Source organism: Elaeis guineensis, chromosome 14 (assembly GCF_000442705.2).
Source record: "Elaeis guineensis isolate ETL-2024a chromosome 14, EG11, whole genome shotgun sequence".
Classification (NCBI taxonomy): domain Eukaryota; kingdom Viridiplantae; phylum Streptophyta; class Magnoliopsida; order Arecales; family Arecaceae; genus Elaeis; species Elaeis guineensis.
In genome coordinates this window covers 61,064,698-61,208,876 of record NC_026006.2, presented here as the reverse complement: position 1 = coordinate 61,208,876, position 144,179 = coordinate 61,064,698, and the positions used below count along the sequence as shown (strand labels likewise).

At 36.8% G+C, this 144,179-nt stretch overlaps 4 protein-coding genes and 1 pseudogene across 8 annotated transcripts; 1 reads left to right on the top strand and 4 right to left on the bottom strand.

The window, feature by feature from the left end:
- Positions 1 to 3,381: 3,381 nt before the first annotated feature.
- On the bottom strand, positions 3,382 to 6,448 carry LOC105057329 (probable WRKY transcription factor 48). Of its 3 annotated transcripts, none has more exons than XM_073248743.1 (4): positions 5,904 to 6,448; positions 5,610 to 5,759; positions 5,055 to 5,488; positions 3,382 to 3,631 (listed from the first exon to the last, which is right to left on the bottom strand). In XM_073248743.1, exons 1-3 carry the CDS (start codon positions 6,272 to 6,274, stop codon positions 5,062 to 5,064), a joined length of 948 nt encoding a protein of 315 aa, XP_073104844.1. In that variant the 5' UTR covers positions 6,275 to 6,448; the 3' UTR covers positions 3,382 to 3,631; positions 5,055 to 5,061. The 3 variants fall into 3 exon arrangements, with proteins under 3 accessions (XP_073104844.1, XP_010938224.1, XP_010938223.1); XM_010939922.4 differs by lacking the exon at positions 3,382 to 3,631 and adding an exon at positions 3,694 to 4,273; XM_010939921.4 differs by lacking the exon at positions 3,382 to 3,631 and having other exon boundaries at positions 4,857 to 5,488.
- Positions 6,449 to 15,428: 8,980 nt separating this feature from the next.
- LOC105057330 (SUPPRESSOR OF ABI3-5) lies at positions 15,429 to 33,721 on the bottom strand. Of its 3 annotated transcripts, none has more exons than XM_073248494.1 (17): positions 33,550 to 33,721; positions 33,357 to 33,418; positions 27,137 to 27,269; positions 26,894 to 26,934; positions 25,885 to 26,650; positions 25,726 to 25,797; positions 25,553 to 25,645; positions 25,394 to 25,473; positions 23,099 to 23,252; positions 21,692 to 21,779; positions 21,515 to 21,606; positions 21,369 to 21,437; positions 21,120 to 21,290; positions 19,318 to 19,507; positions 18,059 to 19,054; positions 16,952 to 17,151; positions 15,429 to 15,816 (listed from the first exon to the last, which is right to left on the bottom strand). In XM_073248494.1, the coding sequence occupies exons 3-17, from the start codon at positions 27,182 to 27,184 to the stop codon at positions 15,781 to 15,783; spliced, it is 3,096 nt and encodes a 1,031-aa protein (XP_073104595.1). In that variant the 5' UTR covers positions 27,185 to 27,269; positions 33,357 to 33,418; positions 33,550 to 33,721; the 3' UTR covers positions 15,429 to 15,780. The 3 variants fall into 3 exon arrangements, with proteins under 3 accessions (XP_073104595.1, XP_073104594.1, XP_019710402.2); XM_073248493.1 differs by lacking the exon at positions 15,429 to 15,816 and adding an exon at positions 15,959 to 16,285; XM_019854843.3 differs by lacking the exon at positions 15,429 to 15,816 and adding an exon at positions 15,959 to 16,285 and having other exon boundaries at positions 23,099 to 23,249.
- Positions 33,722 to 66,718: 32,997 nt separating this feature from the next.
- LOC105057331 (transcription factor bHLH148) lies at positions 66,719 to 68,749 on the bottom strand. Its single transcript, XM_010939926.4, has 2 exons — positions 68,540 to 68,749; positions 66,719 to 68,445 (listed from the first exon to the last, which is right to left on the bottom strand). The coding sequence occupies exon 2, from the start codon at positions 68,405 to 68,407 to the stop codon at positions 67,823 to 67,825; it is 585 nt and encodes a 194-aa protein (XP_010938228.2). The 5' UTR covers positions 68,408 to 68,445; positions 68,540 to 68,749; the 3' UTR covers positions 66,719 to 67,822.
- A 5,907-nt stretch (positions 68,750 to 74,656) lies between these two features.
- Positions 74,657 to 136,683, bottom strand: LOC105057332 (protein SUPPRESSOR OF QUENCHING 1, chloroplastic). Its single transcript, XM_010939927.4, is given in 29 exon segments — positions 74,657 to 75,029; positions 75,634 to 75,783; positions 78,022 to 78,269; positions 79,293 to 79,329; positions 80,288 to 80,380; positions 86,112 to 86,219; positions 86,368 to 86,489; positions 86,569 to 86,618; positions 91,642 to 91,799; positions 92,020 to 92,113; positions 94,375 to 94,439; positions 100,159 to 100,263; positions 100,345 to 100,542; positions 101,869 to 101,991; positions 117,574 to 117,669; positions 119,188 to 119,298; positions 121,500 to 121,575; positions 121,697 to 121,757; positions 122,735 to 122,813; positions 124,059 to 124,146; positions 125,793 to 125,925; positions 126,250 to 126,377; positions 127,196 to 127,254; positions 129,951 to 130,050; positions 131,540 to 131,634; positions 131,737 to 131,793; positions 135,779 to 135,879; positions 136,258 to 136,413; positions 136,416 to 136,683. Coding segments are annotated over 29 exon segments (3,297 nt in total). The 5' UTR covers positions 136,657 to 136,683; the 3' UTR covers positions 74,657 to 74,864.
- On the top strand, positions 104,426 to 106,167 carry LOC114914775 (uncharacterized; annotated as a pseudogene).
- Positions 136,684 to 144,179: the final 7,496 nt, after the last annotated feature.

Sequence of the window (144,179 nt, the reverse complement as noted above, 5' to 3'; positions counted from 1 at the left end):
CCCTCTTTCTCGCAACTGCATCATCTTCCTGCTCGTGCCTTCCTCACCCCATGCTCATGCCACCATTGCCCTATCCTGTACTCATGCCGCCACTCCTTCCTCATTTTCTTTCTTCTTCTTCAATCCACCCCTCACTTCTTTTTTCTTCTCCACTGCACCCCCCTCCCTTCTTTTTTCTTCTCCACCGCTCACCGACGGGTCTTCTACTCGTTGGTGCTCCATCGCCTGTGCAACTCCACCACCAACCCCACCTCTGCCTACGATGCCCCTGCCACCCCTCGGTGGGTTCTCTGCCAATCAGTGCTTCGCCTTTCGCCCACAACACCCTTGGTGCATCTGTCTGTTGGATCTTCTGCCTCCATTACCGCCACTTCAAGCTCCTTCGTCTTTCGATTAGCGGTCAAAAAAATTAAAAAAAAATTATCATCTTTTACAATATCAAAATAATTTTTATTTTTAAAATATTTATTGTATCAATCATGTACATGGATCTCTCGTTTAGTTAAAATCTACATGATCTATATTTAATTTAATTATTAAAAATAAATTAAAAAATTAAAAAGTAAAATATTATTTAAAGCATCTTAGTAAAATTTTATTTATGAATGTGTATCAATAATGATACAGTAATGCACACATATGAATGGGTTTTTTTTTTTTTTTTTTTTGGATAGAAGAATGGTCTTTGCTAGCCATAACATGCCTCTAAAATTGGAATTTTCAGTAGCAAAAGGGCCAGTTTTGACGGCATATCTCATCCATCGGAAAAGATGGCACATCTCATCCATTGGAAAAGATTGGAAAAGGTCTGAACTGAGTTCAACTAACAAGGGAAAAGACATGGTGAAAGATAAAGGTATCTCATAGCGTGCACAATCCCCATAAATTCACGATTTAAGAAATCCCGGTAGTTTCAAGCTTGTGGACTTCTCCGGTTCCCAAGCTCTAATTTCCACCATCACTTCACAAGCTCTTTTTTTTTTTTCAGTGAAGAAAAAAAAATCAAGAATTACATGTACGGGAATAGCATATTTGGTCATCCAGAAGAGCATCTGATCATCTGACTTAAGAAATCTTAATTGTCTAAGGATTGTGGATTCTACGATTTCCCTCGTTGCTAATAGAGTGGCAATCAAATCCGACCAGATATAAATGAGTTAGATCATATAAGGATCAAATTAAAAAATTTTTACTCTGAACCTAATCTATTTATTAAACAGATCAGATTTTGATATCTAAATATATTTTATTTAGTAAATAGATTATCTAACTCAATCCGTATAATCTATTTATCATGTAATCTATTAAAAAAAAATAAAAAGATCGAGAGGGATCTTCACCTTCGCCACGAGCTCGTTTAGACAGATCAGCATCTAGACGGTCATGAAGCCGCAAATTGCCGCTACTTAGGGCTCCACCATCGAGCACTCGGAGGTAATCGCCATGAAGAAAAGAATTAGCTTGGAGATCGAGGGGGATGCAACCTCGATTGCTGGATGAGAGATGAAGGCCTCGAGCCATTTATTCACATCGATCTATAAGAATAAAAGAAGAGACGGATCAACAGAGGAGTGGGGGAATAAAAGTGAGAAAGGGAAAGGGGATGGAGACTTTGTTGAACCAAATCTCTCAAGCGGATTAGAGGGTGTCATTGAGATTGGTGAAGGGAGAGCCTCCATTGGATGCACCATTGACCGACTCACAAAAACAATGGACCGCTGGCCGTGGATAGAGTTGATTAAGCTTCTTCCAGTGGTCAGTAATGACAGTGACAGGTGCGAGTGGTCGGTGGGAGCAAGCAATAGCTAGCTGCAAGGACGGCATTATGGAGGCGATGGTGTGGAGAAACTCATGAATTTCAATGTGCCGGCATGAAAGAGAGAGGCGATAGAGGATGAGGTTGTGAGAATTTACACTTTAATTAAGATTTTTTAGAGGAGGAAAAGCATGAAATGAGGTGACAGATCACCAAAGGGTTTCGGTGGTCACGAGTCGAGCTTTTAACTGACCATTGAAATTTCATGAATCATAATTTACAGTCATGAAAATGGATCAAAATTCAAACAAACCGCTCAAATTTTACCATAAAATCCACAACCCAAATATTTTAAATAAAAATTATAAATAAATTAAAAAAATTGGACATGTTGAGTAATTTAAATCCAAACATGATCTGTTTAATAAATGAATTAAACAGATCGATTTATTTATAATTTTTTTATTTAAATTAAATTTAAACTTATTTAAGATGGATTAAATACAGATCGAATTAGTAAATCGAATCATATTTTATCATCTCTAATTGCTAACCTCTTTTTTCCTTTGCCGCCGTGCTCAAAACTACAGAAATAGCATATTCGGCCATCCAAATAGTAAATTATATCCTATGATATATACATTATACGACCGTGCATCGTACTAATCATCTCAACAAATTGTTTAATAAAGTGCACCGCCACGTTGCTGCATGAAGAGTAAGCTATAATTTCTCCACGCAAATAGACATGAACAGCACCTGAAGTTGATCTATGAAATCATTCGCTCCTTGTCATTTGGGCCTTTGTCGAATGAAATGGTAAGCACACATCTGGAACCATGGAGTCGTTTTGTTTGGTGAACAACCATTGAGTTTTTTTTTTCAATCATCATTATTTTTCACAAAAAACCATTGAGTCTTCTACAAGAGCCATAAATTGCGCGCAATACCCTTTTGGCATTCAGCTTTTGGCTGGTTCGCAAATGCCATGTAATCGAGCGTCGATACGAAACATCTTCATGTGGTACTCTTTTCCGCGCTCCCACTATTGGTCTCGTACAAGAACCTTATTTTAATGACCGCCAGTTAGCCCTGATGTACCGGGCCCTGGCCCTTTGACCGTTGCTGTTTATTATAGTATAATAGCCAGCCCCACATACCCAAATTCCACATGGAAACTGCATCCACTCCTCAAAACCATCGGCTCCACCTTCAGACGGAAGGAAGGAGATAATAGTGGCTCGATATGGGTACTTGTTCACGATAAATCATTTTCCTATAGCTTATGCAACTTAAAATTTGTTATTAGTAGCTTCGGTGCTGGACTGCATTCTCCTCGTTTGGTACAGCGCCTCATAATGGCCTTTAACCAAAAAAACAAAAATCTCCTCCTCCTCCTTCTGGATAAAAAAATAATTCTAACTGAAGCGAGAGAGAGAATTCAGAGATTTGCACGATATTATTCGTCTGTGCTCCATGCAGAAGCAAGAGAAAATTATATTTCATGTGAAGGAAGTCTTATTGAAACGCGGTGGAAGGAAAGAAAAGGGAGGGAAGAAGAAAGACCGGACAAATTTCAGAATCCCAACGCAAAGTTAGAATTTTAACCTACAACCATATCGAGCATAAATATGCAATGAGCGAAAGAAAAGATACACAGTGTCGTTACATAATAAAAATAAAAATTGTGTCAGTCATTTTGGAACCGTAGATATGGGTGTATATATTCCAAAAACTCGTATCTTTGCAAAGCTGCCAAACACTGTTTACAGGGATCCAGTCTTTTGAACTTTGCGAGGCCCGTTCCCAAGGGATCCAGCGGGAGAGAGGTTTCCAAACCTCACGGTCAATCTAATGTAATATATTTCTTTTTCCCTACCAAAAATTGATTCCTAGATCAGGGAGAGAATCTAAATTTCTCGGCCATTTCCTTCTTAATTGCAAATAAACAAATCAAAAATCACTTCTCATCATCTAATACAACAGCCAAACTAATAAAATGGAAAAAATACTGAAATTGCCATCAAAAGCAGCTGCCAAATAAAACAAAACAAATATATTTCTGCTCGGTGGTGTTCGAAAATGATAAGGTGCAAAACAAACCAGGAGAAAACACTGAAGCGTGAAGATAACAAATACTTGGTGGTGTGTTACATAATAATAATAATAATAATAATAATAAATCAAACTAACACTGGTTCACGCATGTTCTGGATGCACGACCATTATTATCCATCCATAAACCCGTCAATATAAATTTCGTAAATATCTATATCTTTATGGTACGTATACATATATAATATAACATGCAAGAACACCTACTCTCCTCGAGAATCGGCGACACCTACCAAACAGCCCATACGGCTCTATGGCTGTCCCTCCCCTTCCACATTGGTCTCCTGCGTTGAAATTTCTTGCCTAGCTATAACTGGCAACCTCATTTACTCGCCGCCAACATTCCAAGCAACCACAACACGCCACCAGGATAAGGACACCCCTCCCTTCAAATAGAACACCCTAAAAAAACATTAAATTCTTTTAAAAGCAGAAGGAAAAAAGATATCTTTTTTACATCACATTTTTATTTATATTCTTACGCTATGCTTCCACCATCCAAAATCCTCTGCACTTGAATGAAGATCTCTCCCTTCCCCACCCCTGAACCTAACCTAAGCTAAAAGCAAGGGAAGGAACAGAAGGGAACCATAAGCCGCCCAGTTTGGATAAAGAAGAGCAACCACTCCTCCAATCATGCTCCCACTCTCACTCCCAACCCCCAAGCCGTGCCTGATTACAGTCTCGGAGGGAGCCTGCCCTTTGTCTCCCCACCGTCGCATTTTCCCGAGATCATTCTATGCGTATATATGGTTGCTTTCGTCTTCCCACAAAAGGGTATCCAATCCTTGGCACGGAAAAAGGTGCCCCTTTTCCTCCATTTCCGCTCGTCCATCAACAACCACCCTAGAACCCTAGCCCAATTTCGAAATTTCAACAGCCCCCCACCCCCACAAAACAAATTAATGAACCAAGCGCGGTGCAACTCACTTCCAAAAACCACAAAAAAAAAAATCCAATTTTTATCTCAGAAAACAACGCTATCTGAAGTAGAAGAAAACTAATTATTTACATAGTAGTAATGACAATACATCTTCATCAGTGGGTAATCTGAGAACACGAAATGGATGGCTCTCCAACTTCCATCAGTCAGTACTCAGTACAATCCCCCAAAATAGGACGAGAAAAAAGGGAATAAAAAAACCAATTATAAAGAAGGAGGGGAACGAAAGAACTAACGTACCAAATATCTACTCTTTTTTGTTCCCGATATCCGATCGAATGACGTCCTGAAGCAGCCCGTGATCTCTGTTCAGAATATCGGCCGTGGGCTTGCAGTCTCTCAAATCGCCGGAAGGTGCCGTGATGATACCGGCGGACACATGGCGGAAGTCCATCGGCGGGGAAGGGAGGTAGCTGGTGAAGTAGGGGAAGTGGAGCTCGGTCGCCTGGAGCGAAGGGAGGACGGAGCCGAGGCCCTCCGCCGGCGGCGGCAGCGGCGGCATTTCAGCGGCGAGCGGAGGAGGGAGTAGTGCTGGGTGGACGCCACGTGGCAGGACGGTGCTGGGGTGGGTGTGCTGGCCCTCGTAGGTCGTGATCACCACCGCTGGATCCACCGACGACCGCTCCACCCGCTTCTTCACGCCGCACATCGCGCTGGTGCAGCGGTAGTAGCTCCTGCGCCAAAATGACGATCGTACCCTCGTACGTGAGAGAAAATAACGAAGTAGTAGGAAGGGGAGGAGGAGCCGAAGGGAGCATGTGATGGGGGAAGTGGCGGGGGAGAGCAAATAAAGACCTGGGGAAAGGGCTATTCTTGACGGCCTTTTGTCCGTACTTGCGCCACCTGTACCCGTCTTCCAGGTGATCCACCTCGCTCTTCGTCATGAACGCGAACCTCGGCTCGCTCTGACGCTTTTGCCGCTTGTTCTTCCCTCCCTTCGAATCACTGCAGGGCATCATTTTTATTTTCCGTATAAAATATAAAAATTTAATCCTCACAAATTATTTCCAAATAATTCCATATTTGGAAACATTTCTTTGAAAAAAAAAAAAAAATTCAAGATTTTAAGAAAATTAGTGTACCGCTTACATTTTCTTGGTTTCGTGTTGCTCGTGCTCCTCCGGCTGGGTCTTGACCGGATCGGTGTCGGTGGCAGCCTCCGTGGAGGAGGAGGAGATCGAGGACGAGTTCGGGGTCGCCGGGAAGTTGAGCACCGCGGAGGACTCCGGTGGTGGCTCCGAGGGTGTCGCCTCCTCCACCGGCGCCGCCGGAGCTGGGAGATCGAAGATGGAGACGGGGAGGTCCTGGAGGCCGAGCAGCTCGAGGAAACCTTCGGAGGTCTTGTCTCCCCCGCTGTCGAAGGCGATGTCGAAGATCCCGCCGATCTGGTCGGCGACGAACTGGGAGACTCCGGCTACCGCCGCGACCTCCATCTTTTCTGCTCTCTTCTCCATAATCATCGCGCCGCTCTCATCGGATTCCCGCCCTCTGTCTCTCTATCTCGCTGTAGTCCAAGAGCTAGGGTTTTGTCTTTCTTCCTGGAGAGGAGAAAAGTTGGAAGCGATGTGAGATAGAGAGAGAAAGAGAGAGGAGGGAGTGAGATTTTTTTATGGGTTTAAGCTGTGGCTGAGGGGGAGGGGCCCGGGAAAGGTTAAAACTAAACTAGGAGCCGGTGGATGGTTACCGGCGATAGCAGGGGTGGAGCTTGTACGGAAGGACGGGGTAGCCGGCAACGAATGCGGGCGCCTGTTTCGCGAAAGGTCGGTCGGCGCTTTCACACGGGCGCTCAGGTAGTAGCGTCGACCGGTAACCGGCTCCGTGTGAACGGGGTCCCCTCAAACGTGTGCCTAACACGGCTCCATCGCCGGGAAATCGCACTGTACGCGAGCCTCCATCTCACCTCTACTTACGTCCCCGCAAAGTTTCGTTCCTTTACCAAAATACCCTTTGATCGGGTGCTGGGAATGGGTAGCACCATCCTGGGATGTGACGCTAGTAGGGGTAGTGTGGGAAGTGGGGAAGTAGCACACGTGCGAATGGTGTGTCAAGTCGGTGCGCGCTTTCCGACGGTGTGGAATGGCGAGGAAAACACGTGTGGTCCCGACTTCTGACACGCGGATCGCGCGCTGATGCGATCTCCACGTCATCTGCTCTCGCTTACTCCCGACACGCCAACACCATCGAATAAAAAGACACATATTCTCGATAATTAAAGCGTTATATTCCCACCGTCCTATTTCCCCAGTGATAATTTTTTTTTTTAAAAAAAAAAATTACGCCCAAACTTGCTTGTATATTAGTGTTTTGGTATGCAAAGCATGGTGGAGGACGGAAGAGGGAAAATTTTTTTTTCTTTAAAGAAGAAAAGAGAGAGAGACGACACTCTCTTGGAAGTTTGTTTTGTGAGTTTTTCTAATTTTGATTCTTTTAACCTTTCTTTCTCCCTTGATCTTTTCTTATAAAAGTACCAACCATCAATCATTTTAAGCTTTAGTTTCTTATGGTAAGAAAAATATGTTTTATGATCATCGTTGAATTATTGATACCTAAAAATGGAGACATTGGTGAACAAAACCACACCCACCATTTTAACTACCTGAATCAGCATCATGTTCTCAATAAATTGTTACTTGAATCAGCATCATGTTCTCAATAAATAGTTGTTATATTCTTAAAATGGAACTAATTGGATTTTTGCTCTTTGAAAGATGTTGATTCCTAAAAATATTCAAAATAATATATCATCTATTTTATAAGAAATTATTCTTTATACTACATGCAATATGTGCTGGTGCATGCTAGCAATTGCAATCATTTTTTTTCTGTAATCATGCATCGAGTAATGTACTTGATGAATGGGATTCATAAAATAAAAGATTGTAATTGGTGCAATGCACCTTCCTGTTGATAAATTCTTCTTTTTTGTATGCATATGTTGCTGGTGAATAAATGCAATCAGTGATTTTTTTCTATTTTTTTTTTTTAATTTTCTTTTATAAAATATATTTCTAAATCTTGGTCTTATATCTTTCATTTGCATGGCAGGGGTACCAGCTGTGAAAAACCAAGTTGACACAAAAATTAGATTCTACCATGAATTCTTGTGACCCTGGAAGAATTATTCGAAACTAATTTAACGGCAGTTAAAAGAAAAGGAAATATTAGTTAATGAAAAAGTAAAAGCGGTCATCAAGTGGGATACGGGGTGCCCCAGGGTCTGATCTTTGGGAGAATCCGCATCAGCAGCAGCGCAATCAAGGGGCGTCATCGCAGGGAGAATCCCATCAAGTGGGACACGGTGTGCCCCGGGTGTGGTGCCGTCTGATCTTCGGCAGAAGGGATGAGGGCGGGAGAATCTATGAAGCCTTTCCGGGAGGTGGTGACCTTGGTCGACTTGATGGGGCCTGGGCGGCCAAAAGTTGGGCCTTTGGGTGGGAAGGATTGGATGTAGGGTTTGAGGGAGTTGGACTCGTGAAATTTTCTTTTTCCCCTTTTTACTTTTAAACTTATAAGGGTGGTATTACATACAGTTGACTTTAAAAATTAATTTAATATAAAAAAAATAAATTTTATACTAGATTATCATATTCAATATGAAAAAAAAAGGAAGAAAAAGATGATAAAAAAGTATGTGGATCTCATGTTTATTTCTCAAAAAGAAGGTAAAATAAATTTTATTAAAGAATTGGTATTTGATAAATTTTTGAATAATGGTAATCCATACTTGATAAAATATTTCTAATGAAGTAAATATATAATCATTGAATTTATTTTTATGACTTCTCAAATTCAGTTAACAAAGAACTTAAAAAAAAAAAAAAATTTAGATGGCAACGTGCAAAAAGTTATGTAATTATAATCATTATATAAAAATTAATTGAAGATGACAATACAATACTGATATTAAAATATTATTTTATATTGATGGATATATTTATAAATTTATTCATAAATCTATATAGACTTTTTTCCAATTAAACGTAGTTATCTTGTTCCAATGTTATTTTTTCAAATAATTTTTCTATTAACTAAATATAGTAAAAATTATTTTTTTTATAATTATTTTTTTAAACAAATGATTCTTCAAAATCATCAAATTATCTGTAATCTGATATACCTCAATCAAACAGACCCTTGGAGCAAATTCATTTTTTATTTTTTTTAAATATAAAGATTATGATCGGTAAAATTTGATTCATCATAAAGAAATAGTAAACAATTATTCATGTTGTCGTGGGAGGAGTGTAGCTCTAGTCCCACATTTGTTGTGAGTCAAAGAAGAGTATAGCTTATATAGAATGAGATCTTCTTTTTTTCGTGAGGTTTCTTTTAAAAGATAAAACTGTGAGGTCCAAAATGATCCACACAGCTCCTCCTGACTTACCGGTTGCAAGTTAAAGCAGACAATACTTGTCCCTTATTAGTATGAGGATGGATCTTAACGGTCTATTAGATATTTAGTTATTAAAAACTAACTGCACTAAAAAATAAACTAGTACAAGGGGTTTGCAGACAAGCACGTAAACTTTGTATTGCATATATAACTTCGGCTAAATTTATGAAGATGCAAATTTGCAACATGCTATGCCATTTTATGAACCAAGAAACCTTCTTAAGCCATCACAATCTGATTGATATTGCAAACATCATTATGGTGGTCATCATTTTCATTCTTCTTCTGTGCTCCAAATTTACCAAATACAAAACACTTAGACCAATTAAAGTTTGTTACACTTGCAAATGATCAATAGAAGAAAGAGTCCATCTAAATACTCCACGTGTTAACTTTGTTCATGTATTATGTATAACTAAATTTTACAAAACAACTATTGATCTATTCCATAGTTTTAAATAATGCCTTTATAACTATCATAATGGTTTCTGCCACCTTCCGTGGCTGCCTTTTTTTTTTTTTTTGTCATAATCAACCATTATCGCATAACAAAAAGCTGTTATTTTTGTTTATATATTTTTTAAATAAATAATTTTTTTTTTATTCAATTGTCATCAAAATCGTCCAAATTAATTGTACAGTTGAAATAATAGTATCATGTCATGTAATAAAAGGTGAAGGAAAAGATAATATCGTTATTTATCTGCTAGTTCCACTACACTTCTATTTTGGTGGCTGTTTTTTAGATGGTTATTTTAATGTTAAAATTTAAAATTTTGAAATAAATTGTGTCTGCTAATGGGTCATTATGGGTATTTTAGGTGGTCTGTTATAACGACATATCCATTAATTTAATCCTTGACATGTACCAACCCTTCCATCCGCCTTCAGATTCCGCTTGGAGTTTGGAGCCCCACTAATGCCGTGGTAACGGGTGATTATTGATTGGATCAGGTCCACCATTCGAGTTGGTGCATCAATCCACAAGATAATATATTTAAAAATAAATTAATTAAATAAATAACATAATACAGGCATTTCCATATGTATTGCTCCATGGTTGAATTAATCTACCAATTTAACGATGGATTCAATCCACCTAAACCTTATATCATGATAATAGTTTCTTAGGCATTCCACACATCAATCTTGAACTCCGATGGACCTTCATCTATAAGCCCATGGTCTATCGCATGCATTGTATTCTCGAACTCATCCATGAAATATAAATTTGGAGAGCTTGGCATAAAAATTAGCAATAGCTCTACACCGTCAAAAAAAAAAAAAAAAAAAAAAAAAGAAATGCTAGGATCACACCCTTGATGGTCCTATCCATGTTGTTCTCAGTTTGGAGCTACTTGGGTGTCTTGCACCAATGAAGGTTCGATGGATTAATTAAGTATTTGACTAGTTGATTGATTAATCAATGTACTAAATAATAAAGGTATTGAATCGTTTGGTTAATTCCACTCAAATAAGTCTTTAATTTCAACCACATGATATTTTATCACTTTATGTTGAATTCAATTTCTACCAGTTAGTCCTCTATGATTCCTTCTCTAGATAAACGACAACTCAATACTTCCAAAGAGATTAACTATCGGGTCATTCAAATGATTCAAAATTTGATAATAAAAAATTGGTGACTTGTAGAGGTTAGGGTTAATTAAAAAAGAATCACATGATCGTATTCTCGATTACTTTATTGATATTACCTTTAATCATATTCCTTTTCCACCATTTGAAATATGGTGATGATTGCAAGTGGTTAACCTCATGCTAAGATTCCCATCATCCATTATTTGCAATGGATTTGTTGCTAGGGAACACCAAAATGATATGAGAAGTAAACCATAGAGATTTGATCCTAGCATTACTAAATCTTATCATCTTTCTTCCCTAACTTCATACGAATAATATTCTCATATATTTTAATAAATTCGGTCAACAGAATCATTGTGTTTTATGATAAATATTACAATTAATTTATACAAGCATAATTTATCACGGAAAAGTGAATTGTGAAGTGAAAGGAGAAGGCAAGGAAAAAAAGAAAAATATGCTGTTTTTAGTCCTTGTTTCTACGTAGAGTTGCGTGTCCCGAGTTGATACATCTACTACTAGTTTGAATGTTCCACGTGGAGTCGAGTTTGTTGACCTCCACATGATCCTCGTCCTATTGGATCACAGCCGCCCAATTTTTAGAGCCCATGCTCCCTAACGGGGGAGCACGCCAGCCCCCTCCGCGTTCCACCAGCGAAAAGCCACCCTCATGGTGTGCCTCGGTGGGTCCCAGTCTGATGGGAGGCATCTAGAAGGGCTGGGTCCCACACGGGATTCGCGTGTTGGTCTAAGCAAGTGCCCAAGAGTCAGAGGCTCCCAATTATTTCGCGCCTTTTACCACGCCATCCCGCTCTTTTTCTTCAAAATATATATATATATATTTTAAAAAAATTAATTATAAAATAAATTTAAAAATTTATCGATTTAAATTTAAACTTAAAAATAACTACATACTTTAATTCCAAATAAAAACAGCTATTCATTTGAAACATAATTAAAAAATAATTATTCAAATAAAAATAAAATAATTTAATTATCCTTACAGTTATAAAGTAATATTATATTATTATAAATTAATATTATATTATTATAAAATTATACTGTACTATTATAAAATAATACTATATTATTATAAAATAATAATACACTATGATAATGTAGTACGATCTTATTGTAAAAGAATACTGTACTAATATAATACAATAAAGTAACACTACATTATTATAAAAAAATACTATACTAACATAATATAATATCATCTTAATATAAAGGAATACTGTACTAGTATAATACAATAAAGCAATAATACATTATTATAAAGTAATACTATACTAATATAATGTAATATTATTTTATTGTAAAAAAATATTATACTATGATAATATAATATTGTAATATTTTAAAAGATATAAAAGTATAAGGATCATTTTAGTTAAAATGAGTAGTTGCTTTTAATTTATGTTTCAAATGGGTAGCTACTTTTACTTACATTTCAAATGGATAGCTATTTTTAAATTAAAAATATAATTAAAAATTTATCTCTAATTTTTTATTAATTATATAAATAAATTAAAATTAATTAATTAAAATTTAATTGTTATGGAGAATGGGATTAGATTGTCCATCAATGGAGAAGTCAAACACCGATATCCACAAGATCACGAGTATCAGAAGGGAAGAAGAAGGATGATGGTCAAAGGTCTCGGATCAAAAGCAAGGAGAGGTTCTTTAAAAAATTTAAAAACAATGTTTTAGAAAGGACAAATTCTGCCTCGTAATTCCCGCCAGACAATGCTCCCATTTGGTGTAAAGAGAGATTCATGTTGGTAAATTTATTGGTAAGATGTAACAGTAATAACTAGAGTGGCTAATTAAGAAGTGTAAGCTTTTGAAGTGTTAGATGAATGGCCTTTCTTGACGTCGAGGGGAAACGGATCCAATGACCAATGCAATCATCTTTTTATATAGACTTATGTGTCTCTAGTTCTAGTTGTCGAGTCCCACAACTAGAGCTACATAGAACTGTCTCAATCTATGGTCTATACCTAACCGTTGCAGCTATGGTCTTGTCCCATGCTTATAATTTGGCCCTCACATAGATTGTTAGGTCCAAGCAGGGCCAGGAAAACGGGTGTGGAAACTAGCGGCCTGCAGTTGTTTGAATTAAAGGCGAGGCAGATGCATAGGCCTCGGATCCACCTAATCTTTTAATCTTTGCCGATAGGGAGCTCAGAGAAGATTCTCTTTGTTTCTTCCCACATCCTTGCCGTGCTCGTGGTATGTATGCATCGCTCATACTTGTGTGATGACCTCGCCCTGGTGTGCAGTTATCAATCATCTTTATTATCCCAGAAGGAGAGAGGCTTCAGTATTGTTTCATGGTTAGCTTCTACAGAATGCCTTCGATGTAGCGAGGTTTTGTCAAGAACGCTGATCCGCTCTGGTTGGGCAGGCAATGGTGAATGTATCGAGTTTTGGCATGGTAGGTATCAAGGGAAGCACGCTTTTTCCAATCTCTTCCCACTTCTCGACTAAAACAAGTGAGAGTGGGGATGCTGAGATTGCTGATATGTGGAGTGAAACGAGCCGAATGTAGAATCTTAACATCCATATACCAGTCAGCCAACCTCAGTTGCCGGAACTCAAGGATTCCCTTTTTTTTTTTTTTGGATTAAATTGGATTTATTAAAGTATTTTAGAATAATGTATATGTGGGAATCAAAAAATAAAATGTCCGGTAAATCAAAAAGAATGTGTATCACAATAGTTCACAAAATAGTTCCGTATGATCGACTATATGTATGTTCGATCCAATCTGCCGCACTGTTAATTTCTTTGTAGACAAACTCAAGAAGTTATTTGACCTATCAAAAATGGGTTGGAGTGCTTCCCGGATTTATTCTGTGAATTCTTTATGTTGTTTCTTTCAGCACGGAAATGTGGTCTGTCTATTGCTCCGAAATCGGCGGCATGGGAAAGAAGCACATTTTCTCGTTTGGCTGGTGGAGAATGAAGAAGATTCACACTTTGGAGGTCCTCAGGTGGAAACGATAGATTGAATATCAACAGAGGATGTCTCTTTTTTCACAATCATCCTGATGAACGATAGAAGGTTTATCATATGCTGCTAACTTGCAGCTGGATAAAAAAGATATGGAGGATATCACCTTGGAAGCTTTCAACCTCTCAAGGCTTTCAGGGAGAGCAATGGCGCTTCGACACAGCCAGACAGGGATGGCAATGGGTAGGGTTTGGGTCGGATAGTATACTACCCATCTCCAAACCCGAACTTAATACCCTATACCCAAATCCTACCCGATACCCAATCGGGTAAGAAAAGAGATACCCATCCCCATACCCAACGGGTTCGGGGATACCCGTGGGTAACCCAGTTTCCCATACCCAATCCATACCCGCCCCATACCCAACCCATACCCATCCATTCTATACCAAAAAAAAAGTAAAATAATTTTATGCATATTATCAATCAAAAATAAAATTATCAATTATATATATATACATACATACATACGCACATACACACTTCTAACACACACACATACATACATGCATACATATATGCATGCATACATATACATACATACATATATATAATTATATATATATAGAGAGAGAGAGAAAGAGAGAGAGATCATATATATGTGTGTGTATTTGTGTGTGTATATATATATATATATATATATATACACACATACATATATACATATCCGAATATATATATATATATATATATATATATATATATATTCGGATATGGGTTCGGATATTACCCATATCCATAGGTTCGGGTCGGGTTCGGGTAGAAAATAGCACTATCCATACCCTACCCATATCCGTACTATAGTTTTCGGGTTTTACCCAAATCCGAACCCAAACCCAGTCAAACTCTATTTTTCGGGTTTGATCGGATTCGGATAGGATGTATACCCATCGGGTCAGATTAATTTTGTCATCCCTACAGCCAGATGAACCACCCGGCAAGCTCGGATGCAATGGACAAATCGCTGTTAGTTCGGCAATGTGGAGAGAAGGAACTCGCGAGTGTTCCTTCTGAACAGTCAAGGCGACGCAGCCGATAACCAATCTTTCGCGAACGGCTCACGTCAGGGCACTGTAGTTAAATTGGCTTTTAGTTTTCTTTTTTATGTCCTAGCTTTCCTCCTTTTTTTTTTTTCTATATATATATATATATATATATATATATATATATATATATATATCCCACGTGCGAGGGGTTGATGTTGTTTTTCTTGGGTTGGTTTACACGGCAACATCACACCCATGTTCTTTTAATGGTCATCCGTATGTACACCATCATCACCTTAATGATAAGCTGTCCGGGTGGGTGGGGTCACCCTTCTCCTCCCAAAACAAATAAAGCTACCTCAAAAGCATATATTCTATTCTTCAGCCTACATGGAAAACTTCGTTAACAAGTAAGAGAGACCTTGCGAACTATTTCAGCAGTCGTTCAAAAGGAAAAGAAAAAAAAGCTTAAAAGAACGACAGCTGAAATAGTGCAGGTCCACAGGAAAACACAAATGACTTCACCAAGATTCCGCAACCTCGTGCAGAGATGCTAACGGTCTACATGCAAGGTTGCTCCAGTGATACATACACGCGTTTCTTCAATAGCATTTCCAGACACTAATAAAAATTTAAACATTGCACCAACATCAATATTACAAATGGGTTGATTTTTTTGATTGTTTCAGTGATGGGGAACTGGACCTGCAGAAACTTCAGATCTGGTATAACAATTCATCCACGCTCCCCTCTCAAAACATTTTTAAGAGCAGCTTTCAATGTATCAAAAGCTAAGCGATAACGTTCATAACCAACATCATCAGTGCATGTCAAGCGAACAATCTCATGGGCTTACAGTCGACAGGCAAGCATATTTTATACATCCCACGTCCACATCCTACAAAACAATGAATGCAATCCGAAGTCCTCAATAACAAAGTTTAACGTTCCCCCATCTGGTTTTCAATAGGAAGGACTCCGTCTTCTGAAGCCGATATTCTACGACAAAAAGGTGCAGCAGATGAGAACAGGCAGACTACGGCAAAAGGAGGGATCACAGAGACAAATTAAAGAATGGCTCGGGCTTTTGTTCCAAGATAACGGCATTTCAGCTTAATCATAAAATACACACGACAGGCCAGAAGCAAGAAGGCAAAATCATTAATTAATTATGCATGGTATGCTATAAATAATATATACGCACAAAGAAGACATGAATTAGATAAAAGTGCCAAAGAGTACAACTTTTGATATAGAAAGCACAGAATCCGAATTCTTCTCTTTTCCCCTAAGCTATCTCGCGAAACCTTGCAATCGCCTTCTTCTGGATGATGGTTCGATAACTATCTCCTGCCTGTGCCTCCAAAGAGGGGTCTATTTTTTTCTGCTGACTTCCAAGCCCAGACCTATCATCCACAACTTTTGCTTGCACAGGTTCCTTTATACCGCTACCATCCTTACCAAGTCCCTGAATATTTAATCATTAAAAAAAAAAAAAAAAAATCGAAGCCCCCAAAGCAGATGTCAGACGAGCCAGCAATAACCAGCTAATATGACCAAACCGCAGCGAGAATCCACATAAACGGCCATCAAGTCTAAAACTTAGCATTCAGCATAGCTAGCTGAGTGGAATCAGCTAACAACAATTTCATTTGCATCTCTAAATAGGTAATTTAGCATTCCGTATCCACACCCTAGATAAAAAGAAATTAAAATCTGTTTTGTATAGGAATGACTAGAATTACTACAAGAAAGGGAAATGTCACGTGTCCTATTAGATATTCAATAACCAAAATAATTCAAAAATGCAGAGGAACTGCTACAAGTAAGCACGCTCAGCATCTTATTTAAGGATTATTTTTCTAACATATATCTTTAGGAGTAGTTTGCAGAATGATTAAGGAAAAAAAAAAAAGGAAGAAGAAGAAGAAGAAGAAAAAACTGATTAATGTATGAAAACTAGATTAAAGAGCAACTGAAAGATCAAATTATTGATATATTGTTGAACTAGTTAAAATTTTTACTTTATTACAGTGTAAACCAAACATAGAGCAGTTAAAAAGTTCATAAACTGAAATAAAGATTTCTTTGTAAATGTAAGCGGTAATTTCAAGAATCAAAGAGAAGGAGGTACCAGTCCTTCTTGCCAGCCCATACTTCGCAGCATCCTGTTACCCACATTCTTTTCATCAATGGCCCGATCAGTGGTGATCACCTCAAAATTTTCGGTGTTGCTAGGTGTGTCCCCAGTGGCCCACCCACCACCAACTCCCGGGGGGAAGGGCATTGCGCCCATGTTGGATGAAGATCCCTTCCGATATGAATGGTCAGAGTCTTAACAAACAAAGACATACCAAGAAAGTTAATGCACCTTGAAGTAACTTAACAAAGTAACAGTCAATAAATTTGGCTGTTTGACAAATAACAACTAAATACTATCATCTGCTAGAGACAGTAAAAATACACCAATGTATTAAGATGACCTTTTCCCTAATCTTTGTAGATTACATTTATAAAGATCTTAAATCCTGTGGAACAGAGATGTCCTGATATCTCCATGCAACAGGACACTCGGCAATTGTCTCAGTCATGAATCTTAGTAGATATTCTCGATCTCTCTCCCCTTCTTTTTTTCCTTTCTTTTTTTCTTTCTTCTTTTCTTTCTTTATTTTCTTTCCTACTTTATTTTCTTTCCTTTTCTTCTACCTTCCTTTCTTTCCTTTCCTTTTCTTTTCTTTGTTTTCTTTCCTTCCTTATTTTCTTTCTTTTTCTTCTACCTTCCTTTCTTTCCTTTCTTTTTTCTTTATCTCTTCTATTTTTTCTTTTTTTCCTTTTCTTCTTCTCTTCCCCTTTTTTTTTCCTTCTTTCCTTCGTTTCTTTTCTTCTCCCTACCTTTCTTTCTTTCACATTTTACCTTCGATCTTTCTTTCTTTCCTCCTCCCCTCCCTATGGATTTCAGAGTCCTGACCCTCTCTTGGTCCTGTTTTCTCATAGAAACAGGATGGAATTGCCAAGATGCCCACCATTCTATCAGTGCGTAAAATCTTGACATTTATGACATACAATTATATTTGAATCAAACTGACATTATTCATCATGGAACAATGGAGGATCATAAATGAGAACTCAACTGGATGGGCTATGGTTTGCTCCGTATGGCTATGATAATGGTTGATGTCTGATGATATACACTATAGAATAGAACTATAATATACAAGGTAATTAAATCACAAGCGCTTACCTGAATCCCCAACCCCAATGCCTGACATGTCATCCCCAATAGAAGATGATCCATACAGGCTTCTTCTCTCTGCTGCCCGGTCTCTATATGCTGTCTGAGATTGTTCTCTGCGAGATGCTTGAATTGGTGTCTCAGAAAACCTACGCTTGCCTGTACCAGCAGCTGTAGTTGACCCATATGAACCTAGTGCTGACGCATCTGTTTTGAAGGGTGTAACAGAAGCAGGTGCTTCAACATTCATTAAGGACGTTCCAGTAGTGCTTGCAATAGCAGTTGAAGCAGCAGCAGTACCCACAATAGATGATCCAGAAAATGTTGTATCTGACTTTATCACCCCTCTCCCAGAACTTCTGATGACACCCATAACAGTTCCTCCTAAACTATTACTTACAGGCATCGGCTTAACCTGAGAATCCATATCCACTGTTTGAGCAGAGATGGATTGAGTAGCCCCAGGGCCAATTGCTTTAGCATGGTTAGAGCTGCCGGTCATCTCCTTCACAGTCATAAAATCAGATTTTGATTTATTTTTCACAGAGATGCCTGCAGAGCCACTGTAGGAAGTGCTCTGTTTATCGTCAGTTAAGCTGGACGAATCCTTGTCATCAAGAACAACACGAGCAGCCTGCCCCTCATGACTTCTTTGCTTCCACATTGCCAGCACATTATTCATTTTCTTCTTACTAGCCAGAAGGCTACTTTTTGATGCCAACTTTATCTCTTTTAATTTTTCTTTTTCCTTTTTTTCTGCAGCTAATGCTGCTGTAGCAGCAGCCTGGACAGCATCAGGCAGTGAGGTTTTCTCATTCAATTTTACTGTAGCTGCAGGAGCAGATATCACTACTTTTCTGTTATTAGTTCCATCTGATGCTTTTGAACGTTCATTTGCTGACTCTCCGGATGCCTTATTATTGCCCTGGTCACTACAAGGGACATATTGCTGATTTTGATGATCATAAGAATACCAAATGCCATTGTTACCATCGTAATAAAGGCCTGAATCAAACAAGAGAAACAATACAGAATACATGATGTCAGAATTAGGACTTAGCCTAGCTGGAAAGTATGTTGTATCCCTAGTCAAAGGCTTTAAGACGAGCAATAAATACAGAAACAGTTTATCAGGCTCTTTTCTTGAAAAAATGAGGGGAAAAGCATCTTCATAGGGTAAAAGCAATAGATTTCATGGAAATGGCTTCCAACCTGGCACTAGGTTGTCTCAGAAATTTGCTCATGATACCAATAAACAACAGACTAACCTGTATTTCCATCATAATAGAAGCCAGAGGCAGCATCATAATAATATCCAGATTTCTCATCCCACACGAACCCAGATTGTGGAGCTGAACCACCTTTCTGGGCATCTGCATTTGTATTTTGCTCCAGCCCACTAGTAGATTGTTTCTCATCAGGATTGTACTCCTTGGGTGCCCAACCAGCAGCATCATACTAAAAAAGATGGGAAAAAAAGAAGGAAACAAGAGAAGCAACAAACGTTTAATTTCTCTTTATGCTTACTGTAGAGATTTTATTTCACAGTTGCATTTTTACATTAAACAGTAATTAATATGCCAGGCATAAACCACACAAAAAGAGAAAAATCAAAGGATCCCATCTGTTCAATAAACACCATGAACCATGTTTTTACAACAGATGCAGATAAAGTTTTGGCTCAGGGATTCATTGCCTAGTTCTGCATATAGCATGTATAGTAGTATTGACAAACCCAAGCTAACTCAAACTCAATGCAGGATCAGCATCCATCAATTTTTGCTTATGTAATTAGATAAAGAAACAAATGTAAAGGCACCAGAAGAGCAAACTAAATGGGCTACAATAAATATTAGATAATTTGCTAGTAGCAGAACATTTATTTGCATCCAGCACAATGACAGATTTTTTCAATAAGGGGGAAAATGCAAATAAATGAAGGCATTAGTGGATGAACAGGGAATTGCCTAATAAGAATTGTGAGATAGCACCATGCTGGGGGAAGAAAAAATTCTATAAGCACATCAAGCAATCAGGCAGAGATCAGAATGTGGGAAAATAGAGATTGAAATCTGGAGGTGGATGTGCATTCAATGCACAGATTGGTGTTAAAGATGCAAAGGTTATAGTACCAATCGTGAGTCATCTATGCTGGACAATCAGGGAAGGCAACTATGAGGAGAGAGGCCAAAATTGTATAACAGTCACCAGGAAAGAACTAGAAACACCTGACTGAAAGACAAAATGGAAAAGACCAGACACCACCAATGATGTAGTCTCTGAAAGGAAATAGATTATGGCATAGCTATGCCTATAGCATAGCTGGAATCTAAAATATTGGATCCTAACAAACCAAAGTTTGGCTTCTGAATCAACAAGTTGGGCATCCGAGTTAGCTAAGTAATGTACATAAAAAACAATCAAAAGAACAAGACAGTACATGCCACCATATAATTTCCAATCACAGCTAGGAAACAATCAGTATACATGCTTGATGTAATTTGTCTATGAAAGCAGACTTCTAGAAAATCTCTGTTAAAAGAAAATTCACACACAATCATTTTATGGTAGATGCAAAAGGATAAGCACTAAGCGCGGGTGGTGGTACAAATTTGACAATGAAAAACAAGACACTGCTAATGTGATAGACAAAGTAGGATGGGTAAATCAATGGTGAAATATTATAGATTATAATAATATTTCAATCTGCTGCAAAGTTATTGAACTTGGCAGCATCAAATAAAATCAAGCTGCAGGTACAAATTTGACAATGAAAAACAAGACACTGCTAATGTGATAGACAAAGTAGGATAGGTAAATCAATGGTGAAATATTATAGATTCTAATAATAGTTCAATCTACTGCAAAGTTATTGAACTTGAAGCATCAAATAAAATCAAACTGCTTCTATATTCTTATCATCGTTTAACTCGCTGGGTCTAGACATCATAAAAGATAGCACAATGCGAAATGGCCGATAATAAGACTTTTGAGCACAAGAAGAGGAAAAAGTAACCAATTATGCTAGAGTTATTAAAATTATACACTGATGAAGGTTGGTAGAACAGACCTGCTGCGCAAATGTTGCTGCTTCAATTGCAGCTGCTGCAAGACTGCTCGACTGTGGAGCCCCAGATGCAGGCCCATGTGTGCTTTTTGCATATGCTACTCGTAATACTTGGCCATTTCTCTCAAGTGTTATCCCATTTGTTGCTTCGAGAGCTTTTGTAGCATCCTCCACCTAAAATCAATATGAATGAGAAGATAAGCGAACCTGATAACAGGAAAGAGGGGAGAGATTTAGCAAATGAATCATTACCGAATGGAAATGCAGAAAAGCAAATCCTCTAGACACATGGGTGAATTTATCTCTAACAAGGCGAAGATCCTGCAGACAAGATTAAGCTACAGTAAAAGCTAACAAGGTAAATAGTATTTACCAACCAAAACAGCAACTTATCATACCTTGATTGGAGCATGCTTGGAGAATTCATACCGAAGCATTTCCTCATCAGCATTTTCATCCAACCCACGGACAACCAAAACATGAGTAGGGCCTGAGAATTGAACTTCTTTTGATTAGTTGCTGAATAATATATATATAATATAGCAAAACATGAAATCAAGGGGAAAAAATCCCACCAGCCTCTGATCCCCTTTTCCCTGGTGGTATTGGATTGAAAGTTGCATTGTCTGCTGGAGGAGCATCCTCTGTCCGGGCCTCATTGCACTGAATAGTCAAATTATAAGACATTGATAACAAACAAAGATATACAGCAACATATATCACCATATAGATTGTATAAGACCATATCATGCAAGGTGAAATTCAGGTGGTCCACCTCACAATCTTCTTCGGACTTCAAGTAACATGTTTGGATTTGACTGAAATCTAAAAATGTTAAAGGACATGCATTTTCTATTAAACAACTTTCGCAGCCCTGAAATGCACGACTCACGTTATCAGATCAGCTGGAGAACAAGGTTTTTTTCCTGGCAAATTGGCAAAATTTCTCTCCTCTATCCAAGCATAGGAGTCACATTTGCAAAGCTGAGTGTTAACCAAGGAAAGAAATAAACCAAGATTTTGACACAAGGATCAACATTCACCGTTACAGAATGTCTAGCCCCGAACAAAGAAAAAGAAAAGTACAGGATGCCAAATAAAAAATCCTAACCAGCTTTTCTAACAATTTTGAATTTGCAACCTTAATCCTGAACCCAAGATTTGTGTACAAACCTATCGAAAGGCTAAAAAACCCAGCTCATATGAACAATCTTTGTTATCCTGAATAACTACCAACAACATATTGCCTCAGTATGATGTTTTCAACGATGCCATGCGTGACGAACATTGCCTGATCAAACCAATACAAAGCATGTCTACTTTTGGTATTCAGAAAAGCATTTCCATCAAAAGGAATAAATATGGCCATTTCTTTTCTCTCTTTTCAATAATGTACAAAACCAGTTTGTTGCTTGTCAATATACAAAGACCTCCAATCATTTGAGCTGGGGGAAAAAAGCAACCAACCCACATAAAATTTAGAGAGCACTGAGCAATTACTTTATCTAGTGGTACAGTGAGACAAATTAAATATCAATCAAGGTACCCCACCTGATGAACATACATAAATATACTTACTGGTTGCTGATAACTTTGCTTAATACAATGCAAGCGATTAATCAATCACTAGCACCACAACATCAAGTAGAGTCAATTTGTTACTTTCAGATATATTAAAATGTCTGCGGTTGTAATGGACTGATAGGACATTCAGCCATAATGGGAGAAATACAGAAAATTCTGCTGTGGCTTAGACCATGATACTTCAGCAAACCAAAAAGGAATGTCATGGTATCCGAACATAGATAAAAAGAAACAGAATATTTTTAAGGAAAAACAAGCTTCAGGTATTGGTCCACAGAATGTTTGTTTGCTTCTTGTCTATCATACAAATTGTAACTTAGAACATGACACTTCAGCAGATAATTCCTGGAAGGCTGGAACTTAAATTGCAAGTGCACACTAATAGCATGCAAACACACCTGAAAACAGGATGTCCGGCGTGCAAAATTTACACAGCCACATATGGTACATATCCAGTCACATGGTGCCGCGATTCTATTGTACCCATGGCTTGACTTTACCATGCTTTCTTGTCCAAAAGAAGGTGCACCTGCCCCACCAGTTGGCTTACTACTGCAGTACAGATGGTCATCAGAATAGCATGTAAAAACTGCTTACAGGTACCAACACGTATTTAAGAGATGCATGGCCAGCAAACATTTAAGATAAAAGCATCATCTGGAACTAATGATGTAAGAAACATTTGTTCTTTGATCTGAAGTTTAATCAAACAGAACAAAGCATATCTAGAATAGGCTAGCATATAGATCTCCCAAAATTCAACTTTTTTACTTGCAATTCTTACTAACAGTTTAAAATTTAAATAGAAAGAAACAAAAAAAGATGAAACCGAACATCTCCTGAGATATATATGCTCAAAAGAAGACAAAAGATATTATTACTGAATTAACAGTAGTGAAACAAACAACCCTTAGATGTTGACCAAGCATAGTTTATATTTAAGGTTAGCTGAACCAATACAGGGATCTGTACCAATCAGCAGCTGGCACGGTACAATACAGATCCATGCTGTACCATGCCAGGGTGAACCTTTTTTTTTAAAAAAAAAAAAAATGTTTTGAACTGAAGTTCACAACCCCTCTGCTGACTTCACTATAATGAAGTCAGCAAACTATTTGTCAACTTCAGTTCAAAATTGGCAAAAAAAATAAAAATGATCTCCTATTCCATTTCGAAACAGAGGAGATCCCTATTTCAAAATAAAACCAGGGGAGCTCCTGAGACTTCTCTCCCTCTTTCCAAGCTGTTTCTCTCTCTCTTGGCCTCCCTCGCTCTCCATCTCCCTCCCTTCCCACCTCTCCCTCCCTCTCTCTCTTTTCGTCTCTCCTCCCTCTCCCTCCATTCCAAACCAATATAAGGAACTGTGCGATGATTAACCCCACTCAGACTGGTCAGGTTCGGCAAGGTTCAGCAAACCATGAGTTTACATCGATCATACATCATTGTTAGTTCCTATTCCAGCAGCCCCTTCAAAGTAGGATGCACCTTCTAATCATTCCTCTTGCAATCATTGCTTACTCCGACCATTTTAAAACATTTAGCCTGCCCATAGTCTTAACCCAATCAAACCATAATTTTGATTGGTTTGTGGAAGACCAAGCCTATCCAAACCTCAATTCAGAGTTGCCCAAACCCAAGCCAACCCAAAGTTCAGGTTGTCCAAACCAGACCTGTACTCACTGTCTCTCCGAAGATGGCTTAGTCAATGGGTTGTCACTAGCCTATGCTAAATATGTGGAAAAAAAAAAGTTGCCCCATTTTCTTAATATAGACTCACTGTTCATCAGTTATTTATTCACAGTCTTCATCTTGAGCTATTATTTAGTTACAGTTAAATACTTTCTTTTACAATGACTGGTATTGACGCATGCTATGCAAGTGCTCTGTTCAAATAATTGGAAGTATGGATAGATAACAATTGTCAGCCCTGCTAAAAGAGTAAATAATGTGCACCCTATCCACACAAATAGCATCGATCCTCTTTAAACTGGCATAAGTCTTCAGATTGGAGGAGAACAAAAAAAGAAAAAAAAAATAGAAACACTTCAGACTCCTGCATGCATGCTGTTTTTACTTCATCACCCACCCCCCTCCACCAACCCTGCACAGATCCAGGAGGGGGATGCAAAGAAGGGAGGGTAAGTAGTTGAGAAGCCTTTAGATGATTAACAGGGGAAAATGCTTGGCAAAAAGTTACTGCAGGGAAGAAATTAATATCAATGCTGGAGTCCAGCTACCAAAGGGTTACATGGATTAGCTAAAAATCGAGTTACAGAAACCTCTTCTCATTAAAATAGTACAGATATTTCCCTTAACTTTTACTAAACAGCCAAACCAACAGATATTTCCCTTAACTTTTACTAAACAGCCAAACCAACACCGTCTTTTTAAGCTTTAGTTGAGTTCACACCTTCCATATAGGCTAGAATTTTCAATAAGATGAATTCTGCCTATAATTGTATTCTATGCATCCTAAAATGTAGCATGCAATATCCAAATTGAAATGCAGACCTGTATAACGTAAGCTGAAAAAAATAAATAAAATGATATGCATAAAGATAATGTAAAGATGGCTTTTTTTTATTGTGCAGAGCTATGTCCATCTTATAAATTAAAAGGGTTCAATCTTTTTTAAGACTTGCAAGTCCAACTTCAAATATAGAAGCTATCTTTCTCCTTAAAAAATTGGGCACCTGTATTCAAAAAACAGCTTTCTTCCATCGATTACAAGGCCATTCTCTCCAATACCGTCCATCATGCTGCGTGCAGCCTCCTGCACAACAGCATGAGCTTGTAAGCACAAAATCAGTACAAAAAGCAACTGCAAATAGACATATCCATAAGATAGATACCACAGTCGGAAAGTCAATAAAAGCAAATCCACGAGAAATGCCAGAATTTCTCTCTTTAATCACACGTACATGACGAAGGGGTCCCCACTCAGCCTGTAACAGGTTAGAATGATCAGTAAAAGGAATCAATAAAATTATAACAATGCAAACCATTTAAAAGAAGGAATTCATACAAGAATTTGATACAGATTTTCTTCAGTCGTCTTCTGTGATAAACCTTTCACAACAACAGTGGCAGATGGGGCCTGCAGCAAATAAAAATATTCACAATTTTGGCTATACATAAAGACATGAATGCCCACAAAGGTATTTGAGGTATAGTTTGAGCATACCACTGAAGAGTCATTGTGTCTTTTGTCATCACGGTCATGATCCCTCCGTCTCTCACCCCTCTCATATCGACTATCATCATAACTGTCCTCCCTATGACTTCGGCCATGACTTCTACTTCGAGGAGATCGCGATCTGGAATGATCATCATGGCCATGGGATCGGGAGCGATCATGACGTCTGTATGGACTTTGATCTCTTTCACGGCTCATACCCCTCTTTTCACGTTCACGATCACGGGATTCACGTCTTCTCCAACTACCATCCCTCTTTTTCTCATGGTCAGAATCGTAATTGTATCGGCCATAATCATAATCTCTCTCACGACTGTTTTCCCTGCTCCGATGAGATGAACGATGGCGGAATTCATAGTCACTGCCAATCTCATCATGATCTCGACCACTCAACCTCGCATGCCTATCAAATCCATAACTGCGGTAACCATCAGTGTCATGATACCTGTCAACATTACGGTAATTATCACGAAATTTATCAACTTCGTGAAATGAATCAATTTCATGATACTTCTCTGTGTCACGATAACCATCCATCTCATGAAATGATTCAACATGTCTTCTAGAGTCTCTGATGAGTGCATATTCTTCTTCAAAACTTCTTCTAGGCTGAGGCCAGATGCCACCAACAGATGCTGGCGGTGGATAGACATCCCTTTCAAGTATATCCCGACGGAATGCACCCCTTGCATAAACAGAGTCTCTAGAGTAACCCTCATCCAGAAACCTTCTACCACCATATGATCCACCAGCCCTGCCAAAATAAGTTGAGTAGCGGAAAATGCAAAATGACACAGCAATATGGCAATATCAGAAGGAAACAATTAGCTTTCACTATCACATATTATAGATCAAAAGGTCAGCATAATGCTGAAACAACCAGCTAAGCTAATAAAGTACAGCATGTAACAAAGTGATTGATATTTATTTATGAAAGGTAGGCATAAAGTTGTATCTAGCCCATAAACCACTCTGTAATTAAACGATCATCACTCACCTTAAATCTGGCTCATGGACTGCACCGTACCCCTCCAATGCCTGTAGATTCAACAGAATAAGCCAAGTCAGCAACAAGTATTTATGGAAGGCGTAGGGAAATCCATTCCATATCAACACTGGCCCACGGCTTCCTTTGACAGTTCTTTTAGAATGAGATGCCAGTAAACATGGAGGACAATCACATGAGCCATAAAATCTGCTATGTCATCCCGGATAGTTAAAAAGAGAAAGCTGCAATTACACTATTAGAATCCCATCCTTGTTGCAGAACATAACGCCCTGGGTCCATTTCTTCCAGGCTGCACCAGTGTTACCCTGAAAAGTTCTCGATGATCTTTCACATGTTTTGGGTGCAGGTTGTTTGGATATCTATCCTGTAATGTATGCACAAACAGACACAGTTATACTGGTATCAATAAAGAACCAACCCTCATGGCCAGCCTTTTTAGTGGAATCTTCAAAACCAAACCATCCAATAAACACCCAACCTTCAGGCTCTTACATCACAATCATCTAAGCCTTTGAAAGTTTGAAATTGCATACTACCAAATAATATTGTTATTCAACATTCATCAATAAAGAAAAAAGATAGGATACTTCTCAAAACTACTAAATGTTGACTTCTGTAGATGAAACTGTTGATGCAGAGAAAATTGCATCTCATTTGTTTCAGAATTCAGCTTGAAACGCGATATCATGCCTCCCAAAGTTTAAAGCACATAGAGATGTACAAGAACATTCAGAAGGTATCAAAACTTAGTTGCTTAAAGCATAATTCAATTGCAAGAGGAATGTGAAGGGAGAACATACATTAACAAAGGGTCAATTGCTCAAAATGCCTAAGAAGTATTAATGTAAAATATACATATAACATATGAGTACACACACACACAAATAAGAACATAAATTTATACATACATATCAAGCAACAATATGGATGAGACAAAGAATTAACACATTATGCACCATGTCCTCAGTCAGCGACCAGAATGATAAGCTTACTTTTACATCATCCATGCTCACACACAACAAACACCTACATGATAAGATATGCAACATCATTGACAGATGCACAACTTGGCATCCTACAGTATGCTATAGAACATATACCACTTCGGCAATACTAACCTTTTAACCTGGCAAATTACATTGTACTAATACTTGGGCAGCTGGATTATGTTTTTCTTCAGAGACAAACAATAAGATAATCAGTGAAAATGGAGGATGGATGTAGAATGTAATTTTGGAATTGTAGGAAGGGCAAATCTAAGGATGGAAACATGTTCAACAAGGTTTCCAGACCTGCCTAGTTAAACCTAGCTATAGACCAAATTTAAGTACTATAAAACATATACCACTTTGGCAATATTAACCTTTTAACCTAGCAAATTACATTGTACTAATACTTGGGCAGCCGGATTATGTTTTTCTTCAGAGACAAACAATAAGATAATCAGTGAAAATGGAGGATAGATGTAGAATGTAATTTTGGAATTGTAGGAAGAGCAAATCTAAGGATGGAAACATGTTCAACAAGGTTTCCAGACCTGCCTAGTTAAACCTAGGTATTGACCAAATTTAAGTCCTGACCAACCACGAAGTAACCTGCTCTTAGAATTACATAATAATTCGTTAAGCCTGCATAAGTGTTATAGTTGATGGTATCAGAACAGATATATAATAGGTAGGTTTCAGAATCAAGACTCAAAGAAGGAAAAGGAACCATGGAGAGATGAGCATAACAAGGATTTTTCTCAAATACAAAGATGTTAACAGCCTTTGCCGTGGGAGATTGATGGCCTCCATCTCAGCCCTCTACACCAACCAATCTCTCTCCCATTTTCCCTACCTCCTATGCTTCAAGAATCCCTTTCCTTTACTATAGTCAACTGGGGGAGGTGATGCAGCGTACACATGATGGATTTAATGAAAGTCTGCAACAATTCTCATCGATCAGTTTGGACATTTCTAGAGAAAATCAAGATGGCGTTCCCTCAAGAATCCCTTTCCATTTATATAGTCAATTGGGGAAGGTGATGAAGAGCACACAGGATGGGTTTAATGGAAACCTGCGATAAGTCTCATAAATCGGTTAAGACATTTCTAGAGAAAATCGAGTTAGTGTATTTACGAAATAAGGAAGTACATTTAATAAGCCAATCAACACGTATGTACCCAACTTCTGTTTTTAAGCTCCAAAAACTTTTCCTCAAAAATCTTGGCAGATGAGTCTATAATCAAAAAGAGGGTAGATTTATCATATTCTATAATAATAAAAGAAAAAAACTCAAGCTACCTTAAGTGGTGGGGCATAGTCAAAGTGGTAAACTGAAAACCAAAATGCCCTCAGTCAGCTGAGTGCTCACACTGGTACCAACCTATGATCTTGGCTAACTACTTCACCTAAAATCCATGAAAGCAGTGTCCACCACAGCAAACCTAACACCTAAGCCGGACCATATAAGCATCACATAGCCACTAGTGTTGCACGGACATGGACACAAGAATCAGATTCAGGCATGTCCAAGTGCCTAACTTAGCAAGGGAAAAAAGGAGATGTGGTGATACATATAAAAGGATAATTTTAATTAAAAGTACATATTTATATTGTATATAGAAAACAATGAAAATTTTACTGCGATCAAGGTTTTCCAACATGCATGTTTTTCTTGTCCAAACATCCTAAATAGCTTAAGAATTTTTTGAAGATAGCATTTTGCAAAGGTATTGAAGACTTTCATTCTTGAACAATCTCTAGAAAGAATAAAAGCTGTAATTAAAAATTTTCTTTATAAGCATCTAAGTATCTAACATGTATCTGACTCAGATATGCATCCAACAAAGATTCTAAGAGCTCGACCTGAGTGTCCAGGTAATGTAACTAATCAACCACCTATGACAACAATGGCTCAATGTATTCAGGAACATGTTCCCAAGTGCCTTTGCTTAGAAAATGTGAAAGGTGATACTACAACAGGGAGATCACAAACAAACACACTCATACAAGATATTATTTTGACCTCTAGACACACAAAATCAACAACATGTTAACACAGAAGAATTTTGAGCCTTAGTTCAATCAAAATGGCACAAAACACAACTAAATCGTAATAATGCTCATTGTTTTCCGCAACCTTGTTTTATACTAAAATGGTCATCCCACATTTTCTCAAAAATATCCATCAATATAACTTATAAGAGGTTGTTCCACAATAAGTGATCCATTCCTGGATTCAGTGCCAGAGACTTGAATAACTTAAGTTTCTCATTGGAACCAGAACTTTTAACCATTGTTGAAAAAACCTATTCCATGATCGGCATCTCAGGTAACTAATTGAAGAAAGCTAAGTACCAGATTCCTAGAATGTCCAATTAATAGCTTTCATCATGCCCCTAGATAGACTACTGTTGGACATGATGTCCAGCTCAATAATACCAGTATAATGCCAAATGATCCTCTAGCTACAACATTATATTTTCTTATTCTTCACCAGCAAAACATCTGATGATATGAATAAAGAAAGACCTCTAATCCAAAGGAAATCTTTAAGCTTAATATATTTTTTAGAACAATAGAAGGTTTCCAAGCACACCATAAAGGTCATGCACTGGGCATATCCTATGGTTTCATGGTACCATCTACATATACATCTAATAGCAACATTCGCCGAACCGTCCTGAACCGGACGGTTCAGGGCATTCCAAGCTGTACCGACAGCAAACCAAGATGGTTCTACCAAACAAATCAGCACACTAGAGGGAGAGGGAAAAAGAGAAAGAGAGAGAGGAGGGCAGGGAAAGAGGGTACAACGCTGCCAGAGGCCAACGGTGGCCCATTAAGACTGCCGGAGGGCTACAAATGTCTCCGCGGCTCAATGTCGCCTGATAAAACGTTTAATTGAAAGAGAGAGAGGAAGAGATGGGAGAGCAACGGTACCAGAGAGAGGCACAACCGGTGGAGAGACTGCCGGAGGATGCTAGGTGGCGGCCGTCACCACTGGATAGTGAAAAAAGCATGGGCGGAGCCAATCATCACGTTGTTTTAAAATCAATGATGAATAGTGAAGCCGACAATGAGTTTGCCGGCTCCAATGTTTGAGGATTTTTAAAAAAAAAATCCTAGAAACAGTGAAGCTAACAATGGATGTGCCGTGCAGCTTCACTGTGGTCAAATTTTTTCAAACAAATCCTGTGAAACAGAGGGGATCGCCCCTATTTCATGCCCACGATGCCACAAGCCACGATTGTGCCGTCCGACAGCCAGCCGGAGGCCCTCCGACGGCTTCCCCTCCCTCCTTTTCTTTTCCTCCCCCTCTCTATCTCTCTCAACCAAGAATTGACAGAGGAAGTGGAGGCCTTGGTGGCCCTCCGAGCGTGCCCACGGCCCGCCTGTGGCCACTGCCGACATCTCCTCCGGCCACCCTCTCCCTCCCACTTCTCCCTCCCCTCCCTCTCCCGGCCCTCTTTCTCTCTTTTCCTCCTCCCCAGTTTCCTTCTCCATGTTAGTTCGCACCAGTCCAATCCGATATGGATCCATACCAACTAGTACCATCGGTCGACCGACACAGGTCCTAATTCTGATTCACCCTTCCTTGTCTAGTAGTAGCTTACGATAAATTATATGAAAATAAAATTGAACTCAGATCTTCTCTTGCAACATTGACACAATTCTAGATAGCATAACGAGTAATTACCTAGACGTGACACATTGTGACACTTCTTGGCATTCCAAAAATGTAGTGTGCTAGTCATGTTAGACATAGGAGTCAATACTTGGCAAAATCTTTTGGAGTGTCCTAACAAAGGGAATTTCATTGCAAGTCACAATAATGATTCCAACTGTCAAATAAGGAAGACCTGAAATGCCACACAGTACTAGTGATCCATCAAAAGAATACAAGCTTCCTAAACATATAGTAACATTAACTAGTCAATGTAATGCACTAATCAATGCAGCCACAAATGCATAAGAACACACATATACATAAAAACACAATTGAATATGTAATGTAAGTAAATTAATTTAGTCAGAATTTTTCCCTTTTCTGGTTTTTTTTCTCCCCAAATAAGGTTCAAGAATCTTCATGACACCATGATCCTTGGCACTTCTGCCAAGTATCTAGGAAGTATTGATGAAGATCAAAGAAGAATTTGTTATCATTCTTTATTTCCATATTTAGGTTACCCATGGTTTTTATCTCCAGACTAGCGCAAATCAATCACTTTTCAAATCACAAATCTTTTTCGTAAAGGCTGGCAAGGCTTAAATACCCATGAAAACAAAGCTTATTAGCCTATGTGCCTTCATTCAAGTAAATGAATGACAGTCAAGGTACCTTCCTTACTAAATAGAACCAGACAGATGTAAAATCATAAGCCATTACCTACTTCCCATATCTGAATCTTAAATCAAAACATGATAAAATTCATTTCAAAAGAAATGCTTTGAACTGGCTCCTGACTTTTTATTTCACCATAACAATTTTTAAACCTTATCCAATTTCCAGCAGGTTCCTTAGTCAAAAGAATATTTTTCATTGGTTCAAAATCAATCCCTCAAAGCATCATATTAGAGGCCCATGAATAGAAATTCCACATAATGCATTGATACAAATTAAAAATCTTGAAATTTCTGAAACAAAACCTAACAGACAGACACTAACATAGATTTCTTTATGTTTTGTCCTTGTATCTCATCCCCCTGCAGTTGTGCACCAAAAAATAGAAGACCAATCAGCCTACCATCACTAACCATTTTCGCTTCATATTTTTTTCGGCAATTAGTGTAACCTTCATTTTATGTGATTTAAGCCTTCAAAAACAACTTTACAATTACCCGCTATTTCATCTTTCATGTAAAACCCATCAAGATGACTCAATTACCTAAAAGTACAAAAAGAATGCAGCAAGTCAACAATTTCTAGTGAAAATTTTGAAATTATAAAAGGAACCCAAGACCTCAACATTCATAAAGCAGATTAATGCATTCCTCCTATAAATGGTAACTTGAAGAAAACTAAAACCTGGATTACAAGGAAACATGCAGAGCTGAAGATGCTCGACAAAGACCACGACTCTCTACGTGGAAACCAATGATCAAAAGGGACGCACCAAAACACTTATTCCAACAATCTGTTAAAAACCTAGCGCTCAATCTTTCTTTATTAAGCTCAAAGTTTCCTTCTTTTTATCATTTGTGTGCGTGTTTTTCAGAACTCTCTACAAGAATTAGAAAAGCAACACGATCCAGAAGCAAAATCCCAATTAAATCAGACATATTTCACCGAAATAGCATAATCCACACAGCAATTAAACCATATTCCAGACAAAGAATTCCCAAAAAAAAAAAAATCAAAAAACTGATCGGGGTCCAAATGCATGAAAAAAGGACCCTCCAAAGAACAACCAACCCGATGCTAACAGCAATCCAAAGCAAAATCCATGCTAGGGTTCTCCGTTACCTGAAGGTGGCTGCGGATAGATCCCACAGGCTAGGGTTTCGACCACGCGGCGATCTACTAGGCTGCCAAACGAGAAAAGGTAATCACCACATAGTTTATGGATTTTACAGCAAAAGGACGTGATCGAGCTTGGGGAGGCGATAATTTCGCCAATCCCACCAGAGGAGAAGAAGGTAAGATTCAAATTTCTGACCTCGTGGTGGCCGAAGACGGTGACTGCGCCTGCGGCCCGCTCCCTGGAGGTCACGCGGTCCTTGATCGATCTTGAGATCGTTGTAGAAGAGAGAAGGAACAAGGGAAGAAGGGGGGGCGAGGGTTTTTTTTTTTTTGTCGAGACAGGGGACGGGGTTGATAACAGCGATGGAGCGAGGCAATTAATATGGTACCTGATACACGCCGCAGGACCAAAACTTTCCTTCCAACCACGTCATTCACCGTTAGATGATATCCGACGGTCAGTTTTTCTTATCAACCCCAACTCGTCAACGCATTCCACGAATCCACGGCATTCCCCTATACCCGATACATCGGCCTTACTAGTTTTCACGTGCGACGCAGGTGAGGTGAAAGGTCGGTAGCGGATACCCCTGGGAATTGCTTGTGTAAGCTGACTTACAAATCCGATAACATATTTTTAACATGTATGTGTTTATGCTAATCATATCATCTTATAAATATACATGAGTTGTCAAAAATAATTTATTGATATATAATGATCTTTCATAAATAGTATTATATTACAATCTACGTAAGCTCAAATATCCAACATGTGATATGAATGCATCTCTTGGAATGGGCTAAATAAATAGGTCCGCAACCTTTTGATACGTGTGTATGTCTATATATATATATATATATATATATATATATATATATATATATATATATATATATATATATATATATATATATATATATATATATATATATATATATTTTAAAAAAAAAATTATACAATAATATTTTTAATAAAATTATTTTTTATATCAATATATTTAGTCCTTCCATGATATTTCAGATCTAGATAATTATTGCTTGATTATCATAATGAATCATCACTTGTTCATTGATATTCTTAATAAGTCGTAAACTTTGTAAGAATCTTCTCAGCCAAACTGTTTCTTGCACTGCAACTGATCATGCTATGAATTCAGTCTCCATTATTGATAATATAGTGCAGTTTTATTTTTTATTACTTCATGAAATAGCACTATTATTTAGTAAGAAAATATAGTCAAAAATGGATTTGCGCTTATCCAAATTTTGTTGCCCAGTCTGCATCTAAATATTCTATCAAGCACAAATCATTTTTTTGATAGTATAAAGAAGAATCCATTATACCTTTAAGATATCTCAAGGGACTGCCTTCCAATGCTTCCTTCAAGAGTTTAATTATTAGCGGCTTATTAATCTCATACAAAACATATGGCTGATCTTGTGCACATTGTAGTGTATATTAAACTTCTAACAACATTTTAATTTTTTATCTCATTCTTTTCTTACAGAGACTTTGGACATGTTTGAAGACATATCAATGGGATTATCAATAGGATGGCAGTCTTGCAAATAGAAACATTCAAAAAACTTTTTAGACTCTTGTAAAATAGGCACTAATTTTTGAAAACAACCTCTCTAAATTTTTACTTCAAGTATATAAGCTATCTTTCCCATATCCATCTCAAAATTAGAGGACAGCCATTGTTTCATGATTATGACATACTCTTTGTCATTCCTAATTATTAGAATGTCATCTATGTATAATGATAATATCACAAATTTATTCTCATAATATTTGATATAAATACAGTAGAGCTGTCAACGAACCGGATCCAGGTCCAAAATTCGCGGATATTTATCCGACGGGTTTAGATCTGGTACTAGCATTGGACCCATTTACCCGGACCCAGATCTGGACCCAATAAATCATAATGTAAATGGGTAAGGTCTGGATATTTAATACCCAAACCCGATAGATCCGGGACCTGATAATATAATATATATATATTAAAAATATTTAATATCTCATCCGAGATCCTCTCTTTGTCTCTCAGTCTTCCTCTCTCCCTCTCTCTCAGTCTCTCTGAGGACCCCAACGGCGTCTCTCCCTCTCCGCCACGAGATCCGCTCGCCGACGACTAGATCCTGACACCAACGTCAGCCCTCGACTCCCTCCTCCAGCTTCTCGCTTCCGATCCACCTAAACTCGCCCCTCCTCGCCATCGGCAATGATGTCACGGCCGCCACCAATCAAAACCTCATCGCCTACCTCGTCGCCGCCATGTGCTCCCTCTCCACTACCTTGGCCGAGGCTGGTTTTTCTGAGATCCGCATCTCCACCCCTCACTCTCGGCATCCTCTCCGCCTTCGAGCCCCCATCCTCTGGCCGCTTTCGTCAAGGCTACGACTGCGCCATCTTCGCCCCCATACTCGATTTCCACCGCAAGACCAAGACCCCCTTCGTTGTGAACACCCATGCTCACCGACGGCTAGACCCTGGCACCAAGGCTGTGGACGGAGGAGATCTGAGCCGCCTCTCCCCCATGAGATCTGCGCCCCCTTCCTCTGCCTCGTATCGTCTCTGCTGCCATCCGAGCCACCTCTCCTCCTCTGTTGCTGCCGTCCATGGCTCCGTCGCTCTGCACACCCTCCCTCTGCCTCGCATCATCTCCATCGCTATTCAGACTGCCTATGACGAGGAGTTTCAGGTCCTAGAATTGGGTCCGGATATCCAGGATCTATTAGGGTCCGGATTTGGTACTTCAAGGCCAGACCAATCGAGTATTCAAATCCAGATCCGGTACTAGTAACTAAGATCAGGTTCGAATCTAGATATCTAGGTTCCGACCCGAACCCGATCTATTGACGGGTTTAAAACACAGTGGTCTTTATCGATCATCTTAAAATTATGAGATATATAACTGCTTGATGAAATTTTAAGTACCATTGTTTAGATAATTATTTGAGGCCATAAATTGATCATTTGAGCTTGCATACTTTGCACTCTTAGCCTTGCATACCAAAATCTATTATTTATTCCATGTAGATTTTCTCATCTAACTTACCATTAAGGAAAGCAGTCTTTATATCCATTTAATGTAATTTCAAATCTAAATTTGCAACCAAAACTAGAATGAGGCGAACTAAGGCAAACCTTACAATATGTAAAAAAATTTCTCATAGTCTATACCCTCTTGTTAGGTATGACCTTTTGTTACTATACGAGGTTTATACCTTTCAATTGTGCCATCTATCTTTCACTTAATTTTAAGAACTCATTTGTTTCCAACGGATTTTTGGCTCAGTGGCAAGTCAACCAAGTCATAGACTTGGTTTGTTTTCAATGACTCTATCTCTTCTTCCATTACTTTTATCCATTATTTTTTAGCAAGGCAAGCAAAAGCTTTTGTCACTATTTTAGGCTCAACTTTATCACATGAAGCTACTGTTGCCCAGCTATGCAACCCAAGAGGAGGGGGTGAATTAGATTTTTGAAATTTAAAGTTAATTTAGAACTACGAGGATTAAATAACAATGAGCAAGATATATGTAGAGAGTGATTTAAGCAAGGTGTAGAAATTAGATGCAAGAATGCAAGAAGATAAGAAAATTTAGAAAGAGAGCAAGTAAGCACAACACAAACAAACAAGATTTATAGTGGTTCGGTACCAACCTTGCACCTACATCTACTCTCCAAGCTCCTACTTGAGAATTTAAATCCACTAAATCGTATTCAACAAAAATACAACGTCGGTACCTCCGACTCTAGCTATCTCAAACTAGAACACTTATTTTTCAGATACAAACCAATCCAATACAATCCGATTCAAGGTTCGAACTAACCTTTTCAAATTTTGAAATCCTTCCAAAACTAAAGATCAAAACAAAACAGAGTATATGAGTTAATTATACGAAAATATAAATTTAGCTCTTTTAATGAGCAAATAAAGCTTTAAATACACTTTATACAACAAAAAAGAAGCTTTTCTGATTATCCTCAAGATTGTTGAAGACTTGAATGAGCTCTTGAGGGGTTGGTGAACTTGAAATAAAAGTTTTTTTTCTTGAAAAGAGTTTTTTGCTTAGGGCTCAAATGAATGCTTGAAAACCTTCCTTTATTTTTTTCCTTTTGGTGCCTATTTATCTTCAATGGATGCTAGAGATAAATCTGAGCTAAAAATAGAGCCATTGAAGATCGTTAAAAGAGCATTAAATATAGCCAAAAAGAGCTGAAAACTAATCGTTACGGAAGTTTCCATCACAGGAGGTCGACTTATAGGGTCGACCTTTGCACAAGGGTCGACTCATGGGGTCGACCTCTGTGGTGCAGAACAGAAACTGACTGTTCTGCAATTTTGGCTTGCACAGCAATAGAGATTGACTCATGGGATCGTCCCCTTTGGATGTGTCAGCCAGAAATGACGTGCCGTTCAGTCTCTTTTGACAGGAGTCGACCCAGAGGATCGATCCAATTCTTTAAATTTGAATTTCTTTCAACATATCTATCCAAAAAATATGAAATTACCTCCAATAGATCACAAATATTCTTTTCTTGCTCTTGAGGCTTTCGAATCAGAATTTGATAAAATTATGATTTGGCCTCTGAAATACAATAAATCTTTTTCAAGCCAAAATCATTAGTAATCTCCTCAAATATTTTATAATCATCAAAATCAATTCAAAGAGTAACAATCTCTCCCTTTTTGATGATGACAAAATATTTGAGCAAAAGTAAAATATAACATATAACATATATAAAATAATAATTAAAAAATTTAAATTTATGAAGATGCATCACTTAAACATTATAGCCAATTATTTGAATAGCAAGCATCATGAGTAGTTTGAAGATTAGTTTTAAGATAGCTTATAAGATTATTTTTTTTGATAAATTTACTTTGATAATTTTACTTATTGCTCGATTTTAGATAATTTTACTTATTGCTCGATTTTATTTCTCTACTCTCCTTTTTGACAACATCAATTAAGATCATTACTTCTGCTTTTTAAGAAAAAAATAAAAAAGACTCCCCTCACTATAGCAATCATAAAGGACATTTTAATTTGCTCATATAGAAGATATTGTCATTCATAATATTACATCATACATATAGGAGGCATTCTTCATATCACAGAATTAAGACATTTCAATTGAGACCATTCATAATAATAAAAAAATAAATCCAAAGATATTCATATAAGATAAAAGCATATATATATATATATATCCAAAATGTGACATATGTGTCACAATACATACGAGTCAAGTCAAAATATATAGGCCATACAAAAGTCATGAATAACAAAAATACAACCATCCATGAGCCAATCAGCCAACAAATACAAAGACCAAAAGTAAGATCCTAGACATAAAAGGCTAACTATGCTAGATCTAATAAATATCATGACTAAAAGAGTCAGAATCAGAAGAGTCAGAGATATGATGAGGAGTCTCAGGATCAAGGCTACGGGCATGTCCTCGACCACGTCTACCTCGATCACAAATAAAAGTACCGGCACGAGTAGAAGGGCAAGAAGGTCTTGGAGCCTAAGAAGATAAGGACTATGCTAGGAGAGTAAGTCTGATGGTGTCTAATTGTTCCAAAGCTCTAATCATGGACTACATCAAGACATCAATCTGAGTAGAGATAGTCTCACTAGAGCCCCTGATCTCTCTCCTCAAAAAATCAAATCCACATTGCAAAATGCCTCGAAGCCTAGCCGCCTCTACAGACAGGTGGGAGACCTCCATGATGTCCTCTTGCGGTTGGGGATGGGCTAAGGCTAATACCTGTCTCTGTAAATTTAGAACTCTATCCGTCAGTCTCAGAACACATCCCTCAAACTCCTTAAATCGTACGGACTGAGCTGAAGCATCTGAAAGACAGTAGAGATATGAGGGATCAAGGTCTGGTCTGAAACAGCCTAAGATGTCGTCCTCTGAGCAAAGCCTAAGGTAGCAAACTACTGAGATAAAATGGAAGCAACATGTTGGGACATCAACTCAATCTGATCATCTGTAAGTCTGATCTTTGAAGGATCTACTCTGCTCCTTAATTATGGTACTGAAGCATGCCTCCTCACTGACTCTGAGGGACCTGCCTCGTGATCAGACATAAACTGAATATCAAGAGATGCTCTGTGATCACAAAAAGGTGATGACGATTTTTCCTCCTCTGCTCTCTTCTCAGCTCTCTCCTCAACATCCTTCGACCAACCGCCATCAATCTTTGAGAAACCCATGCGGTGCAGTGTGTGGCGGTTGATGGTATCAGAGTGTGATAACTTAGTGACTGTCTCCTTCTCAAAACAGACTCCGAACCTCCTGAAGACTAGGGTGAGTGCCATACCATAAGGCAGGTGAGCCTTAGACCTATTTAGAGTTTCTCTCATGGCCTCAAACATCAGAGTATAAAGGTTCAGGGGGGTCTCGGTGATCACATGGTACATGATGCATATGTCCCTATCAGATAAGAGGTCATGTCTGTCACTCTTAGGGACAAATAGTTTGGTTACCATGTGATGTAAAAGTCTCATCTCAACTGAAAAAATTTTTGCTTCTAATTTATTCAAATTTTCAGTAAATGCCCTCTCTAAGATAGCACTTAATCATTCTTCTTTGATTGAGAGCTCCATATGAGTATAACCTTCACAAGGCAAGTGCAAGATTTATCCCAAGTGTAATGGATCAAGAATAATGTTAACACCTTTCACCAAAGATTTTATTGTTCCATTGCAGTAACTCAAATTTAAGTAGAATTCTCTGACCAAATCAACATAAGTATTTTTTTTAATAAACAGTAAAATTTTCATCTTTGATTTTTAATCTTTGATCCAATAGAGAATTCTTCTTTTTCAAAAAACTTAAAGTCTATATTCTTTCCGGATTTCACTTTTCGATTGGAGAGAAGTACCTTGCTTGGGCTGAGTGGGGACTGTGAAGAAGCTGGAGCCAGACTTGGAACTAGAGTTGGAGCAGAAGAGGGCTCGACTGCCATTCTTTTTCTGCGTATATCTTCCTCTAACCCTCGAACAGATTTTGTTCTCTACGGTAGCTTTAATTTGGGAGCCATTTCGGACAAGAGAGACTTGCGAACAGCTTAGAAGACCTAATGAGAGGTGAGAGGAAAAGATTTTAGAGGAAAAACAAGGATTTTGAAGAGATAGACAGTTGGTTTGGAGAAGAGGGTTTGAAGTTAGGGTAAGCTCGAACCGTCCAAATGAAGAAGAAAGAGAAGAGAGATTTAAATCCTAAAGAAACGATTTAAAAGGAAAAATTAGGTGGGAAGAGAGATTTTGAGATGATAGTGGAGAGGGAGGTGATCTTGTTCGGTGGAATGGAGAAGACGAACAGTAAAGGAGTCGGCTCTTTGCAATCGAAGAAATCCCAATAAAACAGAGTCCGATGGATTTTAATAAAAAATTATAAGTTTACCCTAGGGTCGATCCTGGGGGTCGACTCATAGCAAGAAAAAATTAAAAAGAATGATGAAAAAATTTCAAAAAAGCTTGAAATTTGAAGGAAGGGTGTCTATTTGAGAGATTGATCATATAAAGGATAGTTTTGAACTTTTAAGAAAGGAGAGATATGAATTTAGCTCAAAAATAAATTGGTTCAATGAATTTTTGATAAATTAAACTTGGAATCAGAAAGATAGTCAAGCTGAAGGATCAAGGATTCCTAATTCTCTCTTAATTTCACAAAATCTATCTTCACTTAAGGCCTTGATAAAGGTGTCAGCCAATTATTTTTCAGTACAAATATAATCAAAAATTATATTATTATTTTGGACATGTTCTCTTATGAAATGATGTCTAATTTCAATATATTTTGATCTAGAATGCTGAATTGAATTTTTAGTTAGATTAATAGCACTAATGTTATCATATCTTATGGGAGTTTCATTGAGTTTGATGTCAAAGTCCTCGAGTTGTTGCTTAATCCATAAGATTTGAGAACAACAACTTTCGACTGTAATGTATTCGGTCTCGACCGTAGACAGTGCCACCAAATTTTATTTCTTGCTAAACTAAGAGATTAAGTTAACTCCTAGAAATTGGTAAGTTTCACTAATACTTTTTCTATCTAACCTACATCCAGCAAAATCGACATCTGAATATCCTATTAAGTCAATTGATGAGTCCTTAGAATACCATAATCTTAGAGTTTGTGTACCTTTTAAATATGTAAAAAAAATTTTAACTGTATTTAAATGTGATTCTTTTGAATTTGATTGAAAGCGTGCACATAAACAAACACTAAACATAATATCTAGTCTACTAGCAGTTAAATACAATAAAGAACCAATCATACCTCTATAAAGTTTTGAGTCTATATTTTTATCTCTTTCATCCTTATCAAGCTTACATGATAGGTTCATAGGTGTACCAATTGCTTTGGATCCCTCCATTCTAAATCTTTTGAGTAGTTCTCTTGTGTACTTGCTTTGGGTGATGGAGATTATTTTCTTTGTTTGTTTGATTTGAAGTCTGAGGAAGAATGTAAGTTCTCCTATCATACTCATCTCGAAGTCCCCCTACATGAGCTTAGCAAAGTCTTGACAAAGAGTTTCATTAGTAGACTCAAAAATAATATCATCAACGTATATTTGTATAACTAAGATATCATCATGATTTCTTTTAATGAAAAAGATTGTATCTACATTTCTTCTTGAAAAATCATTGTTAAGCAAGAATTTACTTAACCTTTCATACCAAGCCCTAAGTGCTTGCTTTAAACTATATAGAGCTTTATTTAATTTGAAAACATGATTAGAAAAAGTATGATTTTCAAAATCGAAGGATTGTTCTACATATATTTTTTCAGCAATATAGCCATTCAGAAAAATAATTTTAACATCCATTTAGAATAACTTAAAATTTATAAAGCATGCATATACAAGTAAAAGTCTAATTACTTCTAATCTAGCAACAGGTGCAAAGATCTCATCAAAATTAATTTTTTTTTTTGATTATAATTCTTTGCAACCAATCTAGCTTTATTCCTAATTACATTTTCATGTTCATCCAATTTATTCCTATATACCCATTTTGTGCTAATTACTAGATAATTTATAGGTCTTGATACTAAAGTCTATACATTATTTCTTTCAAATTGATTAAGTTCTTCTTGCATTGCATTAATCCAATTATAGTCTTTTTCAGCTTCATCTATAATTTTAGGTTCAAAATGAGAAGCAAATGCCAAATGATTGTATGCATCTCTAAGTGAAGAACGAGTTCTTACTTCATGTGTAGGATCATCAATGATTAATTCTTTGGGATGATTGTGATCATACCTTCATTCTTTGGATAGATCAGTTGTACCTTGAGATTTTCTTATTATTCTTCACCTTCATCATCTTGTTTGTTTTCATGTTCTTCTTTATTTTGAATTATTGAGTCTTTTAGGATGAGCTCTTTCATCTCTTCTATAAGAGGATCTGCATCATTAATACATTCATTCTTCCTTGAAAGAAGATCATTAGTCTCATTAAAAATAACATGTATTGACTCCTCTACTACTAAAGTTCTTTTGTTGAAAACTCTAAAAGCTTTGCTAGAAGAGGAGTAACTAAGAAAAATAGCTTCATCGGATTTTGCATCAAATTTTTCTAATCTTTTTTTACCATTGTTCAAAATAAAACATCGACAACCAAAAATATGAAAATATGCAATGTTTGATTTTCTTCCTTTCCAAAGTTCATAGGGTATTTTCTTTAGAATTGATCTAATTAAAGCATGATTTAAAATGTAGCATGCCGTGTTAATTGCTTCCGTCCAAAAGTATCTTGAGAGGTTGCTTTCACATAGCATGGTACGGGCCATTTCTTCAAGAATTTTATTTTTTCTTTCTACTATCCATTTTGTTGGAGTGTTCTAGGTGCTGAAAAATTATGGTCAATACTTTTTTCATCATAAAATTTTTTAAAATTTTAATTTTTAAATTCGGTTTCATGATCACTTAGAATATTTTGAATTAAAAAATCTTCTTCATTAGTAACTCTTCGATAAAATTTTGAGAACACATGAAAAGTTTCATCCTTATGTGCCAAAAAAAAAATATGTAAAACGAGAGAAATCATCAATAATTACAAAGTCATAATATTTTTTACCTAAACTAATAGTTCTAGTGGGTCCAAATAAATCCACGTGCAATAATTCTAATAGCCTAGAAGTTGAAACAATATTTTTAAATTTGAATGAGATTTTTATTTGTTTACCTAGTTGGCATGCATCATAAATTTTATCCTTTTTCAAAATTCAATTTAGGTAAAGTGGTAACCAATTCTTTTTTAATAAGTTTTGAAAGTGAATGTATGCTAATATGTGCAAGCCTACGGTATCAAAGCCAACTAGTCTCATTAATTTTGACATTCAAGGCTACTAGATATTGCATGTTTATTTTGAAAAGATTATTTAAATCTACCATATAAATATTACCATACCTATGTCCAACAAATTTAATACATTCATCATTGAGACTAGTTACTATGCATAATGAAGATTCAAAAATAACTTTGTACCTTTTGTCACAAAATTGACTAATACTTAATAGATTATGTTTCAAACCATCTACTAATAAAATATTTTCAATATACTTGGAGGAAGTGATACCAATGTTACCTATATCGATGATCTTTTCTTTGCCATTGTCTCCAAAGGTGACCATCCCTCCATCTTTTGCATCAAATATGATGAATTGAGATTCATCACTGGTCATGTGTCTTGAGCACCCACTATCAAGATATTATTTTCGATTTGTTCTTTGGGATGCAAGACACACCTCATTTTCATGTGCCATAAGGCACAAGTTGGCTTGTTCATGAGACTCTTCTTTTTCGAAGCTTGACTTATCACTATCACTCCATGTAGCCACCATAGTCTTTTTCTTGTACTTCTTGGGGTTCTTCTTAAGTTGTGGATATTCGGACCTAAAGTACCCCGACTTCTTACATTCATAACAAATAAAGAGCTGCTCTTTATCCTTCTCATTGCTATGCTCCCATTTTGTTGGTGGCCTCTTCCTCATCCTTTATTTTTTTTTCTTCAAGAATCTTTTAAACTTTCTAGTGATGAGGGCCATTTCTTTATCTTGCTCATCATTTTCTGTTTCATCGGATTCCTCATCGAGTTAAGCAGTAGATTTGAGGGCGATTGTCCTCTTCTTCTTGATATCTTCTTCTTGATGTTGTTTCATGCTTAGCTCGTGTGTCATTAGCGATTCTAGAAGCTCCTCCAAAGGTAAAACATTCAGATCTTTGACTTCTTTGATTGCGGTCACTTTGGTCTCCCAAGTCCTTGGTAAAGATCTAAGAATCTTTCTCATAAGATCGCTGTTAGAATAAGACTTACCAAAATTTTTTAGATCATTAATAATATCCGTAAAATGAGTAAATATTTCAGTTATTGATTCATCATACTCCATTTTAAAGAGTTCATATTTGTGCACAAGCATGTTAATTTTTGATTCCTTAACTTAATTAGTGCCTCCATGCGTTACTTCTAATCTATCTCATATTTTCTTAGCCGACATGCATATTGAAATGCGATTAAATTCATTAGCATCTAAAGCACAATATAAAATATTCATGACTTTGGCATTGAGTTAAGCTATTTTCTTGTCAATCTCATCCCATTCTCTTTCGGATTTGGTTGATTCTACACCATCAATTATCTTAGTGGGTATGTATGGTCCATTAACTATGATACTCCACATATCATAGTCAAGTGCTTGGATAAAGATTTTCATCCGAGCTTTCTAATAGGTATAGTTTGATCCATTGAAAAGTGGAGGTCGGTTTGTGGACTGCCCTTCAGCTAGTGAAGTACCAACTTGAGTTGTCATAGATCTTTGGCTCTTTGATAGTTAAATAAAAAAAAGGCTAGAGCACTGAGCTCTGATACCACTTGTTGCCCAGCTATGCAACCTAAGAGGGAGGGTAAATTGAGTTTTTAAAATTTTAAAATTAATTTAGAACCACGAGGATTAAATAACAATGAGCAGGATATATGTAGAAAGTGATTTAAGTAAGGTGTAGAAATTAGATGCAAGAATGTAAGAAAATAAAAAAATTTAGAAAGAGAGCAAGTAAACACAACACAAACAAACAAGATTTATAGTGGTTCGGTGCCAACCTTGCACCTACATTTACTTTCCAAGCTTCTACTTGATAATTTAAATCCAATAAACAGTATTCAACAAGAATACAACGTCGGTACCTCCGACTCTAGCTATCTCAAGCTAGAACACTTATTTTTAGGGTACAAGCCAACTCAATACAATTCGATTCAAGGTTCGGATCAATCTTTTCAACTTTTGAAATCCTTCCAAAACTAAAGATCAAGACAAAACAGAGTATATGAGTTAATCACACGAAAATATAAATTTAGCTCCTTTAATGAGCAAATAAAGTTTTAAATACACTTTACACAACAAGGAAGAAGCTTTTCTGATTATCCTCAAGGTTGTTGAAGATTTGAATGAGCTCTTGAAGGGTTGGTGAACTTGAAATAAAAGCTTCTTTTTCTTGAAGAGGACTTTTTGCTTAGGGCTCAAATGAATGCTTGAAAAACTTCCTTTATTTTTCTCCTTTTGGTGCCTATTTATCTTCAATGGATGCTAGAGATAAATCTGGACTAAAAATAGAGCCATTGGAGATCGTTAAAAGAGCATTAAATATTGTTAAAAAGAGTTGAAAATTAGCCGTTATGGAAGTTTCTGTCACAGAGTCGACTCATGGGGTCGACCTCTGCACAGGGGTCGACTCATGGGGTCTACCTCTGTGGTGCAGAACAAAAACTGACTGTTCTGCAACTTTGACTTGCACAACAATAGAGATCGACTTATGGGATCGTTCTCTTTGGGTGTATCAGTCAGAAATGGCGTGCTGTTCAGCCCTTTTTGACAAGAATCGATCCAGGAGGTCGATCCAATTCTTTAAACTTGAATTTCTCTCAACATATCTATCCAAAAAGTATGAAATTGCCTCCAATAGATTACAAATCTTCTATTCTTGCTCTTGAGGCTTTCGAATCAGAACTTGATAAAATTATAATTTTGCTTCTGAAATATAATAAATCTTTTTTCAAGTCAAAATCATTAGTAATCTCCTCAAATATTTTGTAATCATCAAAATTAATTCAAGGAGCAACAGCTACTATAAAAGCTTCCCTTTAATTTCAAATTGACAATGCGGTATACCTTTACATGCACTTTTATGTAGTTGTGAATACTATGAAATATACATATATCCAAAAATATGTCACTCCCACTCAGATCAAATGCTCGAGGTAGCTTTTATTCTATCTTAGCTATTTGTTCTGGTGCGACATCTTTAAATTTTATCATCTCATATAGATAGAATTCTTTATCTATCTTTTTCTTACTCAAAAAATCGTTCTCTAAGAATGAGACATCTCAAGACTTAATTTCGGCTATTCCTCCATCTGCATGTTCACTAATAAATACACATCCTTTAGAATGTTTGGGATATTTTATAAAGATACACTTTCTTCTTCTTAGATCTAGTTTTCTATATTTGTTAGAACAATCATGTATATAGGCTACTAACCCATGGGTTTGCATGTGTATTAGAATAGGTTTTTATTTTTCCATAAATCATAAGGAGTTGTGATGACTGACTTAAAAGGTACTCGATTGAAAATATAGATAGCAGTTAATAAAGTACTCTCTAAATATAAGATGGATAGATTGGCTTACGCGATCATGGATCTGATCATTTCTATTAAAGTTATATTTTTTCTCTCTATAATATTATTTTGTTGTGGAGTTCTAAGAATGATCAATTGTTTATCTATATCCTTTTCATTACAGAATATCTTAAATTGATCAGAAAGATATTTACATCCTCGATGTATCCTCAATGTTTTAATTGCTTTACCTAGCTCATTCTCTATCAAATTACATACCACCTAAAGCAATCTAATGCCTCATATTTTTGGAAAATTAGAAAGATATAACCATAACATATAAAATCATTTATGAATGTGATAAAATAGATAGCTCCATATCTTGTCCTCACGTTCATTGGACCATAGATATCGAAATATATTAATTGCAATGAAATTTGAGCTTTGGTTCCTTTACCAAAAGATTTTTTCATTGCTTTTTCAGTAAGACAATGCTCATAAGTGAGTAAACCAATATTATTGAAGAATCCTAATATTCTCACTTTGGCCAATCTATTTATTTATCTTGCCCAATATGATCTAGTCTAGCATGCCATATATTCACATCAACATCCATATTGTTTGAAGATGTAGACAAAAAAATAACCTTCTCGATAATTAATATAAATACTATCATCCACATCCAATATAATAAAATTATCTGATACATAAGTAGACATCTATACCATTACTAGAGAAGTTCAAATAAAAATGAAGGTTAAAAAGAACAACTATGGACATTAAATTCCATCAAATTTCAGGAGCATAGAGGACGTGATGCAAGTACAAGGTACGACCACCATGCATCAATAACTTGCAGGTGCTAATACCTTTAACTTCTCTCTAGAGTCATTCCCAACATATATCCATCTGATGTCAGGACTGATTCGACGGTATTCTATAAATGCTCCTCGATTTCTAGCTACGTCTGTTATATCTATCTATAGTCCATAAAGGATGAGATTCAGTTAATAATGTGCAACTAGAAATATAAACGTAAGTTTGAATGATGCTGTAAGGTAATATCTATTTTCGCTCAATGTACTCACGAGCGAAATGACTCAGTTTATCATAAATAAAATAACTTATTTTTGTCTTGTCCATCTTATCAGCACGTTTCCCTCTTTTGCACTTATTCTTCTTAATCTTCTTAGATTCGTGACCTACTCCATTATTTCTGACAAGGCTTCTAGCCTTCTTTGGCTTGTACTCTGGAGTTTTACTCGGACCAGCTTCAGCCACATAGGCTTCATCAAAATACTTTGTCGCCTCAAAGTGGTCCTCCTCTAACTCTAGACAACACATGATTTCCTTAAAGGTCTTGACATTGTTATTATAAATTATATTGATAGCTATATGCTCCCAATTTTTAGATAAGAAAATGAATTACTATCTATACTAGTTGCTCATTAGTGAGTATATTATCGATAGACTTAAGCTTTCTGATTATGTTTGATATATCTCATGGATGCTACCTCATTATAATATTTGAATATTTCTTATAAGTGTCAAACTTGATAGTCAATCTTCTCAATCTGAAAGTTGAAGTGCCTCCAAAGGCTTCTTTGAAAGCTTCCCACAGTGCATTGGCACTCTTATATTTCTCATATTCACACATTATATCATTTTCTATGTTACTCAATAATATAATAAGAGCTGCACTATTATTCTTTTTTTCAATTTTTATATACCTCACTATCTCTTCTATATTGAGTAGTAGTATCCCTTTCAAGCTGAATCATAATATGCTAGAAGGCCTCTTTGACCCCTTGCTTTTTAAATATCTATTGAACCTTACAATGTCATATATCATAATCACCATCGTTCAGTTTCTTGCCTTTGTCCAATTCAGCCACAATATTTTTAGATGCATTTGCCATGATTAATTCAACTACATAGAGACATATGCATATACTATTAATTAGCAACAAACACAATTAATAATTTATATTAAACTTGCAGCAAGTTATGAATTAATGAATAATAATTTTACACTTGTCACAAAATCAAAAGTTTACAATGCTCCTTATCAGCTTCTATAATCTGATATTTAATTATTATTATTATTTTAGTACTAACTATGCAAGATGTAGTTCTAGGTGAGAAATTTTCTTGATTCCTACTAATCTTAGAACTCCCCTTTAATCATATTATCCAAATATAATTCGATAGAAAATTTAATCATATGATATTGCATAAAAAAAATAAATTACATGCCATTCATAAATAAGTACATTACAATAAGCATTCACATAATTGAGATGCATAAACATGCTTAACTTAGTATTCACACATTTATACTAACAATTAATAGTTTTAAGATTCTCAAATAGTGCCCTAGGTGACCTGTTGTATGATTCTCAATCCAACCCTTTGCAACCATAGACCCTTCTCGGATCTCTCAAAAGCAATATGCCTAACACCTCGAAGATTAAAAATCATTAACAGAGCAATAGTCCATCTAACAACTATCATCATATTGATTGTGCTTGTATATAATTCTAAATCTTGATAATATATCATCATAAGATGCTATTATGTTCTAAAACTTAATTATCTTTGCCCAATTATTTGGTAAAAATTTTTGCTAGGCGAACAATTTCACTAGATCATTAATGTCATAACATTGATTTAACTTTCTCTTAAGTAAATCATTCAAATGAGCAATATATTCTTCCATACTATGTCTAGGATTCATTTTATATTCTATGATGGGATGAAATAAATAGCTTGTGTCTCTCAATACTTTTATAGTTCTCATTAAATGAACCATCTCAAATAGTACATGTACGAAAAAATATACATTATTTAACTGTTTAATCCCTAAAATCATGAATTGATAAAGGGAATGAACACACGTTAATGCATTAAAAAGAATATACAAGGTCAATGTGTAATATGTTCACATTCTAATATTATTTTAATATTAAAAGATTATACATTATCATGAATAATTAAATTTAATACTTAGGAGTATAATAAAAAAGCTTCAAACTGAGAATCAACTTTGTTAAACAAATTATTTCAGATATTTATAATATTCTTTTTTCTAAATTTTAATAGCTCAATAAATTATTTTAAAATCATAAAATTTTTTTTTATTATTTTGAGCTTATAAAAAAATATTAGATTAAACTAGATTTTAAGAAAACCCTTGACATGTCCCATGCACCTCCTTGTGCACATTGGCATGCAACTTATTAACTTCCCAGCTTTTAAGCCCTATAGTTTTCAAACCACTAGCCAAAAATTTCAAGTAATATACTGTTGGAAAGAGGGTAACGTGTATTTTAAGATCATATAAATTTAAGAGATTAATATATATTAAATAAAGATTTATTAAGTCTGAAAGAAGCATATCTAATCATGTTTATAGAAACTTTAAATCATCATAACTCATAGCATGTTCAACCAATGATAGTCAAATTTTGCAGGTATAATCTATTCTTAAGGGCTATTACATACTAAAAAATCATTTCAAGATATGACCTCTACATGAAGTTACCATTAATGGGGCTCATGAACACAAAATGAAAAATTTAAAAATAATCTTAGTATGAATACATCTAAGCATTGCAAAGTGATAATCCATCATGTAAAGAGTCACAGAAATGATTTTGCTGCTCTGATACCAATGTAGAAATTAGGCATCGTGGTAGTGAACTTACCTCAAATGATTTCTAAAACACAGAGAATGGATCAAAATTTTTTCAATGACTCCACAGTTGTGTGTGCAATTACTTTGAAAGAAAGCACATTTATTTTCACCACTCTAATACCATAGATCACAAAAAATTCTTAGAGTATTTTCTTGAGTTTTTCTCTTTTATAGCAAGTCTCTCTTCTTCTCCCTTTTAGCCTACTTTCTTCACTTGTTTTCAGTTATTTATTGGATTTGATCGGGTCGGCCCATCATGAGCGCCCAACCTGAATCCAATATCCAACATTACCTTATTAGTACTAATAATGCAAGTGAGGTGAATGGTGGACATAATTTTAATATACTAAAGAGAGCAAGTTTTGAAGTAAATGGAATATATTTAACAAAAGTTGAAAATTGTAATGGAAGAGATGTCTACTAGAGAGAGGGGAAAAAAATCAAGATATAGAATAGAAATTGAGGTAACATGAAGTTATGGTTTATCTTTATCCGATGCTAATTTATCTTTACTCTTATTTAACCATTCAATCAAGATTATATAAACAAAAATTTCCTTGTGCACCAGGAAACAAAATGAGAAATGGTATCTCTTTTTTTTTTTTTTTGGTAGAAAATGGTATCTCTCATTTGGAGCAAACTCTAAAGACAAGATGTTTCTTATCTTATATGGATTTTCCTTAGTTAAATGATCCTATATCAATAATTATCTAATTATTCATAACTCATTAGTTCCCAATTTATTTAATTGTTCATGATTTTATTTTGTTCATAAATCATTAGTTCCCAACTAAAAAAAACTATGTAAATTCATGATCCTATTTATTGTTTTTTCGATGGGTTGTTGGTGTTTTGCATTATTTTTTATTCTATCCTCTATGTGCAAATAAATTTTTTTTCTTTTTTTTGAGATCACTCATTTTTTTAATTTTTTCTTCTACTATACATTTGTTGTATTCTACATACTAGCTAATTGGCTGGCTGGAAGGAATTGTATGCTTGGGTTATTTATTTTACTGGATCATTGTGGGTGTATGTTTTCAGATTTTGGAGCCTCACTTTTCCTTGAACTGGAGACTGAGAGAGATTGGGAGAGAGACCGAAATGCTGGCGAAGTGCTGAGCCCATAGGCTGAACAAACGGCCCATAGGCCTGGCCCAAGAGAATAGGACAACAATTTCATTCATAAATGGGCTGAGCATGAGCGCTTCTCTGAAACCGGTAAGGTTGGCAAATTATAGCTATACGTGAAGCTATGGCTAATTTGCAATATTTGTGACAAATGAATTGAACATTTCGGGAACCATGAAGTTTATTGGGTACTTTTATGCTCAAGGAGCGGGAAGGTCCAGTATAGCTTAAATCACCTTGGCAAACAAATCCATGCTTGATCCAATTTTGATGCCATCTAACTTGATGTACACCATTCATCGGGTTAGCTTAGGTTCCATGAAACATCGATGTCTATAAAGATCACATTGTCTAAAAAAAATTATATTTGATGATTCACTGTGACACAGCCTAAACCATTGGTAAAGATTAATCACTACTACTAATGAAAAATTCAACCATATCTTCTGCAACCACATCCATTGTACGAAAATCTCAATGTCGTTCAGACCACATCGACCAATTGCCAATTGGCTACACAACCCGCTTGAGTGACTAAGGTGCCAACTTTGATTCTGACCACTCTTACAAATTACATAGAACATGTTCGGATGTTATGCGAACGTAAATTTAGGGTTCCAAATTGGTGTTCGATCGAATTTTTTGGTAATTCCAGTAATACTTCTAGAACACGAGATTGAAAATTTTTAGTAGGACTATTGATCAATGTTAAAGTTCCAATTTTTTTTTTTTTTTTTTTTTTTTTGCCCCTTAAGAAATGATAGGTTTTTCAAATTCTTCAGTTTTTTCCTCCTATTATTTTAATCCACTCTCTCCTTTGACAAGCAAACAGAACCTCAACTCTATAAATCAAAGAATTTGCCTGTGAAAAAAATAAAAGATGGAGGTAGGTGGTCGAGTTTTCAGATTTAGAAATTGTCAGAAGTCTCTTTAGCTTCGAGCCCTTGATCATGTTTATATCGAAAGATCTGACCATCCAACCCGAACCCACCTCTACATTTCACAGGAACCTAATCAAACCTGGGCGGAGTCTTTCCGTTGTGAGATGGCCAGGAGCCGTTTCATTCAGACCCAAATGCTTTTAATATGGCGTTTCTGGCCTAGCTTGGCAAGTGGAGGGAAAAGAAGAATACAAATCACCAAACAAACTGGGCACTAGCATTGAAACAAGAATATATATGACAAGATGTTGATAACATCACACATGAGAATGTAAAGGTAACACATTTCTCACGCAACGCCATGGATTACACTCAAAGCAAATCCAAATAACTATTCAACCATGTCATGGGCAAAGTTAACTACTGGGACATATTCTTGTGGCCACTGCTGGGTTTTCAGATGATGATCACTTGCCAGAGCCATCTGACAACACCTTGACCATCATCTCCATGGCCTTTATCTGTGCTTGCAAGCATGAGATGTAATCTGTGGCCTCCATAAAAAGCCCATGGAGGTCCATGGACTCACCATTTGGTACAAGCCTTCGAAGGGCTCGAACCCTCTCCTCCGTATTGCTTCTAGGTCTTCTAGCTCCTTGTTGAAGGTCCCATCTCTTGGTCCAGGCCATGGTGCTTCTCTGTTTCCTTCGCCTACGTGCCGACCGATATGGACGATGACCGGAGATATCGGTGGAGCTGATGAGGGCCAAGAGGAGGGATACTAGGGAGGCATCCATGCTTCCAAGTGTTAATGGAAACACCCTAGTGTCCCTCAAGGACTTGGTGGTCAAGTACAAGACCCAAGCTAGTGCTTCCATGGCCTTGGGGTGGAGGGCTTTATATATTATTCTGGATGTAGGAAGTGGATAGACCCCACAAAATTTAAATTTTCCTACAGGTATGGGACTTATTTAGAGAGAGAGGAAGAGAGATTCAAGTCAAGAAAGTTTTCCTTGCAGGATATAGGGGTGATCATGTTCTCCTAACTCAATGCACATGGACTCACATGATTCCTTCAGCACCCAATCCACTATTCCCATTCCTCACCCTCTCTCCTTTGCTACTGTTCCCATCCTTTTTCTCATCAAAACACCCTGGATTAATATTCCCCCTCATTTTCAAATCCATTGTCTTCTATTTATGAGGGCTGGAGGGGGCCTTCCTACCCTTGGTCCAGCTCATTCACACTTGTCATGGGGCCCACTCAAGCCAGGTGGCACAAGAAGGGGAGGTGTGTGGTTAGCCACTTAGGCTTGCGTGTTTCCCAGTAGGGAAACCCTAAGGTGTCTTAATTAATGAAATGGATGCTTCTGGGTGTGAATGCCTGGCCATGCATGTGGCTACGAGGTGGAGGAAGCCCAAATCTAGACGCTGGGATTAGGTTTGTTCCCTCGATACCACCAAAGTATATGAAGTGAAAATTATTTCCTTTATGTATTATGCTTCGAGATGTCTCGTGAAGGCAAACTTGGCGTTGGAGAGTCCACGTACGTATCTAATTTAATTAGTTTAAAATTGTTAAAGAGGAGGAAGCAGGAGGTGATTAATCAAGCAATGAGGCCAATTGATTCACATGTTCCCTTAGGCCTTATCTCAGATGCTTCTTATTTGAATCCTATAATTGTTGTATGCTTAAAGAAGCACCTTTGACGATAAGCTAGCCATTGTGTTGACACAAGCAAGGGGCTGTTTATCAACGGTGTTGTTATGGGAGGATAATACTTTTAATTTCACATCGATTGTGTGTTAGAGAAACTCTGAATTACATAGGAAGGGACTATCTTTTTCATATAAGATATTTTTTGAAGGATAAAATCGTGAGACTTATGGGTTAGAGCAAACAATACCTCATGTGTCGAGACATGAGTCCTTGTCCAAAACAGCGACACACCAGTAAGGGGATCATCCTTACAATTGTGGGACTTCTTCCGTCCGTACACAAACTTCATGCACCATAAATTTCGTATACAGACTCTCACTTAATTGGAAGGCTCTATTATAGTTGTAAGTCAAAGATGATTCTAGCTTATATGGGGATGAGATCTTCTTTCCTCCAGCGAGTTACCTTTTGAAGGATAAAATTATGAGAATGTGATCTTCTCTCTCTCGAATCAGAGTGGATAATACCTTGCGTACCGAGTAATAAATCCCTGAGATAAAAAAGACTCGAGATAAACATTAATTGATATTGCCTTTGGAGGGGGGGGGTGTTGCCGGGGGGGGGAACAGATCATGAGGTGGCAGGCCGCCTCACATTTCATTGAATGAAATGAGAAAGAAGTAGTATTGTGCATTTAATTTAATTAGTTTTGAGCCCACACGATTGCGCGTGGGTTTGTAGATCATATAATTAATCATGTTTGAAAAAAGATTTTTTAGAAATAGCCATATAATATCCATCCATATTCTTGATGTTAATAACAACATATTTTAATAACATCAGTTAATGTACATAAGTGGGTTTTAATTTTGTTCATTAAGAATATAATACTAGCATTTAATGTTTTTAGGTAGAAGAGTGATGAGAGGACAGCTTCATTTTCTAATCAATCTTCTCTCAGCTTCTGTTTTTTAATATATATATTAGATTGCAATAAATCTTGAGATCTTATGTACATGCTTGAAAGAAACATCAATCTTTATTGTTGAACAAGCCTATTTTCAAGCCACCACATTGACTTAGTTCAAATGGTTAGATACACTAGGCAATCAGAAGAAATTAACCACATGCTATATTGCAATGGGTAGATACACTAAGGAGACATATTATGACAAATCTTTATCATTATTTCTCATAATCATGTAATAATCGTATACAGTTCGTAATAGTGTTTCTGATGAAATAGCTTACATATTAGAACCATTTTCCAAATAGAACTAGAATGATGGGTTTTAGTATAACATTGGGCTCAACAGCTGATTACTCAAATATAAATAGGTGCAACAAGGGATCTATATCAAATGCAGTGTGCTCTATAATGATACAGGCATGGGCTCCATCTCATGAACTTGTTGCGGTGTTCACGTCCAAGCTACCAAAGGCACATGCTCAGGCTAAAGCTGTTGTTTCTAATGATACTAGGGTGGTCCAATGTTCCCAAGTTTCAAACTCTGAACAATAATATTATACCCTCTATTATAGGTGGGTTGGGGATCTTTAATTGATGACATATGTAGAGAGCTAGGAGTAGGAGAAAATGGTTGGTCCCATTCCATGAACTTTCTTAGTTGTTTGTTTCAAACAAGGGCTTTTAACAGGTTTGGACATATATATATATATATATATATATATTGTGGTCACAAAAGGGTAAAAGATGGTGCCAGCTTCCCGGCTGGAAAATGCTTTGTAAACGTATCCGGCTGAGGTTTGAATGCTGCTTTCATTGGAATTGAGGCAGTTTAAATGTGTAGGCCAAAATTTCCTATCAGTCTTGGCTACCCTACAGAGAAAAATAACAAAAAAGTAGACCAATCTCTAAACATTTTTAAGATGGACCATAAGCTCTTAGAAGGGCGATTTTTCTTGAGCTCACACTATCTGCATTTTTTTTCCATGTGCAAGTGATGTAAAGAGGATGGATTCTACAGGGAACCTCTTTTAATCCAAACTATGGTTGCAAGACCAAGGCTTTTTTTTTCAAAATGCTTGGCCACCAACTTTGACCATAGAAAGGCGAAAAGCTGTACACCATCTGGAATATATATCTTTAATGAAAGGAATAGTGTCCAAGTATCATACGATACTTGGAGCTGAACACCAAACCGTGAAGAGAACAAGGATTTAAACTGCTTTTCCCTTTTGTTGCGTGTCATTAAATATGTGTATATTTCTTTTGACCAAATCGTTTCTATCACCTATTAATTGGGTTACACGTGTACATTATCTTAATGCTGTGTATGGTTCTATGCAGCTCATTCTAATTTTGTTTGGCTACAAAGTTTAGAATATTTTTGGCTCAGGGTGTTTTTGTCCTAGTCATTAAGAAAAAAAAAAAAGGTATGCTAAAACGATGTGCTCAAATGATGGCTTTATGGGAGGAATAGTTTTGGACAACATTCCCTGCAATAGCTATATTTGACCTCTTACAGGCTTACAGCAAAGTGGCTTGTTCTCTAGCAAAGGATATCAAATACTTGATTTTGAAATGGTGTAGTTGGAAGAACAATAATAGAAGGCACCTGCCTATTACCCATATCTAATAAATTGCTTAATTAGAGATTAGACAACAAAATGAAAATTTGAACCAAGACCTCCTCCTTAATTATTGGAGGAAGGATGCGATCGACCAATATATTAATAGTATAATTAAATTAGTTTAAAATTGATAAATTCATCTTTTAGGGCTTGTTTGGATGGCAGAATATCTTGTTTGTTGGACAAGGCTCAAGCATGACAGATGTGGTGAGAGAAAGAGGTCCTGTGATTGGAAATATATATTTAGCGTGCATAATTCTTCGACAACATAATTAAACACTTGTATTGAGAGCATGATTTAGATCTTCTATGAAACAAAAGTATTAAGTGAGTTTTCAGTTCAACTATGTCCAAGATACATGGCACACTTTGCATTTTGTGTACATCAACCGTGCTATGTAACACATTGAAGCAAACAGCACCAAGTTTTTGCTCTGAAAAGGATCTAAATCACACTAATTGGGAAGATAATTCGAGGAATGTTGACTCGAGGATTCTTTGAATTCCCCATTCACCAAACTCTTGTCCCTTCTCCCTTCTCCCTTCTCCCTTCTCATTCAAAGTCCAAAGCGTTCTCCACCCAAAAAAAAAAAGTCCAAAGCGTTCACCTGTCCAAGAAAAGGATGTATTTGACCATCAAAATAAGAACCCCTTGGTCCATCACGCCGCTTCGAATAGATCAGGTGTCATTAAGAGCCCGTTTGGTGCCTCTCTTATTTTTGATCTTGTTTTCAAAAATTCAAGAAGAAAAATAAATTTACATCAAAGAGCATATACAATGAGATCTTTTTAAGTTTTAGCTATTCATAATGTTGGCTCGGATGGGTCGGTCTGTTTTCAAAAATCTAAGAAGAAAAGTAAATTTTACATCCAAGGGCATATACAATGGGACCTTTTTAAGTTTTAATTATTCATAATGTTGCAGTCAAATGCTCTGATGGGTTGGTTTCTGCACGTGCACGAAGTATTATCCATTTTGATCTCTACTATATCAAAATACAGTATTATCCACTTTGGCCTCTAGTATATCAAGATGCAGCTTTGGGCTGTACGGTTTTATTTTATGTAAAAGATATCTCATTGGGGAGAGAAATGATCTGATTTCATATAAGCAACTCACAATCGATATGAGACTAAAAGCACTATCCTCCCACAACAGTAGCTCCCTAGTTGGAACCACGCTAATGTTGCGGTCAAAAGCTCGGATGGCTCGATCTCTGCATCCGCAAGCACACGAGATATCGTCTACGTTGGCCTCTAACATGTCTCAGATGCCATCTTGGGCCACATAGTTTTGTCCTATGTCAAAGATGCCTTATTAGGAGGGAGAAAATGTACGATCCAATATAAGCCAGAGTCTTTCTTAACTTATAACCAATGTAAGAATAAAGACGCCATCCTCCCACAACATATAAAATTTTCAAAGATTTCAATAAAAATGATTTATTGTTTCGAGGAAAAACAAAAACAAAAATAAAGGATAGTGGAAGTTTTGTAATAATATTATTTTTTTTTGCAAGTCGGATAAGTTAAATAATATAAGTATAAATACATTCATTGAAATTCGAAAGTAAAATGTTCAAAAATTGATGTGGAAAATATATTGAAGAATCTCATAACATAATCATGATATGATAAGCTATATAGTTTGCCATCCAATCTACAAAAAAAAAAAAAAAGAAAAAACCCGCATGCACCCAACTATTTGACGTAATGCCTCAATGAGTTATCAGGCCGGCTTCTCGATAGGGAGGAGAAGGACGAACTTGGCGGAGTGCCACCCGGCACTTCAGTGTTGCTCCTGATCACTGTGCCTAAGGTTGGACAACTGAGGTAGAGGCGGTCGAGGTACTATCATCACTGGAGCTCCATCCAAGAACCTGCAAAAAATTCACATCGGGATATTCTTCGATGAAGATCCTCCGACACTCAAGTCAGGAGATAGAGAACAATAAAAGAGAGAGAGTACGAGTGGAGAATTTACTTTCAAGGATCTCTGTGCCCCTTTATTTATAGGGAAGGAGTTGGAGTCGGAGTCGTACACGTCTCGGAGTTTTGATTGTCTTTGAAATTTTATGTGTAGATTGAGTTGGCAAGAGTTTTTTCCTTTTCAAAAAAATTCGATCGTGAATGAATTCTTTTCTATCTGGACTTTTCCAATTTGCTAGAGAGGCAGATTCCATCAACAGTGGTCTTCCGACTATAGTTCGGTTCCAACTGACCTAAAATAGCTTTTTCAAAGCCGAGGTGAACTCTTCGACATAAGTCGAGGATCTAGCTACTATTTTTGGTTTAGTATGGCGTTCGGCAACCTTTAGATCCATTGTAAATGTGTGGTTTGATCTGGTCTATCTTTCGATATTCGGGTCTATCTTCTGATATTCGGTTGATGCCGAAGATGTATCTAACCGAGGCCGAGGTGGAGATTCACAACAAAGAATATACTGAAGAATCTTATAATATAATCCTAATATAATAAGCTATATATATAGTTTGCCATCCAATTTACAATACTACTAATTTTCTTGCAAATACGTGAAACCTCGATAGAGAGCATATCATCCGCCAGCTGTCATGTAAAAGCAGATGGAAAAAAAAAAAAGAGGCTCCAAACAACCAAAGCTAGCATGGTCTAATCCAAGATCACATGTACAAATTTTAATTCACAGTAACCCTCCGAATATTGGCATGGCCTATGGATATCAGACGGGGAGACAAACCTTCAAGACAAGGGCCATCCAATTCCCTCACAAGGAGAAAAAGTTGTCCCCCATAATCAGTCCTTCCACCCAATATAGGAGGTTGCAGGGTAATGGTGGATATCTTGTCCTCCATCATTTTCTATTTCTAGCATGCTTTAATCTGTACAGGGTGGCTGAGACATGATGCATGTGCTTCAGAAGTGGGTCACAATGACGCGATCATCAAATTCCCCATGGTTGCACTTGTCGCGTTGCAACATGTATAGCGTGTAGGATTAGGAACCATAGAATCTTCAACATGGAGATTTTTTTTTTCCTTGTACCCCGGGAGGCAATGGAGAATGGTCTCACTCGTATACCAATGTTTTCCTTCAGTTGGGAAAAAAATGTTAATTATTTTCCAACATGCTAATCTTTATTGGTCTATTTTTCTTTTTACTCCTTGTTTCATGCACCGGTCATGATCATTGTGGATTGAGAATATTTGGCCATTTGACTATCGTGCCAAAAATTATCGATTAAAAATTGATTTTTGGCTGTAGACATGGGATTCATAACAACCAATCATTTTTAGTTAGTATTAAGTTACACCCTAATTTGATGATCGATGTGGAAGAGCAGTTTTTTTCTTAATAACCGTAATTCATTTAGACTAGAATGACAACTTGAGCGGCTTTTGAGAATATAATCATGATTACAAATTTTTTATTAACATATGGATTTACAAAAAAAAATGAACTCTTTAATTCGAGAAGGATAATGAGTTTTTTTTTTTTTTTTTTTTGAGATGAGAGAGGCTGTTCCTCACTCTCTATCGTATGCCCATTCGATCCCATGCAGGTTAGAGCTCAGGCTTTTTTTTCTTCTTTTTTCTATTCTTCTTCTTCTTCTTCTTATTTTGAGTTGGGAGTTGCTATTTCCATTCTCAATCCTACGCCCATCCCACACTATTAGATCAATGCCCAAACCTCCCAACAGATTTGAGTTATTGCTTGAGATAAGAGCTTAGTATGATTGGAAATTGAAGTGAGGGCCAAAACCTACACCCACACCAACTAAAGTTCGAAAATAGAATGATGCACTATTCTCTTACATGCCTAGCTATAATTCAATCCATGTGATTGTTGTTGCAAAACATGAACAAATTTAAACCCTTCAAAATAATATTGACTAGAGCATTGTATGGTATAAGATAATAATGTCACACTTTGCGAGCATTGAGGTAGCGATCTCCGACAAGCCACATGCATGCAGCATTGGTCGAGCCATCAAAATCTTTCTCCATCATCTCCACCATCACCATCTTGCTAAGGCCATGATGCAAGATGCTACAACACTACAAAAGGGGAGCATAACCATAGCTAAATTAAACCCTCCCCTACCTTTTAGCCTCCCCATTCCATCTTTGTATCTTTTGCAGACGGACCATGTCCCCCATGTGGGCTCTGAAACTTTACTCATGATCTAAAGCCCTTCACCAGGCACACAAACACACAACGTCTCTCTTTTGCCAGCTAGGGTTAGGGTTTTGGACCGTGGAAGCCACTTTTGCGAACAAGAGGGAAGTAAAAAGGCAGGGCGTCCACATGGCATCGAGTGGGGCCGGGGAAGAATATGGTGATGAAAAATGGTTCCAAAGATGGTTTCCATGTGCAGGGTGACGTGGCCACGTGTGACCTATCCATGTCATCATTTCCCTCCTCAAGAATCTTTGGCTCGTCTTTGGCTCTTCCTAAAGGAATCCCATGCATCAAATTTCTGGAAAAGGAGACGAGCCTAAAAAAACAAAACCATTATCTTCCATCAATGACAAAAAGCAAAAATACTTAAATGAGTATATATAGGACGGTAAGACTTAGAAGAGTAGCTCATTGCCAACTTTTTAATTTTTGTTACTCCCATGGTAAGAGCCTTTTTTTTTTTTTGGTAGCAACACCCATTTTGGCCCCTTTCACCCAAAAAAAAAAAAAAAAAAGAAAAGAAAACACACCTTGTCTCTAGGGGTAGATAAAAACTGAGTGGAAAGATAGAGGGAGTCTATTGATTCTAGATAAAACACATTATGCAGCATATATTTCACATGCCAACACATCTCATTTCCATCTACATATTATTTAAGATGGCTCCTCTCAATGTTGTTCTTCCACCAAATGCCCTACGTACATTTGTTTACCATAGCCACCTCATAACTAATGTCTTATTGATTTATAACCGTAGGTTGTTTGCCACTCAGGCAAATGGCCACAAGCTTTTTTTTTTTAAAATACTTGGTAGCAAAAATTCTAAACGAAGAGGAAATTAAATGGGAGAGTGATGAACGAGCATGCTACATATACATATAAACACACACACATACATATATATACACATACATACATACATACATACATACATATGTATGTATGTATGTATGTATGTATCTGTATATGTATATAAGAGGATGGCAAATATCTATGTCCTCATATCATATATACATACATACATACAATCATATATATATGTATGTATGTATGTATCTATATATGTATATAAGAGGATGACAAATATCTATGCCCTCATAAACCTTAATCATGGAGCACTCATTGTTGTGATGGGGGTCCATGAAAGTGAGACATGAACAACTAAAAACTAAAAAGAGTTAATTTTTGTAGTCTTATGCATTTGTCCAAAAAGCAACATTACAAAAATTATTCCCTACGCTATGCGCAGCATGTGGACATGCATGCCATGAATCACAGCTACAAAAATGAGAAGTTGTTATTGGTGGCATGCATGATCACATGATGCATGTTAGCCTTTCTCCTTCCTTAATCCCTTGAGTCTTGTGTGGTTACAATTATTGCCCATTTCTTTTTCGCCATATTCATCTATTGCTCTGATGCTTACATGGTTGGTATATGGAGCTCCTTTGACTTAACATTCGATATGTGACCTAACTTGCCGACCTGCCATTTTGGCATTTTTAAGACCATATGATAAATAATGTTGTGTGAACACATTAAATCTTATTTGCAAGTTGTAGAAAGGAACCTTTGATCCTAAGATTCTCTTGCCCTTTTCTTCTCATCAATAGGACTTTTGGGCTTTATTATTGATAAAGAAGTCTCATACGGGATAAAAGCTACAACTTTCAATCAATGGTGCCAAAAGAAATATTCCAATTTCTGATGTAGATTGTTATTTAATAATGGATGGAGAAATATCATATGAATAGCTTGAAAAATATGTGTTCACATGATTTGACATTGACCTATATAGATACATTCTTGTTGTCATTTTTTCCATGAGTATATATGTGAATGTATAAAACTTCACCAAAATTGTCATTGTTTTAATCCTTTTTCCTTTTAATTGTAGGAGTGATTGGTCTGGGTATAACTTGTATTTTTGATTTTTTTATATATCATGAATAGAAAGAAGATTACCAAAATCACCATACTCTCTTGAATGATTTTCTCAAAATAAAATTTTTTAAAAAAATCTCTACTTATGGATAAAGGAATGACCGAATGGCAGTGATGATACCCCAAAGAAAATGTGGATGGCTATCAAATCACATAGTTTTTAGGAAGAGAGGCTTGGAAGGAACAACTATATATTTAGATATCATTTTCACCAAGTACCTTTAGAATACAACTTAGGCCAGTCATTTTACCATGCACATTGTCTTCAATTGTTGAGAAAATGTATCATGGAAGATTGTCTTTTGTGAATGTCAATGGATCTGCAGTTGGTAAATTTTATTTTAACCTCCCTTGCTTGCATAGCTGATAATTCTGTTGGATATATGAAGCTTTCACATAGATAATGGAGTTTAGTTTGTATCCTACGAGTGAAGATGCAATTTACTCTATCATTTAACAGTGTTCTCTTTAAATATATGAAAAAGAAAGGTTTCAAAGAACTTGAGCCATGATCATGGACCCAAGAACCTATACTCTATCAAAATAGGAATGACAATCGGTCAGGTATGGTTCAGATAGACTATTACCTATATCCATTCCATATCCATCTTAAGATAGAGCAAATAGAATTAGGTGGGACAGATCAGATGAATTAGATCAGATAAATTTGTAAAAATTATTTTTTATATACAAATCCAATAAAGAAAAAAAATATAAAAATAAATCTTGATACTTCGTATAACAATAAGAGTTGGAGGTATCAAATATAAAAGCCCAAACATTTAATAACAATAGAAATATAATAAATATAAAATAATATTATTTAAGAAGTTAAATGTCAATAGCAATCAATAAAGAAAAATGAATAACTAAGGGTGCGTTTGGTTATATATTTTGATTTTTAATTTTTATTTTTAAAAAATATTTTTTTATTTTTTTTGATTTTTTGTTATTGAGTAAAAACAAAAAAGTAAAAAATATGTTTGATAACTATGTTGTTATAAAATAAAAAGCAACATTTAGGGACAGCAGATGAAGAGCTCGACGAGCGAGAAGGGTTCCGGAAGGTAGAGAGAAGAGGGTGGGGAGGTGAAGAGCTCAACGGGAGAAGGGTTCAGGCTCTTTACTTTTTGGTTTGGCGTTTTAGATATGCGGAAGTAAAAAAAGTAGAAAAATAAAATTTGAAAAGCAAAAAATTTCTGCTTTACGTATAAAGTAATTATTTTAATTATTTTAATTTTTAATTTTTAATTTTTAATTTTTATTTTAAAAAATTTAAAAATAAAAAAAATTTAATGGCTAAACAAACGCACCCTAAGCATGTACAATATATCTTTCTCAAGAGTGTAGTGTTTGGAATAAAGGATGGAGAAAAGAGTTGTGAAGAGTTATTATATATTCAAGTCAAGTTGGCAATGGATTTTACCATTATCCACACATGTTCCACATCCTTTATGGGTCGGCTTAGGTACCCGATGGAGCGAAGTAAACTACCACCCCTATGCCAGAGGCCATTGTCCAAGCTATCTGATATCTTTATCTTTATGCCAAGCGTGGTCATGATACAAGCTAATAATGGCCTTGGCTAACGAGGGAGGTATCCTCCTGGTGGTCATTGATGGAACTTGCAACAAATTGTTGTCTAAACCATAAAGGGAGCATAGCTTTTCGGCCTTTTCATCTCTGGCAAATCTTGATTAAAGGGTGGATTGGACCCATCAAATCACGGTAACTTTAGTTTGATGGCCTACTTCGCTTAAAAGAGCAGTCACGCGAACTAACCCAGATTACATAAAAATCGAAGTTGCATGACTAATTGAGGTGCGTTCGGATAACGGCTACTACAATTGTATGGTGGAGAATAAAGTTATGCGTCTCTCGATGCATAAAAGCAACCTCAATGGATGGAGATCATGGTCATATCTGCAACTTTTATTTTTTCAGCTCCAGCTAATCCACCCCTTGGTGGAATTGGATGTGTTCTCCTTCTCCTCCTATTTTTCATTTTTTTCCATAAAAAATATTATGTTTTCTTGCATTAGATATGGGCATGACGTGCACCAAACACCCTTAGTTGTAACTTAAATTTATCTATTATTTACGGTCAAGAGTATATAAACTACTAAGGTAATATAAACATATCCAAAATTCTTGTCCAATATAATTTGTTTGAGCTAGGAGGATATTCTATTAACATCTTATCCATAAGAATTACATGCTTTGGGAACAAAAGGCTATTTCGAATCTTTCTGACACGCTTGGCTTTAATCCAGTGCATATGCACTTTCTTATAACTAATATTAGCTTAACACCCAAGAAACCTGAAATGAATGCAACTCTAATTACAAGCACCTACTAGACTTAACTAATATGCATTTACATGGAGCATGCGTGATACACGTGAGAAGAATAGGTGGGATTGCCGTGATCTAAATCTAATTCAACTTTTTTTCATTAATGGATGTATTCGATTGTTATTATTATTAAAATAATTCAATTATTATATTGATAAATGTCTGCCAAATTTCAATCAACGCATTAAAACAATCTTTAAAAAAATTATTGAAATTCTGTAAAAAATAATATAATGTGTTGCTACTTGGGCCAAATTGGAGTGACTTGGTTGGTGGAGGTCCGAAGAGATAGTTCAATGGTTGGCTAGGATCCAAAGACCATGTGTCACTTCTGAGATCTGCAAGAAAAATTTGTTTATTGAATCGAAGAATCCTCCGATACTTAAGTTAATTGAAGCTTTAGAAACAGTGAGGGAGAGTTTAGTAAGTGAGAGATGTTTTTAAGCCTTCAAAAAACCTACCGAAGGATCCTCTATCATCCTCTTTCATAAAGGAGAAACAATATATGTTACCTTGATTACCGTGAAGAGTTGTGACCTACTATAAGTCATGAGTAATAGATGATTAATGGCATTAAATAGTGCACCACGTTTTATCATAACTGTTAGAGATTTTGCCGAAATCATCTGATATTTAAGGGATGTGGGGCTGATCCACATTCTCCTTATAACATAATAGTTCAGCATTTGGATGGTTTCTGAAGCCATCGATATGAGCCCGACCAAGGGGTCGGAGGCAGTATGATCGGATCTAGTTGTCGGCAGGCAGTGGAGGACAATATTTATAGGCAGAGTATGGCATGATCATCCATTTTTTTCCTGACTCTCGGGGACCGAATCAGGGCTACAACAATAAGTGTTCTCTTCACAGGACATCCAGATAAGAATTACTGATGAGGTTGTATTAAGGGACCTGGGTCGTTGTCCGATGAATGCATCCAAGGATGAGTCCTAAGGTGATATGATCCTACAACATTTTGTTTTATACTTGCAAAAACAATCACTTTTGATTTTTGCAATACTTTCGAATGAGCACCAATCTGGATTTTTCGTTTAAACCGCCAGCTATGGGTAAACCTGTTTTGGTAAATGCAGGGATGCACACACCAACATTTTTTTTTTGGTTTCCTTTTACAAATATGGTTTCCTCTACTCTCTACATCCTTTGATATAACATTTTCCGGATATGCAGTAGAATCATACTTCACCTCAGCACATACACAGTAGCCTCGTGACACAACCCAAGTATTAAAAAACAATACATATATGAAGAAGGACTCCGACAATGCTGGTGATGAGATAACCATGGACCACTGCCAAACTCAAATAAACATCCAAGTACATGAATCCACCCATTTGAACTTATCTCTTCAGGTGCATCCACCCATTTCAATAAGCATCAAGCTCACCCAAAGATAAACCTACTTCCACGCCTAAAGAATCATACCCAAAGACGTAGACATTGGAGAGGAGCCATGCTAAGGTGGTGTCCGGGGGAGGTACAAGAGTCCAAAGGAGTTCACTCTAATGGATAGGCCCAGGGGGAGCATTAATAAACCAACCCACGTGGTCATCCCGTTCCCATTCCGGAAGCGCACCCGGGAGAAGGAAACACGGAGCAACAGCAGCACCGGGGATTCAAGAAAAAACCCAGCATCGATGGGGCTCACCACATGGCTCATGTCATCCGCTCCGCTGCGCACCGGTAGCACAGTGCACCGAGCCCCACCTGGGGTCAATGATGGCGCCGTCCCATCCCACCGTCCATCCCTGCCATCCGAGGGCCCAGGAGAGAGGGAGGCCAGGTCCGTGCTCTTCTCTTTTGTCTACTTCTCTCTCTTCTTGGGGCTCAGAGACAGCGAGGAAGGCAGGCCAGCTCGATCATTTGGTGACGAGCCCGGGAAAAGGACGAAGGTAACCTTCACGATTCTATTTAGTAACTCTCTATCCCCTCAAGAACATTTTTTTTTAAAAAATTATAACCCCACTGGTTGGGCTCACCCAACCAACGGCTCAGATGCACAGTCAGGTCAACCATGCAATATAACTATAGATACATTTTATGCGAATTTTTTCTTTTTGGGTGGTTTGGGTGTGTCGAGCTTATCCGGTCGGACGAAGAATTGCCCATGAAAACCAGGTCTATTTACGAAATGCCATTAAGTTGGCTTCACGAGGCCCCAGAGAACGAATCTGAACACACCACCTGCCTTTTAAAAAAACGGGAAGTTTTTTTTTTTTAAAGGGAAAAAAAAGGGAGAGAAAAAAAAAAAAGGGTAGAAATTTACAGTAAATTACATGAATTTTAAAAGGAGAAAATAAGGCGGAAAAAAGAGATGGGAGAAGGGTTGGGTGGATGGCGGGGAAAATGACCTGCGGCCGGAGCGGCCAGGTCAGAACGGCTGAGACGAGCCGAGCTGGTCGGATGGCGGCGCGCCGGAGGCGGAGGAGGAGGAGGAGAGGATCTCGGTGAGGGTGCTCATGGTGCGGACCTGCATCTCGAGCGCGGCGATGTAGTCGGAGGCCTCTTCGAGGAGCGTCTGGAAGGAGAGCTTCCGGCAACCCGGTACCAGCCGGCCGAGGACCCTCGCCTTCCGCTGCAGCACCGGCGATCTCCTCTTCTCCGCCGCATTGGCGAATGGATTCTTCGGCCGGGCAGCGGGACCGGCGGGCCGCCGCTTGCGCGACTTGAGCTGGAGCGCCCGGGTGGAGAGGATTGCCCGGCTCCACCGCGTCCGGCCACGCGCGGCCACCGCCAGAGCGCGGTCAGCTGCCTCCCGGACGGCGCGGCTCCGCGGAGGCTCCGCCGGCGCCCCGCGGCGGACGCGCCGCAGGGCTTCGAGGAGCTTCGAGGAGTAGAGCTTCTGCTTGCTCTCGGTCCTCCACTTGGACGGTGACGGTCGAACCTCAGCCCTCCGCTTCCGCTTCCTTTCCCCTTCTTTTGCGACGGAATCCCCCTCGGAATTCGAGATCGCCATCTCCAATCGCGATCGCCCGATGTATCCTGCGAGATCTCCTATAGAAAACACCCAAACTCTAATCAAAATAACAACTAAGATCTAGATTTCGATCGAGAACAAAGTGTAAGGGGCCAGAGATCTCGTTGTTACCTCTCCAATAGAGGAGAGAACTCTCGGGGTATGAGACCGGCGAAGAAATAACACTAAAAACTATCCCCAGCGAGAGAGGGGGAGAGAAATGGGTTGGAGAAGGGAGAAGGGGGAAGCGAGCGGTTTTTAAAGGGGTGGTAATAACCCTAAAACGATTCGCGACGCATCCTTAATCCTAATTAATTGCATCCTTTACCCCTTCTCTCTATCTCCCCGCCCGCCGAGGTTCCCACCACCTAACTTTACCCTCGCTTTTTATCGCAAGGATCTTATAATAATAATTATTATTTCAACGTCTACTACGAGTTAATTAATTAGATTAATCGGGGTAAAGTCAAAATGCTCCGTAAATAATCGCCCATCTTCTTCTGCCGGACGGAACTGCCCTCGGATGTAATTTTCGTATTACAGTCCTGCCATTGATGGGTCCTCGACATCAAACCGTCCACTGGTTACTGCTGTCTCGGTGATGGACGGCTGTGATAGGACGGTACATGCAATCTATATCGGGCGAGGCAGACGGTCCATAGTCTCCTGTCCTGGAGCATCCTATGAGCGGGGAAGGCTTCTGAGTTCTGGGTGGCGTCGTGGATGACGTGGAAAGCCGCACGCACATGCGAGTCTGCTTACGGTCACCTTCCGGTGACAACGAGCACGTGGACAGATGCAGTGCGGTGTTCACGAGTAAAAGATATTTGATTTTTTTTTTCTATTTCTTTTTACGGGAAAAAAAATATTCGCTGAATCATGGTGGTTCCGTGACTCCAACTGCGGCAATGATTATTAGAATAACTTTGCTAAATATAATCATTAATTTTGGTTTATATACTCTTGTAACAGGAATTACTGTTTAATAACAAAATAATATGATACCATTTCATAGATTTGTACGTCTTTTAAAAGAGTACTCTAAAATAATTATTTTAATGGTTAAGTAACAGCTGTTATCCAAATATTTGTTGTATTCTTTTCACACACATCCACACTCACCCAACATTTTTTTTTTTTTTTCGATCGAAACCAAAACGGGGTTACATGGGAGGACTGGACCCAGGTGGGGCTAAAAACTTGGATGTCAGAGAGTTGGATGGCAAGTGCACGTGATTGGGGGTCCTTGCAGAAGAAGGGATGGATGGTAACTACGAGCGGTACATTACTGTTTTCGGCCCTTTTCAGCTTGCCATTGCCGTGTAACCGAGTATCGTGACACGTGGCATCTCCTTTACGTTGTAACCGAGGAAAAATACAAATATATGAGCATTTTTTTGTAAGTACTTTGTACAACTTGTTAATACACTCTTTTTTTTTTTTTTTGGTTGTAATTGATGCACTCTTTTTAATAAATTTATTTGAATGAGTTCCCCACATGGTCATATTTTTAAAGAGGAAAGGTCGAAGATGATGATGCATTCATCATGAAAGAGAACAATTCCTACAAAATCCTTATATGTATACTCCTGTGCTTTTATGATTAAAGGGCATATGGGTATGGATGCTTTAGTTGTGATTTTAGAATAACTCTAATGATGATTCCTTGCTGTTAGATTACCTTTATTTTTTATATATAAGTATTAAATGAGATTCTTTTGATGTTTTTGGATTTACTTAGGATATCAATTCTAGTATTATTGTTATAAAAAAAAACGACATGCTAGCATATAAGGCTCTAGCTATTGTATAATTTGGAAATGATTACATGTATGCAACTTTATTCTTGTTCACAAAAAAACTGTTTATGTATTTTGAATATGTGATATCATATTCAAGTCATCATAAAATAATATTATCATTGCACCAATGCTAGTCCTATGCTTGTGTTATTATTATTGTTACGTTAAACTCGTAGAACTCATAGTTACGTTAATTTGAGCAAGTTGTATCATGATTGCTTATGGCAATGATTTAATCCAATAACCAAAAAGTCGTAGTTTCCTCCCAATAGCTTTTGCATGGAAGTTCGAGGCAACATGGGTCCCCCTGTGTCCAGTGGAGCATGATCCAAAAGTCCTAAATAATTAAATTCCATGGAAAGTGATAACTTTCAGTTTTAGTATCTCTAATTTTATACAATGGTCATCCTAGAAAATTCTTCTAGCCATAACGACTTCACTCCAAGGAATTGTTCTTTTATTTTCTTTTCTTCTTTAAACTTTTTGAGATTAAAGTTTGTAACATTAAAAAAAAAAAAAAAAAAAGAGAGAAAAGAGATTAAAGTTTGTGTAACTCGTTCACTGAAAATCTTATACGTTGAATTAAACCATCTAACTCTCCAAAAAGATGCTGACAATTACTCCCTAACTTGAAGCATCAATAATGTTTGTTATGTCTGTTGCTATCTGTAATCTCACTAATTTACTATTCCTCGACACTCTCATGCCATGACATTACTAACACATGATTTGTGGAGTCAGTTCCTCTTTCATTGGAAGAAATGTTAAGAATTGCAATCCATCATCTTCATGAAGTCATTCATCACCTCTAATCCTGAGGTTTGTAATACGATATTATGAAATTCTTACTTGCTCACAATTTACAATTCTTCTTAAAATAACACAAGTCTTCTGCTAGGAACGCATCTAGATCACAGTTTTGTGATCGCAAAAACAACTTAACAAGTCTTTCTTGCTCATGTTCGTTGGAATGGACAAAATTTCCAGTTTTCTCAATACAAGGGTCGAGCGGAACCAACATGCTCATGTGGAGAAATCCAACTTTAGGGAACCGAATGGTGTCCCCACACGGCCACTATCTTGTTTCCTAACTTCTTTTTTCACGACTTCCTAATCCTAAGATTATTCTTAATGACATGCAACTGTCTCAGCTCTCAGTCATTGTCTTCCACTATATGGTTCCAGTGGGGATCACAATTCTTGTTTTTATCCCTTGGAATGATTAGTGCGTGATGGAAACACAAGAACATGCATAAAAAACTATACAAACGCAATAAGCTTTGCTTGGCCCCCATTTCCCAACCTCCTCATAATTGTGTTTCTTTGCATTTTTTTTTTCTTTTTGCTAGCTTTATTATGATTTTTTTTTTCTCTTTCTCCGTGAAACAATTTGAATATCATCTCCAATGTTTTTGGCCTTTTCCTCCTTTATAGGAGTGGAGAGCATTCTTCCACATCTTCCACGATCACATCATAGAACAAAATTATCTTCTTTCCCTGCTATGTTTAGTGTAAGCAAGTGCGTCTCCTAATTGAGATCCGAGCAAACAAATACATGAAGTACCAAAACAGCAATAGGTGATTAACGCAGGAACACGCCCATATTATAATAAGCAACAAGCAACTAAATTAATGATGATCGTAGCCATATTTTATCTTCGTAGAGATCATGTGTAGTCACTTTAGTAAAAAATACCAAAAAATAGATTTGCTCTCTGTCTGCCCCCCTCAAAAGCTTGTATTGCTGAGATCATAATTGGGTAATGGCCATAGTAATTTGCTAACAAAGTGGTTATCGTACCCTCCACTATCAATCACAATATAGAGCATTACAGTCAGTGGGTAACATCCAATTTAAACACTAGTATCTAAATGATATAGAGGCTCCAGTTCGGAGCTCAGTTTTAACGGCTCAATTTAAATTTCCTTTTTCGTATGTTAAGTGAAGCAAGTGAATCATACATAGTTATTGGACACATGAGTTTAAGCATTGATTAGGCAAGATAAAGCAATGATTACGTGCATTGAGCGAGCAGTTCAACAAGAACCGTCAGTCTCCTCTCAAAATAATAGGTATCGTCAATTTGATAGAATTTGATAGCGATGTTTCTCAAATTGAATATGATCCTTAACAGGGCCATTATTAGTCCAAATAATTGTAAATATTTAAGCACCCAAAACTTTCACATCCTTTTCCCTTCAATTTTTAGTTGAAACAAGTCCATCACCGCACTTGTTCTACGCAAATATTCTTTATTTGCTGGTTATCTGACGGGAACCAACGAGCACTGAGAAAAAGAAAGCAAAACATCATGATGGTTACAAAAGGATTTTAAAAGCAAGACTAACGGGATGGCTTTGAAAGAATCCATTGCTTTAAGTTCATAAGATACGGAGGGAGGGTTTCGAGGTTCGGATAATAGTTCCAATTAACGATGAAGAAATGCACTCCTTGGTTATCCGAAACAAAATCACTCTAAGATGGTGACTATTAATTAAGCTCGTCACTCTACTGGTAGAAGGGCCGGTGTGTATAATGGGTAATTTTTCATGCGGATACCCCACATGCTGCGGTTTGTCGACACAGCATGTCACGAGGACATTGGATTTTGATCAAGTCGTTTATCAAACTTTTCCGCTGTTAAGTAACATGGCCAGTGACAAACGACCGGCACATGGCGCCTTGCTCACATGCCGTCAGAGTCAGCGTCCACCCGTTTAGCTGGACTGCAAAACCTAGGCTCCACGCACTTATGTTCTGATTAATAAATGTTTATGGCCAAAACTTATTATAGGCTTGAAATTTTAGCGAATGCCCCGGTTTTTTTTTTTGGTACAAAGGTTGAAGTTCGGAGGATAAAAGAACTGAAATATAAAGAAGGCTAGTAGTGCCTTGGAAAATGCGCTAGCGTTTGAGAACCGATCTATGTACCTGAATTTGTTCACCTAATCCGTATGGAAAGCGAGGACAAAATTCCATTCAGGGCCCTGCTTGAGAGAAATCCCGTGGGATCTAACGGGATCAGTCAGGGAATGAGAGCCGAGGAAGAAGGAGAAGGGTTGGGGGTGATGGGGCATGATTCCGATTGGATCAAAAAATATCTCAAAGATGCTTTTTGTTTTTTTAAAAAAAAAAAAAAATCCCGTATCGGAATCAAAAAAAATACCTCACAAGATGTTTTTTTTAATCCCGTAGGAATCAAGCACAAGGATCCCAACCAGTTGTCTTGGCACCTGTTCCTTCTCCAGAATCCCACTTCCCACTCAGATCCAATGGGAAGTTTCCCAACACGATCTAAAACTAATGTTTTCTACATTTTTGGCATACAACCGCATCAAGGTTGAATGTGTTTTTTTTTTTTTTCCTGCTGTTTGGCAATGGTTAAACATTTCCTTGCATCCAATTAACCCAAATTACCAACTGACCTCTTTTCGACGAAAAACTAAACTATATGAAAGAGGAAAAAATGAACAATATTAACTTGGATAAGAATAAAATCGAATGCTCTAAAAATGGGATCTCCTGTTTTGCTTCTCTATTTTGCTTTCGACTGCAGCATATAAACTAAAGAATACCAAAGGTTCAAAAGCCAGATTGAATACTAAAAACTCCTCTATGATGTATTGATCCAAGTCTCATAAGTTCTATGAATCTTCTGGATCACGTATTGATCCAAATCCAGTAAGTGTATATGAATCTTTTTGGATCATGGGATCCAGCTGAACAAAAACTGTTTAATATTGTCAATGTCATTCAGTAGGGCCCAAAGCAGATCACGAGTTTTCTCTCGTCCTTTGAGTCCATCCTAACAGCCAACATTAGATAAGAACCATTACCAACCCATGGGTTCTGTTGAACACCAATAGCATTAAACCTTATTCTAACATATATCCACCTCCCTTTCTTGCTAATCCTTCGATTTCCATTTGTTTCGGATCAAGGACAGCGAACATGTTTAATAATCATGGTTTCAAATAAGAAACCACGTGTTAGGTCTCACACTCTCAATTTATCAAAGAACATACCAAATGATTGCTTTAAAAGTTTAGGTACATAACCATGTCTACCTTGTTTGAATAACATCTTGGTCCCACGAAAGAGATAGTGACATTCCCTAATCATGCAATAAGAAGATAACCAAAAAAGTCTCTTTGGTTGGATATGTCTTCTAGCTACGTACTGAGGCGGCTTTACATTCATATGGTCTTATAAGACAAGGCACCGAACACCCACAGATCATTTCAGGATGACTGCACCCGTACGAATTGCAAAGATAGACACAAGGCAAAACAAGTTCCCCCTAAGCTATCACTTATTGGGTAAAAACAACTCAGTCAATCCAGAGGCAACATAACAGATACAAGACAGTGAATTGATATTTCAGATCTCAGATGATCCAAAGGATAATGATTGCATGTTTACCACTCGAATGAAAAACTGCTCTGGTAGTTTGAAAATTGCAGAATGCCATTCAGGGTTTTGAACGTTGTCCTTCTACCAAAAACGTGGGGCATTAACTGGCAACCATAGACCCGACATTTTCCAAGCCCACATATTGGAACAAAACAAAAGATGCTTGTCATGAGACAATAACAAGTTGAGAAAAGATGCCAATGAAGAGAGAATACAGTTATTATGTTACACTTTTAATGGCCTATTTGCTAAATACCAGCTCTGATGTACCAGAGGGGACTTTGGGAGTAACAAGATACGAGAGTCTGATCTTGCCCTTGGTAGACTCTGAATCTCCTTTTTGGAATGATACATCGAACGCCAGAGATTGGTAGAGGCAAACCTCATCCTCCTTACAATAGTAAACCTGCCAAATGTAACAGCATTTACTCTTCTCTTAAGATAGCATCAGGGGTCAGAAAATACCACTGTATAAGCTGGAATCCTCTCATCCACCTTCTCTAATAGATTCCAGGATTAGTGGCATGTTTGCCATTTCCTGATCTATGGATATCATGTGGCAATGACAGAAGCAGCAGCCAGATGAGGGCAAAAGGGTGGAGTTTAAAACCAAGGAAGATTTTAATTCTTTAAGAAAAGGCATTAAAATAATCTTCAATTCTTTAGTATATACAAAGATATATGTTGCCACATCAGTGTATGATGATAAGGATGTGACATGATTAGTTTTACTAACAAGTGGGTGCACCAATTTTGTGAACTACTAACAGCTCAACTGCTATTTTTTACTATGATAATTCCAAGGATCTGTTAACAACCCATAGAGTTTATGCAATCAAGAATTAAATCACATGAAAAACAATTAATTGCTGAACCAGTGCTATTCATGTATTTTAAAGTCTATTTTCGCCGTAGACGAGTTGAAACGTCATTGACTGTTGATATGCCCATGGTTGAAAGTTCCCAAGCATAGAAAAGTAAACCTTTTGAGTTTTGACAGAGAGAAATACCTTGCAGTTTATTCTACTAGTTGCTGGTGAAGGAGTTGTTCTCCCAAAATGAAGTGATGCAGATCCATCTGGGTTCAAATTTCCATTTGATGGTTCGATATTAATGGCATTTGCTGGCTCAGATTCCACATCAAATTTGCTAAGAGCTTCCTGGAATTCAGAGTAAAAAAATATCACAATGAGGCATCCGTTACTTTATCATACTAGCATAAGATATTGTATTTCTGCCATACAAATCCCATTAATAGATAATCATTTATCTGTTAACCTTGTAGTAGGCCTAAAGCGCCATATGAGAATGAAGTAGTGCTTACAGAAAATACAAGATAGAGAATTTAAGAATTGTGTATGCAATAAATTGATCAGCATAATCTAGACTTAAAGATATTCATGACACAAGACTGCAGGGAAACAATAAAGTTTTCCCTGAACCAACTTTGATAGAAGTTTTGCCATTAAAGATGCGTAAGCTGGAGAGTTGGAGTCCCAGGAAGCAAGTCAAATGTCTTAATCTTTGAACACTTGCTCCTCAAATGACATTTATGATAGTAAGGAATCATTTATGTGGCACTCCATTGTAGCTGGAAATGCCTACCATGATAGATAAGCTCATCCTTTCTTCATCACACCTACAAACTATTGTACTAATTCACGTCACAAGGTACTGAAGTAAGGAATCATTTTACCATATACCTTTGGCTAGAAAGGCCTAGAATGAGAGATAGACTCTTTTGTTTTCCTGCACTATCACAACACAACCTTCTAAAAACTCAATCCTTAGTTCTAAATTCTTGAGCATCAAAGCAACGATCACCCATCTAGGCACTTTGTAAGATCTTCAGAAGAGCAACTGCAAGAAATTGGCTCCTCTTTGCCAATCTTGAGGGTGTGATCTTGGTAACCTTGTATAGCCAACAAGTTCCAGCACTTAGTGGCAGGAGACTTCTATCTAATGTATTGAATCCAATTCAAATTATCTCAAGAAACCCCCTCCTGCACCCACTTCCTAAGCTCTTATTCTAAATTTTTTTGAGAGATGCTTTTCTAAAACAACTGCACTCAAATCCACTCCCACACTAGCTGCTGCTTCAAGTATGGTCTTTTAAAATTTCTGTGACATCCAATCAAATAATCACTGGAATCTAACTATTGGCTTCACCTCTCTAAGGATGTATATCCTTGTCTTCAGGTTAAGAATTCTTAAGAGACAGCCTTATCCTTGAAGTCATTCGAGCCCCTCTTCATCTTCAACGGGAATCCAAGTCTCCATTTCTTGTTTTGGTGGAATTTTAACATTCTCATCTCCTGTAAGAATATAAACCAGTTGAACCTAAATCATATTTAACTCGTTTGACTCTCCATTTCGAATCCATTAGATTAAGAATATTTATCATTTTATTTTTCCTTCACTAATGTGGACATGATTCTAAGGTTTTTGCAGCTAGATGCCTTGGTCAGCTATTGTTGCAGGGGAGATTAGCTTTGCTTTTAATGGAGTCCCTCAAATCTTTTCTTTTACCACTATTAAGTTGATTGATAGCTTTATGCACTTGCATCTCTGCTTCCTCTCCCTTCGGCCATGCTCTCTTATAATTTTTTCTGCAGACATACTTAATAGTTTAGCACTCCGTCCTTTGCACCAAACTTCCCATGTATTGCTTTGAAGCTTTCTTTCTTCTGCTGCCTGTGTTCAAGCTCATGCTGCTGTATTCACATCTTGATGTAACTCAAGACTACCTCCAGGTATGAGCAAATTTTGTCCGTGCAAGCAATCAACGAGTTATTATTTTGTCACTATAGACATTTATCTCAAGACTCCCTCCTCTTCTCCACAACATTGAACACAACATTTGAAGTGTCATGGATAGGTCAAAGTCCACTCAAGCACTGATTTTTGTTTCACAGTCCAGACCAATGGTCCAGAACATTGGTATGAATGTAAGCTTCAGTGCCTATGGAGCAACTTTATCAGAAGACGCTCAACATTGCTTATCTATAAAACAAACATGACATGAGATTAGAGTTGTTAGTTTCCCTTTAGTTATGTTACAAGGGGAAAAAAAAACTGTAGGCAAATTTACTATGTTTACGGGTACCTTGTGTTCATTTGCATGCATTTCATTAGAAGGATGTTCTGTTAATAGAAATAATGTACAGTGAATGAATTTATGCTTTCAAATGAAATCTAAAGTATCAGGGTTTCCAAATGATTGCTGATATTTCAGAGACATCTTCAAAACTATTCAACGCACAAAACTGAGATGTAGAACTTAGTTGACCAAATTACTGATAAGATAAAGCAGCCAAGACTTATGGTTCACATGAGGACAACTAAGAGGGAAAAGCATTAAAATAGGAAAAAAATGAATTCAGGATCAGGGGAACAACCTTGGAGAAATGGTAACCCTCAGGAACTGAAACTGCAAGATTCAAGTACCCTTCCATGGAGGAACCACCATCAGTTTTAATGATTTGTGTGTCTGCAGATAGCCTCCTTCTGAGGCGCTTCAACGATTTGGGCTTTGAGAAGGGTGGCTGCACTCCCTTCAATTCTAATGTACGCAGTATAAGATCCTTCTCATTCAGGTCTATATATCGGATCATGTTGTTATTTGTATCAGCTATCAGAAGCCTTCCTGCACGGCATTATGAAACAAAGTCAACCAAAGCATATGCTATTGATAGCTAGTTGTGTGCATGTAACATGATAAACATAATAAATTGGAAAATGGAGATGATGTTAATGAGAGAAGGATAACTCAAGGTTCACACATGCACACCATGACTAATCTAACCAATAACATCATTGAAAACTCCAACAGATAACATCAACAAAAACTCAAATAACATATATGTTACAGGGTTCTAAATCCACATTAATTAACAAGACCATTCACTCTTCAGGCATCTGACATTAGTTCAAAATATATCACATGCTCATAGGTTCACTCTATTAGATAAGAACAAGTGATTTGAACAAGAGGAGGCATTTACTTCTCTTAGTGGGTCCTTTGATTTGTCAGTGGCAGTATGTACATGACAAATAAAATGGTTTGAATTTTTGTTAAGGTGCTTCTACAGGCCAAGGGGCTACTATGAAGACTTGCTTAGTTGGTCTTTTAATTTTGCCAATTAAAGAATATATATATACGCCAGAGGAAAACTTTTAGATGCATAGCATTCTTGGTCTGCTAATGAGCCAAATTTGGCCCTAACAAATTCAAAATTGGAATAGGCCAGACCTGAGGCCTGCTCTATATGGTGTAGACTATGCCGGAATCCTGGTCCAAGAACATCTTATTTCTGGAGACAGCTTGCTCAATCTTGTCATTAACAATTTTAAATGAGAAAAGAAATATCATGATCCCAAGATAGATCTTTCTGATGATACAATTGTACATTACAAGGTTTGTCTGGAAATTAAAATAATATTTCAAAAAAATATATCACTTCGCAAGAACAGAAATTTATGATCATGTCAACGGAAAACAAGCATGTCCAATTTCATTACCAGATCATAGGCACACATCAAGAAAATACCAGTGATATTAAGTCAAATTTTCCACTCCTTTTGGACTATTAATGGGTTTTCCATGGCCACAAGCTTGAATAGAACAAAGAACGAACTTCAAAAATATTTGCACAGATGAAAGAATTACCATTTCCTGCATCAACAATCCCCGATGGCTCAGAGAGCTGCAAAACATTATAAATGTATCAGATAGAAGATTTACAACTGAGTTTTGAACATGCAAACAGGCAGTAGAAATGCCGCTTACTGTAGTAATGCCATAGAAGCAATTTTAAAGATCAGCAGACATCTAAGTCAAAGCAACTGGGGAAGCTATGTTCCATTATCTTTCAGTGGGGCATCCAAGAATTCTTTCTTAACAGTGAGTTAATCAGCAACTTGTACTTTATTTTATGCTAACATATCTATTTATGCACATTTTTTTTATAACTGGAACAAAAATAATAATAATAATAATGAGAATATACTGGTCTTACAAGTGGACAGCCTTACAGAGGATACTTTTGCGAGGTTATTGGCCATATGAAATATTGCAAGACCGCATAAAGCAGGTTATACTCACAACAAATTATTAATAAATTTATAGTCACAACAAATTATTAATAAAAAATTGAATATTTAATCTAATTAGGACAAAACAATAATGGTAAGTGGAATTCAGAATTTTCTAAACAATTTGTAGTTTATTGACATAAAATTGCTAGTGATGCATCAAGCATTATCTTTATAACAGATCATTATCAAAATCATAAATAATTACACAAATTATAATCAATAGTGCTAAGTCACTATGATAAAAAATACTTCATAGCTATCAAGAATATTTCGGCATTGACATGTCTGAAATTTTGAAGTTCATTATTTAGATTAGTGTTCACAATTTAGTTATTTAGCACATTTAGTATCTAGCCATATCACAAAACTAAATGTAATATAATAATCATTACTTTCCCTTCAGTTTATCAGTCAAATGTTAATGCAAGAAAGCTGTGCAGATGGGTGGTATCAATAGCCATTTTTGATACACCCATATTTCATAATGAGCTTAGCTTGTTGAAAAATATTTTTTAAATTTAACATGAGAATTCAATGGATCAAAATAGCATATAATTATTTTCCCACCTGAGCCGTTAGGGCCAGGCCATCCTTAAATCCAGCACTTCCAGTCCCAGCTAAAGTCGTAACCTTTTTAGTAACTGGGTCCAGCTTCTTGATCTGTCAATTCAAGTTAAATATTTCAATGCCTGGGAGTGCCTGCAAAACATGACGATAGCTTGCTACGGATACAGCAAGATAAATATTTTGACTGAATTGGGATATAAACACATATATAGAACTTTACAGAAAAGGCACCATCCATGTGCACCAGAAAAGGTAAGGACAACAGCAAAGTAAGCGTTTATACAGAACAACAATTGAACATCATTATTTCCTTCTTTATGTAACAGATGACCTGAAACTTCTAACACAACATTGCTCTAAAAATTACTTGGCTCTGGATCTACCCATCATACACATTCATACTCTTCCTCACTCTCTCCTCTCAATCAGATCCACACCACTAGACCTTCTTTCCTGGTCATACCGTGGGGTGCCACTACACTTTGTTTATAATTTAGAATTTAATGATCAATTCTCATTTTTATTTCTTATGAATTACATTTATGCATGAAACCATTAGTTAATTAACTGACTTAAATTTCACCATGTTATTTTCATTGTCTTATTTCCAATAGTGGGACCTCACATAGCCAAAGTACTAGGTTAGGTCATAGTTTGGGATTTTGCCATCTCAAGCAGTTGTTTCTATCATGCATCTCATCTTTTGCTTTGTTTGATCTTTTGTGCCACATTTATGTACAGCTCATTATCTTGGTGCATCTCAAGCTAGGATGCAAGACCTTGTCCTGTTCAGGAGTTTAGGATAATCTAGATTTTCCACATTCGTCAAATGCAAGAATTAGCATCTTCTTCACTTTGACCCAATCAAGAATTTCATTGAGTAGAAAGGGATAGGCATGATGATCCTCAAAACCCTTAAGGCCCTGTTTGGATGGTTGGGCCCCAAATCCCATAGGATTCGTGGACTGGGCCAACACAACCATCTAATCAGGTTGGGCTATGCTATATTTAAAAAATCCAGAATGCCTCTAGAATGGGCCCACCAGAATCCCATTGGGAGGAAAAAAAAGGACCTGCTGCCTTAATGCATAAAACATACCTATATTGGTAATATCCTTTACATGTAGACTTTGCCATTACATGTTTCCATAATCATGGCGAGCTTCTTATTATCTCTTCATCTAAATTTACATTTATCGTCCTATTTCTCCAAAACCACAGCAAGATTCTCTTTACACTTTCTTCACTTCAACAAATGCTTGTTTGACACTCTCTTGTGCTATATTTTCAACAAGCCCCTCCTAGGGCTGTCATATCTAATCCCAACTCCTCAATGTACATGAGCAAACAATAATTGATATTTCTCCAACTATTTTTTTTGATGCTACCATTACACTTCCACTAATGTGATTTGCAGTTTGATAGGCCATGAATGTTAGCTGCTTAAATGATGTTTCTCTGACTCTTTGTCTAATTAACAATGCTATATGACAAAATATCATTTCTCACCTTACCAACAATTGCCCAAAGACAACTGTAAGGTATCCAAATAACACCAGTTTGACTTTGTTGGAAGTTCTAGTGGAAAGACAAAAAGATTCTTTCTTTGTAAACAAAAAAAAGCTTGCTCCTTGGTTTGTTCGATCAAATGTACAAGGGAAAAAGGAACTTCAAAACATACGTTCGTGTGAGTTATGAATTACGATTTGCACTAATGTGGACTGTTTGCATGTTTGCTTGAAAATTCAAGACTAAAAGCTTTGAAATTAGAATGTTTGCATGAAAGACTTTGGGTTCCTACTTGATGCAAATCACTTGGCTGTTCTAGTAGCCATTAGTGATGTCCTATACTCATGTGTCTGTCTGATCTCATTCACTTTTCCTCAATCCTGCTATCCATTATGGGTGGGCTTTATACTCAGGCATTTTACAAGGGATTGATTCTCTCAAGTCAAGTCTTGTGCAATCATTTATGCAGAATCTTCAGTCTCCCACTGATTAGTTCCTATGGACAATTCATCAAAAGGTTGGATTAGCTGAAAGGCAGCCACATGAAGATCTTAAATGTAGGGTGGCATAGTCTTAATTTTTCACCTGACAAAGTGGATTCTAGCCTATGTGATAATGAGCACTCTATGGGGAGCATGCAACCGCATAGCACCAAGCTGAAAGATATAACTGTAGTTGGGCAGTAAGTTTCACAAAAATCTCCATTGTTGCACCTTAAATTCATCAAAATCCCTATACCAGATCTCTCCAGGTAGTTTTTTTAATAAAAATCTCAACTAACACCAGCGTAATATCTGTAGCACAATTAACAAGGAATGCTGCAACTCATGAGCCTCCCAAGGTGCCTAAATACTTAGTAAGTTGTCTGGTACATGGGAAAACTGGCTTAAGGAAGGGTCAAACCTGGTGATTCCTTTGACTCTGGGATGTAAGAGCCTGGTTATCACAGTCAGATTCATTATTGAGAACATAAGTTTTCATATTTTCCTCTGAAGTATCCTCGAGTGATTCGATGCCCATTTTATTAATATATTCTTTGGTTGCATTTGAGTTTGACTAATTCAGCCTTTTTAAATTTTCAGAAAGTGAAAGATAACTTGATAACACCTGAAGTTTGATGACATACATAAATGTCAGACTCTTTCATTTGTATATGTCATGGGCGCATAATTGTCAAGCCTCTTCATTTCAATAATGATAGATAAAAAATGTCTCAAAACTCCAAGTCACTAATCTACTGAATGAACTTGTAAGATATCCTTTGGTAGAGCATGCTGAATTAACTCGAAGTAGGCGATTCGGCCTGTACCAAATCATACCAACGCCAGCTCAAGACAGTTCAATCATTCAGGTTAATCAGTTTAACCAACCTAACCACTTTATAAAAGCCCGATCAAAGTGTCGAACCATTTTCTCTCTCAGCTCGCTTGCTCTCTCTTTCTCATTCGAGAGGGTTCGCTTGCACACACTCTCTCTCAAAGCAAACCCCCCTTGTCCGCCTTCCAGTTACGAGAGAGAAGCAACCTCCCACTTGATCACCCCCTCCCTCTCCTGCTCGGTTCATCGGTACACATCCCCCTCCCTCCCTCTCACTTTCAATTAAGGTTAGGATTTCTCTTGCCCCCCCCGCCTTCCTCACTTTCTCTCCCTCTCTCTCTCCTTCCCGATGATGACGGCAAGGGCTTTCAAGCCCGCCCTCCCTCCCCTTCCTCTCTCTCACTCTCTCCTCCCTCGCCCCCTCCCTCTTTGGGTCTTCTTGTGTTGATAAGCCCAAACCAGGGTTTGCCGTACCAGGCCGAACCGCCCGATACGGGACGTACCGAACCAGACTGGCGCCTTGCCAGTCCGGTTCGGGGGGTTTTTTCCAAAAACCCCTCCGAACCGCACTGAACCATCCAGTTCGGTGCGGTTCCGATCCATACCGCCCAAAATCGGGGTGGTATGAAGCGGTTCGGCGTGAACCGAACCGTGCCGACAATCCCATGTGAAAAAATAGGGAGGGGGAAGGGGAGTGGGGCCTGGGCTGTTTTTTAGTGGCAGCCCAGTGCCTAGAGTTCTTTGAGAAGTCTCAGAGAACTTCCGAAGGTGCTTTGGTCTCAACGAAACCGTTGAGACCTCCAAAAAATTAGAAAAAAAAGAAAAAACTCCATCAAATTGCAGGAGTGATTCGAGGAGAAACTGATCTTTGATCGGAGGTAAGATAATATGTTATTCTCTTAGTAAATATTTTATTTTTTTTTATTTTTGTTGTTAAAATTAGATAAGAATGAGGAAGTATAAAAATAAGAGAAAATCATGCCAAAATTTTGTGATTTTGGTATGATTTAAATGAAGAATAGATCTTGAGGTTGGTATATCAGTTATTGTGCTTTGTACTTAAATGCTTAGATACATTTTAATGCATATTTTATATATTTTTTCTTTAATTTTAAGATGACATAGTTGTAATATAATATAAATAAATATATATTTAAAAATTTGGATCAAGAGTCTTGGTACCGCTATCTAACTCAAAATTGAACCCAAATATCTCAATAATATGTAATATAATGCAATTTTGGGGTTGTATTTATGAATTATTAACTTGAACACCCAAAAAAAAATGAAAAGAAAAAAAAAATTGTACCGGTACCGAACCGGTATGCCGAAATGTATCGTATATTGATACGGTACGATACCGATATCATATCATACCGGTCCGACATCGGTACGTCATTCAGTACTAGTACAGGGAACCTTGCCTGAAACAGCTCGATATAGATTCTTTCCATCACAAACCGATTGCTGGCTAGTATGTCATCCGATGCTGGTTTGGTGAACCTTGCCCTTAGGATTAAAGTACCCCTTACGATGTTCAGAAAAAAGGCATCCCAATGCTTGAGGCTCCCACCACTATGAGATTTGGGGATGGGTTTGGGGATGATCAAATATACACAGCCTTGCCCTTGTACATGGAGGCTATTTCTCTGATTTAAAATCATGACATCCAGGTCACAATAGAGCAATCTTACCATTGCGTCAAGACCTGCCCTCTCTCATTTAAGATGTTTAAATATTAAATCTAACATGTATCCTTGAACATCTTAAACTACGAAAATTGCATAGTAGAACAATGATTCTAAAAAATAGCTGCAGTATGTGGGTAGTCACTATACAGCATAGAGACATGGTATAGAGGTATACGTGGGTGCATATGTAGTTCGATTTTGAAAATATATAAATGGTAAAAGTTCATAAAAAAAGATAGAGAAGAAAATTTTGAAATACATAAGCAAAAGTTTATGAACAAGAAAAAAATTAAGCATACACTTTGAGACTTATTTGAGTCTACTTTAGTATTTTACAACAAGCCAATACTAAAAAAATATAATGTTTCTTTACAAACTATGCTCACATTTCCAGTAAACTAATGCAAGAAATACCTAGACCAATTATGGAATGATAAATAACCAAAAAACAAGCTACAAAGGTGCATGGCTTATAAGTCCAAAGTAGCTACTTCATCAACAAAACATACAATATTTAGGCTACTAATCTTCAAAAGGACACTCAATCTTCTTCTTCAAGAAGTCATTTATTTGACAAACAATCCATCATAATCATAATCCGTAAGCGCCTGGGCTGCATATGTAGACCACTGGGAACTATGAGGATCCCTTCTGGCCTATTGTGGTCTATATATGGGAACTGCTATGTGGATCACTTCTAGCCTATTGTGGTCTATATATGGGGACTGCATCAATCAAATATGGTCTAGTCATCAAGCCACATACACATGCTACAACTCAAACCACATTTTAGAAAATTGATAGAAGCATTATATAAAACCAATGCAAGATTATATATATAAGAGTGCAGGATTAAGCAGCCAATGGTTTGATTGCTATTGAATATGCATGAAATGTTCCAAATGATCCAATTGACATATTTGTTTGGATGCATGCTACTAGCTTGTTTATCATCTGAAAAGCATATTACTCAATAACTGAAATGGTGCAAGATGTGAAGCCCACATTGACAAATGACATTGGACATGGTTTAGGGAAAACTTAAAGAAACAAGGTTGTAGCCCCTGCTAATATTGGGTCATCCTGATTGGAATGACCCAATATGGAGAGGCCCGGGGTCCTGGATGCATCTCAGGACCTGGTCTCTTGCTAAGTCCAGTACAGTACCACTAGGAAGGACTGCACCTTAATCCTTGGCTACAACATTCTACAAGTATTAGTGACTTTTCCTCTCCAAAAGTGAGATAAGTTCTAATTCATCTAGTCCACGATATTGCAACATAATGAATCCAAAAACTACTCGATACCTTGTGATTATATGAATCTGCTATATAAATTTGATAATCTTTCCTGCAGAGGATGCCTAATGGGTGCTGCAAAAGTGCATCTGATCCAATTCCATCATGATCTCCGAACTACAAAAGAAAGCAAAATAATATATTCCATAACTATACCATAAGTTAACTAATACATGAAGCGTAGATGAAACCCATCCTTTTATGTCTGAACGGGGTCCAAACTTCAATATAGAATAGCTGCAATACTGATTTAAAAGTCACGTACCCTAAACAAATTTTCTGGGAATATTGGATCTCCCCCAGCTAGCAATCTCGACCCTCCTGTCTTCAGATCAACAACTCTAATGGAACTACTCTCACTATCAGCTACATACAGCTCCTGCAAATCTAAAATGAACAGTTTGTCTCAATATACAATTTAGTTACAATCTATAAAAGATTTTATGGAGATGACAATATATACTACCAGGTGATAATGATATCCCAGAAGGCTGTGCATATGATGTGGTAGTAGAACTGTTGCAAGAAAAAACCATGATATTGTCAGGAACAATCCCTCTAAAGTTGAAATTGACCATCAGAAATGGATATGGCAATAAAAGATCTCTGTCACAAAAATGTTTCAATTATATCATCACAAAAGGATCATGAGAAACCTAGAAAAAAAAATATCTATCTTAGGTAAGCATACAAGGTATCAAGATTCGCAGACTCGATGCCGGAATCCATACCGGTTGTCGACCGGTATGGTATCATACCGTACCGTACCGATAATAAAAAAATCAAAAAAAATCCCATCTATTGGTACTAAAAAAAAAAAAAGAAAACCGGATCAAACCGGACCCAAACCATACCAAACCGGATCAAACCACCCGGTATCGGGCAGTTCGGAGTCTTCGGACCGATACCGTACCGAACGACAGGTTCGGTTTGGTTCAGCTCATTTTTTGAAAATCTGGCCAGAATCGGACCGGCTTTCCACCGTACAGTTCAGTATGGAATGTACCGACCGGTTCGGGCCGATATCGAATACCATGCAAGGTATAATAATCGTATGCTTGAAGGAAACTTGTACCTATTTGTACATGATATCTAGAAACCATAAGAACTATAATAATGATACCTCAAAGACTGCTCAATAAACATAAACAATCTTCACCACTATGATTTCCAATGCTGACATTTTGATGGTTAGTTTTACCCTTACATTTTAGTTGCAGAGCAATCATGAAATATATTAGAGAAGAATAATACAGAATTCTACCTGTTCATGTGAAATGGACTCGACTAATTCAACTTGCTTCATTAAAAGGTTGAAATGGGTCAAATCCACCAAAAAGGTGAACTTAATCCACTTGTAAAAATGCAGATGAATTCAAAAAATCTCTACAGACAATACTTTTCTTAGTTACTAATTTCTACACTTTGTGCTGGAGTAAGTTTGGTTTTGGACTAGTTATATCAAGTTGTTGAACTAAAGGAAATGCTAGTGGGAGTAAGCGGGCTAAATGAGATTAAAAGCCATTTTCCAAATAACTCCAAACTTCGTGTTCTCATACTATTTATCCACAAGTAACATGCACAAGTAAAAGCCCTATATAGGAGAGTAAAACTTGAAATTTGCCTGTTATGTGGTGATCAAAAAGGACTTTCATAAAAGCTCTCAATAGATAAGATATATTATATATGTTGTTTGTATATGAGACGAACAACAAAAGTATTTTATCTATAAATATAAAGATGTGTGCACATCACCAATGGTTTATATCATGTACTTTAAGTTTGTTTGCTTTAGTAACCTAGCTGTCTCATGCATTTGTACCGACGAACAGATTCAGATGGTATCAACATGTATAAAAAAAGATCTAAAGACTCAGGTACAGAGAGGTTCTATAATCTTTATCAAAGGATATAAAAAAAGTATAAAAAAAGGGTAGAGGACTGCAATATGTTAGGGGTAGCAATAGAAAAAACTGGCTAATGATGACAAAACCAATTCTTCATACAACACTTTGAACCTATGGCAGTATATGTCTTATTATCATTCTACAGATTGTCCCTTAAGTCACCAAGGTATGCATCTAACACCTAATACCCTTGAAGTGCCTCTCCACTCCATCCAACTAGCACTAATTCTATTACTTGTATCTCCACCTGTCTCTGCATTAGATTATATAATAAAACCTAGATAAGAAAAACCAATCACTCTGCAGGATCTTTTGCCAATCAATATTGACTGGAGTCTCGTCTTCCATTTTATTTTTGATAAAATTGCATTTCATATACTTTGTTTTCTTTTGCATGTTGTCATCTTCTAAGGCTTTCCTCCATAAATTTAATGTAGAACTTAATCATGTTCTCTTCCCATCAATCAACACGATATCATCTTTTCATAACATATAGGACACTATGTCTTCCTATATATCAAAAGTAAGCTCACTTACAATTAGCATAAAGAAAAGATGGGCTTAGTATTGGTCTTTGGCGCTAGCGCATAAATGACTTGAAATGCACTTGTTATGTCACACATATTCCAACCACTTGCCATAGTTCCAAGTTCCAACATATGCTTAGGGTTGTACAATGGATTGGGTATGGACCAGATATTGGTTGTCCATATTTTTATCCATATTTTTCAATGAATACAGATACAAAGGGATATTAAATAGATACCAAAATTGGTATCCATATTTGTTCTAAATGGGTATGGATATGAATCAAATATTTAGCATATGCATATTTTTTTTGAACAAAAATGGATACAAGTCAGAATTAGATGTATCTATATTTTCTCTATCCGAAGATAGATATAAGTCACATATTATTTGGATATAAATTGGATGTTAAGTGGAATTCAATAATGGAAACTAAATAAATGGCATACCTACAAAGGATGACTACAAAATCTGCTATCAAGATTACAAGCAATACAATATAACCACATACTGGTCTAAGACATAGCTATTAAGCTTGCATAGAAACTGATTTGACCAAGGATTTGGATCACTGATCCAACCTGGCTTATATTAAAAGTATATTAAAATTAGAACTATTTAAATAACAGATATGATACAAAGTATTAAAAGTTTTCTATATTAAATACCATAATTACTTTTTAATTGCAACATGAATAAAAAGAATTATAAATTATCTATTTTTAAAGAACTTTAAAATACTAATATAGGAATATGCCAAAATTAGTTATATTTTGAAATATTTTAAACAAAAAGACCTTCAAATTATTATTACAAATAAAATAAAGTTTTTTATTTTTTATCAAAAAGATGATTGAATTTATATGAAAATAATTGCTTATTAAAATATGAAATATCATAACACATTTGAGATGATCATATGTTATAATGCGAAGAACTTTTGAATAAGTATAATAAACCGTAATTATATACTAAAAGTTAATGCTATCATGGTAGTTGAGTAGAGGCAACAATCAAAGAGATCTTGGGTTTGATCCCCTGCGTAGATATATATTGAATTTTTTTCCCCCTATTATAGATGCTTATAGACTTTTTTAATCGGATATCCAGATCCAGATCTGAAAAAACCTTATATCTGATATGTGGCAAAATTGTAAGAATATATCCATTCTATATCCAAATCCAATTGGATGTAGGGATGGCAAAATTAATCCGACCCGATGGGTATACACCCTACCCGAACCCGGTCAAACCCGAAAAATAGGGTTTGATTGGGTTTGGGTAAAACCCGAAAACTATAATACGGATATGGGTAGGGTATGGGTAGTGCTATTTTCTACCCGAACCTATGGATATGGGTAATATCCGAACCCATATCCGAATATATATATATATATATATATATATATAATATATATATATATATATATACATACATACATATATACACACACACATATACACACACACATATATATGATCTCTCTCTCTCTCTCTCTCTATATATATATATATATAATTATATATATGTATGTATGTATATGTATGCATGCATATATGTATGCATGTATGTATGTGTGTGTGTGTTAAAAGTGTGTATGTGCGTATGTATGTATGTATATATATATATAATTGGTAATTATATTTTTGATTGATAATATGCATAAAATTATTTTACTTTTTTTTTTTGTATAGAATGGATGGGTATGGGTTGGGTATAGGGCGGGTATGGATTGGGTATGGGGAAATGGGTTACCCACGGGTATCCCCGAACCCGTTGGATATGGGGATGGGTATCTCTTTTCTTACCCGATTGGGTATTGGGTAGGGTTTGGGTATAGGATATTAAGTTCGGGTTTGGGGATGGGTAGTATACTACCCGACCCAAACCCTACCCATTGCCATCCCTAATTGGATGCAAGGAATTCTTTCCAAATCCGAACTAAACCGGATATGAAAATGGATTCAGTTATGCCAAAATAGCACATAAAATGCATGTGCAATATAAGTTATGCTGACAGATCTCTGTAAATTAAACAAAAACCACATCTTTTTTAGGTCACACAAGAAGCTTAAAAAGTGATGTCAGTATTACCTAGGCATGACAATCTTATATTTGCATGCTAGACTAGGAAATATCGCATCTTAGTCCTTGCCAAGTGTTGGCATGCAAACTTGTGATCCCTTTGGCTAAAATAAGCATGAACAAGGTTTGCTATGCCGGTAGCAGGGCCCGAACCAGTCGGCCGGAAGCATGGTTCGACACACCCCCGTGCCATTCCATATTGGGCCTGAATCAACATAGAGAGAGGCAGAGGGAGAATGGGAGAAAGGAAGAGAGGGGGGAGGGAAGGAGAGGGAGAGGGAGAGGGAAAGAGGACATCCGGACTTCGAAGGCCGTTTGAGGACAGCTGAGGCTGTCGTGCAGCTACCGTGCTCGATGGAAGTCAAAAGGCAGAGCGAGAGAAGGAGAGGGAGAGGAAGAGGAGGCCATTGGAGCCCCTATTTTGATGGGAGGAGGGCAAAGCCCCTCCAACTTTCCACCAGGCTCGAAAGCAGCATGGCGGCCTTGCTAGACCTTTGAAGACTCCCTATCCCTCTCCTTCCCTCTCTCCTCTTTTGGTTTCCACCAAGCTCGATAGCCATGCAGCAACCTCGGCTGCCCTTCGATGGCTCTCTCTCTTCCTCTCTTTCCTTCGACCTCTCTCCCTCACCAGTTTCTTGTTTTGACTGTTGGAACCGTATCGGTCCTTTGTCAGCATGGGTTGGTATGTATGCCCCAAACTAGGAAGTTCAGGATAGTTCCACAAACCCTGAGCATAAGACATGGCACTTTAGTCCATGACACAAGCAAGCAGGTCAATTGGCAACATATTGATAGGGAAATTTGAACTATTATTGGACAGCTATGTTCCTTGGCTCAATTACGACATTGAGGTAACTATCAATAACACCACTACCAACATATCAATAGCAGAAAACACACAAATATTATTGACAATATTTAAAGCTACAAAAAATTTAAAAAAGCAAAACATGGTCATTCCAATACCTATTCTGGAGATCGTTCTTCATTGAAAAGTCCTATGATAGAGAAATAGTACCTCAAGCCATTCAGATTTCTTTCATAACCATCACCACTAAATGCTCTAGTAATTCCATCTGATGTATCGTGCTCCCAGAGTTGATGCTGTCCAGCCATTGCAATGTAAACCATCCCATTTGAGGGCTCATAGCAAACATCCCATGGTGAATTTAGGACCTAAGCAAACACTATTATGTCAATCTCAAGGAAACACAACTAATGTTGATACTTCAATAGTTGCTATGGCAAATAAGAAGCCTTCATACTGGAAGTTCTGACAGGAAACAACACACAATATTCATATTCTGATTGGATAGATTTTAGTTACGCTGACATAAAGAAGGAACTATTTCTGAAAACCAAAAAGATTTCCAAATTATGTTACTAGACATCATGCCTGAGCAGTTCCCTGATGTCCTCCTTTATAGTCAGAACCTTTGGTTCCATTTCCAGCAAGTGTTCTTACTGTCTCGTTAACGAAATCGATCTCCCTGCAAAAGAATTTGATAGTTAATATCTATGAGCAGCATGTTGATTAGTAGAAGATAAACAGATTATTAACTCATTGTGTAGAACCTAGAGAAGACTCAAAATAATATCATGTCTGGGTCAATCCAAGAAAACACTAGTTTGTTTCCACTAGCTAAAAAAAGCAAAATATTCAGAAGAAAGATATGTTTTTTTTTTTCAATTAAAACAGGTGCAACAGTAGATAATTTTGAGATTGTGAAAAACAAAGATGATAAAAGTTAACTTCCACCGACTGGCCAGATTATTACAACTTCAACGTAATATATTGTGATAGATTCAAGTAGTGTATTGGCGCTTTTCCCGATGGTCAGACCCCTCTGCTTGGCAACCAGAGGTTCTGGGTTCGAGTCTGGATGGTGGCCTGCTTAACTATATTGCAGGTGGTCTCCCTCTCTTTCCCTAGGAAAAAACAAAGTGATAGATATATGCAAATGCATAAAATCCTTAATTAACATGTGATGCTTTATTGGCTCCTATTTCAATTGCCTTAGGTGTTAAAGAGTATACTATTGAACTGAAAAACATACTGTAGATCTTTAAATTTGAGACATTTAAGCAAACTTGAACCTAGGTTAGATGGAAAATAAAATAAAATAAAGAGAGGGGGGGGGGGGCGCCGAGAGAGAGAGAAAGAGAGTCCTAGAAGATAATGATTAGGACAGACATCAGTCAAAGGCAAAAAATGCTTCTCCTGTTGACCTACTGGTGACAACTAAAATGTTAAGTCTAGCTAAAAACTGTTATTTTTAAAAGCAAATAGAGACTAAATTGAATGAAGAAGTAGCTGCTCAAAGAAATTAGATCATGAGATTTGGATTATCTGCTATGTTCAGATTTTAATGAAGTTACACTATAAGCCAGTAAACCTTGCCTGGCATACAATTCAAGATGAACTTGCAAACAAAAGAAAAAAAAAATTTGCATAACATCTGGGAATGACAATCCAGAGAGTATGATCTAGAGTGCAGAAGGGAAATAAATTTGACATGATAATTGAGCCTATATTCTAAATTTATACAACCAGAGAACTTCATGATGAAATGGTTGCATTGATTGCTTGCTGCTACCCAGTAAAATTAGGAGTCAAATGCACAGCTCGCTGAAACCTAACATGCATCCAAAATTTAATGCTTCTGTCCATTTAAATCAACGGGGCTGGTTTGCCTGGGGCACCAGGAGCATTCAAATGAGGCACCTATCAACATAAACTGGTAAAAAAATACAAGCCAAAAAATGCAAACTGCAAAAGTGATGGTTCAATAAGACGGATAAAGGCTTAAAGGAAGTTAAGACAATGACTCAGGCTTGAAATCTCTTTTTTGATCAACAGTGAGGATGTAGTTGAGGTGCTGGAATAGATACATTCACTGATAAAAAATTTTTCCACACAAACATCAGATACCAAGGGCAAGGAATCATTCTTTATCATTTAATGTATAGTTTTATGTTAAGCAGTTGTAATCTTTGGCTGCTTTGCCATGCACATCTTCCCCATATTGTAGCTATCATATAATGTTTAGACTTCAGACTTAAAAATATAGGTCTGATTGGCTGACAGAAAAGAATAGACTACAAAGCGATACTTCCACATGCCTCTAGATTTCATACAAGGCCTTTCATATGTAAAATTTAAGGTGACTCCATAAGATTACAAATTTTAATCAGTGAGATCTAGTTGCATGGCCTTCATAACATGTGTCCCTGTTAGGACATCAAATAGATGGTATCTTTAGTCGACTGATCTTGAAAAGACATGTCAAAACCAGGTATAACCTTTGTCACCAAGATTCAGGTATATAGGCAGTAAATTAGGTAAGTGTATATTAACTGCTAACCATTAGAACTACAAGATATAATTGTATCAATGTTTGGCTCAAGACTTCCAGAATGCTAGAGGTTAAAATTATATATGCCATCAGGCATCAGCATTTTACAGTCATGCTTCTGGCTTTGCTAGCTAAGTAGTTTTGAGAACATGACATTTTCCAACTTTGAATAATGAGGCAATGGAATACCGTAGTTTAAATATTATAAACAAGTCAAGGTATACCATAGTTTTTAACTAAAAGCATCGACTTAATACCAATATTACATTGCAGAGGTTCAATCACACCATATTAAAATCAACCAAGATATCAACTTGTGAAATTAAAAAAATCCAATAATTCTTAACCAGTACTTTTTGCATGAAAAAATTAAAAGCATCATTCTTGAGACATACCTCAAAGCATGGTTTTCAGTATCTGCTACATATAACAAATTTTTCTTCAGGTTGTATGCAAGACCCTGAAAGCAAAGACATTGTTGTAAGATTTATGTGCATGTCATATGTCACTGTCTCATTGACACTTCAAAGTAAAGAAGTCATATTATTTCTCAATAGCACCATCTACAAGAAAAAGGGGATAAAATCAAGTAACAAAGGTTGCTCATGGTGAAATGTTGACAGGTAATGCTTATAGCCTGTTAATGCCTGAATTTTATGCCAAATGCTGCACCTGGAAAAAAAATCATCCTCAAAGATTTGTCACGTGATAGGACAAAAATACAGGATGGATTTCTGTTCCCCCCCCCCCGCCCCGCCCGCCCGAGATTCCACATCATGCCTGCATATATTGTTACAGGATAAATGCTTTTCTGTTCACAGGTTGCAAGCCCTCCAGGCAATATATCAGCATAAGATGGATAATTTAATCGTACAAGCATTCAGGCCTTATCTGTAATAGACAGATAGTCCGGCTGCTCTAGAATCTTGAGGTCAAATTTACAAAATGACGACCCCCACCTCCTTCCCTTAGAAGGTTGTCTTTTCAAAACACAGAATCTTGAGGAGCATTAATCTAGTCCAAATTTTACAAGAAAGGACAGTCAAAGAAACCTAGTTAGATATCTCTTTTAAGGCATTCATATTTCATCTTCTTGAGCAATTCCAGAATCAATTGGCCTGGGGGTAAAAAGATAAAAAAATTATCATATATCGAAATTTATTTTTTCAATTTTTTAATCTGAGGGGTGTACCAAACCATGCAACCGGCCAACTTGGGATGAACGATACAAGGGGGGGAGTTCTAACCCAAGGCAATCAAAGGTAAAAAGGGGTAAAGTATAAGAAAGGAAGAACTTCACAGCCAAGAAGGAATATAATTAATGGGCTTGGTTTAATGATCTCTTGGAAGCATGAGCTATCATTTAAAATACCTTGTAATTCAAGAATTTTGATCTGTCATAGTGGTTCTCAATCAAATTTTATGAACCAAATTATGGAGTACTTAGAAGGCTTGTTTTAAAAGAAATGAAAGAGCTTTTAATAAAAAAATGTAAATTATTGCAACAGGTTGCCATTAAACGTTGAAAATAAGGACTCAAACACCAAGCTTACTATGGGTGCCAATTGGTTGAGTTGGTAAAGTTTCTTATGTTAATACAAGATATCTAGGCTTTCAAACAGACCTCCATGCAGTCTTTGTAAATATAAGTAATAAAAAATATAATTACAATAAAATAAAATTAATAAAAAATTAAATAGGCATAAGTACTGACAAATATTCTATTTTAAATACTAATCTATGGATCACACGGGTCAATATTCTGCATTACTCTTTAATTGAGCATAAATAGAAAATAATCATGAAGCATTTAATGTTTAAAGTTTATAAAAAATATATGATTAGGAAAATATGAAAATTTTATTGATATTTTTTATACCACAAATAATAAGCTTCTGATAAATATCAAACAATAAGATAACTATATATTCCACTTTCTAACAAAGGAAAAAGGAATGGATTATGTTTTCTATGAAAATAATTGATGAAGAAATACCTATTTAAAATAGTTTGACCTAATGATGTAAAATAAGTATAATAAAACATCTTTGTAAAATAATAATAGATTAATAGTAGTGATTGCTGTGGTTGAGAGGTTTTATTCTATAATAAACTTCAACAGTTTGAATCCCACTTAAAAGCATTATTTTCTAGGCTTTGTAAAACTCAATTTACCCGTTTTTAACCCACTTGGGTCACTAGTTTTAAAATTGGCCAATCTGGCAGTTTGGACCGGTCCAACTGCATTTCCAATCTCATTGGGAAAGCTAACCTGCTAGGCAAGATCTACTGAACCGGTACCAAAGATCATATTGGTGAGTGATGGTTCGATATCGTATACATTTGTACCATCCTATTCCGAGGCATATTGAAAACAAGAACAATGAGGAGAGAAGAAGAAAAGAGAGGGAGGGAGAGGGAGAGGGAGAGGAAGGGAGGGAGAGAGAGAGAGAGAGGAAAGGAGGAAATGGGAAGAGAGGGGGGAAGGACCAGAATCCAAGGCAGAGGGTCATTGTAGACGCACGGAGAAAGAAAGATGAGAAGAATTCCCTATTTCAAACCCTAGCATCTTCCGACAGGAAAGAAGCAACAGCAAAGAATAGAGCTGCCATGGACATGGGGAAGAGGGAGGAGAGGGGGGAGAGGGTTACCAATGAAGTGAATGATGTCTAGCAATGAAGGAGAGTGTTCAAACCATCGAACACAAACAATAGAATGAAGAGCAAAGAGAGAACCTTAGGAAGATGGAAAGCTAAAGAGAGCAGAAAGAGAAAAGAGAGCAAAGAGGTATTGAAGCTTCAAGAGGGCTTCATTTTTCAAACCGGAGAGGCGGCCGATCCATTTTATAGACTGAACCGATCCATACAGCCAAACCATCCCAGGTCGACATAGGATCAGCATGGACCAAACCACCCAATTTGGGTCTGTTCAATATTCCTTGCTGCCAGGTGTCCAGTTAACTAGTTTTCCAATTTGACCGGCCGATACAGCTAGTTTTTTTTACAAAAAAAACTATGGTTTACACAATCTTTCTTGTTTCTACTTAAAACTATGTTGTCCATACTCTTTATTTGTAAAACCTTTGTTAAAAGATAGCATCCAAGAGTCTCAAGCAATATGATTGTAACAACAGCTTAGAAGTCACTATCTTGAATGATAAAACTTACATATATAATTAGGATTTAGGAATGCCAATGTTGGGGGCAGACACACCACTCAAAGCCTCTTTGAGAAGACCAATTCGTTCCTCATAAATATAATCAGCAAAGAACTCATCTACCATTATCCTAACATCTCTTATCCTAAAATTCTCCCAAGCAAGGATTCAAGTTTTGGTCCATACTGATCCATATAGATTATAGACCGTACCAAACTAGACTAACACCAAGGCATCCCCACACTACCCGGTTCTATGCAAAGCAGAATGAATCAATTAGTACCACTCAGTACTGATTAGCACCTACCGGTATCACTCTAAGGCACTACAAGTTTGGATTGGTGACCACCGGTATCATGTCCAACAGTCCAAGTGCTTGGAACTTGGAAGACCTTTTTCCTTTTTCCCCTTCTAGTATTGGTCCATATTGGACTGACATCCAATCAATATAAAGTTTCTATCATTGTGATTTTAAACCCTTTTCTTAACAATTGTATTTCCCACACTAATCCTTACAATTAAAAATAATCTTACTATGGCTACATAATGAGATGATAGGGTGACTAGTCGAAGAATGAAAGCAGTAATGATGATTAATAAGTTCTATCCAACTAGATCCCCAACAATTCCTCAATTGTCAAATTTGGGGTCAGGTTTGGATAGAAAGACAACAAAGTAGTGACCATCCAAGCCTAATTGTCATAGCACCTAGAGGGTGGTACTAGGGATATAGCATCTACCATCACATTCACCAGCACTTTTTAATTTAATGAGGTTTTCAGAAGGCATCAATGCAACCAAAAAAGCTGACAATAATGCAAAGTGAAGCTTGTGAGGGTGAAGATCTTAAGGCAGCAAGTATGAACTAAACATAATTTGGTAATGATCCGATACGTAATGTTAATGACCAGGAGTCAATTACCATTTTATGGCTTTAAATACAAAGACTGTACCTAGTGAAGAACCTTCCAAACAAGATAAACTTAAGTAATTGTACAGACAATGCAAAAAAGTGGGTGAAGTACACTTGGATCATATCATCAAGGAGCTCCCTGATGTTTATTTTAATTCAAATTAAAAAAAAAGGTAATTCTTTGGTCCGATGAGCATGTCGATACCACTATTTGCTTGAAACCAACTCATGATGGAAGATGTTACTACTACTTTTCTATCTAATGAGATGAGGAAGATTGACTTCTTAGAAGATACTGAAAATTTCATAGTCAAGGTTTTTTTTTAGCATATGAAGATAACATGCATCAATTGTTCACGTTCTGGTTGAATAGCACCTTCATATATACTTTGATAGCAGGATTGGATGATTCATCTCCCAATGATTAGTTTGGTAAGAAAAAATTGTAACTAGGCTGCAGTTAATGGGTATTGGGGTGGAGACGTGGAGTTATAACTCCAGTTTTGGTATGACTACTTTAGTGAAATTAAACCATTGGGTTGTACCAAGGAGGAGCAAACAAAGAACCAAAGAAGTACAGAATACTATTACTGGCTAAGAAATAAGCACGAACCAACTGGCATATCTTAAAAGAGGAATATTGAACTGCTGATAAATCAGAAAACATACAAGCCTATATGTCCTTTGCTATAGTAAGAGGGTGTGACAATGGTGAATCATAATGGGTTAGAAGAGATTAATCAGTGGTCTGGAGGAGATAATAATAGAGAGAAAAAACAAGTTAGATTAATTATGAAAATCAAGGTTACTTTGCTGCCTTAAGAAACCCTAATGAATCAAAGTACAAGCAGATCAATTCCATAACTAGATATGGTTAGCAACACTATGGCTGCAAAAGGACCAAGCTGTTCAAGAACAGCTCTGGTTCAGCTGAAATAAGAAGTTAGAATGAGTCATTTTGATTAGGAAATCAATCAAGCTCAACATTTATTTAAAGCACTATAAATAAGCCAACCTTGAACACTTTGGGGCAAAAATAAATAAAAATTCAGGCTCAGCTTGATAATGAGACCAAGCGCCTAATAAGCAAAGCCAAGATTAAACAACTTTTGTCAAGCTCCACTTCAGCTTGCAAACCCGTTTCTTCTAAACAAGCCAACCTCAGCCTGTTTGCAGCCCTGACTAGGAGAAGGTATAAAAATTGATGATTGTGTAAATTGTTGCAAGTAACGCTTGCCGAACCGATACCGGAGGCTGTATCGGCCAGCAACTGGTTTGGCACAATAAGGGTCTGCACCATACCATTCTAGGGTGCACCAACAAAGGGAGAGCTGGAGAGGCAAAAGGAGAGAGAGGAAAAGAGAGAGGGACCCCCTGTTTCATTTTGAAATAGGAGATCCTTCTTATTTTTGCCAATTTCAAGGTGAGATCGGCGAACCACTTTACTTCAAAATCAGCCAAAATAAAAAAAAAATCCCCTGTTCCTCATGGGGCTTCTAAGCCCTCTCTCCCTCCCTCTTGGCCTATCTCCACGGGTCCCTCTCCCTCCCTTCCTCCTCCCCCCCCCACCCCCCTCTCTCTCTCTCTCTTCCTCTCTCTCCTCCATCTTCCTCCATTTCAAACTAAGGTAATAAACCATGCTGGTAACCGACCGATCTCGTTCGGCAGGATTTAGCAAACCTTGGTTGCAAGCATAGCACTAATTCCAATTCTATTGCTCAATATACAATTTCATTACACGTAACCCTCATTTGCTTAAAAATGCCCTAAACTACTAATAATCACTAAAGGGATTACCTGTCAAATTCAAATAAGAATCATCATATAACTAAAATAACATAAGAAACAGGTTACTGTTAGTGGCATGCTAGTCATGCACAGGTTTCTGGAGTCTTCTGTAGATCTGCCATATCTGATCACTATTATGTAAGAAAAATTTTTGAACCTCCATCGATAGGCTATGTTGCATCGGTAATTTAGTCATTTTGCAGTGAATTTTAGCTAATTTTATGTGCCTTGTAGTAGTAAAACCAACTCAAAAGCGCATAACACTAGAGAAAGCATAGAATGATAAAGACAAAGAAAGTCAAGATTTTCCTACTCTCTTACTTGAGGACGATTAAAACATGCGCTGTCAAAGGTACCATCAATTAAACCTTCTTCTCCAGTACTCCCAACTTGAATTATAAAATTTCCTTCCAGGTCCGTAATTACCTAATTAGACATATAAAATTAGACAAATTTCCATATAAAATATCCAAAACAGAAATTTTAAGAAAAAAAAAGAATACTCACTATGCGATTGTGGTTACTGTCTGATATAAAGAGCCTATTATTCAGCACATCAGCTGCAAGCTTCCCAGGGAATTTTAATGGTGTTGTCAATAAACGACGATCATTATCCTTTTCTAAAGCCAGCGGAATACGATCATTTTCCAATAATTTCTTTTCTCCATAATATTGGAGGGCTGCATTTACAAAATCATCAAGATCCTGCAGAAACAAATGACAAAAATTTTATTAGTGTTATCAGACTGAAACATAGCAAGGATCTGATGGTAGTTTGATCACTTGAACAGAAAAAGGCAGTCTGATGTTTTAACATTTTTTGCTGTACATAAACAATTGTTATTTTTTGTAATTCATCTGCAACAGTCCTTGCAATTTCAGTTTAATTGATTCCACCATAATTTTGACCCATGAAAGAGAACAAGCTAACCTTGACCAAATTTAACAGAGTGAATAGGTGACTGAATGATCAGTTTCCAACCTAGATCATGGTGAAGCCCCAACTTATTTAACTGGATTCTCTGTTTTACATATACCTGTGAGTGTGTTCCACATAACTCTTAAACAACGAATTTCAGATAATTATTTAAGGGACAGGGAAACCTACTTTTCTCCAGTTGTGGTCCATGGGATCAAGATACTCCTAGTATTCCATCTGAGGATTTAAAAATTGAGGTACAGCCCCATACCGCTCACTGGCTGGTACAGTACATACCAGAGTAAGGTTTTCCCATCACAAGAATGGGCAAGAGGTTTCCTCATCACTTCCATTTCTCATTCTCTACTTTCTCTTTTAAATGCTTTTCAGACTTGAAGTCCACATCCATTTGTAAGCTTCAAATCCAAACTAATTTTCATGTTCTTAATGCATGGAGTCAATGTTGCAATCACTGTTTCTCGTGTGCACACGTTGAAAGACCATAACTGTACACATCACTACATTGCAGGACAGATTTTCTCAAACCAATCTACAATGGTGTGTTCATCTTATAAAGGAACCTGGTGCAACTACAGCCTCAAGGTTGGCCTGCCCTTCTGCCTGAGCTTTAAATGTTTTTATCCAGTCACATTTTTAGACCCTGTAATTTGGGACTTAAAAACTTCTCATGAAAAATGGAAAAAATGTGTTACAATAAGTTGGCTCAGGAAAATTTATCAAAGTACATTTCATGATTTTCATCATAACAACAACATTTAGGCAATTAAAGTTAAAAATAATTGAAAAATAAAATTAAAAAAAGAAAATCAAATGGTGACACCTTGTTGAAAGACTCAAAACTAATGTAAAATGAATATTGAGAATGAAATTGTCAGCAACCACTAAGAAACCAGAACTGCCAAAAAAGGGAGGAAAAATAATTGAACGCATATGTGGGAATTATTTCAATCCGTTAAAACAATCAAAACTAAACATTTTGAAGTAACATGATGCCATTAAAAATTGTAAATAAGACAATTCTGTTCTGCTATATATGATAACTTCTTTTTGGAGCAACCTTACACTCTTAAAACAAAGGAAAAGAATTCTACCTTTCGATGACCTTCACCTGATATTTGTGCAAGTAGCTTCCCATTGGGGCCAACAATGACAAATGTAGGCCAAGAAGTCACTCCTAATTCTCTCCATAAATACATGTCGCCATCATTAACAACCTTGGACAGCAAACAAATAGAATAAGATTATTACCCAAAAAAAAACAAATAGAATAAGATGAGGCATTATTTGGGATGGTGACCCATAAATTTGCTGCAAGAGTATCTGCTATAGTTTAGGTCAGTGGAAGAAATATTGAAAAAATGCTATCCTAGTCCAAGTCAGGATGGGACTGGATATTATTAGCAGTTTAGCACCAAGTAGGTTGCAGTCAGATCCAAGACAGCCAGGCAAAATTTACTGGAATATAATGCAGATACCCATTACATTGGTTGTGCACAAATTTAATTGCCTTCATTAGTATCCACATTGAGCAGTCAAAGAAAGCAAACATAATTCCACCAATTCTACCATTGTATTTTCCTAGAAATAGACATGTTTCTTCTTCAATATGAATTGAGTTGCCTTATAGAATTCTTAACTTCCCAAAGAAAAAGGGAAATGTATGTCAAGTGAAAATCCACATTCGATAAAACAATTAAAAGTGATTAGCTGAAAAATACAGTGTTTAGAAAACATCAAATAAGCTAAATGAGGATGACATAGCTACTAATCTTATCAACAAGCTGAAGATGGGGTGTATCATGCTAGAGCTCCTAACAACCCAATATTCCTCTCCTATCTAAATCAAATGTCGATGGCTCTGCCATCTACAAAATCCATTCCTTCTCTCTCCAATATTGATGCAAATGTTTACAAGTGGACTATATTGCTGTCAAACTCCCCCTAGGAAATATCTGTAATTCCTAAATGTCAATTGTCTTTTTATCCTATAGAAAATTAACTCAAGATTTGTCATACCGGTTGGTACCATATCATATCGGACATATCGTACCATGCCGGTACCAAACCGGTATGCAATCTCATACCATACGACACTCGATATGCCTTGCCGTCTCATACAGTACCAGATATGGACACTATAATAGGATGATACTGGTACTAGGCTTAGTACAAAGATGGCGAATCTTGAATTAGCTACATCCATATTTTAGGGTTCACTTACTATAATATGCCTATATGTGTACATTTCTTGTAAATTTGTGATTTGCATACTCCTTGTAATTTTTTTCACTAATATCCCTCTGGCTAGTCTATCATTATAAGCATTAGAAAAGTGAATATTGTGGTGCAACATATCTATAACACCTTTCTAGATGCATAAAAGCCCTTCTAAAGTCCATAACTACCAACTTCAAAGAGGGTCTAGTAGTAATTTGCAGGTTGGACTATGTTTAACCTAGCTGAATTGGATCCGCCCCCCCAACCCCCCAATACAACAAAAAAAAAAACCTGCAATGACAGGAGTAGCATTTTCAGAACCACCCGATTTGGGCATACCAAGCGAACCGGCGCCTAACCGGGCCAGTTCAACTATGGTTTTTGACACTGAGAACAAAAAAAAAATTGGGAACCACCCAGTTTGGCCCTGAACCAGACGGTATATGGCCTGAATCGGTCGGTTCAGGCTTATTTTGAACCGAACTGCCCAGTTCGGTGGTTTAAAAAGAAAGAAAGAGGCAGAGAGGAAGCCGAAAGACTTCCTCTCTATTTCTTTCATTTCTCTGATGCTTCCCCCACTCTCTAATATCAAGAACACCAAAAAATCGTTGGAATAGCGTGGATTAGAGGTATGTTCTCCTTTTAGCTTCCTTTCTTCTCTTCCCCTCTTCTTTTTTTAAAAAAAATTCATGAAAAATAAAAAAACAAGGGGAAACTATGTCAAAATTTTGTTTTTTTGTATGATTTTAATATATGTTGTAGATCTATGGATGATTTACATAATGACACTAAAATCATTAATCTTCGTTAAGCATATAATTTTTAAAATTAAAAATATATTTTTAAAATAAAAAATATTTTAAAAAATTAAATTTTAAAAAATAACTATAAAATTAGATTATTAATGAAGGACTTACAAGCTACTTTCGACATAAATTTGGTGTCTATTTATCAAAATTTTGATGCATCTTGCGCATAGTGGTCTAGACCTAAATTTCGAGAAAAAATAGCATTTTATGCATGTTCATGGACTAAGAAATTTATTTGTAGCATCAATGGTAGGATTCTACATAGATCTAAGATCAACTTAACTTTTCATATTTTTTTTATTTTTAATATATTTTTTAAAAAATAATAAAAATTAATTAAATAATTCAAAAAAATAGATAAATGAAATCTATCATTTTTACGTAATTATTAAAGTAATGTGCTTGTCAATTTTAAGAAATGAATCCATCACGAAAGAAGAAGGATCCATAGCGTGATATTGGTTGGAAGCATGGGAAGATGCTCTCAGGTCGGCATCATTGAAGATGTAAATGGTGTAACATATGATTTAAAGGAGGGATTATATGGTTGAAGCAACATTTGGCTGGCGGCTATCCGGATGCAGCTATGTACCATAAGTGTCCACAGGAGGTCTGTCGGTTGATGAAGAAGTACTTCGCTGATTTTAAAGCAGTGAGGAAAAAAAATTTGAGAAAGAAGGCAGAGGTGAATCGTCGAGCAGCAGAGCAGCCTTCTTATCACTCTAGAGAGTCAGAGGAAGGATCTGTTCCAGATGATGAGCAGATACAGATCGATGCTGCCATGCAGACGAGTTTGGATGATTAGTGACAGCTAAAGGAGATAACTAGGCACAAAGCTCGATTTGGACCGTCGGTTTGTGAGGACCAGTCAAGCTTAGAGAGCACTACAGCAAAGTTTAAGTCATAGTTTAGGAGGACATCCTCAGTTAGAGAACCCGTCAGTAAAAGCACCAGTCGTCTTGCATCTATGTTGGGAGCATTTGGTAGTAGAAAGAAGTCCTCTAGAGAGATTCCAACAAGAGTCACTATTCATGATTTGAATCCACATGCCTTTTCTAGCAGAGATTCCAAGCAACAGAAGATTGATAGTATATTGAAGAAAGATAAGAAGAAGGATATATGGTGAGCTATTGGATCTTGATTTTACTTTAGTCACATCCCAGCAAATGCAACAGACAATCCATATTATCACTCTGCCATTTCATCTACACAGGCTGCCGGTTCAGATGTTGATCCTCCAGGACCAAGAGATATCCATGGTGAGCTTCTTGACAGCAATAAGGAGGATTTAGAGAAATAGATTGCCTCATTTCAGAGCAAGTGGCCTGTGTATGGATTGACTGTGATGTGTAATAGTTGAACTGGTCCTACTAGACAAAGCATCATCAACTTCTTGACATATTATGATGGAAGAACATTTTTTCACAAGTCTATTGATAGTTCAGCTGAGGTGCACAATACTAGCTACATCCTTAGATTGATGGAGGTGATTGATCAAATAGGAGAGCGAAATGTCGTGCAGATTATCACAGATAATAGACCACAGTATAAAGCTGCAGGAGAGTTGTTAATGGAGCAGCGACCACATATTTTCTGGACCTCATGTGCTGCACATTGTATTGATCTGATATTGATGGATATTGAAAAGATTCATAGGGTGCAGAAAACAGTAGAGTCAGCACAGAGCATCATCAGATTCATTTATAACCATACATGAATCCTATCACTGATGCAGCAGTATGTTGGAGGCGATATATTGAGATCAGATGTCACATAGTTTGCTATCAATTATATAGCACTTGATAGCCTAATTGATAAGAAAGTACAGCTGCGTCAGATATTTGTCAATACTGAATGGCAAGAGAGTAGATATGCTAGGGCAAGCACTGAGGGGAGCAATGTGGAAAGCCTAATGACGAGACAGTCATTTTGACCGCAGGCTGAGAGAATAGTGGCGGCTATCAAGCCTCTGTATGAAGTACTTCGGACTGTGGATGATGAGCGATACCCTCAGATGAGTTTCCTATATTATATGATGGATGATGGAGAGGGCAAAGGAACAAATCAAGGTGGTAGATCCAAAACATGCAGATGAGTACATCGGGATCATCGAACATCGATGGGGCTATCAGATGGGTAGAAAATTGCATTTAGCAGGTAAGCAGCAAATCAAGAACTTTTTGAAAATTTATATAAATAAACATAATCAATTATGATAATCTATGTGCAGCTTACTATTTGAATCTGAGGATTCAGTACTCCATACCTAGGATTGGCATGGATGAAGAGCTTTTGTTCGTCCTACGAAATGTCATAGACAAGATGGAGCCCAATCCGGACATCGCGGCTATATGTGTTGAATAAGTTAAGTTCAGTGATGTTTATTAACTTAGCAATATCTTCAACAAAACATTATAACAAATGATTTTTTTTACAGATAAATATTTAGAGAGGACACAGAATCATTTGAAAGTAATATAGCGGTCAAAAGCAAATCAAAGATAAATCTAGATATATATCAATAAGTTTATTTTTATATTCAATCTTCTTCTTGATTTTGCTAATTTTCAATGATTTTGTGCTGAATGGTGGGTGCATTTTGGTGAGATCCACACGATATCTGAGGGATCTTGCCATCAAGATCCTCTCCCAAATGGTTTCATCGAGTGGATGTGAGCGCAACTGGTTGACCTTTGCTCTTATCCATAGCAAGCAGAGGAACCATCTAAAATAGAAATGCCTCAACGATCTTGTGTATGTGCACTACAATCTGAGGTTGAGGCTCAAATTCATTGAGGAAGTTCAACTGAAGTACTCGGATCCAACTTCTAGTGATTTTATTGATGAAGATGAAGATCCGATGATCGGATGGGTTATCAATCAGCAACAGGATCCAAAGCTTGATGAGCTCGGATCGCCTCCATGACCAGCCAGTTTTGTTGCTAGCGAGGTTGGGGTGGATGTCTCTCAATGGGCAAGTGGCAATATTCCATATAGACTTCCAGCCAATACGCCACAGCATCCATCCTCGCAACCTAGGCAACCAGAGTGAGACATGCACAAAAGAAAAGGAAAGGCAAGTGCAGCCCCAATAGAGATCGAGCATTCGATTCAATCAGATTCAGATACTAGATAGAGCAGTGATAATAGTTCTTCAGCTGGTCATGAATCTGATGATCATGGAGGGATCGAAGGATAGGAGACGCAGTCAGTTGGTGGTCTTCGATTCACCAATGAGTCTCAATTTACGCACGCTCAGCAAGATAGGGACCACCATACATGTGGTGGTAGAGGCCGCGATGATACGATTTCATACAGATGACGGGCTCCGTGAGGTTGTTCAGGACATGATGCAGCTGCAGATGACCTCACACGTAGAGTAGAATCCATAGATATATCAGATTCATCTTCGTATTCTGGATCCTCCTATCCGCAACCGCAGCCACAGCCACAGCCACAGCCACCCTATGATCCTTATGGATATGGATATAGATATGGTACATCGAAGACATCTTCTAGTAGCTACTATCCTATGTAGCCTGAAGCATCTTACAGATCGAAATTTACTGTCGGTATATTTGGATGGACCCTTCACAACCATGCTATCAGTCTGAGGATACCGCTAAGAACCAAGGCCTCAATGAGAGTTCGAGGGTGAGTTATGATCCAACTACCTTATGGAATGAGTACACAGGATTATAATGCTATATGGCTGGAGGGGTGGACTGATGTTTCTCCTGAATATATAAATAATCCTACTATTTATGGACATTGATGTCGATCAAATTATGATAATCGGTACGTATTTAGAATTTTTAGAATTTTTAATTGATTTAAGCATTTTAGGATCCAATGATATTTGATCAATGTATAGATTATTTAGGATGCTAAATAACATTATGTCACACTTAAATTCGTATCACATACGATTAACGCTGTATCAGAGTGATACGAACATTAATTAATATCACTAAATAAAAATTTGAACTTCAAAACATTCAATAATCACTAAAAATTTCATTGAAAACCCCTTTCTCAAAAAAAAAACTCAAAAAAATTGGCATGCCAGTTTGGCCGGCATGCCTGGCCATACTGCGTGTCGGTACGGTTCGATACCGGTACTATATCATATCAATCGACGACTGATACGACCACCGGTACCGGTATCAAAAACCTTGGAACCAAGCCTCATGCATTGAGCCGCCCTTTTAGCTGAATCATAGTTAAAAACACATTGTTGGATGGATGTTGATAGTAACAATATAGTTACAAAAAAAACAATACATGAGAGTATACATGCATGCTGCAAGTGTAAGATGTTTACATGCTAAAATGCATATTTAGAATTATATACATGCAATGAAATCTAAATTTTTTAAAAAATATATGCATTTACCACACATCATAAGCAATGTAAAATTCAAGTATTATACCCATACAATATTAATGCTGCCGAACCTTTATACTCCATGCCTTAAAATATCGTGTCTCCTTTGGTATGGAACATCATAAACTATGTAAACTCTCAAGTATTATGCCTATACGATACCGACAATTGCCCTCCATGTACATTCCCCTCCTAACTAAAATAACATTTAACCTAATAATATTTTGTCAATTTGTCTCCTTTAGTCATTCCTTGCACCAATGTATCAATCTTGTCCACTTTAATCCTACATTTGTAGTGCATTTAATCTACATTTGTAGTGTGTTTAATCATACCATACAACCATCATGATTAACATTTATATTCGATTCATCTCTTATTCTCAATTTTCCTAAAATTCAAGGATTTAAGTGCTGGTGGCAGGAAGAGCTCACAAGGCATGTACCATGTGTTGATTAACTTCAAAATGAATGGAAAAAAAAAAAAATGGACTCAATAATGAGCAATAAATTGTTGCACTGACTCATGTGGAATCAGCATGGGTTAAAACAGGGACGTATACTTCAACACAGGGTACTACCGCACGTGCATGCCCCTTGCTGAGGTACAAGGGTTATCGTGGCATACATGCATGATCGCTGTTGGCACTGGCCCAACACAATACAGCAAACCTGCAGAGACTGACATAAACAGATTCAAGTAGTTCTACAGCTTAATTTTGTTTCAGAGAATGTTTGACAAGGTCCTTGAATCATGAAAGAAGTCCATCTGCATTTAAACCACTTTCCTAGTAATCAACTACATAAGGAAATCATGAGTCACAGGGCCCATTGGGCAGTCAGTTTAAAATTCTAATTGGTCTAGAAGACTTAGTCAAACTGGCAGATTAAGTCTTAAATTAGAGAGCCAATCGTAGAACATCTTCTATCCTGTTATTTCTGTGAAGTGATCAGTGCCACTAGAGTCAAATTCCAAGTAGTTATCTCCTCTTATCTCTTCCTTCTAAATCATGGATTCAATCGAAACCCCTATCCTCTCTCTTCCCCTCCCCACCCTGAACAAATTAAAAGAAATTTTTCTTTCACATCGATATGGGTAATCAACCCTATACATATATACACTTAGAATGATAGAATTAGATCCAAATACAATCCCAGAAATTAGAGGATATTAGAATCAGATCCAAATACAACCCCGAAAATCAGGGGATATTAATACTAAGGAAAAAACTATACAACGAAAGTAACTAATAACAGAAAGAGAAGAAATAGGGATCTTAACAACTTTCTATATACACCTTATATCTTAACATAGAGGAAAGAGAAAGAAAAAGAGATAAAGGAAAGAGAGAGAGATTTCAGCGTTTCAATACTTCCCCTCAAGCTGGTGAGTGGATGTCCTCCATTCTCAGCTTGCATGTAAGCTCTTGAAATCTTGCTGTAGATAGTCCTTTGATAAGTATGTCTGTAAGTTGATTTTCAGAAGGCATACAAGGAGTACTAATTAAGCCGATGTCTAATTTTTCTTTTATAAAATGTCTATCTATCTCAATATATTTAGTTCGGTCATGTTGAACCAGATTGTGAGCAATATTGATAGCAGACTTATTACCACAATATAACCTCATGTTTCCCTCTCTCTTAATCTTCAAATCATCAAGGACAATTTTTAGCCACAAGAGCTCACAAACTCCTTACGCCATAGCTCTGAACTCAACTTCAGCACTAGACCTTGCCACCACATTCTGTTTCTTGCTCCTCCAAGTCACAAGATTGCCTCCTAGGAATGTGCAATAACCTGACGTCGATCGTCTATCCACCTGTGAATCTGCATACTCAACATCAGTATACACTTTCAAAGTAAGTTCCTTCCCTTTCTGAAATAGAATACTCTTTCCTGGCGTGGCTTTAAGATAGTGGAGGATTCTGTAAACAGCTTATAAATATTCTTCCTTCAGGTCGTGCAAGAACTGACCACCACACTTACTACGTATGCTATGTCGACTCTTGTATGAGCGAGATAGATTAATCTCCTTACAAGCTTTTGATATCTTCCTTTATCAACCGTACTCTCCTATTCCATTCTTCCCATCCTATGATTCGGATCAATGGGTGTACTCGCTGCTTTACTATTGAGAGTTTCAGTTTCTTTTAGTAAGTCTAGTATGCACTTTCTTTGGAACATGAAAATATCCTTTTTTGAGTAGGCTACCTCAATTCTCAAGAACTATTTCAATTTCCCAAGTTCTTTAATTTCAAATTCTTGAGCCAACTTTTTCCTAAGAAGCTCTCTCTCATTTTTATCATTTCCTATTACAATAATATCATCCACATATACCAAAAGAACTGTAACCTCACCTTTATCGGAGTGTTTGATGAATAGCATGTGATCCCCTTGACTTTGTTTGTATCCCATTTCGAGCATGGCTCTTGTGAATCTTCCGAACCAATCTCGTGGTGATTGTTTAAGTCCATACAATGCTTTTCTCAGTCGACAGACTTTATCATTTCCAAAGCTCCTATTAAAATCAGGTGGTGGCTTCATAAAAACTTCTTCCAGATCTCCATGAAAGAATGCATTTTTTACATCAAATTGTTGTGAGTTCCAGTCAAACATAGTAGCCAAAGAGAGTAATATTCTAACGGTATTCATTTTTGCCACAGGTGCGAAAGTTCCTTGATAGTCTGCCCCATAGGTCTGAGTATAACCCTTTGCCACTAGTCTTGCTTTGTATCTTTCAAGGGACCCATCGGCTTTATATTTTAAAGTATACACCCACTTACACCCTATAGGTTGTTTCCCTTTTTGGTCTAGCAATAATTTCTCAAGTCCTATTCTTTTCTAGTACATGCATCTCCTCTTTCATAGCTTGCATCCAATTCTTATCCCCTAGCACATCTTGGACAGTTTTAGGGATATCAATTGAATGCAAGGTTGTAAGAAAATTTTTATGTTGTGGAGATAATCTGTGAAATGACACAAACTGTGAAATTGGATAAAGTGGAGTTTGAGTGCATTTTCCAATACATTTTTTTTGTACAATTGGGAGGTTTAGATTTTGGAAAACTGGTTCATCATGCAAAGACTTGAGTGTTTCAGAAGTTGAAGAAAAAAATTCATTACCTTACTCAACTGGTTCGAGCGACGGCTTTTGCTGCATTGACATGGATGGCCTTTTTTGGCATGAATATTGCAGTAACTCACGAGACTGATGCTAATTGAGTTTGGATTCGATAGGTCCAATGTTTGATTCAATAGCAGGTCCGACATCTTGACTTGAATGTGGCTAAGCTTGAGGAGAAGGTGGCTGAGCATCGGATATTTGCCATGGCTGGGATGGCTTAGCAGAAGTAACATTTTTTATAGAAAATTGAACCCATTCCAAGTCTTCTCTAGAATTCTTCCCCTGAAGATGAGACTGTGAAGTACAAAAATAGAACTCGGCTTTATTGAAAATAACATCCATAGAGACAAACATTTTTCGGATTTGTGGATGATAGCACTTATAAACCTTTTGGGTGTTGGAGTAGCCCAAGAAGAAATATTTAAGTGCTCGAGGATCGAGTTTATCCCGATGCTATTTATGAATATGGATATAGAAAACACACCCAGAGTCACGAAGGGATAAGTTTTTTGAGAAATGAAAGTCAGGATAGAAGGTAGATAAAGTTTCAAGAGGACTTATTCTCAAGACTACGTGAAGGAATTCTGTTAATTAAGAAAGTGGCTATGAGGACAGCTTCCCCCCAAAATATTTTTGGCATGTTTGACAGAAAAACAAGAGCTCGAGTAACATTGAGAAGATGTCTGTTTTTCCGCTCAACTACCCCATTCTGTTGGGGAGTATCAACACATGAGGATTCATGAATGATTCCTTCTTTTTGAAAGAAGATTGCAAGAGTATGATTAAAGTAATCCCTAGCATTGTCCGATCTCATTCTTTTGATAGATATTTCAAATTATGTATGAATCATTTTATGAAATGATAGGAGAACATTACTGACTTTGGATTTTGCTTTCATTAGATACAACCACGTGATCCGAGTACAATCATCAATAAAGGAAATAAACCACCTAGCCCCAGATAGATTAGGTATTCTAAAGAGACCCTAAATATCAGTATTGACTAGCGAAAAAGGTTGGACTGATTTTTTTATTACTCAAAGGAAAAGAGATACGATGATGTTTGGCAAATTGACAAACATCACAATGAAAACTCGAAATGCCAACATTATTGAAAAGTAAAGGAAACATAGTTTTGAACAACAAAAAAGGTGGATGACTATGACGAACATGTAGGAGCCATATTTCAGATTTAGGATAGATGACAAAAGGATTAGAAGTCTCAACCGAATTGCATGCTGAAATTCTACGTTGACCTGTCGAACCACTTCCATCTTCTAGATAGTAAAGTCCATCCTTTGCCTTAGCAAATCCAATCATCCTATCCGTAAGTAGGTCTTGAACAATACAATGAGTATCAAAGAAGGTTATATTGCATTTCAGGTCTTTGGTAAGTTTATGAATGAAAAGTAAATTTGTGTGCAACTTTGGGACATGTAACACATCATATAAAGGCAGAGCTGGTGTCAAAGTGATACAGCCTTGGCTAACAATAGTGATGGGGAAACCATCAGCTACTGTAACCTTCTTATTTTCAGGTAATGGTTTATAGGTTAGAAATTTGGTTGGGCAATTGGTCATGTGGTCTGTGGCTCCCGAGTCTATGACCCAAGAGTTAGAGTGGTCTAATGAGGCAACCAAAGAATCAGAAGTAAGATGCTTACCAAATTGAGCCAGTGAGCATGTACTAGATGAACTGGACAGAGAATTGAGTAAACCTCTTAATTTTTCTACCTCCTCCTTATTGAATTCTCGAACCTCATCACCTTCAGGCCATTTATTCGAAATACCATCTATATTGATAAGATGACCTTGTCCTTGAGATTGTCCCTTAAATCCTCCATTTCAGCTGAGTACATTTGCCTTGCCATATAATTTAAAACAATTTTCTTTCGTATGATGTGATTTTTTACAATATGAGCACCACAATCCATCACAGCCAGACTAATTGATTTAGGATACTCAAAGGTGCGTTCATCTTGCTTGGGTCCTAATGGATTCTTTTCATACCCCGCATCAACCAATTTTCTAGTCACTAAGGCTGATCCTTTAAGAGTAGTTAGACTCGAGCATAACATTCCAGCGACTCTCTTTTGCACGGATAATAGAGAATACTTCCTTCACGGAAGAAGTTGCTCCTTACCAAGAATCTGAACTCAAACAGGATCATATTCCACATTCAAGCCTGCAAGAAATTCAAAAATATGATCTCTCTCTACTATAGACCCGAGGACTTTGGTATCATCACTGCATCTCATCCTATGTCTTAATAGTGGTCCAATTCCAGCCACAATCCATTCATTATATTATAGTACTCAGTGATAGAAAGATTATCTTGCTTTGTGACAAAAATCTTAGTCTAAATAGATAACTATCGTGTCAAACTTCTTGAAGTAAAGTTGATGAACTGTCTTCCATATATCTCTAGTAGTCGGGAGAAACATGCAGCTCTTGCTGATATCTGACTGTATGAAGTTCTATAACTATGACATAATCATCGAATCCTCAATATCCCAGGCAGAGAATTTTGGATCATCTGGGCTCAAGCCTACTTCGATCAAGTGCTGAATTTTTCCTTTGCCCTTAAGAAAGATTTTGACCAGTTGTAACCAAACAAGAAAATTTCTTCCATTTAAGCGATAGGAAGGACTCATGTTCTGTAGTTCTCCATTCGTCCCACCTATTCCAGTAGCAAACACCAATGCCATCTCAAATCTAGATGCAAAAGATGATCCAGTAACTGATTCTAATACTTCAGTCATGGTTCACGTGAAGCAAGGTCGAAAAAGAGGGGTTGGCGTCAACAATGGAAGGATAAGAGGAAGGACTTGTTGACTCCAACAATGAAAGCTGGGAATCACAGTAGAAACAACAATAGTGTAGCGATGTGCCGGCAATGAAAGCCGAAGAAGAAAAAAAAACTAGGATTTTGTCACCAGTGAAGAATGACAAACAAAAAGTTATTGCCCAAGTCGTGGGCTCGGATACCATGACCAGATTAAAAGAAATTTTTACTTTCACATTGATATGGGTAATTAATCCTGTACATATATACATTTAGGATGATAGAATCATATCCAAATACAATCCCGAAAATCAAGGGATAGTAGAATCAAATCCAAATATAATCCCGAAAATCAGGGGATATTACTACTAAGGAAAAAACTATACAACCAAAGTAACTAATAACAGAAAGAGAAGAAGTAGGGATCTTAACAACTTTCTATATACACCTTAATCTTAACATAGAGGAAAGAGAGAAAAAGAGATAAAGGAAAGAGAGAGAGAGAGAGAGAGAGAGAGAGAGAGATTTCAGCATTTCAATACCTCCCATGACATCAAATGAGGTTGTATCCATATCAAATCTTTACATCCCCTTCACATATTAGATGAATCATAAATAGGATTTTAGAGGAAATGTTTAAGCAATGCTCTCGAGTCCTATTTTGACAAGGAACAGTGTCCAAAATCTAACTTAGCTGTAGGTCAAGTAAGAGGAGTGCTGGAGTCACTGGACTGTCTTCAGATAGCCAAGCTGTCTTTCTATATAGCGATCTTCCACGAGAAGAATGTTGTAAGCCTTATTTGGGAAACCTTCAAATACTACAAAATCACTTCTAAACTCAAATTTTCTGTATCAAACATTGTATCCTCAGCTAGCAAAGTAGATCATCACAAATATAGGGGGAGATTTTTCATGATTTAACTTACCGAAGTTTTAGAAAATTTCAGAAAGTCTTCTTCCAGCTTTTTTTCCTACTTAGATGAATCTATGGGAGTCCTTTAAGGATTAAGAAACTTTATTTAAATCATTTTATAAGGTCTTTGAAGTATGGACCAATGTATTATTTTCAAATTTTGGACTAGCGTATTTAGATTAATTTATTTGTCAAGACTTGAGCTTTGTAATTGTATTTCTCTTATTATTTCTAATTTCTTATTCTTCATTTTTGTAGCAATCTTAAGATTCATCAGCTTTTGTAAACCAGCCTTAAATATTTTTATTTACATTAAACTCCAAAGTCCAAACAAAGTCATGACCTTCAGAACCACAAAAGTAACGCATGTGAGGATGCTAAAGAAATTTCTTCCTTCATGCCATTTCTTCACTATATTCTTAAGAAATATGGTCTCTTTACTCCCTCCATCTTCTCCACCTCATCATCTCCATTAGGTGTCCCTTGAAAAATTAAGGATGCGTTTGGTTAGCCATTAAAAAAGTATTTTTTTGCTTTTTGATTTTTAAAAAGCAAAAATCAAAAAGCAATGTTTGGTAACACCATGAAAAGCAAAAAGTAAAAATCAAAATAATTGCTTTATATGCAAAGCAAAAATTTTTTGCTTTCCAAAACTTATTTTTCTGCTTTTTTTGCTTCCCCACATCTAAAATGCCAAACCAAAAGGTAAAGAGCCTGAACCCTTCTCCCTCGTGAGATCTTCACCTCCCCACCCTCTTCTCCCTCACTTCCCGAACCTTTCTCCCTCGTCGAGCTCTTCACCTGCCATCCCCAAATGTTGCTTTTTGCTTTATAGCAACATAGTTACCAAACATACTTTTTTATTTTTTTGCTTTTACTCAATAGCAAAAATAAAAAAAAATAAAAAGTACTTTTTAAAAATCAAAAATCAAAAAGTATAATTAAACGCACCCTAAGTCAAGAAGAAAGGTCATGAACAAGGTCTGTAGCTAATGTTAAAGATTTAAATTCATCAGATGTTCATAGTCAAAACTTTGAAGATAAAAATCAAATGGCAAACAAGAGCATATCAAAAGAAAATCAAAAACTCTTGGTAGTGGTAGTCCCACCATCACTTATATTCCTTTTAGGCAGCATAATGATCCTAACCACCATAATGCACAGGTGCCATGACTTGCATAAGTGGTCATGCAAAATGGATAAGGCAAGATAAGAAATTCTATACTCAGAAAAGATATGGGTGATGGATTACTTTAATGCCTAAGCATGATCAGCAAAGGGACATCTTAAGAATACATTATCGTGTTATTCATGTACAAATATTTATTGGAAGACCAATTGGATGCAAATTTCTAGGCGACTGAACTAGCTGAGTGGTCAACTTCTACACTGATTAAAATCTTATTTATTTATTGTGCAGTTTTTGTATTTAATTCTTAGCAAAATTAGTTGTCTCGTTAAGTTTCATTAAGTTGCATATGGCTTAGGTTAGAAGAGCAAGGTCGTATTTCTGAGCAAAGTATTTATTTCTTAATATTATACCAAGATTTTAAATCCCATGAGATGGAGGTGTCCCGGTATCTCCATGGAACGGTTCACCCCATTGTCTTGTCCCATCCCGACAGCCGTTCCGATCATGCATCCTGATAGATATTCTCCATCTCTCTCCTTTTCTTTTTTCCTTTCTTTCCTTCTTTTCTTTCATTTTCTTCTACATTCCTTTCTTTTTCTTCCTTCTTTTTGTCATCCTTTCCTTTCTTTTTTTTTCTTTTTCTTCTTTTTTCTCTTTCCTTTCTTCCTTCTTTCCTTTCTTTCTTTTTCTTCTCCCTTTCCTTCATCCTTTCATTTTTCTTCTTCTTTTTTTCTTTCATTTTTCTCATTTTTCATCTTCCTTTCTTTCTTTCCTCTTTCTTCTTCTTTTCCTACATGGATTGGTTTTGGAGTCCCTACCCCGTCTCGGTCCAGTTTTCTTACAGGAATGGGACAGGATGGCTAGGACGCCTCCTGTCCTACTGGAACGTAAAACTTTGTACTATACTTTTTTGTAATACTTATACGAACTCTTTCTTGAGCCAAAAAAATGTATATAAAGATCCAATTTGATCTTGATTAGAAATCCTTATAATATTGGTCCACATCAGCTGTCAGTTTCACAGAGGTTTATCTGCAATCTTTGATAACTTTTAATTTCTAATAGTAGATTCCACAATGTTTCTCTTCCACTATTTATTCTTTTCAATCCTTCTCCTATCTTCTCTCATCCAACCAATCTATTTTATTCATTAAATGGAAAACTTAGGTGTCCATCACCCTTTTAAATCTTCCACCCTTTCTTTGCATAAGCCTGTAAGTGATTGCATTGCTTGACACACGGAGCAAACGCCAAATTCAATATTCAACATGCATGTCATATTCATTCTGCAAATACTAGCTACCGTTGGACTCATGAAGGATTCAAACTTTTAAATGAAAATTTGTGAAAGTGTTTGCATAATTAAAAGATACAAATTCTGCTAATAATGCCACATTTTTTCCTGACACCATCTTTGTAACATGACTTACTGGGTGAGTGATGTTATAGCGCAAGACTGCATTGCGAATGGCTTCTAGATCTTTCTCATTATCAAACTTCGCAGAATGTACCCCAATAACTGTAAACTGTATAGAATAATGACATGTGCATGAATTAGTAGGTAATAGAAATATTCTATGGAACTTTGAAAATTAAGAAAATTATATACAAAAGAGTGAATATGGCAATATATAATTGAAAGCAAGAAGCGATGAAAAATCAAAGAAAAATAAAAAATTTAAACTATCCAAGTTTATTTAGGCGGAAGTTTGAAAGGAGGGCTTCTAATGCTTGATATGCAACATTGAGACTCATAATGCAATTAACAGCTTGATCAAATTAAAAAAGTCGGGTATGGCAAAGACATGGCCCGAAGAGGTGTTATGAGTGATCAAATTAAGATGCTATAGATTCATCCATCCAAGAATTTAATGAAACAGAAATGCCCTTTAAACCGATCTTATTTTGCAAGTTAACCACAAAATATAGAAAACAAACCCACTACTTAATATCAATCATCCAAATTTACAAAACAACAGTCATAATTGACTTATTACAATTCATTTCCTAGAAATCCATAAATTCTCTGGCACAGGTAATCATAAAGTTTGCAGGATAGTGAAGCTAGAATGAAGTCTGACATGTTGTAACTTGTAAGCATAGTTTTGGAGTTAAGTATAACTTGAGCATTTTTACTTCCTTCACACAGTAAAACATGCTATAGTGCCTGAAGTGGCTGTTCTGTTGGTTGGTTTGAGAAAACATATTGGGTAAAACTTTAGCTTTGTAAATGGTATTTTGTCACTTCTCTCATAACCTGTCATTAAAACTGGAAAATGCTTTAGAACCCAACTTTAAGAAATAGTACAAAATATGACAGTTTTTAATATTTGTTGTGTAAAGCCACCCCAATAACAAAGTCCAGCCAAAACCAGGCAAAAAATTGCAGCAAAATATTCACTACAATGCTATTCCCTTCTGTGTAGACCACTAGAATCTAGATCATCCTTTGATGAAAATGGAGCATATGGAGACAACTAGGTAAAGATACATGTTAAAGAAGAACAAAGCTATAAAGTATAAACCTTCTGTTCCTCAAAGAAAACTATTGACATGTACTGAAATTCATTAATTACTATTTTGAGAGGGGCTTGGGAAAAGGTCTGCCATCATATAAAACTGCATTGCCTTGTCAATCAATAATAGCAAAAAAACATGGCACCTGAAATTGAAATGGATTTGATAGGAAAAACATTTAAAATACCAAAGGTAGTATTTTTAAGTAGCACATTTCAATGGTTCTGTAGCTATGCCACTGGCAAGTTTACCAAGTCATGTCTCTCCACTCAGATTGCAATCTAAATTTGATACCAGAAATTCTCAAGTTTTCACATCTGATATGCATGATGCCCCCAAAAGAGTGCAATTTAAAAGGCAGGCTAGCAAGATGGAAAGGAATACAGTACATAGGTGTAAAAATGCTCCAGGAATAGAGTACAGAATATAGATCTCAGCATACAGAGAAAAAGGAACAGTTGTCACCTCGATCCCATGAGTTGTGACATAAAACTAATCAGACCACTAAAAGAAATTGTGACGCTTACAGGCTTATCACTGTACTTCCCTTCTAGAAATTCCAGGTCTGGCAAGACATGCATACAGTTGATGCAGCAATAAGTCCAAAAATCCAGCAAAACCACCCTCCCTTTTAAATTCTGCAGCAAAATATAGGTTCAAAACTGAAGATTTTTGAGCAGTAAAGAGACTAATTCCAGCAAACAATCCTATGAAAATAAAAATAATAATAATTATATAAGCTAGAAGCATGCTAATTTTATTCCATGGGCTGATTGATAAGTCATTTCTAGCTTTTTGTACAAGGCCTACATTCTAAACCCACTTATACTTTCATGTTTTGATACCCTGAAACTTGATGGCTGCTCCTTCATACTGGAGGGTAACTAGAGATTATAATGATAGGTAATAATATACCATATGCTAGACCCACTAGAATTTTTTTGAAACCTAACTTTGATGGCTGCTTCTTGGCAGATAAGAGCCCTTGTGAAGTTATCATTTTTTGAATTAAATATTTCTGAAGACAAAAAAAAAAAAGACTACTTCTCTTTTCTTTATAAATTTCCCAAACCAGGAAGAATATTCAAACCACCAATGACCCATCCATACCATTCTTTATTCAAATTCTAACCACAATATAAGTCCACAAGGCAGTTGTGTACACCCATCTAAGACTCACCTATTTAAGAAAATGGTTTCAATTGTCATGTGGCCACGATACAGGGGATGAGGACATGGCTATTTGTCTCTTCATCATATTTCACATGACTTGCGTGTGTGAATGTGACCTATTAGGATTAGTAATACAGTTATTACATTATTGTCTGAGAAACTTGTTCGCCAGGCTGGCCTAGCAAAAGAATTTGAGCCCTGACAATTGTTGCCACACAATGACAAATTGGTGTGTCTCTGATCCTGCCAAAATATGTTTGGCCCTGAACAGAAATATAGGTAATCTCAAAGAGTGATGGGAGATCATGGTACTGAATTTCCTCATCAAGACTCGTAAAAGAGTTCACTTGAACCATCCTCCCACCGACATGGTTCTAAAAACTGATTAAATTTGTCTTGGTGCAGTCACCTTCTGAAATTTTGGAGTAAGGATATAAAATCCAGGAGCCAGTAACAATACACAGTCACCTCAAAATCAAATCAATCATGTTGCAGTCCTGTAATTATACTTCATCTTAAAACTGACTAACAGAATATCATGTTTTGCATGTCTAGAGTCATATTTCAATACCAAGAAGGAAGTTTAAAATTTGCAATAAAAGAGAATGATGTGATGGAACTGATTGATGGTGTTGTCTGGTGAAACAAAGGCCAGAGATTACCTTGGTGAGGTGGAGACTGGATTTGTATACACCTTACTTATAAGCAATCATAGCCTATGGTGCAAAATCTAATAAAATAATACTGGAAGGCACAAGTAAGGTAAGAAAAGAGATTGGCCCTGACAAATGTATCCAGTAGGTCTGACACCACATCGATACTTTCAGACGTTCGGATGGGAGAAAAGTAAAATTTCATGATGATTTCTTTAAGAGAAAAGCCAGGAAAGGAGTTCTAATGAACCAGATTACGGTTTAAAGTAGATCTACACAAAAACTTAGAAGTGTTTTTTTCCTTATACTTCAGTGAAAATGAAAAAGACTGCTAACAAGTAACAGGTAAATAATAATAGAAAATGGCAGATCTAGTAAACAAGTCCAGTAGTCCCAGACTCCCAGTAGTTATAGTCCAGACTCCAGATAAAATTCACTAATTAGAATTTAATACAAGTTGTGAGTAATCATTTGAGAAAGCACCACCGTTCGACGTGGCTCTAGATTGGAATGAGCAGGAAACATGGTTCATTAAGCTGACCATAAACAGATGAAAGGACTGTTGGTTATGGTAGGTTGGGAAGATTTTTGTATTACAAAAGATAAAGTTCTATATTGTTAAGAAAGAACCTGAGAAAGTAGAGAGGCTCATCAACTGGAAAAGGTGTTGCCAGATTGTCACATGTCAGAAACTACACACGTTTCTAAATACAATATTTAAAATTTATATCCAGCTGTCAATGCGCACTCATCTTTTGTTTTTAGGATTTTTAATTGTCATGAAAGCTTATGGGACAACTTTATTTTTGAAATTATGTCCGAGAAGTTAGTATCTAGAATCATTGCAGAATATCACATGTCAAGAAGTTATTCTAAAAAGAAAACAGAGAGACAATCTGAAGGAGCAAACAAGTACTCACAACAAGTTGAGCTTATGGATACACACCAAAGTAGTGGTACCAGAAAAATCAGAAAGCATTATTGATGATAAGTGTTTAGAAGTTATCAACTACCCTGTATAACTGAAGTGGAGCTGCATTCAGCCACTCAAGCTTTGATGGAAATTCAGGCACATTTGAAGCAGAGCCCCTTGAAAAATGAATAATGATGCATTGAAGTTAAGACATCATTTATTTTCACTAAAGAGAATCAGTCAATCAAATCTACCTTCAGACAAAAACTGTTAAATTTGAAGTAATTTATTACATACCTCACTTCTAGGTCAGACAAATAGTTCTTAATTTGTTGTATTCTTGATGACTGGGACTCTCCTATAAACAGTAAAAAGCAATGAGTCGTATCCAAAGCTTTGACATGTTAAAACTACTAAAGAAAAACATAGACAGAACATTCATTGTGCCAATAAGCTTGCATATAAAACCCAGCATGTCCATAATAAGCCAATGACAAATCAACTTTCCTTTAATGAAGAAAGGACTTTTGTCCAAATTGCAGACAGCGAGATCAATATCTCCATGTTTACTTTTCAAACCAGAGTACTTCCATGTAATCATAAACTTGTATATGCCTGGTTTTAGCATGAACGTTAACCAGCAGGCCCCTGAAAAACTATCATTGGTTCTCAACCTGACATCAACTCTCAGTGGATATGGCTGAGAACCTAGACATGGTAAGTATAGGCATGAGAGGTCAAGCCATAAGTACCTAGAGCACCATTTCGTAGATTTTCAAACCTATTAAATTGGTCATGTATATAAGATCCTGCAAAGGAGCAACCCTCGATGACCCATTGGACATGGAATGAAACTAAACCAAGAGATATGAAGGCAAATATAAGGGGAAAAGAATCCATGTTTGAGGTACTAACAAAAAGCAGAAGAGCCAAACTGAAAGTTTCTAATGAGCTGCTTAAATATATCTTTAAAATCTGATATCGTGAAATTAGAATTCTCTGAAAAACATGGTGCTCTTTTTGTCAAAAATTCATTTTTAGGTTTTATAAACAGTACTGGGGTTCAATGCCAAAGATTTTCTGCAAAAGCAATCAAACAACATTTCATAGAGATTGTTTTTTCAAGATTTTTGTTAACCCATTCTTATAGAATTTGCCAATCTTACATCTACTGCAAGTGCATGGTCCAAAATAAAAATGAAAAGAAAAAATTATTGGAAAAAAAAAACATAAATGTTGTAATGAGATTGCAGTTACACCTGATGTACAACAAACACGTAGAAGGAAATGGGAAAAAAAGAGACTAATATGGGTTCTGATACATACATGTCATACCTTCATTCTGACCAAAGATTGAACTGTTTGTCCCCGTAAACAAATTCAGTATACCTTTCACAGATGCAAATTGCATTGCCTGAAGAAGAACAGAAGTTTCATGATATATATATATATATATATATATATATACATATAACAGATGCTAGGCAGAAAATCAAGATGTATATATGTATATGTACACCCTAAACTCCTTATTTATATTGCAACTAATATATACAAAAGTAAAAAAAGTCACACTAAATATGGAATGCTTTGATGCCCCTATTCTGTACTTTTGGCCCTTTGGGACATCAAGACAATATATAACTAAGGTACTCATTAGGCATAAACAAACTTAGTCACATGTTGTGAGAGCTTTGACAACCTTAACATATTCAACCTGTAATCACTGTTTCCACTTGGAGAAATCAATGATATGACCGAGGCTGCAAGAAAGATGCATGAGCTGCACATTTATAGAGGATGTTCAAAAAGGTACTGGCATCTAATTACCGTTATTTGCGTAACATTAAAGAATATCTAAGGAGATGATCAAGAGTAATCCTTGTAAAGGAGCTTCTCAGGCCTCATGCATTCGTGTAAATACAAGTGGCATACACATAATAGACACAAGCTACATCTGGCAAGGGAAAGGTTGATTTTGCATGAATAATGGGGAAAAAAATTCTCTGGCATAGAAATTTTTACAGACACTGCTCACTACTGGTTCTAAATAAGTTAGATGATTTTAAGATGGAGATTCAAAGAATTATTACAGTTTTGTGGTTAAAAAGAACACAAGTAAAAAAGAAACAAAACTTGGATTCCATAAGCGGCTTTGTAAAGGTAGTTATATACTATAATTACAGATATCCAATGCTTACACAGATTTGATCTTTGCTTGCATACAGATTTGAACTTGTAATCATTTTTTAATCAAATAAGGTACAATTTTCAGTGATCAGGTGATCCATATTTCTTAATCATTGTGCATCCATATTTCACTTAACTATATTTCATTAAGTATGCTTACTAGTCTCCTCCCACTTTTGATACTTCAGTCAGATTTCAAAAAATTGCAGGTCAGAGAATGTAAGCTTAGGCATCTGCATATATATTCTCAACCCAGACTTAGTTCAGGCTCCTGTATTGATTATAAAGATGTGGTCAAAAAACAAAAGCTCGGGAGTTAAATGACTTTGTCTAGTATTTTGCACTCCTCCAGATATCCTATTGTATGTCTCACTAAACCAAAAGAAGGTAAAAGCAAATTAATGTCCATAGGAATGCAATTACCATAAAAAGTTTGCTTTATTCATATATTTTATTATATAAACTATACCTTCCAATTGGAAATTGTAAAAAGGAGACAAGAAACAGCGATTCCCAAACTTCCGTATCTTAGAATTTCTCGCCGAGAACCCTGTAACCTGTAAACAAATTATTCCTCAAACCTTGATGCGACATTGAAGCATATCTAAACCCGACAAAATAGATTCAAATAAAGCCAGCTTGAGATTAGGGCAATGGACAGGAAGCAACCAGAAAATAGTAAAAAGATCATACTTTGTTAGTGTTTAATAGAATTTCTCAAACATCATAAGCCACAACTAAAGTTATTTAGCAAAACTAAGCCAAGTGTACTTAACGGGGTTGACTTACAAACATTCAACATTGACATGGCTGCTTTTAGAACCACAAACTCAAACAGCAATGCAACTCTGAAGTTCATAAATAATGGAAATGAAAAAGTAACTTCATGGATGCACTTGGCGGTACTTTTTACAGCTCCATCAATGTCTTCCTCTAGTAACATGTTCGATATGCTCATTAAGACTGGATGCCATAAAAGATGGTGGCATAAAACATTCCAGGATATTCGGGATTACAAAAATACCAGGTCATACATCTCTAGCAGTTAAATTACCTTCATTTCACACTTGATTTTGACCTTTTCTTCATTTTGTATTTAAATTTATTAGTTATGAATAATTTAATCTATTTCTTTTTGCACAAAACAGATTGTATCTCTGCCTTGAAGGGCTAATTATGGGAGAACTTGGGCTGAAAATCTAACAGCTGGTTTAGGCTTAGGCTTTATTATCAGGCCCTTGTAATTGGGACTTGACCATGATTAAAAAAAACTGTTAGAATCCTGCAATAATGCTTGGTTAGGCTTCAGCTTTATTATCAGGCCCTTGTAACTGGGAGCTCAGTGATGATAAAAAAGCCTGTTGGAGTCATGCAATAATGCAACAACTTTACTTGCTGTCAAGTAAATTGTTGAAAAGTTCACTTTGAGGATAATTATCTGAATAAGATGCACTATCCTCCTTGTGGATCCGCTATTATTGACTTCTTTGAGAAATCACCAATTATATATGTTCTTGCTCCAAGTATATGAACATAAGAAAAACCCGCTTGATGCATCATAAGTCTAAGGAACAACACTATAGGTGTATTTTATATGCACATGCTGGACAAAAAGTAAAGATTTTTGTACAGCTAAAAGATTAATTTGCCCTTTTTGACCAATTGAGGTCAATTCAAAGCATGTTATCATATATAACACAGCATTATGCAGAGTTGCCACATGATAGGCTGCAGATGGTGAAAAGTGCTTGAAGGGTTTTGAAACACTTGGTCGTGCTAATTGCTTGTAATCGATGTCTGTCGGTAGAGCTGAAAATCAAGAATAGTGGCCTCATCAATGTCTGAGTAGGCAAATTTGCGGCCTTCTACAGAGTTTGATACAAAAATGAGGGAAGCAACCTAGCTAGAAAGATTGTAAGTAGTTAAATGAGAACTTCCACGTTGAAAGTATTCATAGTAACTTAGTATGGCTAGCAAAAATGCTTGTTATTCACTTCATCATGTCCTTTCCAAATCAGACATAATAATTCGATACTTTTTCGATGCTATGTATTACCGCACAAACCACGACTAGTCTGTAGGAAATAATAGATCTTGCATGCAATAATAAGACATAGTAATTATAAGAATTAAGCATAGATACTTCCCACACTGCCATAAAAACAAATTTAGTTCTATCTATTGCCATTGGAACTGACCTTACCCTCCAAGAAAATTGACTTTCTCACTTGTGGAGTTTATTTCCTGAACAAACTCGCCATTTATTTTTTCATTATGCAGCTTGGAAGAAGTATTTCCTGAAGAACTAATAACCTGAGGGTGTTGCAGCTCCTCATCTGCAACAGCTATTCCTGATTAGTGTTCAATGTGGCAAGGGGAAAGATGTCTTGTCCATTAACATCAAACGGATATCATCAGAACTCCAGTGGCACAACCAAAGCAAACTTCAGCATCAAAACCATCAAACAATTTAATAACGTCATGAACTGGTTTGATGAAAAATGAAGAACATAGGTCCACCTAGCTATTAAAATATTTTTAGTAAAAAATTTCCATACAATGTGCAAACAGTTTATTGACCTATTATAAATACTGGAACAAAAGCTTCCCTGAATGCTACATTTATTGATGAACACAAACTTATTCTTTGAACTACATACTATGATAACCAGAATGACCGCCATTTAGAATGTCATGAATTGAAACATTTCCAATATCCTTTCTGATGAGTGAAGGACTCGCTTGCTGCAGTGTCTCTTCTGTTAGAGTAGTGGTCACAGCAATACATCTGCAAGTAGCATAAAAGGAAGATTATTAACTAAATGAAAGACCTAAAAGATTTACAAGATGGAAAGAGACCTAAAGAATCCACGTATGTTACATTTTAATCATGACATTCCCAGATATTTTTAGCAGGAAACACCTAACCTGAATATAATTCAGGCATGCTTTTGTTCTGCTGCATAAAATTAAATGCAGATGGAACAATCTCATCAATTATTGATGACATACCAACTTGTGGGTGAAATTCTCCAGAGTGGGGAGGGTGCTTGAACTTTGAGTGTACAAAATCTGCTAGTCTAGGGCACTCGAAGCGCTATACTGTGCTTGCATATGCTGTCCTTGCCCCAGTCCCAAATATCCTACTTTAACATGATTCACAGGGTTTGACAATTGACCAGCATTTCATGAGCAAGAAACCTGATAGAAGAGAAATCCTCTCTTTGGTCCTTTTCCATGCAAAAGAGGAAAGCATGATTTTTTTGACAATCGATCCTTGCAGCTTCCTTTTTTTACAGAGCATGACACATAATAAATGGTAAAGATTCATCAAAGGTTTGACTATCATGTCCATGATTTTAAGTTCCTGGCATCTATCTTTTTAAATACTATATCATATACTAGATTTGATCCCTGTAAAATCAATGTCATATTAAATTGTCATTCTCTAAAACCAGCACATACTGTACATTACAGTTTCTAAGCAAAAGAACACATAGAAAACTGGTTGTCTGACATCTGTTAAGTATACAAGGCCAAATGATGATGCAAAGCTCAAGCAAAGCCTGCAGCCAACAAATAATAAAAGAAATTACTATCTGATACCTCATATGTGCAGCTTTTGCAGCCTGAACTCCAGCAAGGGCATCTTCAATCACAATGCACTGAATAATTTTCAAAGTTAGAAATCTCAATCTAAGTTTGAATAGAATCCATAACATTTTGATGAGCTTTCAAAAAAATTTTAGTGGTTTTTGCAAACTAAGCATGATTGGAGCACCAAGGTAGTGAATTGTGCGCAAGAGGAATCCCAGCAATTTAACACAAGACTTATGATGGACTAGAACGTGCATCATTTACTTAATTAGACTGTTGAAGAAAATAAATAAGTAATCACTTCTGGTATGCATGAAGGAGTCTTCTTCAGTAAAGTGGAATATGCCACCTGTGTCAACTGAAAAATACAAAGGACACTCGGAATTACCAAAACCATAACAATAACTAATATACCTTAGCCCAATGATAACAAACGCATCCATTATTACTGAACTTTTCTAAATTCCCTATCAGAACTTCCATTCATGTTAACTATGATTATCCTCATATTTCCGGATTTTAAACAAATAAAATAAGAATTACTCCATAATGAGGCCTCCTCAAGTTTATCACATATGCCCATACCATCATAGTATATTCTTGATAACTACGTCAATTGGCATAACTCTTATGGTTTCTTCAATTTATCCATCTCTAAACTATCCTTTTGATTTCACTAGGCCTCATCTCTTAACCTAAAATACTTAGTTTAAGAAAGGAAGACTCTTCCTTAGGACAAGGCACCAAAGAACTCTGGGAAGAATCCAAGAAGGAAAACAAAACCCACAAAAACACTCTCAAGATTGGTAGCGAACCCAATATTTTCAAACCTAGCAAATCCTAGCGCTCCTGGCCAAAACATTAACTGGAAGCCCTGTAACTCTATGGCTTCCTTAATTACCCTATCCATTTTCCAACAGCTATTCAGTAAGACTAGTTTCTTTCAAGCCACATGTTTAAACAAAATGTGAGAATAATATGATCTTTTAACTCTTCAATTTCCCTGGAAATCTGGAAAAATATCTAGAACTAAAAGAACTTCATGATGGAGAAATGAGTTAACACAAGCAGACACAAGAACTGCACAAAAAATTGTCATCATAAGAGAAAGAACCAAGAGAAGTTTTGTTCACATAAACTATGTAGAAGGACATATCAAGTCCAACACATGGGGTGGATGCATCCAACCCCACATAATACGCAATAGCATCCAACTGCTAGTGCCCTAGAATAATTCCTAAATCATAGAGTATATAGCATCATGGAACCTGAAATGGCTGCTAAGATTCATACAGAAATTCTAAAATTCACATCTATAACATGAGGATTCAACACATGAAATTTTGTGTCCATTTAGGGCATGGTAAACAACATTATAGCATCTAGCTATTAGTACACTCGGTTGACAAAACAATGATGTAGCCCCATGTGATCCATTGGTAGGGATGCCTTACAACCTACCAAACAAATTTTCTTTTGAGTTTTAACAATCAATAACTGAACATTAGGTGCTCTTCCTCATGTGATCTGACTCCACAAAACCTTCTGTTACAAACTTTTCAAATCATTTGAAAAGTTCTTGGTGCTGACACCAAAACAATCATGCAAAGTCACAGTATGCAACACTGACAATTTTGTGCCATAAGTTGGAAAGCACTAGCTCCATTTAGTCATCCCTTTCTATCTCTTAACCCAGTTTTCTTCTCTCTTTTGTATCTTACATAAAACTGAGTCAAAGAGATGAAATGCAATTACTCGCTCTGATTTTCATAATACTGTTGATCTAGACCAAATGAAACAGTTCATTCCTGCATCGCAGATCTTAAGTTAAACATTACAAAACCAAAAGTGAGCTTGAGAGCCAACCTTTGTGATGATCTTCTTATTGTGGACAGAAGACACTTGTCATTGATCATAATTAATTGTAGATGTAGCAGTTGCGTAACAAGTGAAGTCAACTTACCCTTTCAACAACAATCACATGAACAATAGAAATGTAAATACAGCACCATTAACAACCATCCAATGGATCCTAGTTTGGATGTTTCAAGAATAGAAATGAATCAGCGGATAAGATGGCTTGACTATCTAACCTCACTTTAGTACAACCAAGGTTCGCGGACTCGATATCGGAATCCGTGCCAGTTGCCGACCGATACCGTACCGTACCGACAATAAAAAATTCAAAAAAAAATCCCACCCAACAGCCAAAAAGAAAAGAAAACCAAGCCGAACCGCTACCATATCGGACCAAACCGCCAGGTATCAGGAGGTTCGAGCCGATACTATACCGAACCGACTAGTTCGGTCTGGTTCAGACCATTTTTCAAAAAATTGATCTGAATCAAATCGGTTGCCCACCGATACGATATGGTACGGATTATACCAGTCGGTTCAGATCGGTACAGAATACCATGAGTACAACAAAGGATAACGAAGACCATGAATATCAAGCAGTAGCTTTGAACTAATTGACAAAGATATGCGACACACAATCTCCACATCTCTAGAATGTAATAACAAAAAATGCAGCAACATTAATGACAAGCATAAATATTATTAAAAAACATGTAAGAAATGTGTAAAGAATGAAAAATCAAAAATAATGATACACATACAATGTTAATCATCTAGAGTTTCAAAAACATACCAAAATTTCCCAAACACACCAAAATTTCCTAACAAAAATAACAATTCCTTCATGGTGACTGATGATAAAAATGAATGTGCTCTAGTCTGGTAAAAGATAAATGGCATTCTTTACCTCACCAGGGGGTATGCTCAAGCTCTTTGATGCGGCTAAGAATATATCTGGAGCAGGCTTTAAATTCTCAAATGCATCAGCAGAAACAATAGCATCAAATCTGGTATGCAGAACAGGTTCCACATTGTCAGCAGATGCCCGAATGCATGAATATAATAACTTTTAAAGAAGCATTGAGAAAAGAGAACCACTATAATCCTTATGCATCTAGAGAGAAAAAAATATATATTCTAGCAGAGTAAAATAGAAGTTCATCAGATATAATGGTTCCTACATATTTCATGGGCTACAAGTATATAGTTCCCAAGAGGTAAAAATATGCCCTTGCCATTACAACAGGTAAATTTGTAGTCTTGTTCCTTTGCACTTTAATGATCCAATTTGATCTATCATATGGAATGATTCATCTTAAATGGTTCATATTTGATAAAGATCATCTCAAGACTTGACAATGTAAAAGACACTCGAAGAATTGAAATAGGGGTGGCAATCAGGTCAGATATGGGTCGGGTTGGATGCAAATTGGGTCAAAAATTGGTCAACCCAAATCCAATTTCTTTATTCAATAGGTCAAACATTCAGATTTAAACTCAACCTATTTATCAAACAGGTAATCTAACCTGACCCACATAACCCATTTATCAAACAGGATGATTCAAGTTAAATGGGTTAAATGAGTTAACAGGTTAAACGGATCGGATTAAATAGGTCAGAAACAAGTTAAGCAGGTTTTAAATAAATTAAATGGGTCGGATTATGATCCGAATGAATGTTAAATAGATCAAAATGGGTTAAATAGATCAAAGGTCTAAACCTGAACCCAACTCATTTAATAAATAGGTCTAAATAGGTGGACCTGTTTATGACCTAAACCCTTTTATGTCAAATCCAAACCTGTTTAAAGCAAGTTGTTCGCGGGTCTGTTTGGTGGGACAGGTCGTACATTGCCACCCTTAAATCTAAAGGCTTAAAACAAAGCAATTGTTCATGGATGGAAATATGCCTTCAACACAGAAGCTTGCTTTCGTTCCCAAGCACCATTGCCACCAAAATATATATACATACGTATATCAAATAAAAACATGAATTGTCTTTCTGGTTACTTTGTATCAATCTACTTTGATGGTTTGATCTGTCATGCATTAAAGAAGTTTCTCAAAGACACATAATTCTTTCATCAAGATCTAGAAACATAAATCTAATCACATTTGCCTTTTTCCTCTTTGTTATTTCCTTTGCTTCAATCTGAGGATTATCACTACTATAGATGTCAACTTATATTTTGGCTACCAAAAATTTAGAACATCAAGGGTTCCGGTTGCCAAGTCTAACAACTAATAACCCAAATTTTGTTTCTAAGGCCTTTAAATTGGGCATAAATTGAGTGTGACTTATCACAGATAAAATACACCTTTTATAGAAATGGAAACACATTGGAATCTTTTATCCTCTACAAGTCTTTATTACATCATATAAGTATCTAACAGCCAATGCAGGCATGGATGAATACTGCGATTTACTAAATAAATAAGACAATTGCAACTCAATAACTTACCAGGCAACACACAAAGATAAGAGAAAGCACTTACATAGATATGGGCAAGCCAGCAGCAGCCAAATTTGCATCAACCTTGATACGGTCTGCGCTAGATGCAACTGCAACTTTAAGTCCAATCCTTTTGCACTATTTTCAAACAGCAGCAACCAATCAGAGAACTTCAGAGTCTGCAAACTAAAATTAAAAAACAAACTGAACATCAATTATGGATCCCGCGAGCAAGTATACCTCCATTATAAGCTCCAGTGCTCCCGGGAATCCAATTCCAGAATTTGGTTTCGCATACTGCAATAGAAGTTCTGATTAGGAACTATATAAAGACAAATGTGTGGGCAGGGATGGATGGAGGGGGGGGGCCCTAGCCCCCCCATCATTCAAAAAAAATAATATTATATATATATATATATATATATATGTATACACTAATTAAAATTTATTATGTGGTCCCCCCAAGCATCTAATATATATATATATATATATATATATATATATATATATATATATATATATATATATTTTAAAACAGAATTTATTATGTGGTAAGTGGATCCTTTACGGAATTTTAAATGCCAACGCCTCCCTTCTTTCTCAAGTCTTTCCATTTCTATCTTTCCCATCATTCAATTTGTGGTTTAGAGGAGATAACCTTGCAATGCTTACAGGATTCATATTTTGTTCTTTGAGGTTTCAATCTTGAAGAACTGAACGAGGACCAATGAAGTGATCATTGAAGTTCTGTAGCAAGTAAGTATTACTATTCACTAGTAATTACCTCCTTTCAATTGTTTTGGGCTGCATGCGCTGTTATGTGATAGGAAGATACAACGGAGTATGCCTTGAATTGAAACATTGCTAGCTGGGAGTTGTATTTGGGAATAGGTCAACACTCACCTACCTTTTTTTTTCTCTTTTTCCCATGCTTCCATTTCCTTTCTTGGAACACACGGCTCACAGGTTCTCATTCCTTCTTCTCCCATCACCTACCTTTTTTCTTTTGATCCAAAGATTCCAAATAGATGTTTTGAGAAGCCTAATAGGTGCATTCTTCTCATCCATAGCTTAACAATTTCAAATCTTACCCGGTCATGAAAAGAAATATAAAAATATTATTTTAAAAATTTATATGTTATTAATATATTTAGTTAATAATATATTTTTATTGTCTAAAATATATGTTTTTTTAAGTTAGCATCATCGTTTTTTAAATTTTTGAGATACTTGATGGACATATATAACTTGAATTTCTATTAGATCTTTGTCGGTATTGCAATAGTGAAAATTTTTCTTGAGATGAAATGATTTGTTGGTCTCTCACATAATAATAGCTTGTAGAATGCGGGTAATACACTTTTAAACAATCCTATTTCTTGCTTTTAATATGTATTTTTAAAGTTAGCCTCTGTCTCATACATAAACATGTTTCTATGACAATATCATTTATTTAATTTCATGTAAAAGGGCAATCCTATTTGTTGCTTATAATATGTATTTTTATAATTGTTTAATCAATAAATCATTTCATTCCTTTTAATTTTATATTAGGCTAATTATGGGAAGGCCACGTACTATTGATGCTTTTTTCAAAAAAAAAATGTGGAAGCTCAATGTGAATATGATGAAGCTACTGATTTATCTCCAGCATCAAATACACAATCTACTCATATTGAGAATTATTCTGCTAAGAATCCAAGAGTAGAAAAAGAAATTGATATTTCTTCTTTAGAACGTGATCCAGGATTACATGTGCCAATATATGAGTATCCTATTAATCAACGTGATGAAATTCGGGTGCTTATATAAAAGCAGGACCATATCAATCTTATCTTTCTCAATATCCTTCATCTGGTTCAGAAAAACATTTACGATGTTTTCAGTATTCTTGGTTTAAGGAGTTTCCTAGTTGGTTAGAGTATTTACCTGCTAAAGATGCAGCATTTTGTTTACCATGCTATGTGTTCAATAATCCTTCAAATGTTTGCCATGGTACCAATGCTTTTACAGAAAAGGGATTTCAAAATTGGAAAAAAGTTCATGGAAAAGATTGTGCATTTTTAGTCCATGTTGGAGATTTGCCCAAATTCACCACATATTATTTGTGTGAAGTCTTGTGACACTTTGATGGCTCAATCTCAACACATAGAGAAAGTCTTTAGCAAGCAAAGTGCTCAAATAGTTGCTAATAATCATTTGCGGCTTAAGACATTTATTGATGCTGTTCGGTGGCTTACATTTCAAGCATATGCCTTTAGAGGTAATGATTAAAGTTCTGAATCATTGAATCATGGAAGCTTCATTGAATTGATAAAATTTTTAGCATCTTATGATCAGAATGTTGCAAATGTTGTACTTGAAAATGCTCCTGAAAATATTCTATATATCTCACCTAGTATCCAAAAGGAGATATTATTCATTTTTGCAAGAAGAATTTGTGCTACAATTTGTGAGAAAATTGAAAATTAAAAATTCTGTATTATTATTGATGAAGCTCGAGATGAGTCCAAAAGAGAACAGATAGCTATTGTTTTGAGATTTTGTTAACAAAGAGGGGTATGTGCAGGAAAGATTCTTTGATCTTATTCATGTGTCAGATACTACAGCATTAACATGAAAAAATGAGATAGCATCTGTTTTTTCTCACCATGGCCTCAATATTCTCAACATTCGAGGTCAAGGATATGACAGAGCAAGTAATATGTGGGGTGAGTGGAATGGACTATAAGCATTGATTTTGAAAGAATGCCCTTATGCAAATTATATTCATTGTTTTGCTCATCGTTTGCAATTGGCATTAGTTGCAGCAGCCAAAAAAGTTAGCTATGTTCATCAGTTCTTTTCTAATTTGACATTTATTGTCAATGTTGTTAGTAGTTCTTCCAAAAGGCACGAACAACTTAGAGCTGCTCATGCTACTAACATTTCAAATTTAATTGCCAATGGTGAGGTTGAAACAGGTAGTGGGCTGCATCAAATTAGAATATTACAACAAGCTGGAGATACTCGATGGGGTTCCCATTTGGCATCTATTGAAAGATTATTACTGATGTTTGATGGAACTTGCTCTGTCCTTCAAATTATTATGACAAAAGGTAACCATTCACAACAAGGTGATGCAGAGTTTGCTTGTAATGCCATGACATCTTTTGAGTTTGTCTTTGCATTGCATCTTATGAGAGATATCATGACAATTACTCATGATTTGTGCCAAGCCTTGCAATGTAAATCTCAAGATATCTTGAATGCCATTACTTTGGTCTCTACTTCTAAAACTTTGATCCAAATAATGAGAGAATCATGTTGGAAAATTTTTTTCAAGAAGTGAAATCATTTTGTGAGAAATATGAGATTGATATTCCTGACATGAGTGCTCCTTATATCATTAGAAGGAGGCTAGCTCATCAACAACAAGATCCTATTTCATTTTAGCATCATTATCGGGTAAACTTATTTATTGCTACTATTGATACTCAATGGCAAGAGCTTAATAATAGATTCATTGAAAATACAATAGAGCTACTTACTCTTAGCTCAAGTTTGGATCCAAGAGACAATTACAAGTCACTTAATGTCAACCATATTTGTGAGCTAGTAAATAAATTTTATCCTGATAATTTTACTGAACAATAAAAGCTACATTTGAGAATACAGGCACAACATTATGAGTTTGATATCCCTCGTCATCCAAAGTTGAAGCAGTTGTCAACAATTTTTGAACTTTGTAAAGGATTGAAAAAAATAGGAAAGTCTATTGTTTACCATTTGATTCGTTTGGTACTAACTCTTTCTATTTCAACTTCAACAACTGAGCGATCATTTTCAGCTATGAAGATTGTTAAAAATAAACTTCAAAACAAGATGGAAGACGATTTTCTTGCAGATTACTTGATTACCAACATTGAGAGAAGGATTGCAGAAAAATTTGATACAGATTCCATTATTGATGAATTTTATGATCTAAAAGAGCGTCGTGCACAACTACGATGATCTCTTAAGGTAAATTTCATGGTGATGATTTTTTTTATATATATAATAGTAATTATTTTGTTTGGAATGAATGTAAAACTTTTCGATTTCATATATTATTATTATTGAAATACATATTAAAATTTCTCTGCTTTCCTCGTATAAGTACTATATATATCCGTCCCTGTGCATGGGTATTCATGCAAGCATGCGTGTGTCTATATATGTGTGTGCTAGAAAGAGAGAGAGAGGGAGGGGGTAGAGAGAGAGGGAGGGGGGGACAGAGGCTCAAAATTGCTACTCGTTTCACCTTATCAAGGTATATCTCAAAAAATCGTTTCTTTGCAGCTTCTGGGTCGAACCCTGTCACTCCCTTCACAGACGCTACCCCTCCAAGGAAATTGGCCTCACCTGCGCCATTCCATTAATCACATTTTATTAAGACAAGATAGAGCTGTCTCAATATTCAATAAAATCGGAAAATCAAATTGCAGAATTGATTAACAATCAAAAGATTTCTGTCATTCTTTGCGCGAAAAAATTTTCAAATTTAGAAAACGGAAACTGTAGAAATCAAGAAACCGTTTGCCCTCATTCTTTCTTGATCCAAATTATCCCTATTCCATAAATTCGTAAAACCCCAGGCGGAATGAATACCATCCAAGAATCTACAAAGTCCTTGTAGCCACTGGACGCGAGACTCGAAACAAATCCCCGATTGCTTAAGAAAACTTCGATGTCGATACACATCAAAGATCAAGATTCAGGATAGCAAGGGAAGAAGAGTACCAGTCCCCATGAACGGAACGAAGTCGTCGACGGTGACCGAAACGCCCATCTCGGCGAAGACGTCAACAGCGGCCATCCGCGACGGCTCTTCGCTGTTGCAAAGCACTCCGTCCATGTCGAAGAGAACGGCCGAGACCTTCCCCCACTCACTGCCTTCTTGTCCTCCCGGCCCACCCTCTCTTCCTCCACCTGTTGCTGCTGCGGAGGCGAGGCGCGAGCGGCCGCGCCGCCGCTCCGACGGCGGACGGAGGCCATGGATAGGGTTTGAGCCGTGCTTCTCCGGCGGTGAAGGAGAATCGAGAGGACCGTGGATACCGGAGGGGATTTGGGAGAATGTGGAGGGTAGATCGGGAAGGTAACAAGTTGAGAGTGGGGAGATGCCAACCGCCTCAGCGCCATATGGCTTCCGAGTGAACGTACAACAGAAAAAAGGAGGAATATTATATAGCAGAGGTGGCGGTGGAGTCGCGTGGGTCCCACTCTGAAGACTATCTAAAAATTTTGATGTTCGACATGGGGTTATTTGTATATTTTGTTTGAAATGAGTCGGCATACTGTGTGCCGTAAACTTGAAATTAGCATGAAAACTTTTACATCTAAACCTCAAAGTATCATAATTACATATAAGTCCCTTACGTAGAATATTCGGAAAATGGGAATGTATTTACGATCAACATAAATCATAAAAATTAACAATCGCGGAAACTGATTCGGTTATTTTGGAATGACCATAATGCCCTTGGGTAGGGTAAGGGACGGATTGGCGCTTAATCGGATTAGGAGGTGATGGACCAGGTTTAGCCTTGGGTGACGAGTGGCTCTGGCCGGATTGGGTTGGTGACACGTGGTGGTTAGCTTGGGGCAGAAGCTGCAAGACGTGGTTTCGTCTAGACCAGTGAGAAAAATAGGCTTATCCAACTCATAATTGGTATTTCGTCAATTATGACTTCTATGCTGCTGCATGGATAAAATTAATTTTATATCGTGTGTTATTGAAACCGAAAATGGTAAATAAACAAATAATGACCCTTAACTGCTTACAATTGTGCGTTCTCAATATCTTCGTTGTGGATAACATGAGTCCTCTTACCTTTAGCTCTTGGAGGTGGCAAATATACTTCTTTATAAAATAAGAAGGGAACAAATTTCTCATCATCTGAATAAATTGTGATTTCAAAAGAAATTTGATTCCATTGTCTATGGTCACACCAAATATAGAAATAGGGCTACAAATCATAAATTTATTCTAGTGCTTATTCTAGTGAACAAAATGTAGCAGAAGTGGCTTGTTTAGAATGGACATGGAAGATATCAGTTTTTATATATTAAAAAAAAATATTTGAATACAATCTCAAATTCCATTACGATATGTATATCTCTCTTGCACTCTTTTCATTATGATAAGTGCATCTCTCTTGCCCTTTGTCTTTCCTCTTATCACTACTTCAACAAGCAAGTTTGCTGATCGTTAGTTAAATCCTAATCCTAAACTAAATGTCTTTCTTTATCTTTCTTGTTAATGTAAACGTGTTGCTCCCTCTAGTTATTCATGGATAAAAACTTTGGTCTAAACACAAACCACATTGCTCCGGGTATAAACACCCTATTCCAAATGAAAAGGTAACATAATTGTCTCTAAGCCTAACATCCAATCAATATTTTCCATCACATGAAATCAATTTTATAATTCAAACCACTGTTAACCATGCTATCCAATAGTATCTAGCCTATGTTATAATTAATGTAAATAAATTATCACATAGTTTAACCCGGCCAACTCAATGAGCGAGTAAATTATCCGTACTTAGCCATCATGACTCTTGGTAAAATTTAGAAATATACTTCTTTACCAAATCATCTTAAATAAATCCTAAAATATACCATATATAAATCTTTAGTATTTAGAAATTGTAACTGTTGTGGTCATGGGTCAAGAGATCGAATGGCTCAGATGGTTGGCTTATACTTTCATCCTCACAGTTTTGTCTTTTAAAAGACACCTCATGTTGAGAGAAAAATTTCAATCCATATAAACCATATCCCCTCTTAACTCATAACCAATGTGGGACTAAATAAGCCCTCTCTACACCACAACACAGTCTCCCAATCAAGAGAGAGTATGTGTGGATAGGAGGCATTCTCACAGACGGCACCAATGTTGTGGTCATAGGTCAAGAGGTCGAATGGCTCAGATGATTGGCTTATGCCTTCACCTTCGCATACGTGAGGTATTGTCCGCTTTGACTCATGATCATTTTTAGGCTTCAATGGGTCTTTAACTTCAATGGGCTTTGATCATTTAGAACCTCATGATTTTGTCTTTTAAAAAGCACCTTACATTGGAAGAGAATGTTTCAATCCATATAAACTATATTCTTTCTTGACTCATAACCGACGTGGGACTAAAGAAGCCCTCTCTACACCACAACAGTAACTATCATGATAATATTTGGTAAAAGGAAATCATAAATCCAAGTCATTATATTTCCTCCCTACTTGATATGGCAAATCTATCCATCACTCCACTATTTTCACAAAATTTTCCTATCTCTACTATTGTCAAACCTAGTTGCAATTTACTAGCCAAGATGCTCTTAGAAGCTACTACACATTTGTCAACTTATCCTGTTAAACAAGCTTCAACCATTTAATTTTAGAAAAGGATCGTTGATTTATTTTCATGATGCCATCTCCCTGAAGTACAATACACTCAAAAATTTTTATAAATAACCACCCAACCTATCCTTTTCCATTGCTTGGGGATGTAAGAAAACTCAGTTGATACAAAGGTTCTAAACGAGTAGTATCAAGAAAAAGAAGCAAAGCAGAACTCTTCTTTGCTACCACAACTATACTTTGTTAATTAGTGACCTCCTGACAAGCCACAATAGCACTTCAAAATTTCTCAGACACTGTTTTATCCAATACTAGCTATCTTAACTAATAGTTCAAATTAAAAGTGCACATTATTACTTGTGAATATGAGATCTAAATTTAAACAAATGCTCAAGATTGAGTGACTGACATAACAACCTCCAGTCTAGTATTACATTGTTTTATTCACCGAATGTGACAAATCCACCCTTCAGAATCCTTACATTTATGGTAACTACTATATCAAATGCACAGTTGCAAGTGAGCCAAGCTATGTCTATATGTAGCTCAACCGCACTAGTCTAAGATTTAGACTTAGATCCGGCTGTCATCTGATGCGCTCGGGTCATGTTTGCTCCCTTTTCATGTCCAGCACAAGCCATGTCTAAATTTTTCAACTTCACTTCTAACTCCATGATTCTTCTTTTCGCACATCAAATCATTCCATACATGACCCAATTTGGGGTCATATTAATACAGATCAATTCCTAATCACAATTAGTTCTTGGAATCCATGATGCACATGATTGGATCGAAAGAAGAGTCTAACGAACAGCTATGATCGGATAATTGAATGACATTTGATTAGAATTAGGGATACCGAGCATGCATGCTCAACATGAGCTTCTCTGTTGTTTTTTGATCTTGGGTGTTGCCTTCAGTCCTTGTGCTTGCTCACTTGATCGTTACAAGATTGTGCCCCTGGCCTTGGAAGTGGAACTTTACATTTGGTTTAGCCATTTAGGTAAAATAGTGCTGGGCCTCTTTGTGATCCTGCACGGTTATTAAGGTATCTTGGAACTCAGTTTGCCTTACAATGTCCCTTTTGTTATTATGCCCTGCATGTCGTCACTTTGTCATTCCTTGTTCATCGGTCACCACCTTACTGCATCTTGTTCATTCTTGTCTAGATTCAGTGCCGAGTCACCGCATCTTGTTCATTCTTGTCTAGATTCAGTGCCGAGTCACTCACATTTTCGTTCAAGCTTTATTCTTCTCTGCTCCAGCTTCAACCCTATACAGCTACTGGGTTTGCTGCTAATGCGATGAATTGGCACTCCATTATTGGCTGTCTTCCCAATTATTCTATAGGTTTATCATGTAAATGCATAGACATTGAGCAGATTTCTCCCATCTTTTTAACTCAAAGCTTTTAATACCTAATGACTTGTCGAGGTATATTATATAACTTCAACACTGGTTGTATTCGTAAAAGCTCAAATTTGATCGGTCAATGGAGCTTGGAATATGCATGCATCCCCAATAGTTGCCTTCTTTTTTTTTTTTTTCCTCATTGAAGAGAAAAATAAATGTGCTGTGATGCTACACAGCCCAGTGATCCATGATCAGTTAACTGACTTGGCTCAGCATTCCAGGAGTAGTCCAAAAGTACTTCGAGGAATTCGTTATGTCCACATGTGGGTGGCACCGTTGGAATTTATTTGATTATCCTATCTGAATGCCATCCACACAAATATCTATCATAATTTATTTTAATTAATTTAATTTAATATATATATGATTGAAAATAATTTCAATAAAATAATAAAAATATATTTGATGATTATCACGATAAAATTAAATCTACATAATCATTATAAATAATATCCATCTCAATCTTTATAACTAATTCAGTATTGCTCTGATGGATGGGCATGTTATAAAAGATGTTTTATAGACTTTCTCCATTTACCAAGAGCTTTTATTATCCTCTTCATAAAAAATAACCAGGATTAGAATTAAAAATAAGATATTGCCATGAATAAGAAGAGTACATCCAGCTTAGTTTCTTTTGTTATGGCAGATAAGCTAATTCCAAAGATCATAGGTAGCATCAATGACTGCTTTTTAGTTCTATTGGCCTATAAAATTTTGATAAACACTACTTTTACAAATAGTCGGACCTTTGAATTCCATGCAACCTTCTTGACCTTTGAGTTGTAATTTGACAAACAACATGCAATAGAACCATATAGTTAGAATCCTTCTCATCATTGAATTCTCTTGATAATTAAAGATAGATTTCCAGTTTACAATCGTGGCCTGAATTTCCATAAATATCGTGATATTACTTCTCCCACCTAAATTGTTCTCATTGAGTTTCTTTAAAAGCGATATTAATTCTCCATAAGAATAAATTATGATGTTTTGAGCTCCCACACAAGACTCTGCCATCCTTGCAGATGGCATGGTGATATTGTTGACTACGAACCTGTCTTCCAAGGCTTTCCTCTTTCCCTCGTAGTTCACAATTTGGCTACCCCTTGCGTGGATTCTTTGACGCTCTGCTTCATATTTGCTTAATTTATAGACTAATGGTTCTTCCTCAGGTGTATCGTATTTGCAACACGCGTGGAAGGCCTGTCTGAAGTGGTAACCATTCATCCAAATTGAAGGTTTCACCATTTCAAAGTTGCCTTGAGAAACAATCACTTAGATTTTCAGGTTGTTTCTAATCTTATCAGGAATTATCACTCATCGTGGAGTGATACTTCTAATTGGAGAGAAGAATGGGAGAGAAAAAAAAAAAGAGAGAGAAAGTTATTAATTTCCTTTGGTTGAGAGTTTTTTAATAAAAAAAATAGAAAAAAATAAAGAGAAATAGAGGGAATACAAATCCCCTCAAATCCATTGTTGTGGCTAATCTCTTGTTGCATCTGTTGTCGGTGAAGAGCATCTGCAAAATGAAGTCTACACTAATCAACATTGTGTCCGATGGGGACCCTCCAATACTTAAGTTAGTAGGAAGTGATGAACAGCAGATAAGTATTTAGAGTGGCAGAGTATCATCCAGAATTACCTTACCAAATGCTGTTCATTTACTTTCTTTTATTGACGAATAGTTGGTAACCGACGATTAGACACATGGGTCCCACTCGATCCGATATTATGTAATCATGGGATGGATGTTATACCCGCCACTGATCGTATTCTGACCATTATGTGCTTTCTGTACTGACAGTTTCTGGTAAGCCGACTATATGTCGGTAATCAAAGTATGTCAATCGTACGTCGATAATTGTGAAAGTCCGAATGAGCATCGATCAGTAATTGATATGTCGATGGTCATTGATCTGAGATCAGTCGAGTTGTCATAGTTAGAGTTTGTTGATGGCTGCGGATAACCAACTGTCAGTCGGCCAATCGATTGATAGTCGGTAGGTCATGCTTATCAGGCTGATCGAAAGTCAAAATCAGAGAGTCGACTGAATCATCCCAACATTTGCCCTCCACTCCCAAGTCCAATGTAGTCTAACATGCGTGTTGTCACGTGATCTGTCACGTTGGGCAAAAAGAGTTGCCACGTATTGTCTCGATCTTCGATTCGACTGCGAACATTAATGATTTTTTGAAATATGAAGGGTCTCTAGTCATTTTGTTGTTTCGATAACTATGAGATCATCATTAAGGTGTCGCTTCGAAAAAATAATTCGACGTCCTGCAAATCCGAACGATTTGATTCTGACTAGTAGATTTTGACCACATGTCCAAATGTCATTGGCTATGTACTGTTCACCCAGATAGTGGTGAGGTGGCGTGATTTGAGAGTAGATGCATCGAACCGTCCGATCAATGGTTGGTTTTGATGTAGCCACTGTCGACATCTAAGAAAATCTTGATTTGAATGACTTCATCTGGACCGTTGAGGGGTCCTATATATATAAAGTCACTTTCATCTGGACTTTCTCCTTTTGCATTCATCATTCTCCTCTGCAACAGAAGATTCTGCCCCAATGTTGAGAGCTTTTAAAGTTTCTCTGTTCTTTGCGTCATCCCTAGCTCCAGATCGAGTTTCCATTCCTTTCCTTGGGTTTTTCTTCAAGGTTTTTTTATTTCTAATGGCAAGTAAGAAAATGAAGGCTTCATCTTCTCAAGATAGTTGGTCGGAGAATCCGACCGATGATTCTCCTTTGGATTCAGAGATGGAGGTTTCTTCTTTGTCCGGACCTAATGTCGATCAACTCCAGCAACAGTACCGTATCCCGAAGCAATTTTAACTTTTTGCTCCTGATCTGGACGGTCGGTGAACTCTCCTCCTCCGGATCATGTTGCATTCTATGTCGATGATCTTCGGACCGATCTTCGATTTTTTATTCTGGAGTTTATCCAGAATCTTCTTGATTATTATCAACTTTGTCCTGCTCAGCTGGCTCCGAATTTCATTCGGTTGATTATCAGCTTTGCCTTATTGTGTCATCTTGTCCCGACCAATCCTCGTCCTTCTCTTTGTCGAGCTTACTTTGTTCTTCATTCTCATCCTAAAGCCAAGGGATGGTGGTTTTTCAACTCGAGGAAGGGTCTTTCTTTTATCTCTGATTTTCTATCGTCCATCCATGAATGGAAGAACCAATTTTTCTTTTTTTTTTCTTCATCTCCTTGGGGTTTTCCTTCACGCTGGTGTGATATGAGAATCAACCCCAATTAGCATAATCGGATTGACATCATCGATCGGAAAGACTTCTTCCGACTTAAAGATATAGAAGTTCCACCGCAATGAGAGCTAATGACAGAGCATGCTCTCTATGATGCCAGACTTAGTTCGGTAACTTCTTTAGGTATAGCATAGTCGGTCGTATTATTTTTTTTTTATTTCTGAATTTTATACTGAACTTTGTCTTTTGATTGCAGCCATGCGGACGAGAACACAAGTTTCAACTGCCGACATCTGTCTATATGCTGCTAAGAAGAGGACAGTGACTGATGCTGGATCGTCCCGACCATCAAAGAGAAGTCAAGATGCATCTGGGTCAGTACCAATGAGGGCGTCCGACATCCCATCGGTGATTGCTCCTGAGCCGACAATGCTACCTTCTGCTGAAGTGTCGTCGATCGAAGTTGAGACTGGCAAGAGGTAAAGACGCCGCACCAGAAGCATCAGCGGCACCATCTGTGGGGGTTCGGACCGAATCTACAATCAAACCAAAACTATCTACTGTTGCGCACGTCATTCCGAAAGTAGCTCGATCTTAAAAGCAGTCGAGCATCGATTTTGCAGTGACTTCAAGCGAACAACCGCCGATTGTGGAGCAGAGAAAGGCACCGACTAC

What these genes read in the sequence shown, in the direction of transcription:
- LOC105057329 (XM_073248743.1), bottom strand. Translation starts at nt 6,274, where the DNA reads ATGATTATGGAGAAGAGAGCAGAAAAGATGGAGGTCGCGGCGGTAGCC. An exon ending in CAACACGAAACCAAGAAAAT is followed by an intron (nt 5,760 to 5,903) that starts GTAAGCGGTACA and finishes GATGCCCTGCAG; the next exon opens with TGATTCGAAGGGAGGGAAGA. An exon ending in AAGAATAGCCCTTTCCCCAG is followed by an intron (nt 5,489 to 5,609) that starts GTCTTTATTTGC and finishes ATTTTGGCGCAG; the next exon opens with GAGCTACTACCGCTGCACCA.
- LOC105057331 (XM_010939926.4), bottom strand. Translation starts at nt 68,407, where the DNA reads ATGGCGATCTCGAATTCCGAGGGGGATTCCGTCGCAAAAGAAGGGGAA.
- LOC105057330 (XM_073248493.1), bottom strand. Translation starts at nt 27,184, where the DNA reads ATGGACCCAGGGCGTTATGTTCTGCAACAAGGATGGGATTCTAATAGT. An exon ending in GACACAATGACTCTTCAGTG is followed by an intron (nt 25,798 to 25,884) that starts GTATGCTCAAAC and finishes TATTTGCTGCAG; the next exon opens with GCCCCATCTGCCACTGTTGT. An exon ending in CATTGGGGTTGGGGATTCAG is followed by an intron (nt 17,152 to 18,058) that starts GTAAGCGCTTGT and finishes TTGTTTGTTAAG; the next exon opens with ACTCTGACCATTCATATCGG.